At 36.8% G+C, this 121,539-nt stretch overlaps 4 protein-coding genes and 1 long non-coding RNA gene across 6 annotated transcripts; 2 read left to right on the forward strand and 3 right to left on the reverse strand.

The window, feature by feature from the left end:
* Positions 1-10,898: 10,898 nt before the first annotated feature.
* On the forward strand, positions 10,899-23,985 carry LOC129756002 (2-amino-3-ketobutyrate coenzyme A ligase, mitochondrial). The gene is made up of 4 exons (XM_055752752.1): positions 10,899-11,260; positions 22,586-22,809; positions 22,876-23,185; positions 23,248-23,985. The coding sequence occupies exons 1-4, from the start codon at positions 11,212-11,214 to the stop codon at positions 23,955-23,957; spliced, it is 1,293 nt and encodes a 430-aa protein (XP_055608727.1). The 5' UTR covers positions 10,899-11,211; the 3' UTR covers positions 23,958-23,985.
* Positions 23,986-26,456: 2,471 nt separating this feature from the next.
* LOC129756004 (ATPase ASNA1 homolog) lies at positions 26,457-27,916 on the reverse strand. The gene is made up of 3 exons (XM_055752755.1): positions 27,698-27,916; positions 27,328-27,627; positions 26,457-27,261 (listed from the first exon to the last, which is right to left on the reverse strand). Exons 1-3 carry the CDS (start codon positions 27,808-27,810, stop codon positions 26,679-26,681), a joined length of 996 nt encoding a protein of 331 aa, XP_055608730.1. The 5' UTR covers positions 27,811-27,916; the 3' UTR covers positions 26,457-26,678.
* A 1,464-nt stretch (positions 27,917-29,380) lies between these two features.
* Positions 29,381-91,792, forward strand: LOC129756000 (uncharacterized). 2 transcript variants are annotated; one of them, XM_055752745.1, is made up of 6 exons: positions 29,381-29,820; positions 31,501-31,762; positions 84,929-88,677; positions 89,111-90,196; positions 90,326-90,850; positions 90,919-91,792. In XM_055752745.1, the coding sequence occupies exons 1-6, from the start codon at positions 29,785-29,787 to the stop codon at positions 91,288-91,290; spliced, it is 6,030 nt and encodes a 2,009-aa protein (XP_055608720.1). In that variant the 5' UTR covers positions 29,381-29,784; the 3' UTR covers positions 91,291-91,792. The 2 variants fall into 2 exon arrangements, with proteins under 2 accessions (XP_055608720.1, XP_055608721.1); XM_055752746.1 differs by lacking the exons at positions 29,381-29,820; positions 31,501-31,762 and adding an exon at positions 84,242-84,604.
* LOC129756008 (uncharacterized) lies at positions 34,567-35,036 on the reverse strand. Its single transcript, XR_008739369.1, has 2 exons — positions 34,848-35,036; positions 34,567-34,792 (listed from the first exon to the last, which is right to left on the reverse strand). It is a non-coding gene; the product is annotated as an uncharacterized LOC129756008 (long non-coding RNA).
* A 4,380-nt stretch (positions 91,793-96,172) lies between the features above and the next one.
* Positions 96,173-108,302, reverse strand: LOC129756003 (peptidyl-alpha-hydroxyglycine alpha-amidating lyase 2). Its single transcript, XM_055752754.1, has 5 exons — positions 108,118-108,302; positions 107,406-107,734; positions 98,020-98,192; positions 97,453-97,953; positions 96,173-97,322 (listed from the first exon to the last, which is right to left on the reverse strand). Exons 2-5 carry the CDS (start codon positions 107,643-107,645, stop codon positions 97,028-97,030), a joined length of 1,209 nt encoding a protein of 402 aa, XP_055608729.1. The 5' UTR covers positions 107,646-107,734; positions 108,118-108,302; the 3' UTR covers positions 96,173-97,027.
* Between the last annotated feature and the right edge of the window lie 13,237 nt (positions 108,303-121,539).

Here is a 121,539-nt window from a genome sequence, read left to right on the forward strand (position 1 = left end):
GGTCTAACTATTTGGTGGCACTTCGTTTACCGGAAATGAAATGTAGTAACGCCATGGTGAATTTTTTTGTACACGTTCACAAGGTCCGATTTAACGTTTTTTTTATTTAAAAATTTCACTTCTCAATTAAAAACATACAAGATAATTTTCGCGGAGCTGTCACAAACACGACCAAATATCCTTGAACATTTTTTTTCTGTACAAAGAACAGCTCAAAAGCTTCAGACGGACGTACAACACTTATACTAAAAATGACTTCTATGCTTCTTGAGGTTCCAGTTTCAGGTTTCTATGCTTCTTGAGGTTGCAGCGAATGTAAGGAGGAAGGACATTCGAATACACATTAGAACACAAAATAAGCGATGATTACGCCAGCGTAAGTAATATGATTACAATCACTGCGCAATTTGGAAAGGTGGCTCATTACCAAAACTATTTTTCAATTGTTACGCCAGCGTGCTTCAGCTTGATCAACATCAACTAAGCCCAATACACAACAGGTTTCGAAGTGTCGCCTATGCTAAAATCAAGCATAGATCACTTCACCTTATTTTGGACTTATTTTGAATGACAGTGTTATTTTATTTACATAGTATTCCGTCTTACGACATAACTTGACGAACATAATTCCTAAAATTCCCTCGGTCCATGGCAACCGTTCTCCAATTTCTCGGGCACCCCACGTTCGCCAGATCACGCTCCACTTGGTCTAACCACCTCGCTCGTTGCGCCCTCGCTCGTCTTGTTCCTACCGGATTCGTAGCGAACACCTGTTTTGCAGGACAGTCGTCCGGCATTCTCGCAACATGTCCCGCCCAGCGTATCCGGCCAGCTTTCACCACCTTCTGGATACTGGGTTCGCCGTAGAGTCGCGCGAGCTCGTGGTTCATCCTTCGCCTCCACACTCCGTTCTCCTGTACGCCGCCAAAGATGGTTCTCAACACTCGTCGCTCGAATACTCCGAGTGTACGCAGGTCCTCCTCGAGCAATATCCATGTCTCGTGCCCGTAGAGAACAACCGGTCTAATGAGCGTCATATACAGGTTACACTTCGTGCGAGGGCTAAGTCTTCTCGACCGCAGTTGCTTGCGGAGTCCATAGTAGGCACGACTTCCGCTGATAATTCGCCTCCGGATCTCACGGCTGGTGTCATTGTCTGCGGTCACCAGTGAGCCGAGATAGACAAAGTCTTCGACTATCTCCAGCTCGTCGCCGTCGATCGTGACCTTGTTATTACTGGACAAGCGGGTTCGGTCGGTCTCGGATCCGCAGGCCAGCATGTACTTCGTCTTGGACGTATTAATCATCAACCCAATCCTTCCTGCTTCACGTTTCAGTTTGCGGTAGATGTCTTCCACCGCCGCAGATGATCTGCCGACTATATCAATGTCATCGGCAAAGCAGATAAGTTGACTGAATCTGTTGAAAATCGTGCCCCGCATTTCGCCCACCGCTCGTCGAATAACACCTTCTAGCGCCACGTTGAACATCATGCAGGATAGACCATCACCTTGTCGAAGCTCCCTGCGCGATTCGAATGAACTCGACAATTCACCCGAAATCCGCACACAGCACTGCGTTCCATCCATCGTCGCCTTGATCAGTCTAATGAGCTTCCCGGAAAAGCCGTTCTCGTCCATGATTTTCCATAGCTCGTTACGGTCGATCGTGTCGTATGCGGCTTTAAAGTCGATGAATAGATGGTGCGTAGGGACTTGGTGTTCTCGGCATTTTTGGAGGATTTGCCGTAATGTGAATATCTGGTCCGTCGTTGACCGTCCCTCCATAAACTTCCCATGACTTCCCACGAATCTGTTTGCTTGTTGCGTTAGGCGGCGGAGTAGGACTCGGGACAACACTTTGTAGGCGGCATTGAGGACAGTGATCGCTCGGTAGTTCTCACATGACATGAATGACAGTGGTCTTTCACTTTAAACCTTAACCCGAAAAAGTAAGAACAATTTTTGAGGACAAAGTTCCATGAAATGTGTGTGTATGAATTGAAGGCTTTTCTAGAACTACTATCTTACGACTCGCAGTTCATTCGTTCGGGAGGAACGTGAAAAATCAATTGTTCATCAAGAACTTTGGTCTCGATAGGCTTCCACAGACTAATCTGTGAGGCTTCTTTTGAAAATAATTTTTATTTAAGCTTGAACTATGACAAACATTCCATCCCTAGATCACACTTCGATAAGAGTAATGATGAGAAAGAAGTTGTTAAGCTTCAAAAATGGGGTCAATTAAAGAACAGTATGTATCTTTTTGAAAATTTACCCTTAAGAAGCTCGTTTTTTGAAGCCTAATAACTTTTTGACCCTAACTCTAATCTTGAAATAAAATATTTGTCCACGTCTGAGTCTAGTTATGAAAGTTCCCTTTACTTAGAGTATCCATTTCCCAGCCATTTAAGTGTTCCCGGAAATCGGGAAACCTGACGATCCTTTACCCGGAAATTCTCGGGATCTCGGGAAAATTGAAAATGAAGATTTTAACACTCTACTGCATACGAAACCTTAACTTTATGGTAATTTTATGGTAAATTTATTAGCAATTATAAAACCCAAGACCCAAAAACTAGTACTTTAACCGACAAACTGGACTGATTTTTGATGCAAAAATTTGAAATAATTGAGAAACATATTTCACTATCAATGGACGTTGGTTAGCTAGACTTCAGGTTATTCATCAAATCTCATGAGACATGAGACAGTAATGCGTCAGAGTAATGGCTTCAAAATGGATTCAAAACGTATATCTGTTTGTTTGTTTTATCAAGTTTCATCGATATATCTGCAGTATTCCAGCAGTATAAATTTATGTTTGTTATTCCATTTTTAACGAATGCTGTTTAAAGCATTTACAAAGACATTTAGGAATTTTAAATATCCGCTTCAGTTTCAACATTCGGAATACCCATATCTGGTGTTTCCAACATATTGAATCATTTTGAAGATGAATTTCTTAAAAGTTCGATGTTTGCCCTTGCCCCACCGTGTAAGTTGACAGGAGGGAATATTGTTTTGAACACTTTAAAAGTATACTAAAAATTTCTCATAAAAAATTTGCTCCCAGTTGATTTATCCGTTCTAAAGTCTCACTTTTCAAAAAAGAAGCGGATCAAAAGTGCCTTTTATGAAACACAATGTAACACAAAAACACTTTTCATGTTAAGTACGTACTTAAATTGATATGTAAGCAAAAAGAACGTTTTTTTTTCGGAATAATCTATATATATAAAAATGAATGTTTGTCTGTCTGTCTGTTCCCTATAGACTCGGAAACTACTGAACCGATCATCGTCAAAATTGGCATCTGAGGGTTTTTGGGGCCGGAGATGGTTTCTATAATAGTTAAAACCCTTAACCCTTCAATTTCAGATTTATGCAAAAAAATTTATATGTTTTATTCGATCGGCAAAATGTCAATGTGGGTCACATCTAGGCGTCATTCATAACCATGTGCTGTACAAATGAACTAGGAATCAAGTAGAATAAAAGAACATCAAGGTTTTCATATTGCCATTCCTTGCATTGAAAATATGCTTGGTTGAGAAATACGCGCCAAAATATTCCCACTGATCAGTATGCTATGCCATGGTTACTATTCTTTCGCGACGTTGGCTTGCGACGCCTCGACCATGGAGACGAAAAACAAACCGCCCAAAGGAAAAAAAAATTATTCAAAGATTACTGTGGTCGGTATATCGGGCCACAATTTTCCTATTTTGGACCACCCTTAGGAAGTTCCGAAAGCACACTGCAATCTCTACGAAACTTGCTGTACAGTTTCAAATATTGGTCAGTTTTCTATGGCTGGTTGGCTAAACTTCAGGATCAAATTTCAAAACGCAATACAACTATCCTTCAGACGGCTCAATGATAAGTTATAAAAGTCCTTTACAGGCCCTTGCGAAGGACTCGCCCATGAAGGGTGGTTTTCGAAACTCAAATGTTAATAGAAAGAATAGCAGCACCAAAAAACGGGACGAAATACCGCGTAAAAAAACCTCAGTGTATGCCATTTCTTCGCCGATAATTTTGCTACTGTCAACAGTTTGCGAAACGGAAGTTCTAAATGATAAGTGTTGCGAAACAAAGCATTCACATTCTTTTCGTAGCGTTTCTTTATTGAAATGGTTTGGTTTTATAAATTGTTTGTCGTTTTCACTTTAACACTAAGTTTTCGAATGAAAAAAAAAACTTTTTTTAATCAAATTCAATTTATTAACCAGTTTTTAGAGAAAAAAGTTAAAGTCAAAGCCATATACCAAGGTAGAACTATCATTTTCCTTACTCAATCTCAAAATTTTAAGTATTTAACACCTTTCTATAGGCTTCGGTAATTCCCGGGATATTTGAGCGTTTCCCGGGATTCGGGAATTCCCGATTTTTTTTCCCCGATCGGAAAATCTCGTGTAGGACACTCTAGTTTTAACTCAGAAACGGATCAATCAATCGATGTTGCCTTCTCAGTTTGTTATCATCGCCATTTTCCTATCTTTGATTTCTTCTAACTTTCTTATACCAATGAGCCTATGTTATGCCAACGCACAATGGGGGAAAAAGTGTATAAACCGCGAAGAAATTCAATATCCTCCTTCCTACACGAAACAAATCTATGAAAAAGTACTGTCCTTTAGTGAAAATGTCCGGAAAATTGACTTGACGTAGTTTCAGACGATGTACGAGCTTACGAACGGAGTTGTAGTGCCTTTCAACACTTAATTCCCCTACATTTTGTAAACAATCCAGAAAAAAAACTAATTTTGACTTGAAAATTTTGAACTAAAATAGACCTACCTTGTGTGATTTTTTCCAAGAAATCCAATGGAGGCTGATTAAGCCACCGCACGTTTCGGAAAATGGAGTTATGGCTGTTCGTACCCTCAATTACCCTATATTTTTCAATTATTTTAGAAAAAAACGTGTTTGACTGTAAAATTTTGAAAAAAAATGGGACGTATCTTGTGTGATTTTTTTTTTCCGAAGAATCCAACGAAGCGTATTTGAGCTACCGCACTATGGGGAAAGTGGTGGCAAAAAATCGAAAAATTTACTTGCTTTGAATGACGTGTCTTGTATACAATTTGATAACCAGAGAATTCAAACCTAGATTCCCAAAATTTCAGCCGTCTGTGATGAAAACTCATTGCGCCACAGACATCAGACCTAGAAAAATTGTGAAAATTGTTGAAAAAAATGCATTTTAAACAAATGCAATTTTCTCAGCGAATAATGGTCCGATTTTTTAATGTAATACACCGTTTGAAAGGTAATTGTCTGAACTTTAAAATGGGTTTGACTTAAATTTTACACGGATAATTTAAATTAGCAAAAAATGGGTAATTATTGAAAAAAATGTATTTTTTGGCCTAAGTTGGTCTATATCTAACGAGCAGGGCCTAGCAGTTTCAAGAGACCACCATCACAGTTTAGTTTGGAATCTATACTATCTGCGGAACGTGAGTCCAGCTGCGGATAGCTGCGGATGAGCATTTGGCACAAAGTCGAAAAAATGTAGTTTTTTTGTCAGTTATGATTATCGATTATGCAAGCATAAACCAAAAAAATCGAAACTACTCATTGTTACTACTGTTATTGTAATTAAACTACCTAAAGGAAATGTGCCAATTTATTGTAAAATCACTTTTAGAAGATATCGAAAGCTCTGAAAATTTTAAAAATGAAAGCAATGCACTAGATGAATAAATGGATGATGTTGAGCAACTGGATGATGATTTTAATCTAGATGAAGATGTAGAAAATGAATAGAGTTGGTGGGGGGGATCAGATCTGGGCTTGGGGGAGGGGGGGGGGGGGGGTGTGTCAGAGCGTATTCGACATCCCGAGCAGAAAAATCGCACAAGATAGGTCAATTTTTGTTCAAAATTTTCAAGCTCGTAAGCTCGTGCGGCGTCTGAAACTATGTCCAATCAATATTCCGGAAATTTTCACTGAAGTAAAGTACTATTCATAGATTTGTTTTGTATAGGAGGGAAGATATTGAATTTCTTCGCGGTTTATACACTTTTTTCCCTATGGTGCAACTATGAAGTCTTAAGATGTTCTTACTAAAAGAGAGCTTAATTTTCAAAACATAAATACGACCTAAATTTAAAAAAAATTGTTCTACGCTGATATGTGGTTTAGTTAAGAATAAGACATCTTATATATAAAAATGGAGGCGTTTTCTTTGTAACACCATCACGTATAAACGGACAGTCGGAATGAAGTGAAATTTGGTATCCGAGGGTTTTTTGAGCCAGAGATGGTTTGTATAATAGTTTCGAGAATCTCACTTTTTATCGAAGGAGAGTTCCCATACAAAATTATCTCTTCTTCGCCTTTTATATATAAAAATGGAGGCATTTTCTTTGTAACACCATCACGTATAAACGGTCGGTCGGAATGAAGTAAAATTTGGTATCCGAAGATTTTCAGGTCAGAATTGGTTTGTATAATAGCCTTGAGAATCTCTCTTTTTATGGCAGGGAGGCTCCCATACAAAATCATCTTGAAATGGGACACAACTCGAACAACTTTAAGACGGTTTTCATGAAAATTTATTCACGAGCACGAATGATGTTCAGATAAAGTTAAATATTTTCTAATGATTTATTAAGTAAAAGGTAAAACAAAGTTTACCGGGTCAGCTAGTTTTTTTTTCTAAAAAAATGTTTGAATCATTTTAATTGCGTTTTTTTTTTTGGTTATTGATCGTGACACAAAAACTATGACAGTTAACCCTCGTCTTGCATCTGGCTCAGTTAGTATACTGGCCGAATGATCGGATTGGCCAGAAGATTTGAATAAGATGTTGTGAGTTCGATTCTCACTCTCCTTTGACATTTTTATTATTGTTATTTTCTTATTTCTGGAATGAACAATCCAATAAGATAAATACCCCATAAATGTTTTTTTCTTATTTCGTTTGAAAGTAGTCTGTCGTGATATAACAAATTGACAAACATCCATTTTTGTCAATTTTGATTTTTTGACGTCATTTTATTCAGGTTTTTAAATGCTGTCAAATGCTTCAATTTTTTTTCCTGAAATACCGAATAGTTTTTGAGTAAATATAGAAACACAAAGTGACTTATGTGCCATTTTGACACCGATGTGACTAATATCCATCCATTCGTGATGCCGCCTCTTTAAAAAAAAAAACGAACACAAACACATACAGGATCTCAATGAAACATGATGTTTCCTTGAAGAGATTCCTTTTTTCTTAACTCTAATCGTACATCTTTCGAGGATATGATGGCTAGCATCTTCCAAATGCTAAAACCACTAAACCACGTGTACTATGTATGCCGTGACCGGGATTCGATCTCATACCCCCTGGCTTAGAAGACTTGGCGGCTGTCCTCTAAGCCACGGGCGGTGGCAAAATAACTTACAAATAACTGTTGAGTTTATCATTTGTTGATAATTTTTTTATTGTAGAAAAATTGATACATAAATATGCAACATGCAACGTCCCGTCCTTCAAAACACCAATGAAAGAATTTTGCTTCCTAAATGGCTTACCTTCATAATGTACTTAAATGCGGCGACGTTTTGCAGCGTTTTACTGTATGTTAAAAGGTATATTACAAGATAAATCGACGAATTTAAAGAAATATTCTCTATTTCATACCTTGACTATGGTTCCCAACAACTCTTTCAATTTACCCGGGATCTTCAAAAAGATCTTTTTCCTCGCTCAAGTAAGCTTGAATAAGTTTCCACGCACTGACTATTCTAATGAAACAACAAAAAATGTTTCATTCATTTGATTCGAATACTTACACAAGCCTAAATAGATACTAACTACCATAATTTGTAGGACATTAGTCACTTCGTCGTAGAATCGTTGAAAGAAAATTTACGTTTTTTACGCAGAAGTGACTAATGACACATTCCATGCGCTTGTACCGCTCAAAAGTGATTTTTATCCGTTCGCGTATCAAATTTTGATGTGTCTATAATTTTGATAACTCAAATCACACAAAACCAACGGATAAAAGAGAAAAAAGTTTTTTTACACATGTTTTATATGATTTTGAAAATCAATTTTTTCGTTGGAAAAAGTGGTTATTTGGACAACTTTTACAAAATCATTAATTTAAATATATGGATGAATTTGTTTTGGAATTTTTTTTAATACGTTTTGAAGTCAAAAAACACTGCTTCAATTTGTAGAAAAAAGAATTTGTTTATATCCAATGTGGTTGTTTTGAAAAGCGAACATAAACAGTCGCCAATGAGTGAATTCACGTCACAAAAAAAGGGAACTTTTCAATTTTACGAGAAAACTTTGACATTTTCTTCCATAAAAAATGATATCTTCTTTGAAAATGATAAGACGATTCGAAAACACTAAATTTTATAGAAATCGGTTGTAATCTAGCTGAGTTACAACAGCGCGAATGAGTGAATTCACGTCACGAAATTTGATTCTTGTAAAATTTTATATGGAAAATTAGCTCTGAAAGCTGTTTTGACCCTCCAGATGGTCGGATTTTTACTAATCGAACATAATTTAGTTGATTTTTTAATAGGTTGGTGATTTTCAAATAAAAATACAAAAAGATTGAAAAAATAATTAAAAAAATTATTTTTGGTAAATCTTTAAGAGAAGACTGTGAGAAACAGTAGGAATTTTAACGTATGATCCCTCAATATGTTGCTATTCAAGTGCCAATCAAAATTAGGAAAAAGTTAGGTGAAGATACTGAAAATTTATGTTTGTAAAAGTCGGAACAACAAAATATCGTTTTTGGAAGTGCACATAAAATTTAAAGGCTCTAAAGAATGGTTCAGTATAACATTATATTTCGTGACATGAATTAAGTCAACTATTCTGTTCTGTTTGAACTGAGTGAATTCACGTCACAACTTCAAATAAGCATAACTTCGTTTATTGTTGTTCAATCGAAAAGCTACGCACATCAAATTGTGGGTTATTGTTTTTTCTACAACTCATTCGAAGACACCAATATTATATTTCCACAGAGAGAACAGGAAATCAAAGTTGTATGTACTGAAGTCAAATATGGTCAATTCTAGCGTGAATTCACGTCACAAAAGTAATCGATCACAACAAAAACAACTTGAATTTTTTTTAATGACCAAATTATATTCATTTTAAAGGAAATTCAATTTTCGACCGTTTGCAACAATTTTTTTCATTTTCAAGTAGATTGGTTGACTTCTAGAATGATAACAGTGCAGAAAAGTCCGGAACAGCGATTTCACGTCACGGTGTTATGTGTCCATGGTTTCGTGTGCAGTAGAAGAGAAAAAAAAATCAATTCTATCGGGATCCCGGGAAATCCTGGAAAAAATCATCATATTTCCCGATTTCCTTTTACCTCAAAATGGACAGATACGGAAAATATGAATTTCGTTGCTTTGTGAAATAAATAGAATAAAAGCAACATATGTACAATGCGTACACAGGTCAAAAATATGTGAAAATATGCTCATGCTAAGAAACGACGACGACCGTCATATTGAGATTTTTAACTCCACCCACTTTCGAGATATTAAAGTGTCCCACGATTACTCATGGTCCACATTCCACCAGGCTCCCCTATTGCATTTGGACATCATTTGCTACCCAAAACAAAACACAAAAAATCACATATTCGGTACAAAAAACAGTTGTCAAACATCATATTTGATATTATTTAAGATGGAATTTCAGCTCAACGATATTTTTTTTTCAGGGATTGTGAAATTGTAGCACCCTTCTGGATTCAGACTAGCAAAGAAAAAAAAATCACCACATTGTGATTGTGTTGTCTATTAGGTACGAGACACTGCAAGTCTCGTTTGGTGATTATGAATTTCAACAGTCAAAAGTTTACTGGATTTTTAGATGTTTAAGTTTAAGAATGTTTCATCAAATTCAAACGTTATTCTTATTAAATATTACCTAAGAGCTTCGCCAAAAAAATATGATTCAAAAATCTTACAAGTCAAATGAATAATTGTGTACTTTTGAGTAAACCTGAGTACATTCTATTTTTCCTTTCTTTTATAGTAGTTTTAACATCTTTATGTTATTTGCGACTGATATCAACGATGCAGTTGGTGGACAGTCATTAAAAAACGATGCTCTTGAGCTCGAACTCACGGACATCGGCTCAGGAAGCAACTGAGCTATATCAATATATTGTGTCAGGTTAAACTCATGAACGGAATATTAAAAAAAAAATCATAAAAATATTTTTATGAAAAAACTCCAAAGACTGGACCCAAATGATTACTTCGAAGGTTCAAATTAGGGTTACAGAATCCTAAGTTTTAAACTTCTTATTTAATTTTTGGCATTTCGGCGAGTTGTGAAAATTCAAGGTAGAATATTTAGAAAGAACATGAAAGTATTATAGGTGGAAAGATCAAAGCTAGAGCGCTTTGGGTAGAAGAAATTGAATAGTTGGTGAAAATGTGAGCAGGGCTTTTGTTGTGTGAACAGCTTTTGAACTACTTGCGTGATTCTTTGCCGCGCGCCGTTTCAATGTTGATAGGAAGCGATGAAGAAACCCATCGCATTCCTACCCACATTGAAACACGGACGGGTCGAACACATGTGAGATTGTGTCCGACCGGGCTACTTTCATGTTCTTTCTAAATATTCTACCTTGAATTTTCACAACTCGCCGAAATGCCAAAAATTAAATAAGAATTTATCCCAGCGGAGATTAAAATAAGATAACACAAGTTTTAAACTTATGATTAACGATAGCCAAAAAACATGTTGCAAACGAAATGCATTGATAAACATAAAAATTGCATTAAAACTGCACTTCTCTCTGTATGCAGTTTCTCAAATTCACCAAACGAGTAGGGGTTTCTCTCAAAAAACCGGTATCTTTCAATCGGTTCTAACGCCGCCGTCCGGTCCTCACAGTTGCGTTTTCAACCTGCTACCGACAACATCGTTCAAATAGTTCCCCGGGTTCCATCGTTCTAAGTCACAAGATACACCCCGCAATACGCGAACTAAACACAAAGAGTCGCGATAGCAACAGAGACCCCGCCTGCCAACGGTCGTCGTCTAAATTGGATCCAATTTCGACGATTTAATCAATTTCGTACGTTTGTCGTTGCGTTTTCTTCCTGTTGCCGGTTAGTTCAGTTCGGTTGTTGGTCTCCAGTTTCATTCGAAGTTTGATCGCATATATTTTAAGTTAGAAATATTTCATCGAATCGAAAGATGTTGCTATCGAAGCAATTTGCGTGCAAAACTGCACTATTGTCCTCAGGTAAGTAATCGTGCAAGCAAGTTTGGTGCAACAAAAATTGTGCAGCAGCCGGTTTCAGAATTGCCGATAGGCTTGCAGAAATTGAAAACCGGTTCCGGAGTTGGCAACTCAAGAAAATGGGTCAGGACGAGTCGCTTGCTATCGTCAAAAAAATGACTTCTTCAGCAAGTTTGCGTGAAAGATTAAAAGTACATTAAATTGTCATTTCAATCAAAATTTCTGTTAATGACTCGAGGTTGGGTTGGTTTGAAAGATTCAGTCGATCAAGTGTTTAGTAGATTATCACGTCTATTGAGAAGTTCGGTTTGAAATCTCCGATTTTCAAATTTGAAGCAAACAAGTTGCTTCAGTCAATGTTCTCGACTGCATTTTCACAGTAATTATCTCATCGTCAGATGATTTTTTTCCGTTAAGAGACAGTAGTTTATTTTGGGAAGCCTTAGAGCACTGCGCAGCAATATGATTGACAACGTCAAGGTCGGATAACAGTGTAAGCGCATCAAAAAGAACGTCCGTCCGTCCGTCCGTGCGTATTGATAATTTGAGCGAATGGTTGGTCAGCTTCCTCGCGCGTTGTGCCAAGCCCCCATTTCGAATTATCCAAAACTGAAACTAATTATTTGATGTCTTTACTTTTGTCTTATCAAAGACTTAAAAGTTTTTTCAGGCAAATGAATTGGTTTAGTGGTTGTTATTTTGCAAACATTCAGAAAATATCATTGCTCTGGAACACACTTTTCAGATTTTTTTTTACATTTCCGGGCCGGGTAAATCCGGTTATTTTACCCGAAAAATCATTGGATTTCATTATTTTCTGCTCAAAAACCGGGCAGTATCCGAAAATCTGGTCAAAATTCATACCAATTCAAGAAAGACAGCGAAAAATAATTGAAAAAATCTTTTAATTGAGGATGCAAAAATCACAGAGCATTTGAATGAATTTGAGTTTTTGGTTTAGATTTTGCAAGAATTGTGAAAAAGACTTGGTAGGCTGTGGCCGAAAGTGCACGGTTAGATTTTATTCGGGCAGAAAATTTTTAAAATCTTCAGAGTTGGCCATGAGCAAAATCAGTGATCGGTCGTGTTTGTGACTGCTCCGCGAAAATTTCCTTTTTTTTTGAGAAGTGTTATTTTCAAATTTAAAAAACGCAAAATCGGACCATGTGACCGTGGTCAGAAAGTTTCGAAAACAAGTTTTCAAGAAAATTATCCGTTTTATTTCACCATGGCGTTGCTAAATTTCATTTACGGTAATCGAAGTGCCACCAAATCGGCCAACAAAATAGCCTCGAGAATTGGACGGGACTGGACTCGATGAATTTGAGCTTGAAATGAATCCGTTTATCCTGCCTTGGTGAGCCCGTTCTGATCAATATAATAATTTGTATACATATTAGAATAATCTTATATCTTCAGTCAGCTTATTTATTGTTCGTTTAACATTCCTCAATCGATTTCCTCCTTATATTGTTGACTTAGCATCACGAACTTTACCGGATTTGATCACAGGAACTTAATCATTTACACGTTATATCGAAATCTTTTGTAAATTGATTCTTTTAAACGTTGTGGAAGTATCTTGAAATGCTGTTTCCTATGTAAATTGGGTCGAGTTTATGCTAGGCCAGTGGTCGGCAAGCCAAAAGCTTCAAATTTTTTGAATTTCAGAGTTTGAAAGAGCCACATTTAAAATATATTGTATTTGTTTTTAATTAAAAAATCAAAATAAATGAATGATCAATGAACATTGGGTTGACGAAAATAACTTTAAACTAATTAGAGTTTTTTTCTAACTCTTGAGTTTTTATTTTAAATCTGTTTCTGATTACTACAAAGCACATGGATCTAGATGGACATGGACATCTGGATTGTCATCTCTTCTAACTTGGTTTGATTGTATATAAATTTTGATACGTTTGGAAATATCGATTCAAGAAAGTTTTAAATCCATATTAAGCTTAAATGAATACCTTGCTTGATGGTAAAGTGAAAAATATTTACAAAAGCAGATTATTTATAATTTCTTCGGCAAAAAAAACTGTTCAAATAACAAAGTGCAGCGAAATAATTACACTGAGGTTTTTTTTACGCGGTTTTTTTTACACGGTTTTTTTACGCGGCTTTTTTTACGCGGATTTTCGAATTAACGCGGTTTTTTACGCGGATTTTCGAATTAACGCGTTTTTTTTACGCGGATTTTCGAATTAACGCGGTTTTTCAGAGGAAATATTCTAAAACTTTTTCAAAGGAAAACACTTAGGGGGCGTCCATAAATTACGTAACGCTCCTAGGGGGGAGAGGGAGTAAGCTCGAGCGTTACGAATTGTGACATAGGGGAGGGGGGGAGGTATGCTCATCGTTACGTAACGATTTTTTCCTCATGAATTTGAGTGTCATCGCAGCTATTTTGATGTCATGCAATTTTAGCAGAATGATAAGCAAACCAAAATCAGCTTAAAATTTGTAAATAACAGTTGGAAAATCGAATATTAGATACACTCAACCCCAAGAACTCATTTCAATCTTAAGACGGAAATTTCACTATTTTTTTCGAATGATTTAAAAATGCAAAATAAATTATTCCGAAAAATATTATTGAGTGGAGTATATTTTGCGTAACAAGTTATGCTCCGTGAACAAAATAAAGTGAACAAGATAGATCTCAATTACAGAGCAACTCGTAATGAGACATTCAATTTGTTTTATCAGAGAATTATCATCAATGAGTACTAGGATGCGATTTGAACAAAATTTTATGTTAAAATCTTTTTTTGACCTTCGAAAATCAGTATTTAAAAACATGAGAAGATGAGAGGGGGGGGGGTAATTATCAGCGTTACGTAATTTTAATAGGGGGTACGTCGAAGTGTTACGATTGGTGACATACGGGGGGGAGGGGGTCAAAAAAGTGCATTTTTGCGTTACGTAATTTATGGATGCCGCCTTAGAATCTTTTTGTAGTTGGGAAAATCTTAGACTAAGAACGTGATACATGAGATCTGAGACCTGAGCCTGAGACTTGAGACCTAAGACCTGAGACATGAGACCTGAGACCTGAGACTTGAGACCTGAGACATGAGACATGAGACATGAGACATGAGACATAAGACCTAAGACATGAGACCTGAGACATGAGACCTAAGACATGAGACATGAGACATGAGACATGAGACCTGAGACATGAGACATGAGCCATGAGACATGAGACATGAGACATGGGACATGAGACCTGAGACCTGAGACCTGAGACATGAGACATTAGACATGAGACCTGAAACCTGAAACCTGAGACATGAGACATGAGACTTGAGATATGAGACCTGAGACTTGAGACATGAGATCTGAGACATGAGACATGAGACAGAAGACCTGAGATCTGAAACCTGAGACATGGAACATGAGACCTGAGACATGAGACCTGAGACATGAGACCTGAGACATGAGACCTAAGACCTGAGACATGGAACATGAGACCTGAGACATGAGACCTGAGACATGAGACCTGAGACATGAGACATGAGACGATCTGAATTCCACACTGTCAAAAAAGCCTTTTTAGTAACGTGCTTTTTTGCGCGAATTGTTTTAATTAAATGGATTTTTTAGGCGGATTTTCAAATTTCGGGGATTTTTTTACGTGGATTTTTAAATTAACGAGGTTTTTTTTTACGCGGATTTCCGAATTAACGCGGTTTTTTTTACGCGGATTTTCGAATTGACGTGGTTTTTTTTACACGGATTTTCGAATTAACGCGGTTTATTTTTACGCGGTTTTTTTTTACGCGGGACGAAATACCGCGTAAAAAAAAACCTCAGTGTATTTTATACATCTGTGACATCTCATTTTATGTCACATATGATTCTTCAATATTTTGCGTCCAATTAAATGAAAATCAATACATATTATTGTTACAATATGATTCAGCTAAAGCTGCTGCTACTTGTGTAAATCTGTAATAATGGTATTTTGTAGCATTCATAGAAAATTTGTGACAAATGATAAAGAAACAGTACACTTTAACTTGCGAAATCAGTTCAAGGATACTTTTAAAGTTTCAAAACAAAAATTAAGAAAAATTCGTTACGGTGATAAACTTTTGATCTAAAATGGAAAAAAAGCTGCCAAACTTTAATTTTTGATTCTCAATTCTTAGTTTTGGAATTTTGCATTTGAATACTCTTTTTTTTTTAATCGTTATTTATTGAGTAGGCTTTCCAGAATTTGTCTGAACCTAACGTGGCCAGCAAATCCGAACATTGGATATCTAAATTTTAAACTCAAAACCGGGTTATATTTGGGCAAATCCAGTCATAATCTAGGTATTTTTCTTAAAAAGGCAACAGAAAAGCTGAAAAATAGATACAGTACCGTTCATAATTGTATAGAAATTGGAAGCACGCGCACTGTCACTTCAACTTTGAACTTCCATAACTTTTGACTCTGATGATATTTTTTGATCAAATTTCCTGCGTTATATAGATTAACTATCACACTATTATATCACAAAATTTGTGGAGTTTGTGTGGCCTGAGATACAGTAACTCTACGAAAATCGGACTTTTTGGACTTTTCTCATTCATACTGCAATATCTCAGGAACTGCACGACATTTTTTGTTGAAATTTTGCAGAGAGATTTTTGAAATATAAAATAAGCATGTCTGAAGTTTTTGGAAAGTTTTATTGATGGGATCAAATCAAAAGTTACGGGAGGTATAGTTTTTCAGGCATGAACCTTTAAAATGCGATTTCTATAGAAATTTGGACGATTCATGAGAACGAAATCGTTTCCATCCACAAATCAATCAAAAAATGTCTGGCAAAAGCAATGATGAAATGAAAAAATGAAATTAAAGATCTATTTGTGTTTTGAAATCAGAATCTCGCAATATTGTTTTGATTTTTTGGTTGAAATAGATTTACTGGTTGTTAAACATAAAATAGGAGTTCCCTATGAAAACAATCGTCCAAAATTCTATAGAAATCGCATTTTTAGGTTCATGTCTGAAAAATTGTACCTCGCGTAACTTTTGATCCCATCGATAAAACTTTTCAAAAACTTCAGACATGATAGCTTTACATTTCAACAATAACTCTGCAAAATTTTAACAAAAAATGTAGCGTAGTTTCTGAGATATTACAGTTTGAATGAGAAAAGTCCAAAAAGTCCGATTTTCGTAGAATGACTGTATCTCAGGCCACACAAGCTCCAGAAAGCTCAGATTTTGTGATATATAATACCGTATTTGTTTATGCCGAGTGTTGCACTAGTGTTGCACTGGTGCACCACTAGGTGCTGTCAAACTGTTTGTTTATTCGGACGGTGTTGCACTGGTTTTGACCTGTCGGAGTTCTGCTTACGGACGGTGGCCCACCGATAATTTTGCCAGTGTTGCGAGAGAGCGTGTGAGTGAGTGAGATAGCAATACACTGGCGACGATTTGTGTTTGTTTTTATCGGGTACGGTGGAACACTCCACGAGTGGAGAAAACAAATACAGTATAAGTGTGATAGTTGATCTATCTAAGGCAGAAAATTTAATAAAAAAAATATCATCAGAGTCAAAAGTTATGGAAGTTCAAAGTCGAAGTGACAGTGCGCGAGCTTCCAATTTCTATACAATTATGAACGGTACTGTACATGATAAATGATTTTTACAAAGGCACATCAGCGGCGTTCAAATCTTATCTCACGATTAAAAAAAATTGCATGCGAATTTATTTCGCTAAGACAAGTGGAAAATTTGGAATTTCGTAAAAATAGTGAATAATCCTGAAAAACACAGGACCTTCTTCGAAATCCGGGCAATCGGGCCGGACCTGGCATCATCCAATTTTTTTCATTGAAAATCTGGACAAGCCCGGCAAACTGGAATGCTAATGAGGCATGGCCGTATGAACAGGGGGCGTTTTGGGGGTTAAACTGGCTAAAGGAAAAGCAAGCGAGGTTTTTACTCTGACTCAATTTTTAAATTTCAATAAAATTTTGATGACTCACATTTAAATTCAGATTCGCATGTCGGATGAAAAAAAAAGTGAAACAAAGATTGAAACCCAAAACAACAAATTCATGGTTGAGGGCTCTGGAATATATTTCACATCTTGGTTAATTATTTAATTCTGGTTTTGGAATCAAGATTTAGAAAGCGTATTGAAATTCGGAGACTAAAATTTTTGAATGCAGGTTTAGAATTCAGATTTAGTATTAATATTAAAAATTCAAGTTCCGATTCAGATGGTAAATGAAAATGAGTTTTACAATCAACATAAAAATATCAAGATGACTTCCATTGATGAATTCGCATAATGGATCGCAATCTTAAATATTGATTGGTAACGTAGTTTCAAACATTTCAGCTGAAGATCACAAATATAAAACAAAATTAGATTTAATTTGGAAGTTTGTTTTATGAAAAAAAAACTGATTTCGTTTTATGAAAAAACAGTTCACAGGTGACAGGATTCATGTTTTGGAATTGATTGAAATTGAGGAATGTTTGCCTTATTCCAATAAAAATGTAGTCTTCACGTGAAAAAATCTGCAGGGAATTTCATAATCTCTCGGTGTATTGATTTGTTTATTTTTAAATCTCAGTTTTTAAGATATTCAAATTTTGAACTAAAATTTTAAATTTAGATTCGAAAGAATCAGACTTGAAAAGAAAAAAAATTGATGTTATACTTTCACTTTTGAAATTTTTTTTTCCACCGATGGTTGAATCGAAATGGTTGATTAATTCTAATAAAATTTGAGAAATTTCAACTGATCAATTTTCACAGAGGGCAAACGAGTGATTGCGAGTACTTAAAATATAAAATTTGATGAGGGTTACGTTGTTTGATACGAAACAGAGGCTGTCTAAGAACTACTTTTTTGCAAATGATAAACTTTGGTTTTCCTGCACTATAAATTTTTGCGTCGATTTCCAGCAAAAATTTTTGCTGGAAATGTTCAGCAATCAAATTTTTTGCTGGAAACCAGCAAACATGATTCGTTTTGCTGACTTTTCCAGCAATTGCTCTGGTTTGCTGGAAATTTCAGCAATCGAATCGTATTGCTGGAAAATCAGTATCCGATCTGTCAGATTTGGACTTAGTTTATTTCCGTGATATTAAATTCAGGTCAGTCTAGAAAGTGCGGAAGTTAGGTGAGGACCGTGAGGTTAAATAAAAAAAACTCTATTCCAAAGAATCATTCTGTAAGTAGATCGTTCCGCTCAAAATAATGCAACAAAGCTGACGAAATTTTATAAGTTTACAGGTTTAGTTCATCAATTGGCAATTCCGGCTGGAGGGGCTGGAGGGCAGTAATGATTGCAGTTCAACCTTTGTGTTTGGCATGAATAAAATAAATTATGTTGAACAAAAGCATTTCATTTCTTTTTATTTCTGGAAAAAAAATTTTATATTAGTATGTGTTTATAATGTTGAACACATACTAATATAAACCAAACATTTGTAGGTTTCTCTAAATGACTTTTTAAATGTTGCTGATTTTCCAGCAATTGTGTTTGCTGATTTTTCCAGCAATTCAAATTGCTAGAAATTCTGCTGGAAAGTCAGCGGGACAAAAACCAGCAAAATTTTGCTGGTTTCCAGCAATAAAAAATTTGCTGTGTGTGTTTGTGTTCGATTGATTCAAAAATACGCAAACGTTTTGCGAAATAAATAATCTGATAATTTATTTTTTTTTGTTTTAAAACAACAGTTATTCTTCGCACTCTCTTCAAAAAACAGTAAAAAGCCAAAAAGAATGGATAATTAGCATAATTAGGCTTCAACAAATCTTTTTTTTCCGCTTTCCGCTAGTTCCTACTGCGGATGCAATTTTGAAATTCTTTTCTGGACCTATGAAAATCTGTGTGCCTTAATTATAGCTTTGACACGATTTTATAAATATTTTATTCAAAAATACATATGGCCTGCCTTCGACCAGACCGAACTGAACGCCATGAGAAAAATTTTAAACTGCAGATTTTGAAACTCTTGTTATTCTTGTGCGCTAACGAAACATCTAAAATAATTCAATGGGATTTGTTCCTTGGGTTAGGAACTATTGAATAGGGTTGATAAGTTTTGTAGATTTCGTCTATAGATGAAAATATTTGTCCATTATATTCAAGTGACTCGAAAAAATGCTGATGGCTTACAGTTCGGTCTGGTCGAATCCCGACCATATAATATTAGCGCAGTGAAATAAAGAGCCGCATCTGTACACCAAAGGAGCCGCAGGCTGTCGACCTATTTATGATCTAGGGCATAGAAGGCTAAGATTTTCAGCAAAATGCCTTATTTTTATGCTATTGGACAGCAGAAACGATTTTTTTTTATAAAAAAAAATCAACTCATGGATCCACCAGTGGGCTTGGTATGAAGAGAGAATGGGGATACTTGATCCCTTTTTATAATTTTCGTCATAACGTCTTGGAAAACTTTGCAGATCGCTGTCTTTTGCATTTTCTGACAGCGTGTAATTTTAAGTTTATATGCTGCAAAAGTTAGATCGATACATGAACCCGTAGATGAAATAGAAGCGTTTTCGAGGAACTAAAAAAATTGTAATATTTTGAAAGTTAAAGGAGACTGTCGTGATTTTACGAATCTCAATTCAGAGATTCACTTAAACACGTCTGTCGCTCGCAAGAATAGATAAATGACTGACTTTGTTTTGTTTGTTTGTCAAGTGCTGCCAAAATAGCAAATGTACTCATAGAAATTTATTTTATTTTATTCATCTACAGTGTTGCCGAATACAACTATTATTTTATTTTATTCCTTATTAAATTTGATTTATTTTCTGTATATTCTTCATCTCATCCCTACATTCCTTCTCACCTCTATTCTTAATTAAAACTTTTCACGCATCAACATTTGTTTTTTTTCTTTAGTGCAAAATTTAATTTACCAAATATCCTCAATTTTTATTCCATATTCCACATCTTTATTCTCCATCCTACAAATTTTATTTAATTTCTGCTTATCCTTCATGACATTTCTACATTCCTTCTCAACTCTATTCTCAATAGAATCTTTAATTTACCGACATTTGTTTTTCTAAAATACAAAATTTTATATCCCAAATATCCCTCATCTCAATTCTACATTCCATTCTCTGCAAAAGCTTTTCAAATCTTTTTTTTTTTTTGCATATTCTTCATTTCATCCGAAAATATTCTTCACAAAAGCCTTCCCAATTTGTGCTTTCTCTGTCGCTCTGCTTTTATTAACCAGAGCCGAAACAATCCGCAAAAAAAACATCTTAGCAACAGCTTTCTCAAACTGTGCTTTCCTTGTTACTCTGTCTCTGTTTACCAGAGCCGGAATAATTCGATAGTATTCTAAGAAACATAATCAGGGGCAATTCCGTCTTATTTCCACCGGAAGGCCAAATCAAAACAATCAGCAGCAGCAGCCTTACACTGTAAATTTTTGCCTCGATTTCCAGCAAAAAAAAATTGCTGGAAACGTTCAGCAATCCAAATTTTTGCTGGAAACCAGCTATCGATTTTCTTATTGCTGGATTTTTCAGCATTCGGTTGTGTTCTTGTCATTTTTGCTGGAAAATCAGCAACCGGTTTTCAAATTGCTGAACTCTCCAGCAATTGTCTAGTTTGCTGGAAAACCAGCAATCGAGTTGTCAAATTGGAGTCTGCACTGTATATTTTTGCCTCGATTTCCAGCAAAAAAAATTGCTGGAAACGTTCAGCAATCCAAATTTTTGCTGGAAACCAGCAATCGGTTTTCGAATTGCTGGATTTTTCAGCATTCGCTTATGTGCTTGTCATTTTTGCTGAAAAATCAGCAATCGGTTTTCAAATTGCTGGACTTTCCAGCAATTGATCTAGTTTGTTGGAAAATCAGCAATCGAGTTGTCAATTTGGAGTTTGTTTTTGTTTCGTACGCTGAAGTAAGGTGAGATTCTATTTTACGAATTTAGGCTAAATTAATATAATTATTTTATTTTCCTCTATATTCTAGCAACCAGGCATCAAGTCAAGGGTAAGTTTTTATTGTACAGATAGATATTCCATAGAAGATACTAATCAAAACTATTTTTACAGGTGGCGGATGATCAACATTTTGGCACAAAGCGGCCACCCCAGAGCCAGTGTTAGAAAGTTGTGAAAAAAAAAGGTTTTTTTTTCGGAAAATAAATTAATCCCTTATTGAAAATGGGAGAAAATAATTGTTTTTATTGCTTATTATATGCACAGCCAATATTTAACTCTAATTTTGAATTGAAATATAAATTTCATACTAAATACTGCCGGTTGTGTTGAAAGAAATAGCTGGTTTCCAGCAATCTGGATTGCTGATTTTCCAGCAATTTGAATTGCTGGAAACCAGCATTAACGTTTGCTGTTTTTTCCAGCAATTGAAATTGCTGGAAATTTTGCTGGAAAGTCAGCGGGACAAAAACCAGCAAAATTTTGCTGGTTTCCAGCAAAAAAAAATTTGCTGTGTAGATATCTGCGCTTTTCAGGGGCAATTCCGTCTTATTTCCACCGGAAGGCCAAATCAAAACAATCAGCAGCAGCAGCCTTAGATATCTGCGCTTTTCAGGGGCAATTCCGTCTTATTTCCACCGGAAGGCCAAATCAAAACAATCAGCAGCAGCAGCCTTAGAAATCTGCGCTTTTCAGGGGCAATTCCGTCTTATTTCCACCGGAAGGCCAAATCAAAACAATCAGCAGCAGCAGCCTTAAATATCTGCGCTTTTCAGGGGCAATTCCGTCTTATTTCCACCGGAAGGCCAAATCAAAACAATCAGCAGCAGCAGCCTTAGATATCTGCGCTTTTCAGGGGCAATTCCGTCTTATTTCCACCGGAAGGCCAAACCAAAACAATCAGCAGCAGCAGCCTTAGATATCTGCGCTTTTCAGGGGAAATTCCGTGTTATTTCCACCGGAAGGCCAATTCAAAACAATCAGCAGCAGCAGCCTTAAATATCTGCGCTTTTTGTGCTTATTCTACCGACTGCGCCATTGTCGTGATTTTACGAATCTCAATTCAGAGATTCACTTAAACACGTCTGTCGCTCGCAAGAATAGATCAATGACTGACTTTGTTTTGTTTGTTTGTCAAGTGCTGCCAAAATAGCAAATGTACTCATAGAAATTTATTTTATTTTATTCATCTACAGTGTTGCCGAATACAACTATTATTTTATTTTATTCCTTATTAAATTTGATTTATTTTCTGTATATTCTTCATCTCATCCCTACAGAGACATGATCTTTTATTAAAGGAGACTTGATACTTTAATCTACTAAGCTTTGGCAAAAATCAATATCAATTTCAATATTTTACCCTTTTTCATTTTACAGTGAAAATCAACACCCAGATCTCCTTCCTGGGAAAACGTGCAAATCAAACAGCCGCTTGCGCACAATTTCGCCAGATTATCCAGGACCAGTTGAATGACATCCAACAGGCCGGAACGTACAAAAAGGAACGGATCATCGTATCGCCGCAGGCGACAACCATCAACGTCCAGAATGTTCAGGGCAAAATCCTTAACTTTTGCGCCAACAACTACCTCGGTTTGGCTGTCAGTGAATAATTATTCTAAAAAGCTGTGATATTCCTTCAATTTAATTTTTCTTACTGTTTTCAGTCGAACCAAGAAGTGATTGACTTCAGTAAGAAAGCCCTGGACGAATACGGAGCTGGGCTCAGTTCGGTGCGATTTATCTGCGGCACCCAGAACATTCACAAAGACCTGGAGCAGAAGCTGTCCCAGTTTCATCAACGCGAGGATACCATCTTGTATGCTTCCTGTTTCGATGCCAATGCGGGAATTTTCGAAGCCGTGCTAACGCCGGAAGATGCGGTTTTCTCGGATGAACTGAACCACGCCTCCATCATCGATGGAATTCGCCTGTGCAAGGCCAAAAAGGCGCGTTATCTTCATCGGGATATGAAAGGTTGAATTTTTTTTAGGTGAAATACTTTCGACCACGTTGACCTTGAACTATTTTTTTTTTAGATTTGGAGGAAAAGCTGAAATCCACGGACGCTCGTCTTAAAATGATCGTGACCGACGGCGTTTTCTCGATGGACGGCAACGTGGCGCCTCTTCCGGAAATTTTTGCTCTCGCAGACAAATACAATGCTCTAACATTCGTTGACGACTGCCATGCCACAGGATTTTTCGGACCAACTGGCCGAGGAACGGAAGAGTTCTACGGAATGCTTGGCCGATGCGACATTATCAACTCAACGCTGGGTAAAGCCCTGGGAGGAGCAGCCGGTGGTTACACAACCGGACCCAGGGAGCTGATCGACCTTTTGAGGCAGAAATCTCGTCCTTACCTGTTTTCCAACTCGCTTCCACCGCCGGTAGTCGCAAGTGCTGCCCAGGTCATGAACATGCTCATGAAATCGAACAAACTAACGGCAAAGGTTCAGAGTAATACTAAGAGGTTCCGGGAGGCCATGACGAAGGCTGGATTCACTATCTCCGGAATGGATCATCCAATTAGTCCGGTGATGTTGGGTGATGCCCGGCTTGCATCGACCTTTGCCGATGAAATGCTCAAACGGGGAATCTACGTCATCGGGTTCAGTTATCCGGTGGTACCGAAAGGCAAGGCACGAATTCGGGTTCAGCTTTCGGCGGCTCACACCGAAGAGGAGATTGACCGGGCCGTGGCAGCATTTATCGAAGTCGGTAAACAGCTGAATGTGATTCAATAAAAACTCAATTGAAAAGTAATGAAATGGTTTTAGCTCAGTTTGTTAATTCTTGATTTGACATAAGTTTGGACAATTTGAACAAACTTAAAGAAATAAGACCAATCGAGTTCATACCGCTTAAATTTTATTCATATCAAATATTTATTTATTTTATTTTCGTAGTACCTATCCCATGTCACGACATAACTTGACGAACATAATTCCTAAAATTCACGGACATTCGCCTTGTTCCTACCGGATTCGTAGCGAACACCTGTTTTGCAGGACAGTCGTCAGGCATTCTCGCAACATGTCCTGCCCAGCATATCCAGCCAGCCTTAACCACCTTCTGGATACTGGGTTCTCCGTAGAGTCGCGAGAGTTCGTGGTTCATCCTTCGCCTCCACACTCCGTTATCCTGCACGCCAACAAAGATGGTTCTTAACACTCATCGCTCGAATACTCCGAGTGTACGCAGGTTCTCCTCGAGCAATGTCCATGTCTCGTGCCCGTAGAGGACAACCTGTCTAATGAGCGTCATATACAGGTTACACTTCGTGCGAAGGCTAAGTCTTCTTGACCGCAGTTGCTTGTGGAGTCCATAGTAGGCACGACTTCCGCTGATAATTCGGATCTCAAGGCTGATGTCATTGTCTACGGTCACCAGTGGGCCGAGATAGACAAAGTCTTCGACTATTTCTAGCTCGTCGCCGTCGATCAGGACCTTGTAGCGGATTCGGTCGGTCTCGGATCCGCAGGCCAGCATGTACTTCGTCTTGGGCGTATTAATCATCAACCCAATCCTTCCTGCTTCGCGTTTCAGTTTGTGGTAGATCTCCTCAACGCCGCAGATGATCTTCCGATTATATCAATGTCTTCGGCAAAGCAGATAAGTTGACTGGATTTGTTGAAAATCGTGCCCCGTATTTCGCCCTCCGCTCATTGAATAACACTTTCTAACGCCACGCTGAACATCATACAGCATAGACCATCGCCTTGTCGAAGCCCCATGTGCGATTCGAATGACCTCGACAATTCACCCGAAATCCGCCCACAGCACTGCGTTTCATCCATCGTCGCCTTGATCAGAGTGATCAGCTTCCCGAAAAAGCCGTTCTCGTCCAGGATTTTCCAAAGCTCGTTATGATCACGATCGACCGGAGGATGATTTGCCGTAATGTGAAGATCTGGTCCGTCGTTGACCGTCCCTCCATGAAGCCGGCCCGATGAATTTCTACGAATCTGTTTGCTGCGACATCAGGTTGCTTCAGTCATGCGATATTTAACCGAGGTGGGCGTCGGTTTCGTATGTAGTTCACTACGGAGAATTTTGGGCGCATCTTCACCATCATCAGATAGTGGGTTGACTCGATGTTGGCGCTTCGATATGATCTGACGTCGATGATGTCCGAGAAGTGCCGGCTTTCTTTCAAAACGTGATCGATCTGTGATTGCGTTTGGTACGGTGATTTCCAGGTGTACTTATGTTGGACGCGGTGCTTGAAAAAGGTACTACGTACGGCATACGTTGGGAGGCGGTGATATCTATGAGTCATAGGCCGTTTTCGTTGGTCAGCTGGTCCGCTATCTTTCTTATTGTAGATTTGAATTCCTCCTTCTGGCCGACCTGAGCGTTTAAATCCCCGATGACGATCTCATCATGTTTCGGGCAGCAGTCGTGTTCGCGCTCCAGCTGGGCGTAGAATTCGTCTTTGTCTTCAGCGGTACTTCCTAGGTGAGGGCTGTGCACGTAAATGGTGATGATGTTGAAGAAGCGGCACTTGATTCTCAACCGGCACATTCGTGAGTAGATAGGCCACCACCCGATCACGCGCTTTTGAATCTTTCCCATCACTATAAAAGGTGTTCCAAGCTCCATGATATCACGACCATCTTGAAACGCAAGTACCCTGGAACTCTTCCAGCGTACCTCTTGCAGCGCTTCAATGTCGAATTTGCGGCTCTTCAGTTCGTTGGAAAGCACGTGGGTACTGCCCATGAAATTTAGAGATCGGCAGTTCCATGTTCCAAGTTTCCAATCGAGGCTTTAAGGAGCCAAACTCGTTTTGTATATTTACAACATACAGGGAATAAGTAGAGAAATATGAAAATAAAAAGAAGTATAGGCGAAGATCAAAAGTTTTTAGGAAAAGGTTTTGCAGGGAATGAAGTTAGATAAAAAACTATAAAGAAAAAAAAACATACTGGATGGTCACACGGCCAAACAATATGCTCGATGCCATGGTAACCTAGGCCGCAACCGTATAAATTGTTCCTAACTATATTTATAGGATAGAGTACCGCATTCAAGGAATAATGATGGGACATGAGACGAGCAAATATAAAAATAAAATCCCGTTTCAGGTTCAACCTATTTACCCAGGGTTTAAGACTTACCTTTCACATAATCGAGTGGAGCATCCGAAAACACTTAATTCATGTTGTACATTATTAAATTCTGCTACATTTATTAAGCTCATTAGACTGGATGGCTTTCTCATCAGTAAATATCACATTCCATGATGACTAATATATATTACAAATTAAGGATTTCATATACAAATATAGAAATGTAAACCAACTGACATGACCGAAACACACCAGTTGGAAGTAATAAATGTCTTGATAAGAGCTAGCCTGCGCGACTTTGTCGCTAGGATTTCGAAACTCGTACTCACCTTGTCCATACGAAAAACTCACCCGCCCTGGACCCTACAACAGAACACCCATGCATGCAATCACCTAATTTGGACTGTAGGGTTTAATCAAATTTTCGGAAAACTTTTGCACGTTCTCCGCTCCCCGGACTTCCTTATCTAGCAGTGGAAGTTTAACGACGTGGAAGTCCTCGTACAAATCGGCAATCTGATCCAGGTACTTCTCCTGCACCTTGTACCGAGACGAACACATGGCGCACGGTTCTTGACCGGTGCGACGGAACAGCAGCTGATTGACGATGATGTTGTGCGTATCGATGCCACACTTGGTCAGCTCTTGCACCAATCGTTCCGTTTCATAGAGTGACAAAAACTCTGCTATACAAACGCACACGAAGGTGGTTTGGTCCGGATTGCGGAACTGTTCGTTAACCTGCCGGATGATGGTCAACATTTCTTCCAGCTTCCCGGTTAACGTTTCGGCATTGAAATCTTGCACCCCAAAAAGGGACCCTATCTGGGAGATGAATGGAGCAAGTTTCATTTTAAGGCGAAGAAGCTTGCCCAAACCTTTTTCCACGACCTGCGGGAAGGAAAGCAGCCGAAGTGTGTGACCGGTTGGGGCCGTGTCGAAGACTACTACTGAGAAGTTCATCGCCTTGACCAGTCTGTGGAGAAATTTTTAGTAAGAAAGCTGTTTTTTAATCAGGACGTGGCGATTTTAGCCAACTTACTTCATCACTTCCGCGTAGCTCATAGCCTCATCTATACCAGGCAGCGCTCCAATGATCTCCTGAAAAACACCCTTGCTCAGTTTCATGGCCGAGTTTTCGCCCTCAAAGTACTCGTCCGGGAGTTCGTTCAGGCCAACGTTCGGATCGATTTCCATGGCAAATAAGTTATCGAACCCATTGACCTTAGTCGGTACCTTGGTAAACTTCTGATCGAATGCATCCGAGATATTATGAGCGGGATCGGTCGAAATGATCAGTACCGATTCGCGGACCTTTGCCAGCTGGACGGCCAAGCTGCAGCTGTTTAAATAGTGGAGCAGCCAATATTGAAACAAATTGAACCCTCTCATTTACAGAAAAAAAAACAAACCTGCAAGTAGTTTTCCCGACACCACCTTTGCCACCGACGAAGATCCACTTCAGCGTTTCCTGGTCGATAATGTTCCCCAAACTGGGCGATAACGGTTCGAATTCGGCTTCCATTACTGATGGTTATTCTTGGGGGAAATTATTGTTAGCAAATTAATATCAAAAAAACTAATTTCACTGCACCGCGAGTAAAAAATAACACACGTCTGCTTTTGCTGAGCTGAATTTCCCGTATGAAAGATCAACCAAAGGAAAACGTCAAACTTAAGAAGGATGATGATGATGACGAAATAATGATAGATGATGACGAAAATGAGTATGGGTCTGAGGGTTGAACAATATTTTTCCGAAATACATTTTTCCGACCAATCAAGTTTGTTTGCAATAAGTACAATGTGAATAATTCAAACCATATTGCCTTTTAATTGCTTTGACTTTGACTCAAAGCCTTCGATTTTTTTCGAGATTTTTTGACGTTGCTGTTAATGCTCTTTGGCAATCACCATGTTTGAACAGTTTTCCCCGTTTTTGCAAAGGCCTGCTTGAGCTACCAAAACCATTTTGGGGGGAAAAAATTGATTACTGTGGCAATTTAAGTTTTGAAGAATCGTGTTTTTCTCGACATATGAGAATAACCTTTAAACCGTTTTATATTTTATAGTTATTGAATTAGAAATGGGAAATATTGAGAGGTTCGGAAGCCAAATTGCAAAAATATGAATCTTGGTTTAAATGGTATTTACATAATTCTGATTATGTCGACAAAATTTTATCAAATTTAAAGCTTTTTTATGTAAATAAACGACGGAGAGTTTGAAACGTTTATTGCACTGAGAAAAGTAGCGAAATGATTTGCATTTTTGAAAGTTGTATCATGAGTCCTACATATGTCGTATTTAGACTCAAGGCCCGGAAAGTGATTTTTGTTTTAAAACTCCCTGACCATAATCCGGATTTTATTCGTTATCTCAGGAAATATTACCTGATTTAAATTCATCATAATTTGGCCAGTGGGCATTTCATTTTTCAGATGGTTTTCCATCGGGGCAACACTGCTAAACCGGCATTTTTCATCAGGGGTGCCAGGTGGTTTCATCAAAAATCAGGACAACGCAAATTAAAAAATCAGGATTTTTCAGGACACCTCTTGATTAATGGAATTAATAAGCAACTCTGCTTAGATTGCATAAATAAAGGCGCAATACAGGTGCTGTAAACGCCTTTATTTATACAACAGCAGTATGCAGCTTCTTGGCTGGCATGCAGTTCAGTTCGAAAAACACAATTTAAATATCGTCTGAACCAAAGATTATCATCTGTTGAAATGGGGTTAAATATTATATTACAGATTTATTCGATTTTCTCATAGTTTAACATCAAATTCTATAATGTTTGAGAAGTTTTTTAAGAAAATCAGGACAATTCAGGACATTTTAGAGACAAATTTTCAAAAATCAGGACAAATCGAGAGTTTTTGAAAAATCAGGACGGTTTCTCGAAATTCAGGACAAATCCTGATAAATCAGGACACCTGGCACCTCTGTTTTTCATCATCATCATCATTTTTGACGTTTTCTTTTACATCATATTCGCGTGTAACGATTTTCGTTTGCTTTTCTCGCCGTTGCGCTCGTTGCGTTTTCGTCTTCGCTCGCTCGCAGTTTCATTCAAATCCGATCTCCGGTCGAGTAAACACGCGTTTATCTGTCCAGCAAGCGCAAGAGATCGCTGCTTCGTTGAAAAGTAAATAAAATCGCGCGTTTCTTTGGCACCCGGCTTGCTTCGGGCTTTGCGCCTTCTCTTTCTGATCTTCAGAAACGTCGTTACGAACTGAACGAAGTGTTGTGCTGACTCTTGTTTTCCGTTTCTTTTAGCTTCGCGATCGACCGTTTTTTTTAAAGGTTTTTTTTCTCGATTCGGGTTTAATTCAAGGATATTCTCAAGGAGCTAGCTGCCCCAGCTCTTTAATGGTGTATTTTGAGTTGTGTTTTTTTAAGATACCCGTATTTTAATTACATGGTTCCTAGTAGAAGTAAAGTGAATATACGCGGTTTTCGGTGCTAGAGTGCTTCGTGATCTATAATTTTAATGGATACAACTTACGTAAAGGATCGCTTGAAAACTGTGAGTATATTTTTTGGATCCGTTAACTTTTTCAACGACCCGTTAGATCAAAATATCCAAGCTTTAAATTATAGCCTCTGATCTTAAAAACGCAATCACAAGAAAGCTGACGTTGAAACCTGATTTCCTAGAAAATTCAAATGATTTTCGGAAATGTAAATAACATTTCTTAACAGATAAAAAAAGTTAAACTAGAATAAAGTGCATTATACAATCTATTGATTTCTTCGAGTAATTACCACAGCAATATTTTGGGGAAAATGGCACAAAATCAGTAATTTTACTGGTTTTACTAAAACATCGGTAATTTTACCTAACATCGATATTTTTACCTAACATCTTCAATTTTACCTAACATCGGTAATTTTGACGACAGCTTCAGAGATGTTCGGTAGTTTTACGGAACACGTAAAGTTGTAATGTTCTGCAGGATAATTCATGTTTGTTTATAAAAATCATGTATTCCTGATTCCAGAGATTAAAGTTTGTTTTTTCCGGGAATTGAAATTTAGTTTAAATTTGATCGTTAATTGCATCGTATTTATCTGAATTCAAAGAAATAAACAGTAGTTTATTCTAATTTTACCTGAAGTTTCCCGAGATTCCTGAAATTTCCGAAAAAAAGATCAGCTATGATTGCTTTATGACCTGGCACAGAACATAAAATTTTTGAAACTGACCCATTTTTTTTAATGTAAAATTGGCCGTTACGAAATCGAGTTCTAAGAGTTTTCAATTTCAGTACAGGATTCAGATTGTTTTGCTGTGTATTTAATACGATTTTTAACTTTCTACGACGTTAGTTACCTCTTTTCGCCAGAGCAGAGGAAGATTCAATTTAATAACGGTTTTGTTTTTCATTTTTTCCTTCGTTGAATTTTTCCTAGGTGTTTCCTGAGCCGGAAAAAATACCTTATCTAAATATTTTGTAGAAAATTGTCTCCTTTTGAAATCTATTGAAATACTCGAAGAAATATTCTGATTACATTCAAGCGATTAAAATTGAGCCTTGTGTCTTTCTTGATTATCAGGTATCTTTGGGTCAAATGTCTTGGGCATTATTCAAGTTATTCATTATTTGTATGAAAAAAAACTCGATTTCTATGTTTTTTTTTCAAGCCCTGGACAAAGTCTTGAAAAACTGAAATTTTTACTGTAGCTTAACAGAACCTCATTAGATTTAAAATTTTAAAATGAAGTCAACCGAAATTTTTGCAATATTGTTAAAATTTGTGGAACAAAAAATGAAAAAAGCGACTTGTGCCTGAAAGAATAATATGTATACTTAATGTGGGTAATTAAGCAAATAATTCCATAAATGACCTGCACTCATAAACACCCCCTAGCGACTTCCTTCAAAAAAGTGACAAATGACTGTTTCATAATTAATGCCCATTTCATTTTTGGGAAGCAAATTACTACTTCAGAAAATCTTTAAGTTTTTCATTTGCAATCGTCAGTTTGTCCAAGTTTATTGCTCTTCGCGTTTGCCGGCTCTGCGTCTCGCAAAACGGCACTCGTGTAGTAGTTGTTGCTGCAAAACGTGATTCCGGTTAGTCAAGCTCTCTTATTCCTGAATTCTTCTCTTTTCTCTTGATCGTTTTTTTTCTTGCTTCGACTCCCGGCTCCAATCCTTGGCCATTCTCCATTCACCACGGGACCGGATTCAACCGGGGATAGAACGCCAACAAAAGCACCAAAAACGCCAACGTCCCATCAACCGACGAAGAAGAAGGAATAGACTCCAGTGATGATCAGTGGCAACAAAAACACAGGAGAGGTCAAGAGGAGAGCACCGGTCCTACGAGTGACGGCGTCAATTCTCCCGGTGGCGTGAGAAGAAACCCCTCGATTCTGCTGGCCCTCGATTCGCTGCATCGATCGTTGCTCCTAAAGAATTTGCAATTCGATGACGGAAAAGGCCACACCGAGCAAGATGATGGTGAGTAGTTTTTCGTTAATTATTGAGTGCGTGTGTCCTTTTTCGGCCCAGAATCGGTATTTCGATGGTAATTTTTGTTGCCATCGTCGTCCTGAGATTCCCATTTCCATATTTAATGTTGTGCTCTTATCAGAGACTGGTTTTTGGACTCCAGTCCGATCGGCGAAGTTCGCTCGAACAGGATCTTCTGATTTTGCTTGAAAGTTGGTCAGAGACGAAGCAACGAGCACAGAGTAATGAATATTGCCTTGAAGGCGTCCGTTTCACTTTTGCAGTATTCGCATTTTTTTCTTATTCCTTCAGTAGGTACATGATATTTTAAATTGAAGCTTCCAATTAATTGTGGTCGTATATTTGGAAAAAACTTAACTTATTTCACAAATCGATTGGATCGTAATTCAAGGTTGATTTGTTTAAAATTTGCAGAAACTATGAATTTTTAATTTCTTCTTACGACTTATTGAAAACACATGCTAGATTGAAGATTTCGAAGCAACGATACTGCTTCTGGTTGGACTCATCTTTGTGGTATATTACCGGTATGGCACAAATGTAGTTTGCGATGATTTACAGCTTATTGAGTTTAACCGGTGACCTCTAGTAAAACAGCCATGCAAACAATTAAGCGTTCACACAAACTGCAATAAATATTAATTTACTTTTGTTTTAATGTTCTCTTCATCGTCTAGTTTTAGTTGTTTTGATTTGCCAATGATGAAAAACTTACAAACTGAAATCGATATTAATAATTTATTCCTTAATCATTCCTTCAAATTAAAAAAAACCCTATCAAAGTTTTTTGTACATTTATTTAACGAGGGTATGTAACATACGTTTTTACCCTTTAAACCCTATCAATTCCAAACGGTACGATTAGTTGAAAAAAAGCCATTAAGCTATGGCAAGTACGTACGTTCCATCTTTAACAAGAACCAAACTTGTTAACTGTACTAGTAAAGGCAATGAATAAACATTTGTCTTCGCTAAGTTTCAACACCTGGCATATTCTTCAAATTCTAATATAATAGATTTTTTAAGAAACGTTTATATACAGACCCCGTTCGTTTTTGGCAACATTCGATTTTGGCAACATCCGATTTTTGCACATGTGCCAAAATCGAACGGTTTTCAGAAACAACATTTCCTTTTAGTTTTCGTTATATCAGGACCAATTCAATTTAGACAAACACCATAAAAACGTTTTTATGTTCTGAAATGGTGATAAAATGCAACAATAAAAACCAAAATTTTTAAAAAAATTATATAGTACTCAAAAATGACAAAAAGATAAAAAATTCAAAAAGTTGAAAAACAAATTCAAACAAAACACTGAATATGACAAAAAACAACTAAAAAATGATGAAGAATGACAAAAAGAGCAAATATGACAAATGAAAACAAACATTATAAACAAAGCAAGAAAAATGCAAAATGCATCAAAAACATGATAAAAAAATTAAAAAATGAATACAAATGGTCGAAAATTGACTAAAAACAACGTTTTTGATAATACCAATAGTTATTTTGTAAAAATAACTGAAAAACAAGATGAGAAAAAAACCGTTCGATTTTGGCAACATAAAATGAACGAGCGTGTTGCCAAAATTGAACGGGGTCTGTATTTACAAATTACAACATGTTTACACATTTGTATTTTTATGTTTGTATGGGAAAATTAAATACCATCAAGTCACCATTCACCGCCCAGACACCATTTATCGGCCAAAATCACCCTTTTGTGTGTATTTCGAAAAAAAACTGGAAATTTTTCTCCAAAAATAAGACCTGTTTTCTGTGTCGGCATCATTGTTCGACCATTTCACTGAAAAATCATCACTTAATTATGCTAACTATAGCCAGAAATAAAATATTTGGTTTTTCGTTTCCGGTCAAATTATTGAATTCGACGCCTGTTCGCGAACTAAGCATAACTGGGCGCCTAGGGAAAAAAGGGGTTTTGTTTACTAAATAGTACCTATTGGTCCTACAATCGACTTGAAATGATAGTTTGATTTTTGTAGAAAAGATTTGCATCGAAATTTTTTTGATTTTTTCAATAGTTGTTGTTTTTTGAAGTGTTTAGTGATGGGCGGTAATTGGTGTATAAAAAAAGTGTGGGTTCCTAATTACCGGTCACGCACAATTTCTTTGTTTTTAACGCATGTATTGTGTCAAAAGTGTAAATTGTAAGAAGCATTCAGTTTGATTACGTTAGAAAATGATGTTTTATCGCTGAAAGTAACCGATTACTTGAGGCTGTTTGCCGGGAATCATCATTTTGTCAGTCAACGCACTTTGTTAAAATTTGTACAAAATTTGCGGGAAAGATTTCACAAAATGTATTCTCTCAAGATCCAAAATATGGTTTTGACAGCTCGTTACATGGACAATATTAAAAAGAACAGTTTCCGTGTTGTTAGATAGTTTTTCCTTAAGAAAACATTATCGATAACCGAAAAAGTCGAGTGGGCGGTAATAGGGCCAGTTGAACACCTCAACGTTTAGTTCAGTGTTCTGAATATCACTCATTTTCAATGAATGTTTCTGATTGCACTTCGCACCTGAACGTACAGCGGTCGGGTTTCGTTATTGATTGCTACTGGACCTACCCGATCATCGATCGTTCAATTCATCGCTAAAATACAGATCACCTCGCACGATGCTTGCTGTCAAAACAGTGCGCACCATCATCAAATTGGAATATCACCAATGCGCAATGCATATGGCGAATCTTGTTGGTCTTCGATCAGGAGTGAATGGATCAGGCAGTGAGTGAATGATACATGAAGCCGATCATTAGCGTATTTTGTTTGATTTGATATAAAGCAAATTAATAAATTTATTTGTTGTTATAACGTTTTTTAACATCAGTATGATCAAAATCAAATTGCAGTTGTGTTTGTGAGGGAAAGATGTTCACTTTCGCCGTGTTTTTCAATTTTTACAAGTTCTCTTATTAAAATGTCGTACGTCACGTTAAAACTACTGAGAATTTATGGTGTCCCGCACAACTGTTTGATTTTTCTCGTCCTGCAAAAAATAATTTTGAATTTCATATAATTCAGGCAGATACTGAGTGAGCTACATTCAGAATGGATCAGTTTGTATCTCACTCATCTCCGATATGCGATGTTTGCTGAACCGATGATTCTGAATGATGCGACTCGGTTTGCATAGCTGATAGGAGCGCTGATCGAGATTGCATACCAGCCAGGCGAAGCAGTAGCGAGAGGCGCTATCCCATTATACAATCGGAATGTTTCCAACAGGAAACGCATCCTGAGTGTTTGTTTTGATTGATTTTCGGACCATTGGTTTAGTTAATTATTTTTAAAAGCGTACATTTTTCGCATTCCACTAAATTTTTTATTTAAAGTAGAGCAGTTTTGAGATGTATTGGAAAGAAAGCGAATAAAAATCTGCCGTCGTTTTTTTATAACACATGTTTGAAGTTGAAAAACCGCTTATTTGGGCGGTAGATGGTGACATGATGGTATTTTTTCCTACAAAATCAACATAATTTTTGTTTCTTCTTTGGAACCGAGTTTGCTTTTGGGTTTTGTGTCAATTTCTAAATTTTTAAAAGAATTTTTTGCTGAACAATTTTGTCTAAGACCGTAACTTCGTATCTTATCAGGCAAAAAAGTTATTAGGCTTTGAATAGGGGTATTTCTTTTAGCATTAAAAAACAATCAATTCAATTGACATCACTGCTAGTTCCCAGTGAAGTATTGCTTGAAAAGTAGTAACGCAATACCTCGCTTGGCACCAAGCAGTGATGTCAATTGAATTGATTGTTTTTCAATGCCAAAAGAAATACCCCTATTCAACAGGTAATAACATTTTTGCCTTATTAGATACGAACTTACGGTCTTCGACAAAATTGTTCAGCGAAAATTTCTTTCACGGAATTTTTAAATCGGTACAAAACCAATAAGCAGGCTCGGTTCCACAGAAGACACAAAAATAATTTTGATTTTTCAGAAAAAAATTTTTTTTTTTTTATACAAACATAGTTCAAATTTTCGCATGTAAACGTTACTAAAGAATTCTGCAAAAAAAAATCATGGATGCGTTTTGAACCGAAACGAAACTTTTTAGATTCCAGAAATTTAAAAATGACCCCAAATCGACCCAGTCTATTGCCCTTGATGCATCAAAAACGTATCTTTGAACAATCTAGAAGAGGTGCTCTCACCAAATATACAAAAATATCAAAAAATAGTTCATTACTGGTAAGATTGAATGAAACTTGAAAAAGTAGATAAAAACGTTTAAAAATGTAATTTTATGCCGAAAGCTGAAAACCAGTCACTGTAGGGGCATAATGAGAACCCCCCTGGGGCAGTATAAGCACCATTAATCGAGGCACGTTGAGCGTTTTCTGAAGGGGAATCTAGCAGCGAATTCGGCTCGATGAAGTCAACTGAATAATAGAGCTACAGCTTGACTTGTTTCATCTGAGGAGTTGGCCTATTGGCAAGGTGTCGAAGAGGTAATCAGTAGACTTAAGTTCGATTCTTGGTCAAGGTGATTTTTTTTTTTCATTTTTATCATTCATGATCGATGCATTTTGCACTAAACGGTGAAGCGTAGATTCATCAAACAAAGCAGTAACAAAATAATCTAGGTCTGTTTGTAAAATTCAAAGAATTAACACCTGCTCATACATTATGTTTCTGATGTTTTGTTTGACGGATGATGTTACTAGCCGTATAATGTAACAATCAAAAAAATCAATCATGAATGGTATGTGAAAAAAATCCCCTCGAACAGGAATCGAACTCGAGTCGAGATTACCTTTCTGATACCTTACCAATAGGCCAAATCGACAAATGACACAAGTCAAGCTGTAGCTCTATTATTCAGTTGACTTCATCCAGCCGAATTCGCTGCTAGATTCCCCTTCAGAAAACGCTCAACGTGCCTCGATTAATGGTGCTTATACTGCCCCAGGGGGGTTCTCATTATGCCCCTACAGTGACTGGTTTTCAGCTTTCGGCATAAAATTTTAAAATACATTTTTAAACGTTTTTATCTACTTTTTCAAGTTTCATTCAATCTTACCAGTAATGAACTATTTTTTGATATTTTTGTATATTTGGTGAGAGCACCTCTTCTAGATTGTTCAAAGATACGTTTTTGATGCATCAAGGGCAATAGACTGGGTCTATTTGGGGTCATTTTTAAATTTCTGGAATCTAAAAAGTTTCGTTTCGGTTCAAAACGCATCCATGATTTTTTTTTTGCAGAATTCTTTAGTAACGTTTACATGCGAAAATTTGAACTATGTTTGTATAAAAAAAAAATTTTTTTTTTCTGAAAAATCAAAATTATTTTTGTGTCTTCTGTGGAACCGAGCCTGCTTATTGGTTTTGTACCGATTTAAAAATTCCGTGAAAGAAATTTTCGCTGAACAATTTTGTCGAAGACCGTAAGTTCGTATCTAATAAGGCAAAAATGTTATTACCTGTTGAATAGGGGTATTTCTTTTGGCATTGAAAAACAATCAATTCAATTGACATCACTGCTTGGTGCCAAGCGAGGTATTGCGTTACTACTTTTCAAGCAATACTTCACTGGGAACTAGCAGTGATGTCAATTGAATTGATTGTTTTTTAATGCTAAAAGAAATACCCCTATTCAAAAGCTAATAACTTTTTTGCCTGATAAGATACGAAGTTACGCATGGGATTGAGATGAAAATTTGCAGACGAGGATTTTAAGGAACGGACAATTGATTCCAGTTATCAAATTTTGTAGAAGGGGTCGGCAAAAGCGGTCGTCCATATCAACTGTTCAATGTTTTTGCGATATTGGCGTTATTATAGATTTTTTTTTGATGAAAATTTGCATAAGAGTATTTTGAGGAAAGATCAATCGATTCCAGTTTTCAAATTCAGGGTCAAAGGTCGGCCAAAGGGGTCGTTCATATTAACACTCTTTTTACGGTATTAATGCTTAAATACATTGGATTAAGATGGAAACTTGGTACGTGGGAGTTTCAAGGAACGAGCAATTGATTTCAGGTGTCGAATTTTCATTCAGAGGTCTGCGAAAGGGGTCGTCCATATAAACTGTTCAATGTTTTTGCGGTATTGACTTTATTATGCATTGTATAGAGATGAAATTTCCACATAGAAGTTTTGAGGCACGCTCAATTGTTTCAGATTACAAATCTCGAGTCAGGGGTCGGCAAAAATGGTCGTCCATATTATCTGTTTATTGTTTTTATATTGGGAGTTATTCTGCGAGTCGAGTCACAATTTCACTTCTTTATCCTGACTCCAGGAAATGTTTCAGAGAAGAAACGTTAGTATGAATGAGCTCCAAAAATCGATCACAGGACATTTGAGTTGAAATTTCTAGCCTAGAGTGGTTTCTGGTGTCGGCACAACGATGTGAAATTTTTCACATCACGTCACGTGACTCTCAGAATAAGCCCCATTGTCTTGATTATACATCGGATTATGATGAAAATTTGCACACGGGAGTTTTACAGCACATGTTATTGATTTCACGTGTCAAATTTTGTTAAAGAATCAGTAAAAGGGTTCGTCTTAATATTTTCATTTTTTTTTGCAATAATTACGTTGTTAGGCATCATATTGAGGCAAAAATTTAAACACGAGAGTTTTGCAGGACGAGGAATCGATTCCTGATAACAAACAAACAAAAAGGGGTCATTTATATTACCTTTAAAATTATTTAGACAAAATTTCGTTATTATGCGTCCGAAAAAGACAAAAATTCGTTCATAGGTGTTCTTTTCGACGATCATTCAATTTATTATTTCAAATTTCCGTTTGGTAGACATAGGTCGCTTGCAAATTCTGTTTAGTATTTTAAGCAATATTTGGTGAAAACGCGTCCTAATTACCAACCAAATACAAAATTATCAGCTCTAAAGTTAAAAGCGAAACAAAGTTCGTACGGGATCAGCTAGTAAATTATATTATTTCTTCCGATACATGAAGATTGTATTCTTATAAATCCAAGAAGTCCAAGTTTTTATGCATTCGTTGCACAACACTTCAGTTTTGCTTCTTTTGTCAAATGTTTTAAAGGATTCCTAAGGAAAGAATAACGAGTACATTATTGCAATCTGGATTTTTAGTTCAAAATTAGCGCTTTTGAGTATGCAATTAAGTTCTGAACAGTAGGCAATATGCATAACAACATATTTCTAAAAAGCATAGTGCACAAATCGAAAGCGAACGAATCAGCAATAATGTTTTGAAGAGTAAAAAACTACGCCTTTAAAAAAAACTATTAAAAAAATCAGTTTTTTTTTATCAACTTTGGTGTACTTTCTCAGTATAAAATCGAAACTTTGAATAATCCAACTTAAAATATTGAGCATTTGTCAATTAAGTTACATATCTTGCAACAACTTGGTGCTTTTTGAATGACCTAAAACATCATGGCTTATAATAAATGGGGTTTGTATTTACAATTTTGAAAACATTTCTCAATGTACTCTTTTGGCGTAACAGGATATGGTAACCCTATGCTAGATTATAGTGCTCTGTTCGCTCCAGGTCAACAAATTTAAGTTAAAACGCGTTTTAAAATTGATTAAAGTGAAAAACAAAAAATTTATAGTGTGTAAATCATGTTGCAGTGCGTACATTTCAGATCAAGATGATTTAAATGTTATAAAATCTTATTTGGTGGTGCTCAAAAATTATAATATTTTCGTCACTTTAGAACCTATCTGTTTACTATTTATTATTTCTGTAAAGTTGAAAAGGATATTTCTTTTTTGTTGTAAAATTAATACTATAGGTAGTACGGCCTCATGAAAATTTGTTTAAGAAAATACGTACTTTTGTAGAATAAAGGAGTGCTTATTATGCCCTGGGTGCTCGTTATGCTCTTATCTCCTTTACTTATTTTTTATCCCACGCGAAAAGTTTCAAAATAATCGCGAAGTTTTTTTTAATGAAGCTTTATTTCCTGCATTTCTAAGATCTTTTAGGCAACTATCATCAATCAAATATTTCATTTTTTACAATTCGTTTATTTAAAACGGCTTAAACCGTTTAGTTTTACGGAGCCGGGTGCCATTATTTGTTTTGTACAACAGAGGTTTGATTCAAATTAACAAGGCTTTTTTTAAACAATATTTCTTTTATTCAAAAACCCCAAACAACCTGACTATTGAAAAAGTTATGCGCCGCAAGCTAAAATTGATCGTAGGCCTAGTACAAGATCTCATGCCAAATTTGGGCCAGGTCGGATCACGGGAAGGGGTCGCTCAAAGAGCCTGAAGTTTTTATGGAGTTTTGAGACATTTTGTTCGGGAGAAACATCAAAAGCCCATCAATAAATTTGGTTTCCTCCGGCCGATTTTATTTTTTTCTGACAGTAGTAAATTCAGTGTTTCTTAACATGAAAGTCTGTGAAGTTTCCAAAGAATTATCGAATACCGAAGATTTTATGGTAGTTTAAGTGGAAGGTTTAATACTGGCTGGCCCACCGGAATTGGATTCGAATCCTCTGAAGATGAGAATCCGATAGTCTCCCCAACATAAACTGATCCATCTGAGCCAAGCATTGTCGAAACCTGAATGAAAACATCTGACCCTTTCATGGGTGTAAGCAACGTTAGCTAAGGTTTTAACAGCAGTTAGGTCCATTCCTGTGCCCTGGATCGTTTAAGGTCAAGAATCCTCTTTTGCTTTGGTGAGCCCGTTCTATATTTTTTTCAATATGTGATTTCTTATATTTATTTCGTTTATCTGAAAATGGTTCTTCATAAACGTTACCTTGTTTTTGAAACATTTTTCCAAAATCAATAAAAATGTCTAAAATTTAGTTTTTTTTTGCAATTCAATGATCGATTTCCCATAAACTAAGCACAAAATATGCTAACGGTTTTTCTTTTCATATGTAGTTTGAAGCTTTGGTGGCTGATTATTATCTTAGTTGATAATACATTTTTACTACTGATTATTTGAATGGATTTTAACGGCTAAACTCAAATTTCAAGTGTGGTTATTGAAACATATTCAAGAAATTGATAACCCATGCATAACAGGTAAAACTATTTCCGCCTGAAAAGATACACATCCTGTTTAATCAACTTTCACATAATCTCCAGATTCTCTCATGAAAAAGGCAGAATGGATTTTGATCAAATTTAACATCCAATTTGCTTTAAGGGGTAGTAGGGTCTAACACTATCAAAAAATCGATTTTTTTATTTTTTCATTTTCTTATTGTAAAACATTTCAAGAATTTTGTGTCAAATTTTCAAGTCAATTGAAGCAAAACTGTAGAAATTATAGGCCTTTATCTCCTCCTATCTAAAACTGCAAGAAAACAAGAGCAGAAACTTCAAACACGTTTTTCTCGAAAGCACATTTTTAAAGTCCGTGGACATCGCCATTTGAAAACTAATTTCAAATTTGGAACACATTTTCTACATATAAAATACCAAACCCCAACGATTTTCTTTTTTATTTTTTTTCTTTGGGGAGATTTTACAGATAAAAAATGGCGGATTTTTTCGTGAACAATCGTAGTTTTTACTTCAAACAGCCACAAAAATTTTATAAATATTTTTTTCAAGTTAAATAAAATCGTTGGGGTCGAGAAAAACATCTATTAAAAATATTTGCTCTGATTTTTTGACTTCAGATGATTCTGTGCTGAGATACAGTGTCCACCGCAAATCCTGTTTTCTAAAAGGCATCCTTGAAAGAGCTCCGTCACCGGCTCATTTTTCAATATTTTTCTACGAAAAAATTACTAAATGTTCTTTTTAACAATGCTTTGTATAATGCAAAAAATTTGAACACATTTGTTTGAACGATAGCTCTTAAAAAAATCGTAAAAATGGTGTTTTTTTACCCGTTAGACCCTACCAAAGCAACCAAAAGTTCCAATATCACTTAAGGAACGAACTGATAAGTTCATATATAGCTGTACAAAAGTTCTGTGGAACTTTTTTGCTGTTCAAAATGCTTTTTCGAGGTCCATGGAACTTCATTCTTTATCAAGTTCAGCCAATACTCAAAAAAAGCTTTAAAGTACTGTTTGGATTATGTTTCTACTTTTTGGGAACTTTAAAGTTTGTATGTAGAAAAACAATCTACTTGTTACATACTTCTCATTTTTTTCAAAATCAAGTAGCTATCAAAGGGTTGCAAGTCATTTTGTACAGCTCAATAGTTCGTAAAAAGTCTCTGTTGTACTATTTTGTAAACTTGAAAGTTTTTAATTAGTCCCAACGGGCGTTCAAAAGCAACTTCGTATTATAGAAACTTTGAAGTAGATTTAAAGGCTAAAATCTACTTTTTTTTCGAACTTCAACACGTGTTTGCATAAATAAACACATCGTTACTTGGGAAACAACTATATGAAGTACACATTAAGTTCCGGAAGAACTTTTTAACAGCTTGAAAGTGGGACTAAAGTAGAAATAAAGAACCTGAAAGTCGTTTTAAAGAAAATCATCACATCGAGTAAAATCGTTGACTACTCATCATGTTCATATAAGGCAACAAGTATGGATCTCAACTTTCAAGCGGTGAGCTCGGGTTCGAGGCTTGGTAAGAACATGTTTTTTAAATGTAATTTGAGTTAGTAACAAATGTAGTTGATTAATATGAATCAAAATAGCAGACTTGAGAAGGCAATTGAAGGAGCGGAAGAGTAATTTTTTCGATTTTTTATGCTGCTTATAAAGTGGATTTTGAAGCTGTTTAGAAGTTGTTTGGCGATTTATGCGAACTTTTTTTCAACTTTAAAGTTCGTTTAACTACTTAAAAATTGAGCTGAAAAGAAGTTGTATTAGCATACTCGATTAAGCTGATTAAACCTGATAGAGGAATGTTATCCGAACTTTTGGTTGCTTGGGATACTCCCCCCTCAAGATAGTGTTTTATTCAAGTTTTAGCAACACTTTCAGGGCTCTTTGAAAACACACGATAAATGAAGTATTTCCTATGTCACAATAAAACAGTTTTAAACATTGGGTGCTATGGTAAAGTCACCATAAAACAATAATAAAACTCAAAAAAGCCAGTTGATTTAATTTGTGTTACTTGGGACATTTGAACTATTCTATGAAGGATTTTTCCTCAAAAAATACTACTGACAGTATTTTGTGTCAAATCAAATTTGAACAAAATTTTGTCTTATTAAATGCCGAATTGCTAAATGCTTAATTATATTTGGGACGTTGACTCCAAAATTGTTCTTCTCATGTATATTGATAATAAAAAGTGTAAATTACTTGCTGGGCCATTAAAAAGTAAACAAATTGAATCAATTAGCGATCAATCTGCAAACACCGGAAGGTCCCAATCAGCCATCCAACTATCCGATTACAATTGCACACGTTTTGGTTCCGCTCCGATGGAATCCCGTTCGCGTGGGAATTTGCTGCGGCGGCATCGAACCGGACCGGAATCATACTAAGATTTCTGCATTCAGTCTACGCCTCCCCACTTACCTACTTAGTCTAAGCAACTTGGATCGGCAGACGACGGACGGCACGGGTCGTGTAGATTTTATGAAGTGTTTAAAATGTTCGCCCACGGGGACATTTCGGAGGAACTCTCGTGATCTGAACGCCACGCCACGGCAGACAGTGGGGCGACGGCACGTGCCTGTATGCCTTGAGGCCACTAAAAACCGTTGACTGATTCATCCATTCATCGAAGACATAGAGAGAGAGACATTAGGAGTGGTTTTTGCTTCGGCGTGCGATACCTACGCATTTGAAGAGACAGGTTGAATGTTTCTATTAGTATAGAGATAACTTCCGAGAGACGAATTTTGTGGTAGGTCAAGTCCAAGGAAATTGTTTGGCACCCCATTCAAGTGATGGACGACCAATTTGATTGGGCGTTTGGGTAATGCTCGAAACATTAGAGAACTGTGGAACCCGCATATCTCATAACTGTCTTGAAGTCGGGATCATTGAGATTTATCGGCTTCCCTTGGGTGGTGTGGAATACTCATTCATCTGTCAGAGTGATTCCTAACTATCTCATCAACAAGCAATCGTTTCCAAGCTTAATGGACCACGTGGTTTGTTGGCAACCGTAAAACGCGGGGAGGAACTAATCAATCTATTGCCCAATACTTCACAGCCATTTTTATGGGAACGGATTTCTCAAAGGGGCAGTTCGAATCGATCGTTATTTCTCTCGTTTTTCCATTTCGAATCAAACAGAGAAAAGAAAATCAACAAACGAACCAAAACGTTCCCCGGAATTATCTTATCTAAGCGTGTATTCACTTGTTTTCAGACTCCCAACAGCAGGCACCCATCATCAAATCCGGTAATTCAGCGCGAGGGCCGCCAGACGAGTTTGGTTAGTTTCAACATAATCCACCCCATGATGCTAGAGCTAGGCCGTATGCACCATACCTATCAAAGCTAAAACGTGCTCGGTAGCAGGTTGGACACATTGAGATAAGCTTGAAAAACGGTTTTGTGAACCGCGTTGGAACATCTTTCATACTAAGTAGTTTGACGGTTTTGCTACAGGCTGGATTCTAAATTTAAATTGTGGCCAAGTTTATACCACTTTTTTCGACTGTGCCGTTGAGCTCTATGCTCCAGTTCCACTTCTCTACGTCATGGCTTCAGGCTTTTACCTCTCATCTATCGGAACTCTGGCAGCAGAAAGAAACCGGCAACAGATTAGCCCCAAATTTGTAACGATCTTTTTCGGTTTCGAAAAATTTGTTTCGGCTTCAACCGTCGTACTGCGCAATTCACTGCGTTTAGTGCTGTATGGATCCGGCTCGATTTCTACTCTTTCACTTGTATTCAAACATTACTCAACCGCACCGTATCGGATGGATTTATTATCATCAAACAAACGCGTTGCTGGCTTTCTGCTACTCCAGTTCTTCATACACACCAGAAGTATTCTTTTCCCGGGGTGTGAAATATGGTCTGGTCAAGTTGTTTCTCCTCTGCCATTCCCGCGTTTCCGCGTCCCTTTTTTCTAATCGATACAGTTTAAATACCATAATATCGGGGACCGAATCGAAGGGATCGGTTAACAAACTGAACAAATAAAGACGCGAAACTTGTTTTTTCCACTTGTCTGTGGAACGATTCCCATGTTGGACATCAGTTTACCTTCAGGGAGGATCATTTTATGTCGTTGTCGTCTGTCCTTTTGCCTTTTATCATTTCTCTCGAAAAGGAGACTCAGTTTCGATACATATAAGAATGATGGCAGTGGCGAGGTTGGTCGTTACATTTCCTATAAGGGCAGCTACTCACTTGCTTCACCTTTCTCGTTTGGTTCTCGTGTGAATTGTCCGTCCGGCGACTGGCTTCTTGTGCTGCTAAGTGATCCGGTAAACAGTGTGTTCGGTCATCCGTGTAAATATGACTGATGGTTGGGTTCGAAACTGTTGTTGTGCTCCATTTTGACTCACGCCTTTCTTCACGTCTTCTGTTTGCTTCCATTCTTATTAGGATATTCATACAAGAAAAAACGGTTGTAAGTTTATAGAATTCTCGTTAAGAATGAAAACTAATGTTCAGACTAAAAATGGAATTGAAAAACAAAATCCGGATGTATTTCTTAAACCAAAATTTAAATACAATATTGTGGAGAATGCCAGTCTAACGAATTACAGACAAATATCGAATTAGTTCTAATATAAAAATATAACATCAGAAATATTATTCTAATCCGCCAGGCCATGTGACTTTGCTATTTGCAGCTATTCGGTGAAGCAGTTTTTTTTTCATCTCATGGCGACCGTCATAAATTGGCCTATATGTGGCTCGTTTTGCAGAAGGAAGGTGATAATACTCTCCTGGGTTGAATAATTCTTTAATAATCTTGAAAGCTGGATGCTATGCTGCGAAAGCTAAGATCGATTGGAATTTTGACGTTTCTTTTGTATCGATTAGAATTTTTGGGTTTTTGTAAACACATTTATTTAGCACACTTTGGGACACATAACACATGACGCATTACAGGATACGACACTAAACGTTCTTACTTAACAGATAAAGGATTTAAAATTACCTTTTTTTGTCGACCGGTTTCGGACTCTACGTTGCTCATCTACAACGCTATGACCGACTAATCACTTGAAGACAAATATTATTCTAATTTCCTTCTACACCAAAGTATTCGTCGAAAGGATGTCGTATCATGCAAACTTTTGGTTGATCTGGTTGAAAAAGGGCGATATAATGAGCGCCTCATCCTCGTTCATAAACGGCTTCTCGGCAAGAACAGATGAACATCGACTTCCAAGCGTTTAGATATGCGGTTTTGCGTATGGATTTTATAAATGTGACCTTTTTCGAATGTATGGATGGTTAAATTTTGCTGTACGGGCGGCCACATTCAATTCATTCATCATTTTGATCTCAATGGCATTCGACGGGTTTGGCAGATTAAAATCGCCGGACAACGGTTGCATGGAATTTCATAAATTCCGGATCTCTCATCTTGTGGAATCTTATTTTTGAGCGAGACAAGGCGATCCTTAAAGGTGTTTCCGCTTTTGTACACAGTTTTCAACCCGTGCCGTAGAAGAATCTTGCGTATACCATTAGTTAGTCTCGAATAAAACGGTAGACTTACTTCGCGATTTTTCTTTTTCCGGTTTCAGTGTGGTCAAATCACGTCGGTGTTTTTTTTCGGGCGTATTTGCGAAGTCGGCGCCGCACAGTGGGCCAGGAACCACACTTTTGCGGTCAAAATTGGCTGCAGGCCAGAGGCTTCGTTGTAGCTCATTGGTGTCTTCGACAAAGTTACTTGGCTATATTTGCGCTATCTATTGATGGATTTGAATTAGTTCTATTTTTCTCCGCAAGGTGGCGCCAAAATCTAACTTTTTACAGAAGCAAGATACAGGCATGGTTTCTTCTACAAAGTTGTTCATTATACCTTTAACATCAACTTTGTAGAACATTGTTAAGCTCTATGTTGTGAACTTAACTTGCAAAAATAATAATTTAAGGAAACCTTGCAAAAAAAATGGTTTTTTTCACCTATTTTTGTGTTTAGCTATACAATACCTCAAATTTCCACAGTATTCGATTGGAACAGACTTAAATGAGATATTCTAGTGGAAAACTTATTCGTTTCGCCGATTTTTTCTGTCAAAATTGCAAAAAATTGGTTAAAATTATACATTTTTCAAATTGCAATAACTTGCTTGCGAGCAGCTTAGCGCACCTCATTTTTCGAAAAGTGACAGCTGTGATTATGATCTAAATGCATGTAAAAAATGTCGGTGGGTTCTCGTGGGTTCCTTGCCAAATGATTTAATAAAGTTGGTAGATTTTCAATACAAATCAACATATTTTAAGACCTTTTTCAAAGAAAACATCCACATTACTCGTAGAAAAGTCGAATTTTCGTCGTTTAATTATTGCTTTAGTCCATTGCGATGCTTAATTAAGCAATTAAGCACACTTGGTAAAATTTATTAAAAAATAAAAAAATAATTTAAAACTGTTTTTATTTAAATTAATTTTTGAAAATTTTTATTTTTTTTTTCTAATTAGATTCAAAGTGCGAAAAATGTGCTGAATTATTTATTCAAGCAGCAACTCCAATAATTGAACGATGAAAATTCGACTTTTCTACGAGAAATTCGGATGTTTTCTTTGAAAAAGGTCTTAAAATATGAGGATTTGTATTGTAAACTTACCAACTTTATTAAATCATTTGGCAAGGAACCCACGAGAACCCACCGACATTTTTTACATGCATTTAGATCACAATCACAGCTGTCACTTCTCGAAAAATGAGGTGCGCCAAACTGCTCGCAAGCAAGTTATTGCAATTTGAAAAATGTATATTTTTTTTATTTGTAGAGAAATGAATCCAACTTAGATGAAATTTCAGGGACTAGATATGGGAAAGTTTCGCTGACTGAATGTTTGAGTCAAGACCCATCTTTGGGTCACAGTTTAAAAATGAAAAATGTATAATTGTAACCAATTTTTTGCAATTTTGACAGAAAAAATCGGCGAAACGAATAAGTTTTCCACTAGAATATCTCATTTAAGTCTGTTCCAATCGAATACTGTGGAAATTTGAGGTATTGTATAGCTAAACACAAAAATAGGTGAAAAAAACCATTTTTTTGCAAGGTTTCCTTAAATTATTATTTTTGCAAGTTAAGTTCACAACATAGAGCTTAACAATGTTCTACAAAGTTGATGTTAAAGGTATAATGAACAACTTTGTAGAAGAAACCATGCCTGTATCTTGCTTCTGTAAAAAGTTAGATTTTGGCGCCACCATGCGGAGAAAAATAGAACTAATTCAAATCCATCAATAGATAGCGCAAATATAGTCGAGTAACTTTGTAGAAGACACCAATGAGCTACAACGAAGCCTCTGGCCTGCAGTCAATTTTGACCGCAAAAGTGTGGTTCCTGGCCCACTGTGCGCCGTAACCATTCACAATCACGGCTTCGAAGATTTTCTGTTTTTCCAATTCAAACTCGGGTCTTTCCATCGGGGTATGATACACTAGACTTAGTCGATTTGGGGTCATTTTGGAATTTCTCAAACCCTGGGGTTTAAAAAACTTTATTTTGGTTTAAAACTCATCCAAACTGCTTATGAGTTTTATGCCAGTTTATGAATTCTTTTAAGGAAATTTTAGAACAATTTTGTCCAATACCGTAACTTCGTATCTCATAAGGCCAAAAATTTATTAGCTATTGAATAGAGGTGTGTCTTTTGGCATTGAAAAACAATAAATTCAACTGACATCACTGCTAATGCCTAGCGAAGTATCCCTCGCTAAGCACCCAGCACAGATGTCAATTGAATTAATTGTTTTTCAAAAGACAAAAGACAGGTAATAAAAATTTTGCCTAATAAGATACGAAGTTCAGTTCTTCGACCAAGTTGTTCAGTGGAAAATTTCCTTTGAAGGATTCATAAATTGGCACAAAAACCATTAGCACGGTCGGCTCCACAGAAGAAACAAAAATGATGTTGATTTTTCAGATCAAAATATTCAATTTTCCCATACTTGAGGTTTGTATTTATAGTTCAAATTTACTTATGTAAACGTTACTTGAAAACTATACAAAAATCATGGATGCGTTTTGAACCAAAACGAAGCTGTTTAGACCCGGGGTTTGAAAAATACAAAAATGACTGCAAATCGACTCAGTCTAATGATACCATCCTTTGTTCCATAGAATGGGAAGCGGCTTGTTTTTTGGGACCACAGTGATAAGAACCCAAGTAACCAAAAGTCGCACTTAATCGTGTGCATTAAAAGTTCACATTTGGCTGAATAAAAGGTCCTCGAGAGAAATAAAAATAAGTGCTTGAATTGGACTCCTAAACGAACACAAAATGTCTAAACAAGCAGCATAGAACATTTTTGTGCGTTCCAAGTACCTTAAAAAATCCAGGATTCAATTTGGACTATCGTGCTTCATAACGAACATTTTACGAATTTTTTGGCTCCATGAAGAACTTCTTACGAACTTTTTGGATCCATGAGGAACTTCTAAAGAACTTTAATGCAAACTGCAATGGACTGTAAAGTATCTGTCTGTTGAAGTGTTGAGTTTGCTTTTACAGATGTTTAAAATTCGCATGTTCATGTTCATGACAGTTCAAAAAATCAGTAATTGAAAAAAACGTCATAAAAAGATTTTGGAGTATGTACTGCCTTCAGAGCGTTGCTGAATTTACTGAAAATGTTTAAATGGGAAAACTTATAAAAATCCTCGCCGAAACATTTTTCTTAATTAAATTAAAACAAACTCTTGAAATTGAAAATAAAAAAAAAACACTTACAAAGATCATACATCAAAATAATTTTAATCAATATTAAAAATAATACAAGAAAATACACGCCCTTCTTTTTTTCTTATTACAAACCTTGAGAACACATCTTTTTCATCAAACAAAATCATCATTTTACCAAATTAGCTTAACTAAATTTTTAGTTCCTCAGTTATTATCTAGGTTAAAACTTTTAAAAGTGATTTTCAGAAGTTCTTGAAGCATGTTTTCGGAGATGTTTTCGTTTCAAAAAATGATACATAATCTTAATACTTTAAGGGCCGCGAAAAAAACCAAACATGGATACGACGAAATTCGGCGTTCTGTATCTCAGAAACGCTCTCGGCAATCGAAAAAAAACATATATCTCGTATTTTATTATTAAAATAAAATAATTTATTTTAATTATAAATCACCGTTCAATAACTGAAGATAACAAGCTTATATGTACTGAGTATAGGAGATTCAGTCAAGAATATTTGATTCTGATTTTAACTCACTTCTTGAAATTTTTTATCGAAATTTTTCGTTTTTCAATGATTTTGAAATTACCTTTTCCAAATGCTCAATGTTATTAACATATCGGTAGTGACTTTTGAATAGGGCCAATGTGCCAAATGTAAACAAATGGAGTTATCAGCATGGTGATAAAGTACGTTCGGAGACCTACATTTTGAGTTTACAACGTTAACTGAAAGATTTTTGATTTTCGAGAAATAAAGAAAACAAAATAAAATTTTTGCTGGGAGCTTGTCAAACTTTGAACGCGTTTTCCTCGAAACCGTGATGTTGGCGCATTCGCCGTATTCAAAATTCGATACCGATATGTTTAAAAAAAAATGTTATTTTATTATTTAAATCAAATCTATGTCAACTGAATGAGGAACCTGATCTTACTACGTTTAGACTATCATCATAGGAAATGTAGAGTTCTGAAATAAACATATATAAGGTATACCGGGGCAAGTGCAAACTCGGGGCAAGTGCAAACGTTCAACTTTTCTCTGTTACAAAAAAAGTAAAAAATATTTCTTCTTCTAGAAATTGTTGTTTAGACCCAAACAAACAATCACATAGACATAGATAAACTAAACTTTCTTTAAATTTTTCACTAAAAACACGGCATTGTTTGATCACACACGAATTCAAGTACATACTAGACATGAACAGTGTGTTTTTGTTTAGCATATTTTGACTACAAAAAAGGGAATTCAAATCCGAATTTTCGTTAAAAGGTGAGTGTTTGAGACCGATATTCAAGTGAAAGCAGAAAATTTATGATAAATTTTCAGTACACCCCGAAAGTTGTGAAAATAATATTCGCTCTTGTCAACCCACACTGTGGGGCAAGTGCAAACAACACTACCGGGGTAAGTGCAAACGCACCTTTAAGCCATGTTACATCGGCCATTTCAGAAAATTTATCACCAAAATGGTTCAGCATTATATTAAAATGGTCAGAAGGGGTTTCCAAAGTGTTATATCTGAAGCGGATGTTCAAAGTTCCGTAATGCCTTAGTAAATGAAGGTCTTTTGCTTAAAACAACAGTCACCAAAAATTGAGTTCCAAAAAGTTATCAATATTGCAAGAAAACAGCAAACATATTAATCAAAGTTGATAAAACGTTCCGGAACATGTATTCAATTCATTTTAAGACCGATACACTGGCTCATCTGTGAATTAGTTTGGAAAAAGTATTGCGTTTGCACTTGCCCCCATAAACGGGGCAAGTGCAAATTTTGAAATTTTTTCACAAAAGCACCGTTACTTTTTACCAACATTTTTTAATTTTTCACTTTCAACGGGAATTTGTTGAGAACTATTTTATTGGCTTTTTTAGTTGATACTTTTCGGTGAATTTGAAATCAAATAAAAACAATTCTTTTTACGTTTCGGCCTACTACCTTCAGCCATCCTCAGAAAAGATTTGTTTCGCCGCGTGCTTCCTGAACGGCTGTCTTACTTGATCAAGTCATCAAGTAAGACAGCCGTTCAGGAAGCACGCGGCGAAACAAATCTTTTCTGAGGATGGCTGAAGGTAGTAGGCCGAAACGTAAAAAGAATTGTTTTTATTTGATTTCAAATTCACCGAAAAGTATCAACTAAAAAAGCCAATAAGAATCAGCGGTGATCAAAGCTCGTTAACATCAGAACTATTTTAGTGATGCAACGAACGATAATTGATAATTTTTGAACATATACATATTTTACTACGACATGTGAAAGTTGAACTATGGTGAAAACCGTTTGCACTTGCCCTGGTGTACCTTATATAATTCCATTTCAGAATTCACAGCATCTCAAATCATATTTTTAATTTATAATTCGCTTATCAATTTTTTATAAGATAATAGTCTCAAGTGTAAAAAAAATCAGAACATTATGGGTCCAAAGTAGGATAGTAAGACAAGGGTCGAAAAAGTAGGACATGTCCTACTGAACACGCAGAAAAATGTATTTTAAAAGCCACTAAATTTTGGTTATGAAAATTAAAATTTTCGGTTGGGTTGAAGCACAACTATATTTCTGGTCCCACTGACTAAAAATATCGATTTGATTTAAACTTATCGTTTGATTCAAAATAAAATACACCCTTTTTGAAAATGGTCCATGATTCTTATCAAAATAACATAATTTTGGGTGACGCGCTTAAAAATGCATTGAGTCGGAAATTAAAAAAAAAGTGTTCAAAATAACACCAATCTTTATGTTTGAAGGAATTCAGAATTAAAATTAAAATCCTGTTATATAGCTTTTAAATGTATTTTTATTGATGGGATTCGGAATGTACAACATGAACCTCTAATATAAATAAAATTAATTTAATTTCTGAATCGGCATGGTGACAGCATTGATGCCAGCTTACGCTCTTCAGATACATATGTACGGTAAACAACTTTGGTAAGGACCAAGCGATGTTTTCGTTGAAATCGTCCAGGGATCTGTGGAAAAGTTTGTTTTGCTTTAAAACAAGTAGGTACGACAGTTTCAATTAACCTACCTTCAATGCAAACTGTCGTCCAAATTTTAGAGGGGCTACAGCCAGTTTATCCGGGATGTACTACGACAATTTCGGTATCTCTTGGGTTGCGGCATTTGGAAAATGAAAAAAAAAAGTTGTTGGAAAACTTCGAAACCTACCCTGATAGCTGCTGGCCGATGGACACCCTGATGGACATGCCGTTGTTGTTTATATTGGTTTCGGATCATTATTTTGATCAATAATACCTCGCACACCGTGCACTGCTACAATTTTTTCACTATTGCTGTACAGAAAATTTACTTATTCTCTTTCAGTTTCCATTTTTTTTACTTGTTGTTTGGAAGTTACAGGTTCATTGAAATAAACCTATTTTTGATTAAAATTGAACCAAATTTTATTTTTAAGTAATAAAAAATGTGAGTGTACAAATAACAAAACTGTTTTGCAAATTTCATTGGACTTTTTATGAAAACCGCTAAAAAAGCATTGGAAAGGTAAAATAAAATAACAAAATGTTTTGTTGAAACCATTCCCCGTTCTCTTTCTGCGTGTAAGACGTCTGGTAAGCCTAGCCTCGACACACTTTAAATCCTTTTAGATGTTTATCTAGCTCTACCGAATTTTTCACACTTTTGCCGTGATTCACCCTACTTCATTTCTTCAACCAACCAAGCCTTTTTTTCCCAGGGTGTACAAATATTGAAGAAAATGGGTCGCATGGCTATGGAGTTTTTGGGAATTTTTAGAAGTAAAACGAAGATTCAACTTTAGAATTCGGATCGAGGAACTTCCTTTCAAACTTTGAATCGCCAATAAGATTGAATCGAGCCTACTTTAAGAGATCTATCAGTTTATATTTTCCATGAAAAAGTAGACTTCCAATAGGGGGCATCATAATCCGATTTCGAATGCGATTTCAACCAATAAACCCGCATCCGAATCGTACCATAATGTTGGCTGTTTCCTTCATTCAGTCGAATCGCCCCTGAGTTTCTTCCCTCGGCGCAGTCAACTCCATTAATTGAGTCCTCCATCCATTATAATACAGATGAATAAAATTAGTTTGGCATAATTTTCAACGGAAGCAATTTTAAATATTGCAAAAACAACTATAAATTATTGATTAATTTATGATAACAAATGTATTTGGTATTTCGGACAGGTTTTCTATCTTAATTTCATCGAAAACAAACCAGGATGTTATGGAGTACAAAAAAAAATAGCTGTTGCACCTGAGTTTCCAGATAAGCTACTCAAAACAGAACCGAACAATCCATTAAACAAACGGATCCAAATGCATTACGGCAGCAGACCACACCTCTTCCAAAACGTAAACTGTAAACAGCTTCAGCATCAACAACATAAAATATGTACATATGTATTTGGATTGATTTCTCCGGCACTTGTGCCGGCGTGATCTCTGGTTTCCATCACCGTTCCATATCTTCATTAGATTAGGCTTTTTCCTCTTTAACCGATGCTTCCCGAATGATGATCATCATCATCACCTTTGAGCTGCGGCCAGCTATTTGTGGTAGTTATCTGGCCGGTCTCTACGGACCTCTAATGGATTTACGCGGTAGCTCACGCAATCGCAGCTTGATATTTAAATGCTTTCGCCCGACGCATCTTTCTTCTGTTTTGGACCACCAAAACCAGGGGAAAGGCGCCCCGAACGAAACTCTAGGAAAACCGAGAAAAAACATGTAAGGGAATGTTTTATGGGTGTTTTACAATCTCTTTCGTTGGTTCCGGGTGGCACCTCTTCATCTTTCACCCGGCCGGCCGAAGGCGAAAGATTAAATGTAAATGTAAATAAAAAGAAAAAAAAACCACGTGGTTCTGGTTTTAAGCGTTGGTACTTACACGCTGCTTTGAATTTTAATTGTCTCCCTTTGAATGTCCGGCAGGGACAGTTCAAAAATTCACGAGTTCGATAGGATTTTAATGTTTACAAATCGTTAAATAAATGAAGTTGGTTAAAAGTTTAAAACTGTCAGCATATCGAATCAACTTATTTGCCATTGCAGAGTGATCACTTTCTGAATTTTCCGATTCAAAAGTCCACGTACTTGCACCTTTATGTTGATTTCATTTATTTTTGTTGGGTTTCTCTACATATTTATGCTGTTGGTTGATCGTAGCATAAAGCAGAAGGTTATCTTTCTAAAAAGGTTTCTCCATGTTTTGATTGCTCGACCTCTGCGCCGTGTCTGCCGGAAGTAAAATAATTTCCTCTTTTGGAAATTATACGGATGCATATCTGTGCGTCTGGAAACTACTTCGTGTAGCGTTATCGTTTTCAACGAAAATTGTGTACCTAGATTAAGGTTGCCAGAATTTTTTCAGCACGTACCCGGATTATTTTATACTTTTCATGATTGTTTTTATGAAACTTGCTTAAATAATTTCGTTTTTGATGCTCAAATTAAAATATTTTAATAACACAATTTGTTTTTAAGTTTGATTTGAGAATAAGAATGCAAATAAACCCGGGTAAAATCCGGGCTTTTCCAATGAAATCCGAGCAATCGGGCCGGACCGGATTTTTCCTAAATTTTATATTGAATATTCGGTTAAACCCGGGTAAAGCCGGACAATCTGGTAACCTTAATCTAGAAATAATGAAATCAGCTCGAAAGTATTTAGGCAAGAAAGTTGAAGTGAAGCCTTATCGTGATATGAAAAATGTTGAATCCTTCGAGAGATGTTATCGTTTTGATCCTTAAAGTCAAACAATTCTAAAAGTGTGGTAAAAAGTCAAATTCTGATTTTTTTTTCAGTCTCTTTCCTCCAATTCCTTTTTTATCAGTTTGTGTAATCACAACGTTCATAGCTCAAGTGAAAAAAAAAATCGTTCGACATTCCTCTGCCGAATGCAAGTTCATGTGCATTACAAAAAGAAAGAAAGGAGAAATAGAAAAAAGGATTCGGAGGGGGTCTCAAAAGAGTGCGAAACCCCGCAACGCAATGAGCCGACAAATTTTGGAAAACGTACTCACGTTTTGAAGAAAACCGAACGGACGAGAACCACGTGTTAGTTTTAAGTGTCTGGTGCTTACGTCTTGGCTCAAAAAGGAGGTTTTGTTTTAAAGCAACATGGCTCCTAGTTGAGCTGACTGAACGGCGCGGTTCGTCCGAAGAATCCCTAATGAGGGGGTGATCTGGAAACAAATCGAATGAACCGAAAAAAAAACCCGAGACCGCCCGGTTGTGTGTAGTGCATGGTAATTGAGGTCAACTTAAATTTATGAGAAGGGTACAGAGAATTGATGAAGCAAATTTTCAACTAAACCGTGCCGTTGGAAACAATGTTTGTGGGCTTTTTCTCGAAAATTTTGCTAGTCATCCTTTAGCAAATCGGATGAGCATCTGCGAATGAAAGCGTTACAAATTTGGTATAACTCATTCTGTTTTTATCGCTTTTAAACGTACAGAATCGTCGTTCATTACCCAGAAACATCCGTTCTTGAACAAATAAATAAAATCTGTAAGTTTTTTAACAAATTCATCACTCCGGGACTTTATGATCTGTACAATCTATGCAAAGATGTACAGAAAATGAAGCTTTTTGTATGGCATCTCGGTTACTTTACACTACACTGTAACATTCTTCTATTAAAGTTAAAGTTAAAACTCGATTACATTACATTATTGTATACAAATTGCGTCGAAAATTCGATCAAGGATGTTTTTTTTCAGAACTTTCAATTGTTCGTTGATTCACCGAAAAAAGTCGATAAAAACAACAAACAGAAAAAAAATCAAGATTATTCCATAAAATTTACTGTGAAAAAGTAAACAACAATGCTTCTACGACCTACTTGAATAGATAACTGCATTTTTAGGCGTGTTCTAGTATTCAGAAGGTTTTTAAGGGGTTTTACAAGATTTTCATCTAGCACTGATGAGTTTGACATTCGAGCTATTAACTTTATCAAAATTCATAAACATGACATGAAATGACAAAACGAACGTTCTGGATTAATTTTGAATTAGATAAAAATAATCAGGTTGGAATTAAAAAACTTTGATTTTTCACTTTTCCAGTTTCAAGTCATAGATGGCAGCTCTATGTTGCAATCAAAAACATATATAATATCAGTATTAATTTTCCGGGTTGATTTAGGCCCATATTCATCCTTTAGAGGTTGTTTTCCAACACAGTTTTGTTGGAGTTCACGCTGAAGAAAACTTGTCTGGATTTGGAAAAACTCACCAGCACAAGATTATACCACCGCCGAAATTTATGTTTTCAGTAAACCTTAATTTATTCCAGATAGTCGAAAATGGGTCTTCTAAATTCCGTTTAACAGCAATATAAAACCATCTACGCCTTAAAACTGAAAAAATATATGTAGTTTTGAGTAAGAAGCCTGTTTTTTTTGGATTCAAATTCATCAAAAATCTATGCATCATCATTTCACATCATGTTAATGAATAAACTAAGAGGTTTGATAAAGTATTATAGCTCAAATATCAAATTCCTCAGTGCTAGAGTAAAATCTCTTAAAAAACCTTTGGAATACTTGTAATTTTTGCTTCTCTCGAGCAAAATTTCTCAAAATCTCATTTACAATTAAGGCACAATGCAACCTTCCTCAGATCTTGCTTATGCTTAGCATGTGAATTTCTGATCAGCCATCAATTTTCACCTTGAGTGCGTGAGATTGATCATGTTTTATTCTTCCTACACTAAGACACACATGAACAGATGGACGAGCAAAGACTTAAACATGAATAACAAATTCCTGCAGCCTGTGAAAAATTGCATATGCAATCATTTAAACAAATTTGCTTAGCTTAGCTTAGCTTGATTGACTACTCACATCCACCTTTAATCATTGAATTCGAAATGCTTCATCACCATTTTCATTCGTATCAATTAACCAACGCAAGTTTGAGTTATTTTAAATTGTTTTCAATTTGGAAAATATCATTATAAAATTATAAACATTTCGAATTCCACGATCTCAGGCGTGGCTCTGTAGAACAAGTTCCACATCACCAATGGTTGCTACTCCGTGATTGACCGAGGCCATCAGTTTTGTTCAGAAGTCAAATGAATGGAACCTGGGATTGGCAACACATTCACAATAGGTCGATTCACGCGCTGCCTGGCCTCACTGTTTTTGACATTTCGCGATTCCTGTTTTGATTCCTCATTTTCCAATTCTGCACGCTGAGGAAGCAAAGCAAACATTTCGGTCCTCATTTTATTCTTATTTACACGTTTTTAGCAAAAGTACTCAGCTCAATTTTGGATAAAAAAATGAAAAAGAAAATTAGATGTTTTTAGTATCAAATAATGAAAAATCAATCATTTTGTTTGTTCATCCAGCTGGAATAGATGGACTTAAACTTAAAAGACTGGACACTCGATTTCGGTTTTTGGCGCTGCTCGAAAATGAACGAAAATGTTACCAGTTAAATTTTCATGCTCGAATTGCTGCGCGCAATGTCGACGATAAGAGGCTTCTAGCCAAAAACTGAGAGGAATTTTGTCTATAAGTCTCATGTCAGTGTGATTAGTGGTTAAACTGACGTTATTTTTATTCCTCGAAAATATCATATCGTAATTTTTTTTTATTAGTAAAGCCTTTCTTTCGGAATGTTTTCCGGAGAATTTTCATTTATTATTCTTCTGTCTCTGAATGGTGTTGTCATATAAGTATGTGCATTTGTTTTACAGCTTCCGGTCAAAATAACACGAAAAATTTCCAGACAATTGATTCGGCACATTCGAATTCTTTAGAAATTTCCACATTTGGACATTTGATGGAATTTTTTATTTCAAGTAGACGCGCTTTCCCAGAATATTCAATGCAAAGTGGGTTGTTCCAGAACAAATTTGTTGAAGAAGGGGTTTGAAAACATGTTGAAACATTTTAATAAACAAACCTCCTTTTCGTAATTTTTTACGAATTTTCAACTTCTGTTCATTTCCAAAGAGATAAACACAAATTGGAACCTGGTTTTTTGCTATCCTTAAACTGAGTTTTGAGTTAAATTTCTTGACTGTGCAGCTGCACGAAAAATTTCGCCGCACCCCATTTCTCGTTCGTAAAATTTTGTAAACAGGACGTGCGAACTGTCACCACAAAAGGGAGAATACGTCATCGTGAATCGACCCATGCTCAAACCTGATGCTCTCTCTTTGAACATCAATAACGGCGCCGGCCACGTCCTAGTAGTCAATGGATAGATTGGAAAAGGTAGGAAAGGATGAAAGATCAATTTTGTGCTTTAGGACCGAGGTCACCTCTGCATCCTAGCAAAACAATTTTGGTTTGGAGGTTTGGGTTAAAGGATTCGATCGGGAGACACTTTTGACTAGTGTGATCAAAACTATTGTCACTACACTACTGAAACCTAAAAAAAATCTGCCTTTATTTTGAAGTATTTACAAAGAAATTCATTTCTCAGCTGAAATCAGTACATTTATGGATTAGATAAAATAGTTGAAAACGTGTTTAACCAATCACAAATGTTACTAAACCTAACTCTTTGGATTGAAAAACAAACGCTTCAAAAATTATATAAAATTGATTGATTTGGTTACTTCTGAATTGGTCTACTATTAAATAATAACAAGATCAAGTAATTTCAACAATTTTAACAAAAAAAAAAATTGATACAAATAAATAGAGTTTTTTGTAAAATTCTTTGCATAGACAATTTCCTTTTTTTATCTCATTGCGAAAGGGTGTTATAATTAACACTTTAGATAGTAAGATAATAATTTGATAAAAATGCAGACTATAAATATAAAGAATTATATAATTTCTCAAATGATGTTTAACGAATCTAGACTAAATTCTCTTATGTATCTTAATACGTTTTTTTTTTAAATTTGTTCAGTCTTATGAAAAAAATCTTATCAATTGAAGGAAAAAATCATCAATAAACTTGTTGAAAACACATCATGTGAACGTGGGACTTAAGAGGTATATAAAATTTATTTTAAAAATTAGTTCCTATAGAACTTTCATCTCGACTAGCATAAAAGTTTCTAAAACTTGGATTTTAAAATGTTTTTGAAATTCCGAACGAAATATTTTCTGCCTGCAAATATTTACGGTGTCGAAACTTCTAAAATTCATGTTTTTTTTTTAAATTATTATAAAACATCATTTGAGAATTATTAATAATAACAAATAATGCATAAATTTGCAATGTACTTAGCTTTTGAACGTCCTTCGATTAACGGAGAAGCTGGACTTCAGTCTTTTTGAATTGGTCCGGGAGGCGTAGCACCAGACCCCTTTACCGCAGCTTCTAAAAAACTTATTCCTCCAATTCGAACGCCGAGAATCCACTTTCTTTCTATTCAACACTACGAAACATTGGACCACTATTAAGCTTTGTAAACGTTAAAACCGGATTTTGGCTAAAATATTCTGTTTTTTCTAAATTTTCTGAAGCCCAATCATTTCAACAAGTCGTTAAAATTGACGAGAAACAGTGCCATCTGTTGCGCCGTTGATAAAAGTAAAAATTAACTTTTTAAGTACCTCGAAAAGTTATTAGGCTTCAAAAATGGGCTAACTTTTTTAAGGATGGTATTCATCTCTGTTAATGAGTCGAGGCGGTCGAACATATTGACGCCTCATTAACAGTAATGAATACCACCGTAAAAAAAGTTAGCCCATTTTTGAAGCCTAATAACTTTTTTATCTCAACTCTTATCGAAATACAGTCTTCGGATGAAATATGTTTCATAATTTAGGCTTTAAGAAAAACCGTTTTTGAAAGACGGCCGACGGGAATAAAAGTTATTGATGAAAAACTGGTTTTTCATGTTTCTCCCGAACAAAATGTCTCAAAATACCATACAAACTTCAAGCTCGTTGAGCGACCCCTTCCCGTGATTCGATCTGGCCCAAATTTGGCATGAGATCTTGTACTAGGCCTAGGATCAATTTTAGCCTGCAGCGCATAACATTTCACAGGTTTTGAATTTCCCATACAAATTTGAGGCAGTCTAATGTACATTTTACCTAAATAGACAAATAATTTGTTCATTTGATCGCAAGTTATCCGATTCATTTTGCATATGAGTCATATTTTATACAATTGAAGATAGATTGTGTCTGTTATCTTATTATGTCTAAGCACGACTTGAAATGAACAGTATAAATACAATTTAAGTCATTTTTTTTTATTATTTCACTTTTGTATTATCTATAGTCTTCTTTTACAATGAACCAATAAAAAATAGATTCCGGTTAATCGTAGGCCAGTGATCTCATTTTTGATCGAATACTGCTCTTTAGCTTCAACACAGACTGATTTGCGATTATTTTAGCCACATATTTCAGTCTTTTGAGTAGTTTCGATAGAATCTGCAGTCTTCACATGTTTTCTCAAATACGATTTGGTAAGGGTCCATAAATTTAAATCGGTTTCGCTTGAGGCCAAGCTGGCAGATTCATTGCCTTCGGTACGATCTGGACTTGTTGGATTTGTACCACGGCAAGGCATCGTGTCTTTTGAGTAGTGAACTGATGCTCAATCCGGTCTAAACAGTACCTGATGATCATGCTTGCGGATCATGGGCAACAGGCAACTGTTAAGGCACTCTCGGACGTAAACAGCTGTTTTCATTTTGTCAGTAGTCACGAACGGCTCGGAACGGCTGCCACACTCACATGTCGTTTGCCAAACCATTTTCTTTTTAAGGAATTTTCAATACTTTGGCCATCCATAACAGTGTAATACAGGAAGCGTTTTTCAATCAAATTTGCAATAGGTTTCGTCGGGGATGATAATGCTCGCCGATTTTCTACAGTTGATCATATTATTCACGAGCTTTTAGTTTAACGGAAGCCGTACGTTTATGGCTTTGCTTCGACATCTTTTGCTTCTCATATGTTAGACCCAATCTAACCTTAGTAAGATGGACAGTGCTGAGAGAGAATTCACGTTCTTGGTCATATCCTGAACTGAGGCAGTTTTCTTACTGACTTAAGCACGCATGACTTTCCGGTCCAAAGTTTTGTCCATCGGTCGCGGTTTTCGCCCACATTTTTTTTCTCCACGAAGCTGTTTTTTTCTCCATACTTCCGAATCGAACTGGAACTCACGGTTCACGATACACAGATTTTTAGGTCAAACTGTAAACAACAACACCCGGCAGAAATCAGCTGTTTAAACGTCATCCAAAATGAGCAGGGTTGAATCAAAATCGTGCTCAAACTTAATGGGCTAAATATCCTGGTTATCCTAAATAGTCCCTCACTAAACTTTTGTAGAACATTCGTCGTCCAAGCATTGATGCCAGAATTAGTTGTACTGTAGGTAATTATTGCATCTAAGGAAATGACAAGGAACTTTGATTACTGTAAGGTCCCTGACTGCCGTTTTGTCAAAATTTGAAGTCGGAAACTTATCTCTCAGTTTGTTTGTTGGCTTTCCAAAAACCTCCAAATGTAATACTTAAAAGTGTTGGACGACGATCGTGTTCAAGTCAATTGCTCAAGTTTTCTACTGACATCAACTCATTTCGTCCGCTTATCTGTGAATATTGTGATTAACTGTTAAAAAAAAAAAATTAAAATGTTATCGAGAGTAACTTGATACATATGGAAATAACCATGTGTGCAATTTTGAGCACACGACACATAATTTATCAACATCAAAGTATTTTCAAAACAACTGAAAGTTGTCATGTGTGTCCGACCCACCTGTTTCAAACAGCCTGGCTCCATTAGATAGTCTTATCCACATGAAAAAAAAAACGCCCAGGAAAGCGAACTGATAAAGATTCAAATCATCGTTCTCCGCCAGTGACAACCGCGATCACAATTTGCATAATTTACTTGGCGATGTTGGCTTCTGCTGACCGCGATCACCTCCAAATGGTATAGTTAGTAGACGACAAATCTGCTTGCTTGGTTATATACCTACATACTTAGGCAAGATTATGTCCATATAAAGCACAAATTCAGACGTGCTCGAACAGGTTGCCGCGTGTTTTGAAGATTGTAGATCGAGAGAGTGGTTGTTCTCTCTTGACTGGATTTTTTCCCCAGTTTTTGAATTTAGCGCTTATTTTTTTTTGTACTTTAAATTATCATTATGTTCAATTTTTGTTTTTTTATTGGTTGTTTAGCTTTTCTCCGCAAAGTTTTCAATTTATTGAGCAAACTGTCTAGTCACAACTCTTCGGAGAAGAGCTCAAATCTTTGGAACGTGCTTCCACATCGAGGGCAACGATGACGATGGATGCAAATTGTTGTTTACATTCCGAGTGTATAGCTCTCTAGAGAGTGCTGCTGCAGCGATAAAACAAACAGGCTTGGCAAGACGAATCATTCGATCCTCTTGCTATGATCTCTGGATAGTGTTTTGAAGATGATGATCAACATCAGGATTTTATTACCGTATAAAAAGAACGCTATGGTGATAATGTTGTACGAAATTCGATGTGTGTCTGTTGTTAGTGTTTACTGTTATTGTTGTTGTCTGAACAGGTTATGAGGAGAAATTATTCAAATCAAACGAATGAATGATGACTTTTTGGCCATCATTCAGCAGTAACTTGACAAATGATGTTTGCGAATTTAGTTTTGCTTGTAGATAAATTTCTCGGTTTGGAAAGGAGAGAAATCATGTCAATCCGTTAAATTTATTGAGGTATTTTTTTCTTAGTTAGTTTAGCATGTTGGAATTTCAGACTTTTCATAAACCATTTGAAATTTTATCTCAAAACTAGTCTTTGAGCACATTTCCGAATCGTTGACTGAACTATCTAAGACAAAATATGTATGACCATTTAAAATCCCTTTTCCATTCTTTTTGATTCATTCTCAACGTCACTATTTTTTCTCCACTTCGTTTCTGGTTGTTGTTTCTTGAAAGTCGTTTGATGTTTCAGTTTACGTTTTATTTTTTGGGCACATCCCAAGTTCTTCAACCGCAACACGTGGTCATTTGCGATCCGATTCGCATGTGTGAAAAGAGATGGTTTCCCTACACATACGATCAAACTAGTCAAACCCAACGGCCAAGTCGAAATAATCGAGCAGTCAAACAACAGCAGTTGAGCAAGAAAAAGTGTGCTATAAACATGTTGTTGCCTCATGCTGCTTGCTAACAAATGCTCTCCATATTTAATGTCTTTGGAGTTTTATTGCCCTTTTTCATCACTCTACATTCCACATCCTACTCTTTACCATCGGTCGTCAGAGGAAAAAAGGCAAGACGAATTGTTGACATGGCAAAACTACCATACCATATCAATCATTTTTTTCCGGAGTTCTCAAAAAAAGCAGTAATCCAGAAGAGCTCTGTTGGAGAAATCTTTTAGTGGCATTGTCACCGAGCAGAAGAAAGTATCTCGTCTCGAAGTGAATGTAATCTTTCCGTAAAAACTTGTTTTCGGTTGCTGAGAAACAATGTCACCTTTTAATCACCGTGATGGCGCGAATCGCAAATTTGCCACACTTGTTTCGTTTTTATGGCTGCCGTTTGACGCTTTTGTTAGGGCGCTTTGAAGGTTTTAACTGGTAGGTTTTAGCCATCTTAGAAACAGTGTGTGATCTAGTTTAAAATGATTACCATTAGGCTTATTCGCTTCAAACATTGTTCTTTGAATGACTTTTTCAAGTTTGGGAACTAAACGAAGTAGCGCGATTGAAATTCTGAAAAAAAAACGATTGATGGCAGCTCGTGGTCTTATCCCACAGATTATGTAGTGGTTCTGAAGTGGACTTACATTTAGCGAAATTACATTGTATTGCCCGGAGTGAGTAAACGCAGCACCCAGCGAGACATAATGATGTTAAAAATAGGGATACAAGATGGTAAACCATTCGGAAAAAGTCAGAAAATGTTGGAATTTTATAGTCATTGAATACAATTCCGGGAAAAGTTGGGAATTCGCGAATTGTTTTTTTGAATTTTGAGCTCAGCTCATGCATTTGTCGTGCAAAGAAACGTCGTTGAAATATTTCTCGACCATGAACTATTTCTTAGCTCACGCATATTTTACACTGCAGTGAATTAAAAAAAAAAACGTTTTAAATTAATAATTTTTTCATTACTAGAATTTTAATACGTTAAGTCTTGGTAATTAACTTTTTTAACGGTCAAATTATTCAAAGAATTTTTATATTTTGTACCGTCGTGCTCTTTCTTTACCAATATCTGGTAAAAATAGACCTGAAAAAATAGAAAAATCTGGATGACCTCATAATTCTGATATGAATTCATACGTTGAGTTCACACTGACTGATTCTTCATCTCGAAAACTAAGATTTATGCTTAACATCTACCCTATAACTGGAATTTCAAGGTGGCCAGCAAACCGGGAAAACCGGAAAAACGGGAATTTAAAATGGGACCAGAAAAACCGGGAAAAAACCTGGAATTTCAAATCAAAACAGGGAAAATTATCTATGGATTATTTTTTCCCATATATAATAATAAACCTATCAAATCCAAAAATTCCATCATTTCATCATGACGAAACTTTTTCTATGAAGCTTTACTATCCATAGTCCTTTATTCAAGGATTGTGAAGCAAGAGCGGGAAAATGTCGGTATAAAAAAATGCCTGGAAAAGTCTGGAATTTCATTTTAAAATATAGAAGAATCGTCCTGAAAAATTTTTCGATCATAAACTATTTCTTAGCTAACGCATATTGTGCACTGCAGTGAATGCTGCTACTTTTTAGTTCTGAGTTATGTGGATTCATACGTTGAAATCGGACAATTTTCGATCGAATCCACAACTCGAAAACTAAGATTCACTTAAGCTTACCATTTATCTTATAAGTGAAATTATTATACATTCACTAAGAATTGATGATGTTCGAATCTGCATCAGGAGCTCCTTTTTTTTCAGAAAAACACGTTATTCTGAAACGAAACTTATAAATTAAATGGTAATAGAACGTTAAAAGAGAGATTTGAAGTTAGTTATTCATCCTGACTCGGTCAATTAGTTTTCTGAATAGCTATTTTTCACAGAGATCTTATGATAAAATGCAGTTTTTAAATAAATTGAGTACTGAATTTTTGCATGAATAAAAACATGCATTTTTGAAATAGGACTGAAAATTCAGACTAAGAATTTAGATGAATTTATTAGGATTTAGGTAAATAGATTCAGGCATCTAGAACTCAGCGCATTCTAAAATATAATTTAAAGGTATACAATAAAAAAAAGATTCAATATGAGAATCGAAATAAAGTTTCATATTGCTTAGCATGAATAAGGTTAATCGGAATCTATTTTAAGAACTTTGAAATGAAAATATCAGAATATCAATCAGTAGTCAAGCTATAAAATAAATTTTGATTTCTTATTTCAAAAATAAAATAAGCGTCAGAAATTGAAATTGAAATTTTAATAATGAATCCAAACTTGAAATTAAGTTATTCTATACGAAATTTATCGCGCATGATTATGTTTCAAATTTCAGAATTCAGAAGCAAGATATGTACAGTAAAATTCAGTATTTCAACTTGAAATTTAAAAAGTATTTCATAAATGGCATCATATTGAAACTATAATTTTTCTCATATAAATAATAAAAATAAAGCATTTTGATTTATAATAGACGAAGATGGTATGAAATACTGAAAAGAAGTTAACAACTTTTGGTTACGGTTAAGACAACTAGAATTAAAACTTTAAATTAAAGAAAGACAACTAGAATTTTTTTTATTATGGTGATGATAATACATCATACCTTTGAGTTTAAAGATCAAATTAAAAAAAAAAAATTAAGTCCTCTCATACTTTTACGTTCAACTTGCATAAAAATATCTTCATTTTTGGTCAAAAAACCTGATAAACATATTTATTTGCGCATTTTGAAACAGGGAAAACTATAAATTCTCAATCGAGAAAACCATGGAAAAAACGGGAATTTGAAAATGGAAACTTGTTAGCCACCCTGTTATTATACACCAGTTCAGAATTGATGATTTTCAAATCTGCATAAGAAGCTCATTTTTCCGAAAAACACGTTATGATGAAACGAAACATGAAAAAATGAGCAGAACTTCAACAAAAACATTTAAAATGGGGAAGTTATTTTGATCCGACTAAAATAACAAATTAATTTGATGAAAAAATGAAAATTGAATGTTAATAGGCCGTTAAAAGAGAGATTTTAATTCAGCAATCCATTCATAAAATCCTTACTTATCTGTAGGTCAACTAATTTTCTGAAAAGCTTATTTTTACAAAGATCTTATGATCAAAGGTTGTTTTTATATAAATTGAACAATGAAATTTTGTTGACGAGACTTAACTTATTTTTAGCTGTTTCTAATTGAGTTTATGATTCTTTTATCAAAAATCGACCATAACCATGGTCCAATTTTTAATTGTATTGATAAAATATATATATATAAAAAAAATTAAATTTCTAAAATCACTCAAAATAGTCTAAAACATCAAAACCTTTGTTCAAAAATCAAACATTAAATTTCTGACAAACGATATAACTCGAGATACTTATTTTATATTTTCGTACAATTCAGCTCAATTTTAACTTTTGATAATCGGGGAATTGATCCATGCGAGCAAAAATGCGGGGAAAAAATTATATTATGTGCCATTATTTTATTAAGCCAATTTATAAACGCAGTGTAAAATAGCAAGTTTTATGATTCTTGTGAACATTATTCGCTTAGAAAGAAGTAGGCGATGGTTTGTTGGTATTGCACGTGTTTTTTTTTTATTCCGTCGCGGTGAAAATTAAAGTTTAAGTAGTTTCTTATTGTAAAATTGCGATTTTTTTTAATTACCCGACCCAATTCTTAGTTGATTTCGTCCACCTCCAGCTGGTTGAATGATTCGCTGTACCATTTATCAAATTATGAAGAGACGTGAAGTGATTCTCCGCAATTTGCGGGGATTTCAGTTTCAAACTTTTTTTTTCTTTTTCACGGGATTTTTTAATTATTTATGTGAATCATTCATCCCGATCAATTTCAACCTACTTTTTCAACTATAGAAGTACCATGTTGGAAATATTTTCGGGTTTCATTTATAAAGTTGTGTTGGAATTACTATTATGATTTGAAAACAAATGGCTGGAAAAAAGTGAGATGCGCATAAGAATGACGTCAGAAATGGTCGTACAAGTAAAAGAATTCTTTCAATTATGTTGTGCCTTGGAACCCGACAGTTTGTTTATGTGCTCGTTTTATAAATCATGTTCTAAGTTTGAAATTTCCGATATTTACCCTAGTTTTCTACCAAATCAATTGGCGGTTAGTTATTGAATAAATATTGAATAAAATGATATAAATTTATTCGCAATGATTCATATCTATGACGACACATTGGAATTGTTCTGGTACTGTGTCAGCCATTGATCACATCTAAATTATTCCGCAAAATCTTATGGAAGAGTTAATTTCAAAAGATTTTGTAGTCGTACTATTTTTTTTCCCTTGGGCTTTCAATATTTATTTTCAAGAGCGAGTAAAGGCGCTGTATCCAAGGTCAATAACCAGAGATGATTGTGTACAATAATCCTAAATATTAAACGTCTAGTAAAGTGATTTAAATATTACAATTTATCAATTGATTCAATTTATGCTGTATTGTTTTAGAAAAATCTCATTTCCAACCACAGAAGGACGAACTCATAAGGGCCAACATTAAGGAGCACAGTAAATTTTAGCAAATGTTCTTCCTACGAGAATATTCCAAACATTTTATAATCATGGAAATGATTTGGATATGATTTCCAATTGAAGAATTCGGCATCTAGAACTCAGGCTTTAAAAGCGCATTCCGAAAATAAGATAACAGTCTAAAAATAAAATTAAAATTTGAATTATGAATCCAAACTTGAAATTAAATTGATTTATGAATCGGTAATTCAATCCGAAATTTATCACTCATAATTATGTTTTAAATTTCAGAATTCAGAAGCAAGAGTAAAATTCAGTACTGGCAATTTTGTAATATTATATACATGGCATCATGTCCAAATAATAAAAATAAAGCATTACCCTTGTAATAAACGCAGATGGAGTGTAGACTGAAAAGAAGGAAAAAATTTTGGGTTAAAGTTAGGACAGCTGGAATTATTTTCTTAGCACAATACCATTACCAATTTTTAAGCACTCTTACACTTTCACCATTGATCACACAAATCTGACAAAAAATGCCCTTTAGGAAAAATGTACATGTTTAGCCCGATTGTATCGAAAAAAATTGCTTGTTTTAAGTTGGGTGGCACTTTCTAATTGGGATAGCATTTCTTCAAATCGATCGATGCGCACTAGACCGCTGCAAGCTTTGTATGGAAAATGGAAATTCTCAAATTTTTACACCTCCCATAATTTTTTTTGGTTGTTTTTGCTGCCAGAAATAGCAATATTTTTTTTCTAAGCGATCCATCCAGTCCTGAATTAGCGCAACGAGTTTTAATTTTGTATAGAAATTTGTATGGGAAAACAAAATTTTTCATTGAAAAATCGCCAGAGATTTTCTGAAAGTTCCAAAAAATATAACTTTGGATAAAAAATGTTCCTTGATTCTTGCAGTAAATTTCTTGCGAACAAAGCACAAACTTAAATTGTACCCCAGAAAAGATATTCAATGTTATATAAAATTTTTATTTTCAAAATTCATTATTTTAATTATATCGTTTTTGACTGCTTGTTTGAAAGCTGTGTAACAGTAGGATGGAAATAAAAAATCTCAAAAAACTGCTTTGCATTGCCAGAGAATTTATTGATTAATATAACCTTTGCCATAACATTTCATGAAATTATTAACAGCTCTAGCAAGCAAAGTCTGCCATTTTTGAATACTTTTCTTTGGATTTAGATTTTTTATTTTGAAATGGTTATAACTTTTTCCATGAAATTCTCAGCTGCTTATCATGTAAGCAAAAAATGAAGCTTAAGAATAGTCAAAACCAAAAGTTAAAGACCGACTTCATTTCAAGCTTATTTGAATTTTCTGGATGGTTTAATGTGCAAAAATTTCTTCATCCATACAAATTTCCATACAAAATTGAAACGCGTTGCGCTAACTCAGGAATCAACCAAATCATCTCAAATTTTACACTGATGCTTGGAGACCCGAAAGGCATCGAAAAAACATATGGGAGCAAAAAGTCATTTTTTGCAGCGGTCTAATGCGCACTCTGGAATTGCGTACTGTTGGAAAAATTATCCAACAAACAAAATTGAGTGACCAGTCAGTATGGTCAGTGTTTTACGTTCACCTTGCATACAAATATCTTAATTTGTTGTCAAAAATCTGATAAACATATTTATTAGCGCATTTTGAAATCGTAAAATCTCAAACGGGAAAAAACGAAAATTTCACAATGGAATCTCGCTGGCCACCCTGGATTTAGGGTCAACCAATAGTTTCATTAAACATTTCTCAACATTGTCTGCTTTGACAAAAAGCTATGTTAATGTCGTCAATCTAGACCGATTGAGAACGTGATTGAGTTTACCCATTCGGAGCGCAATTCCGAATGCAAAGCTGCTTCCAGAAGCTTCAAATCTTGAAGCTATCAAATCCAAACACGTGCGCTTGAAATTGTAAATCAAAACACTTTTGGTCATTCGAACGAAGTATAAAACGAAACAAATTGAACGAAACAAAAAAAACTAGACAGATGCTCCCTTAACACCGAGGCCGGAATTACTGATGAGCTGTGCAGTTTACTTCAACGCTTTGTAAGGTTACTCTTGGTGTTTTTTTTAAATTTACTTCACCGCAAAATCGACGACACTTTGGTATGTAAACAACCACAATGACAACAAAAGCAGCAGTAAATGCAAAACACAACACAAGTCAAAACGGGAAAGGTATTAATGAAAATGTACCCAACTGGTGCTTGCTGACTTGGCAAAATGAGTAAAGTGTCTTTTTCAAAAGTTTCTGCGTTAGTGACTTTGTTAGGAAAAAAATCAGTCGTCAAAAAGATCTCTTACTATTCTTAGGAAAGGCGAATGAGTAAAAATTCAACGTAATGAGTCATAGAATAAAAAGAGTGCATCTGACACACAGCGGATTAGATATAAAAGATTCAAAATTCAATGTGAAACTTCGATTGATTCTGTTGAAATCGCTTTCTCCCTTTGGAGAAATCAGTACCGATTTTGAATCGCACAGCCTAGTGTCTGAAGCGTAAACTCGCAACTATGCGTGCTTAGGCTCGATTTTGAATTCGATTATGGATCAGCACATATTTATTATTATTTAGATTGTGGAATGAAGTTCAAGGTTTTACACCGCTTGAATGTCATTTTTTCTGAAGCAGAAAAACAACTGCGACTTCTTACGTTTGGTTTAGTTGAACTGAAAAAAACCTTAAGGCTTATTAGTAGCAATAAACTTGATCGTCTCAGCATTGTGACTAACACCACCTAAATGGTGGTGTCAAAATTGGAAGGAAATGCTTCTCAGTTTTCTTACTATGATTAACCACGTTCTGGAGAAATTTCAAACTGCCAACGGTTTTTTCTCCCGATTGCGGAACCAGAAGCAGCCACGTCAACCGAAATGCAAAAATACGTAAAAGGAAAAATGCTCCCTGGACAGAACAGGAAAGTTGACAAGTCCGCAAAACTGCCAATGACCGCATTGGCAATAAAACAACACCTCTCTCTCGCGTACCTTCTCTTCTCCTTAGTTCCAGACTTCTCGGTGGCCAAAGTCAACGACTTCCCCGTAAAATGGGAAGAGCAACGTGGAACCGACAGGTTCTGCTTAGAGATGTTTGCAGAATCTCGGGAAACCAGAAATAAGCCAAGAAAAATTAACCATAAAGAAAGCGAACGGGAGGAGAATCAGGAACCGGCTAAAAGCCAACCAATTCCATAAAACGATACACCGGTGCAAGAAGATAAATAATGTAGCCGGGTACGAAGAAATTATGCTCGGGTTGAGTCCTTGGAGCCAAGCGAGAGACGTGGGCCAACTCAGCCAGACAGAAATCAGGTTGTGGGCAGCTCCCCATGACACTCGTCTGCATATATGTGCATACCGGGATCTCTCCATTTGACAATGTATATGAGACGTGAAAGGAGATAATGCACTTTTTAAGTTAGTTCGGGTTTCTCTTCCCCCGTTTTCTTGCGAAGTAAAATATGCACTTGCCAGTTTCAGCGATTAATCGGCCGTCACTAGCTGTTCAATAAAGAAATAATTATGGACCCATAGACAATTGGACGTTGGCAATATGGTTGAAAACTTAACGGGGGATTTTTCTCATTTTAATTTAAAGTTTTTTACCGTTAGTAGAAAAATTGACTGGGTAATTACAGTTCATCTCGACCTAGTAATAAAATGTTTCAAAAGTACATGAACAGCTAAAAAATGAGATTTTTGAAAATTGTTCCAATGCTTCAAATTTATATGCCACCTGTATGGCAAATTTGTATAGCACCTCGATGACTTAAACCCTTGTAACCCACTTGTAACGCTTCGATCTCAACAGACTCACAGATAAAATGTCCGTTACAGTACAGGAGATTTTGATGAGCAAATTTAAAAATGGTTATATTTTTCCTCAGTTGGCGACCGTCAAAAATTTGAAAATACCTATCACAGTCCTCAGAAAAACTTATTTCATAATGAATTATATAAGTTTAGCGACGTTGGGTCAAGTGAGTTGAACTCAAAGAAGACTGTAAACCTTTTTGTTTTTCTTATGTTAGCTGAGTAGCTGTGAGGGTGACCATTATGGCCCACAGTGGGTGCTCAGTATGCCGATCATAGATTTTCCTTCATATTTTCGGATGTTTTATTTTCCACTCAAACACAGTACACTAAGAAAACTCACATATTGAAGCTTTTTCCTTCGACTAAATAAGCGTTATCTTTGAGGTGGCCACAGTGTCCCTACGTCTCCTATTTACATTTGAAAAATCGTATAGTGATAAGCATAATCTTGTTAGTAAAAGACGGTGAATGTCAACCATAGCAAACAATCAAATTCATTGTTAATCTATTATTACGGGTTTACTATATCAGCTATAGTTTACAAGTAATAAAGGGTGATACGGTCAAAATTTGGTCGATATCAACTTGACGTATTTCTTTCAATTTTGCCTTTAAAAAACTTGAACACTACTCATTTTGAAGGTGTGTGTGTGTGTGTGTGTAGAATGTTGCTCCTATTTTGATTTTAGGATTCTCTCTTCAGTTGTCAAAATGCCGTCCAAGGAAGAAGAGCAGCGTACCAAATTCTGGTCGCGCATCGCGAAAATCCGAGCTACTCGCACGCAAAGCTGGCAAAATTGCTAAAAGTTGCCAAATCAACCGTTACAAATGTAATTAAAGTGTTTGGGGAACGTTTGTCGACAGCCAGGAAGTCTGGATTGGGGGGAAATCGAAAGAAGCTGAAACGATAATAAGAGTTGCCGGTAGTTTCAAGCGAAACCCTAACCTCTCTCTCCGAGATGCCGCAAATAAGCTGGGTGTATCGTCTACAACCGTGCATCGAGCCAAAAAACGAGCCGGACTATCGACTTACAAGAAGGTAGTGACTCCAAATCGCGATGATAAACAAAATACGACGGCCAAAGCGCGATCCCGGAGGCTGTACACGACGATGCTGACGAAGTTGGACTGCGTGGTAATGGACGACGAAACCTACGTCAAAGCCGACTTCAAGCAGCTTCCGGGACAGGAGTTCTATACGGCAAAAGGAAGGGGAAAGGTAGCAGATATTTGGAAGCACATGAAACTGTCAAAGTTCGCGAAGAAATATCTGGTTTGGCAAGCCATCTGTACCTGTGACTTGAAAAGCAGCATTTTCATAGCTTCCGGGACTTTCAACCAAGAAATTTACGTGAAAGAGTGTTTGAATAAACGTTTGCTGCCTTTCCTGAAGAAACACGTTTGTTTCGTATTGTTTTGACCGGATTTGGCATCTTGCCATTACGGTAAAAAGGCCATGGAGTGGTTCGCCGCCAACAACGTGCAGGTGGTTCCCAAGGACTAGAACCCTCCCAACACGCCAGAGCTCCGCCCAATTGAGAAATACTGGGCTATTGTCAAGCGGAACCTAAAGAAGACCAAAAAAACTGCTAAGGACGAGCAGCAGTTCAAGGCAAACTGGCCCCGCAATTCGGATTTGGAAAAGCGGAAGCCTAACTGAACAGAAGTCAAAATTGCTCGCGGTCTTGAAGAAAGTTAATCATTTAGTTAAAATATTTTTTTTTCTTCAAAATATTGATAATGTAGCTTTGCCAAACAAGTGCACCAGTTTTTTTTAATGAATTTTCGCCTATTTTGAAAAGGTGGTAAACTAAATGAATATTTGGCATCAGCACTCTAAAATGGGTCAATTTTTAAATAAGAATGTTTTTTTTTGTTTCAATCAACCTTTTTTTCTCACTGTGTAGTCATTTTGGCTTTTAAGTTATGAAATCCTGGTAGAATAATTAAAATGGTTCTGTCAAAAATAATATTCGTAGAATGAATTTTAAGATGTTAGATTGTGTGAAACTCATACTTATGCAATTTATCTAATATAAATTGCAAGTTACAAGATATTAATAATTTATTACAGATCTTGGAATATGTTTCTATGTAGAACAGCCCTAATGAATTATGCATTATAGATTCTTTCAATCAGACGTGTCTTTTGATATGGTTATTAAATCACCAATTCAATATAGATTAAGCTTCCGTCGAAAGTCATGTACCCATATATTTATGGTCAAAAAACATCCAAGATTCGGTCGAAAATCCCGTGAAAAAGAATATAAAAAGGTTGGAAATCAACCGGCTCCGACACCTCCGCCGAGTTGCATATCCCCGAACCAAATATCCTGCATTCGCCATCGAAATCAGTGATAAATAATTCTCTCTCCGACCAGCTTAAGTCAATAAAAGAAATGCCACGGCACCGGTTTTGATGGGGTCGAAAACAAATAAAACAAGGATAAGAAGTGAATCGAAAGAGACACCAAAAGTGGTAGCAGCAAAAAAAATGTCGACCCGTAGTCTGAACACGTTTTCAACCCAAAACGGCTTTGCTCCGGCACCTGTTGCTTGGGAGTTTTTTTTATTTTCAAAAAAAAGGAGAAACGACGTGAGATGGTCAGGTTGTTATATTTTATTTTAGGATTCCAAGCATATTTTATTTTGCTTGCGCGCAGGTCCACCTTCTCGAAGAAAGTGTTGAAACTTTTAGTTTTTTGGTAGCTGGTGGTTGAGTCTTATCCAAAACCTTTAAAAAAAACTACCTACTTATAAAAAAAAAACAATGTAGAATCTAGATTTTAATATTACAGTCAAATTGATTTTACAAAAATTCTGGAATTTCATCAACAATAATGTCCAGCCTTAGGCAATAAATCGAGTAGAACTTTTGGTCGATTTGTTCCGGTTCAAAGAACCAACTTTTTGGCTAACGTCCAATAAGCTGATAACGTGCAAATTTCGTCCATGTTTTGAATGTTAAGAACTGGTTGGTTGGAGGCAAACACCAAAACAGAATAGAAAAAAAAAGATTCTGAAAACAAACTTCTTTCAGCAGCACCAGCACAGTTAGTCGATCAGTTCGGTTCATTGATTCTAGTTTGATTCCGTTTTTTGTGGTTGGTTGGCAAAGCAAAACAAAGAAGATCGTTCGCGAAAAGAGGTTTTTTTTGGAATATAAAAACAACGGGGTGTCGCGCTATTATCCTAAATCAACTAAGAGCTATTGGTACGGTACCCTTCCATGTGATTGATTTTATTTGATAAAGCTTCATGTACAGAAGATCTTTCAAGAAGCCATTGCTAATTTATTTAGCTTGAACAATATAAGCCTAATCAAAAAAAGCGAAAAACAATGTGACTGTGATCTAAAACTGAACAAATTCAAACTAAACTTGTGTCTCTTCAATAAGATATGACTTTACTAGTTTGTTTACACAATTGTGTAGGTATCTGAAAGTGGAACATAAGACGAACAAGAGTTTCTCTGTATTAACTGGTCCCTCGTCAGTATCAAAGAGTTCAATCATTATCCAGCATACTTTACGATGTACCGGCGCTGTTGATTAACCTCTAAATTACTCAAATTGATAACCCGCACATCTGGTGCAACCACGTCGTATGTCATTCCTCCTATATGTAAGACAAACAGGCTCGTACAGTGGATTATAATCTTGTAGGCCCAGAGGTTGTTTTCTTTCTGTCTATTTAGTTCAGTCAGATGATGCTGGATGCTGGTTTCGAGATGCCTTCCATCTTCATCGGAGCGTATCTTCTTCCAACTCCGACAGGGAAACTGGTTGCGAACCGGATTGATTTTACCCGATAGGACAAAAGCGGTGATTGTCAGCATCGAATGCGATTATCGGAAATCATCCAGAAATTGTCCTGTTCTTTTAAATGCAAACCTGTTGGGGAAGCTTCTATGTTGAGTTTTTAGAAATTGATATTTTCTGGAAGAGATTTCATTAACTTATCACTAAGCGTACATCTTTCGAGGAGATCTTCGATCTCATGGCCGTTGGCTTATTCTCTAATCAATGGGAGGTGGCTAAACGTCTGAAGCGATAGGAAACTAATTTACCGCGAGGGTAGATTTTCAAACATGTTCAGTATCATCCCCTGAAAATCGTCACTCCAATCGTGTTTCACTTTCATCTGAACTAGCTGAACTTCTGCTATCAGTTCTAGGCAAAGTGAGAAATCCACCAAATGCTCAATTTTTTTTTAAAGTATGTTATGTTTCTCGGGCTTACGGATAATCTGCGTTTTCTAGTTTTTGTCAAAGAACTCAAAAGGATTTTTTGTCAGAAGTGATAGTGATGTACCTATTAAGCTTTTGTGGTTTCGTAAGGGATCCCCGAAAAAATAATCAATTTACAAGACTTCAAACATTTAACATTTGAGGCCCGCAAAGCCAAAGGGGTATAAGTAACAAAATGGTTGATATTGTTGTGGCCATGAAAAGCCATAGGACTGTCGGACGGAGGGGCTTTGGCAAAACTACCACCGCTTGCCCTTTCCCCTTCTGGGATTGAACTTTAACAACCCCTGATGGTTGCCAAACAGTGGAGGCAGGTCCGCAGACTGTCTGCCTGGGGACCAAGGCCGGGACAATGTGAGCGCTCGGGAAAACTACCACTGATGGTCCGCTCCCCTCGTGGGATTGGACCTGAAGAGACAACCACGCATGGTTGTCCCATCAGTGGAGGCAGGTCCTCATGACGCTGCCTGGCGGCCGAGGCTCGGAGGGATCTCGATCGCCTGGTTGACCGAGATCCAAAACTCTTTCTGGATGGGGGGCTCTGAAAAGAGCCGATTGTGGCAGCTGGACCCGGGAGCAAGGTGTCGGAGCGAAGCACCAGAAGAAAGAAGCTAGCTCGGCTTACATACTATTTATTTCTCTCTTTACTTATTTACTATTATTTACACTTATATACACTTTTCACCCATCTTGGCGGTTTGGTGGTTTGTTTACGACTGACTCGAGGCGCATCAAAGAATGCGCCCTTAAATAGGCTGACGAACAAGCACACAAGCACGTGCAGTGCTTGCATCAGATGGAATCGCCTCGAACCTTCTAGGCGCTTTCAGCGAGAGCAGCCGTCTTGCTCTCTCAGTGCGGTACTCTCGCGTGTTTTCTTCGTCGCTCTCTCCAACTTCAGTCCACTAGTCGGACTGAACAGATATATTTCAAACTATTTCGGATTTTTAGTTTTATTTACATACTTTTACATTCGATACATTTACATTTACAATATACATATTTTCGAAATAAAATATTTGGAAAATGAGCATACACAACAATTGAAAACCGTATTTTTTTTAAATAAGACTTTATGCACTTTTATAAATCGGAAATTATCGGTTTAGTTGCGCAGTGTGTATGAATATTTTGCCTCGGAATGCTCCATAATAACTGAAAAATTGTGGAATTTACACTCAAACCATGTTCTAAATAATTAAACTCGAAACTCGAAATGAAGAAATCATAGAATTCAGTCCAGTGGAAAAAAGCTTGTTGATATAAACTCTCATTCAACTTGCGGACTTGCGGGAAATCGAAAATAGAAATTGAGTGGCCACCCTGCATACAAGTTCATCCAGATAACTCTGATAAGTACGGTGGATGCCATTCGACATGTCATCGATAGGGCAGACGAACCCAGACTTAAGAAGAGGAGAGAAGTTGAAGAACGCCTTCAACAGCGTCAGTTGGGCAGTGATTGAGTCGTCGCTCGTTCGTATGAGGATTCCGGCATATATCTGTAGGATGGTGGAGTGTTATTCCGTAGTCGCCAAATACAGTATATGACCAGTGAGGGATTGAAAAAAGTGAGTGTCTCGGCAGGGGTTTCACAAGGATCGATACTTGGCCCGGTATTGTGGAACATCGTTTACGACAAACTGCTGAGACTGCGCCTCCCCACGGGACTGAGAATTGTGGGATTCGCAGACGACGTGGTTCTCCTGGCATCGGGTTCATCAACCGAAGAGGTCCAGCTACTCGCCATAGTAGCGATTGAGAAGGTGGAAAGTTGGATGCGCTCCAAGAGCTGGCGTCTGGCTCACCCCAAGACCGAGATGGTGCTGATCCCCCCCTGATCCCCCGGCTGAGCTTTACTGCCCACGTCGACTACGTCTGTAAAAGAGCGGCAATGGCGACAGCAGCCCTCTCACAGATCATGTCGAACAACTCGGCGATCCGCTGCAGCAGAAGGCGTGATGGCGAGTGTGACTTCGTCTATTTTGCGGTACGGAGCGGCAGCCTTGAGCAGACAGTGTAACCCGCAAAAGCTCTGCAGTGTGCAGTGGCTGATGAACCTGCGAGTAATCAGCGCATACCGAACGGTGTCCTCTGTAGCTGCTGATGTTGTGGCGGGGCTCATGCACATCTCGGTCTTGCTAGTGGAAGATATTTTCTGCTACGAGCACAGGCACATGCCCGATGTCCGGCAACATGCCAGAGAGGCCTTAATGTCCAACTGGCAGCACCAGTGGGACAGCTCGGAACGTGGCCGGTGGGCCCATTGCTTGATCCTTAACGTCGGATTTTGGATGAATCCGAGACATGGAGAGATGCATTTCTGCATGACACAGTTCTTGACTGGTCACGGATGCTTCATGCAGTACCACCATCGGTTTGGACACGTGGCCTCGCCATTCTGCCCAACCTGCGGTGACACAGTAGAAACATCAGAGCACGTAGTGTTCAACTGCCCGAGGTTCGTAGGGGTACGTGCTAACATGCTTGTCGCCTGCGGACCAGACACGACAGCCGACAACATCGTGCGGAGGATGTGTGAGGATGCCAATACTTGGCGCGTGGTCAGTGATGGGTTCACCCGAATCATGACTGCCCTGCAGAGGAGTTGGAACCAGTCCGCCACCGGTGTAGGGTGACTCCTTCGACGGAGAGCTCCTGAGTAGTGTGCGTCTGAATCTGGCAGTAAAGCATACAAAGATAAGCCGAGCTACCTGATACGTCGCGCGTCTGTGTGTAGGATACTTCCTACGTATCCGAGTAGAACGCGCCCTCTGCGACGGAGGCTGTGGGGATAAGACAAGACCTTCTACGCAGTCGAACTTGTAGGGGGAAGAGTATTAATTTTGCGGAATACTCTCGGGTAGAGTGTTCTCACGTCGCCGTCGGTGAGCGTTAAAGACCCGTACGTGTGCTGTGACAGCCAAAGGATGGAGGAAGACCGGACCACGGTCGGAGTAGAATGCCGTTTCGGCGGGGGGCACTCGAGTAGTGTGCGTCCGATCCTAGAAGTGAAGCATACAAAGTTAAGACTCTACCTTCTGCGTATGCCGAGCTGTTAGGTACGTCGTGAACGTTGCGTAGGATAACTCCACTGCCGCGAAGTATCTGAGTAGAACGCGCTCCCTACGACGGAAGCTGCGGGGATAAGACTTTTTCTTCTTCGCAGTCGAACTCTTAGGAGGAAGAGTATTCACGCCGCGGAATAGAGTAGAGTGACTTCAAGTCGTCGGCGGGTGAGTCACTCGAGTCGGTGTAAGATGACGTATTCGTTGGGAATCATCCGAATAGTTTTCGTAAAACCTCGGACGTGTGCTGTAACAGGTGCGAGTCTAGGATAAGCTGCTCTCGATTCGGCACACGGACGGGCAAATTGGAGAGGGCCTCGAGACAAGCCAAGCGGAGCCGAGAACTCGAGTCGTTAGAAGAGAGGTCATTGGTCTCTTGCAGTGGTCTCGAACAGAGGCGGAGCGCACGATAGTCGCGTAAACCAAGCGAGCCTCGAGTTACGAGTAAAGGCCGGACCTCCAGTCGTCAGAGGAGAGGTCCTTACCCAACAAACCATTTAGCACTGTTATAAGCCGCATTTGGGACGAATAACAGCATTGCAGTGCCTTTAAGCCGTGTACAATATTTTCAAATGCCGATAGGCTCTATGAGATTGAAGCCGCAGAATAGGCTCTAAATTGGCATATAATGCAGCGTTTTAAGGCTTTCAAGCCCTGTGGGTACAAGTTGGGTGACATTTACGTCAAAGCCTGACTAATGTCATTTATCAGACAGAAAAAAATGACTGGGCTCTGGAAGAAGAAGATCTGCATTTATGTTTACTTTGGCAATTTATTCAGACTTGGAAAGAAAATGTAAGTTTCCTGGCTTCTTTATCAGCAACATCCTAATTAGAACCGCTTTTTTTTTAAATTTTATCCTTCCTACAGGTTCATCCTCTTCGCTCTGGATCATACGCTGAAAAACACCCGGCAATCGGGGCCCATAACACGGCAGCGGCTGAAAATCATCGCTTCCTCTGCAGCACAACTCCAACCGAAAGGTCTCACAGGAACGAAATCGCCAGTTTGCTGTATGAGCTGCATTTGTAAAACATTTTAGTGATACGTGCAAAGTGAAAAAAAGTCCAAAATAGTGTTTTTGTTATCCATTCTGGGATTGAAATAAGCTGAATGATGTACAAATTATAAATTTTCTCAGGTTTTGTAAAAATAAAATGAAAAACAAAATCCACAAATGCCCTGTTTTAATCAGAGAGTTTTGCATTTATTCATATCTAGAAATTTAAATAACCTAATGCAAAAGTTTATGTTCACGAAATCCCTGATATGAAATGGACTTGAATTCATCCATTTAAATACGACAAATTTTCTCAGACCCATGCATTGCTATGATAGGCTATTGAGCAAAGTGGCGATTGAATACTTAGCCAAAAGTTTAAAGGTTCGATTCCAGTTCCTAAACTACGTTGATTAAGAGGGATAAAAAAAGGAGGATGAGAGAGATAGAAGTTAAGGACGTAGTGTAGAGTCAAAAAAAGATGAAACATAAACAAGTTTTATTTTTTATTTTTTCTTTCCCCCGGTGGGTTGTACCCACTGAAGAATTTTTTTGACATTTTCCCATTGGCTGTATATTGGCCGATTTACAGGCCAAAACCGGCTTTTGGGCAGCCCTTAGGAGGAATTGAATGCTGCTTGGCTTTGTAAGGCATTTTCTATAATCAAATATAGAGCCGAACAAGGGCCATCTTTTACGGCTTATTGGTTACTTGGGTAGTCTTGAATCGTAACAAAAGGCAGGGTATATATGCGGAAGTTTTGACGATGAGCGCTTAAGCGCGGACTTGGTCTCCCATCTCGGGTACAGCCTTCGATGCAGGATTGGGTGATCAACCAATAAAAAAAATTGTGATAAGTGTGAAGGTTGATCTCCTGCTGTTGGCTTATGGTTAAGCTTCACTTTCTGTTATATTTTTGCCTAGTTTTTTTTTAAACAAGTTCTAATAATCCCGTCCTAGAAAGCCGAAGATTGCAGGTTCAAATCCTACACAGTGCATATGGTAATTTTTTTGACATTTTCCAAATAAAAAGTTTTTTCATTCGCTTTAACTTCTTTGATAATCTAACATTTACTGATGAATTTATTTCGTATAAAAAAACATAGTAGGACTTAAGTTAAAATCGTTAAAAGATAGAGTTTTAAAAATAACTCTGAATCCAATGAAAAGTAGTTGAAAACGACACACTGAAAATAAAAAAAAGTTAAATTTTACCGAGAAGCAGATGTAATTTTTTTCCACTCATCTTTCCCGGTAAATTTTACCTTAGCAAAAAAGTGAATTTTATCTATTTTTCATTCAACTAACAAAAAGGAAAGCACATTAATTCTCTTCTCCGTTTGACTTATTCGGCTGGGGAATATTATTAATTGTCTGTGACTGTTTCCGGAATGATGTGGAAAACACTTCGCAGCTCACTGGGCCAATCTGTGATGGAAGCAAAGGTAATGTAAATTTACCGTTCTGTTTCCAATTTTCACATTTTGCGCACGAGTGTAAAACTTGTACCTCAATGAAGTAACACCTCAATAAACGGTTTCAGAAAAGTTACCTTTTTTTCTAGGTGAATTGTACAAATTTGTTTAGCTCGATCTTTACGAGGTATAAGCATCAGTTTTACCTCGAAGAGGTAGAAGGTACCTTTTTCGGATGTGCTTTTTTTCTCGGTGAACTGTACCTTTTTATTCTGCTCGATTCAGGTAAACTTCACCTTGCTACGAGGTAAGCTTATCTTTTTTGGATTTCACTTTTTTTCTAGGTGAGTTCTACCAACTTGTCAGCTTGATTCAGTTAAAATTCACCTCGTTGTGAGGTAAGCACCTCGACGTGGTAAAAGTTACCTTTTAAGATTTCACGAGCATTAATCTTTTTATTTATTTATTTATTCATTTATTTATTGGTCACTGTCTACGGCATTACTTAATCTTATCTTAAAACTATCCTTACTTACATTGAAATCAAAATATACATACACTTGGTTGAACAATTTACAAGATATGTCAAACGGGTTATAGAATTCGTTCCTACCATAGTCGTTACAGTTACAGTTTACCTATAATGTTATTTTCCGTGGAAGATTTGCTTGCTAGCGTTTAAAAATAATTTAGTTTTGGCCACTTTATATGCAAACAAACTCATTGGCTTTGCAAAGACGCTTTATACATAACAAGCTTCAAAATGAGCAAAAACGGAAAAAAAATATTCTTAATTTTTTTTTTGTATAAGTACAAGTTAGATTCGTTGTTTGTTCGTATAAATAGAGTGCGAAAACCAACGATTTTTTTTCTTCCAAAGTTATATTTTTGCCAGACATTCTGTAGATTTCTAGTGATTTTTGAATAAGGAATTTAGTTTTCCTTTACCAAACTACATACAAAATTAAAACTCGTTGCGCTAAATCAGGAAGGAAAAAATCATTTCCAAAATTTACATTGATTTTTTGCTGTTTTTTTTGGTGAATGAATAAGCTCGCTAAATCAACTTCTGATGCATTTTTTTAATCATTCCTGCCGCTCCGATAACCTCTTTTTGTTGGCATCTCAAAATAAACGATAATGGCGAAATAAACAACATGGCAAGCACTACGAGAAAAAAATACTGTTAGATTGTGTGGCGGTGGGGTGCCCGATTTACCCCACCTATAGGTGCTAACTTCACCCCTATCCAGTTAGTTAAAGTAAAAACTGTGTACGACACTTATAAAAATTAAAAATCCAAATTTCAAAACAGAGAAAACTTCAGAAACAATGTGGAGTAGATTTGAGATTGAGTTGATTTTTGTCTATGTTGAATAACAAAAGATTACATATCTCCTTTAATTATCTCTACGAACCCTACTGTTTTTTTCCGGAAATTTTTTTTGTCTTTATTTAAGAGGTTTTCAGCCACAGGCTGGTTCACTCCTGGTTCTTCGGAAATTTTTTCAACCATTTCTTCTTCTGTAACCGAAGAAAAATCGAAACAACGCAACAAGTGGCGGCCGAGCCGAGGTAGCCACGTTTAGCGTTCGTCAACACATGTTTTCCCAAGCCACCATCAACAGATCTCGATCAAAACAAGAAACACACAAAAAAAAAAACTGTACCATATGCGCAGCGAATAAAGAAGCCTATATGCCATGACTCGGCTGATGGACGACGAATTGATTGAGGCGATAATTGGACTCTCGTTGATGGAAGGTTACCCGCACGCCTTCCGTGATGGTTGGCTCTTGTTTGAAGAAGAAGATTGAAGGATTGGAAAAATAATTGTATTGATTTGTTAGTTTTGGAATTAATTTTCGCTTTATTGTTAACTGATATTGATTTTAAAAATTAGTTTAACAAAATTTTGTAAACATTTTTTTCTTGCGCACCATGTGCCCCTCTAAATATTGCAAATCAGTTTTGCACCATATTTGGCTTTGCTTGAATCCCATCTAAAGATGGTTGTTGTAGTTGTATGATTGCTCTCGACAAATCTTTTAGAGCAGGATTTCAATTAAGGCAATATTCGGGCACTTGTCAATGCCATATGGCGACGGACGTTAGAAAAGCATTTAAGTGTTTCAAAGCAGACAGTTACAGAGGGATTGATATGGGGGTTGCTGCTTTTGATTTGTTGCTTGTGCTGGAAGCCAGAATGAATTTATTTATTAAAGTGGAGTGTCGTCGCCCACTTCTTGGTACGAGCTTGGTCTGAGATGCTGTTTTTGCAATTGAGTTTAATTGATTTTACCCGCCGAGATTGCTGCGGAGGATTCTTCTTTTCCTGGTTTGTTTTTTATTTACGAGTGCAGTTGGTTTTCTGCATTGATGTAAATTTTTTTTATTCTACCAATTTATAAATTTTATTAGCTACTAAATATTTTTTTTTTCAAAGGTTTTCATAAGTTTACAGTTGAACTTGAAAACAATTCTTGTTTTGAGTTTCTACTGAGCTCCAGCTTTGGAATCAGGTTTCTTGCTAGCTACACAAACTAACCATAGAAGTCTCCCATTCGCGAAAAGTGTAGGAAAAACGCGTAGGAAAATCTGGAGGCGACCCAAAGCAATTTTGCACTCGATTCAATTGGTTTCCAGTACAATTTTGCTCCCAATCAGAGTCGCAACCAAACACGGCTTCCCAAATCGGCCACACTCTCATTCAACAATTGTACGCCCAACAGGCAGCAGCAACGGATCGCGTGCGCTGATTTACTTAGACACACTTTTGCGGTTTTCTCTCTCCACCGATTTCAAGCTGATGATGAAGATCTCCCCAGAGCTCTTCATTACGACGAAGCACTAAAAGTTTCACGGCGAAAGAAGCCTTTGTGGATCCGTGTTTGAATACTCAATGTAAGTGATAATCTCCAGCAGACCACGTGCGCTTGGCCCGCTCATTGTTGATGCGCATCATCATACCCCGGGTGCCGTATGATGGTATCTCTTACAGTCAGACTAACAAAAAAAAAGAAAGGGTCCATTGAAACGAGTTACAAATTTGAATGGGGGATCAGCAGCGTGTTAGATAAAAAAAGAAAAAAAAATCACTTGTGTGTTGTCGGTTTTGGGAGGTAGCAAATTACAGGCAATTGAGAGTGTCCCAAATTGTGTTCATCAATGAGTTGCGTTAGTTTAACTTTTTTGGAACTAATATGGTATCTTTTCCCTTTTTTACAGATACCGCCGATGATCATAGTGGTAGAGACAGCAGCATGAGTGATAGCAGTGGCGGCAGCACATCTAGTTATGATCCTCAACAGAAGCAGCAACAACGATTGCAGCTCCAACCGTCGACGGAAGAAGCACTTGAAGCGCTGACGCAACGCGTGGGAAGCTTAGAGGTAACATCCGTGGAGCACTTATTGAAAGAGGAGCAGTTTTCGAAGGAGCTGATCCCTTATGTGAATTTCGGCGGTCAAGTGCCGCGCGATCGAAACAACAATAATCTCGAGTACAGTAGGGGTAGTCAGGTCATGATGATGGTGGCCAAGTATGAGTCGGCCGCGCAAAGTGGCAAGGCCCCTAGTCGGGACGAAACTAGTGAAACGAGTGATTTCGAAACGGCTAGCGTTAGTAGTGTGGGAAGTGGACGTTGTTCCACCGGTGCAAGTGTGCGGAGTAGTTCTGCCTTCAGTGAAGGCAGCCGCGATTTGATGAGTTTAGACAGTTATGGGAAACCGGAGATGGCCCCGGTGGGCGTTGTGGGTCGGGGAGAAAGTCATATGGTAACGGCTGGGAATGCTACTATTACCATTAATATTATCAATAAGACTGCAGACGAATGTGATACGATTAGGCCGTCAAAAACGTGTCCTGAAACGAAGGCTGTACAGGTGCAGGTTCCCTCAAACGATGAGTTGGAATCGACTACAGGTGAAGAACTAACCCTTGAAGAATCAAGCACGGAGTGTGAAGAAGATGTTTTGGATAGAACAGAACTCTACTCCCCTTACGATAGTCGACTTTTTCAAACAGCAGAAAGCCAGGAGTTTATCGATTGTAAGGATCATTTGGATTCATCCAATTCAGGTTATGATGATGGCTCGGAAGGCACCGAAGATCAACATCCGCCGCCTAGATGCAGAGAAGCTAAGCAGTCACGTCAAAGTCCGAAAGTCATCCAGAAAGAAGCCACGAGTGCTGACGAACCGATGATCAACATTATCCAGGAACTGAACCAGGATATGCAAGTTACCTCAACAGTAATCTTAAACAAGGCTAAAATTAAAGAACATCGAAAAAGTTATTCAGCGGAGAAAAAGCAGAAACAAAAAAGGGAGAAAACTAAGCTAGAGAATTCATACCTCAATCGACAGAAAATTATCAACGATAATTTTTGTAATGAAATTCTCGATTCCTCCCATCATTATGGACTGAACAAAAACCAAGATCAACAGCAGGAATGTCTGATGGAAGTTATGAGCGATTCGGCTCTTCCAGGTTCTTCTATTGGGGATGAATCCTTTGACTCGTCTATGTCTTACGGTAAGTTGGAAGGGAAACCTCGATACTCGGGCCGACCTGTTGGAAAGCTTATGGCTAAACGTCTAAAAAAATTTGACCGCAAAAAGTTAACGAAAACATCCAGCGTCCAATCGGATTCATCCACAGCTTCAAACTATGCAAATGGACCGAAGAAACCTCCTCGAACGTTTACAACTCCAAAAAACGGATCTAAAATCGGTTGGGTAGAAAGTCTCCGAAGTGGACCCAAGCCTATTGTGCCTAGCTGCCCAACTTTGACGGATCTAGGGTCTGATTCTAGTTCAAAAAACCTCAAAAACAAGAGAGAAAAGACCCATGAAATTGGATGGACAGTTCCCAAGGAAAGCAAAAACGAGTCCACCCTCCCGCCTCACATTTACAGTATGCTACACTATTCAGACGACGAAACTAGGAAGAGGCTTATCAAAACTTCCCATTCACAAGCCGTTCCACAATCTTCCATTTGTTGTGAACATAAGAGGAAAGCTCTTGAGCCCGTCGGAACAAAGTTAGACATCGACGCCGTGGATGGAGTAACAATAGGAACACCACGCCGTAAAACATCCTCCAACCTCGATTTCGAACGCTTTGTCGCCAACTCTAAAATCAAAAGCACGCCCCACAAACAGCCTCAAAAACCTTCGATGGCCCGGCGAACGGAGTTGTTCCTCGATTCTGAAAAGAAACGACCCGACGCCACAAATCAGCGACGTCGAACCGTGGCGACCGATTCCCTCGAATGGGAACGCCGAAACGAACGGATTGATTTTTTAGACGACGGCCGAAGAAGTGATCACGAACCACCGCCGGACGAATCTTCCTCCGCCTGTAAGAAATGTTCGGAAAAGTCCCAGAAAGTATCCTTCCGCAAGTCGGCCGTCCGTAGAACCAAATCGTTTTTCGAAGCTTCCAAAAAGAAAATTCATCTGCAGAGTATAATGAAGAAGGACAAGGAGAAGGAGCGTTTCGAAACACCGAGGAAGCAAGATTTGGATTCCAATCTGAATAGGGAGCACTCGGTGAAGAAGCAGTTACATAAACATTTGGGCTATACACCGGACCATTTGCGATGTGGTTCGTGCCCTAAGGAAGCGAGGATTGTGAAAAATAACTTAACGGAGGTTAATTCGGCACCAGCGCGAATGGCAGACTACAGCAGACCGAATCTCCCGACAAGGACCGTACTGAACTTCTCCGGGCAAGATGTAACGGACTCCAACCTGGACAGCGTTACAAGTCCAAGCAAAAGTGCTAAAACTCACGAGTTAAAGTTTCTCAAAACGCTTAAAAATCTCAAAATTTCTCCGAAGAAAATTTTCAAATCCGGAGACAATTCTCTGCAAACCAAAGTGCAGGACTCTTCCTCACCGAGACAGCTTGGAGACTTTCAATCCTACGATGATCTCAACCTGGACAACGTAGCTCAGATGGGCGATTTCCTCAACAACGTCCGTCAGCTTGTGGAAACGGAACGCAACAACTCTCAGGAACTGATTATAGAACAAATTTATCGGGAGCAGTACGGTAAGACCCCCCGAAATAGACTCATTTCTACTAGTAGTGAGTTTTTGGATCGTCCTGCCCGGATGGAAATGCAAGTTGCTGCTGACCTTCATCGGGAACCAATTTACTACGAAATATCACCCAAGAATAGTAAAACTTTAGTAAACCACTTCTTGAGCAATAGTGGTGCTCAACCCAGCCACTACATGGGCAACAACAATCCGAATGTAATCTACGCCACGGTCAACAAAACACGGAAAAATCTGATAAAATCCAATTCACCCAAAAACCATTCAAATCAACAGCAACCAGTCAGCGCGAAAAAACTCAACGCGGACCCCTCTCAAAGTCAGTTGCTGAACTCTTCCTCCGAGTCGCATTACATTTCCGCGTACAGCCGACCGCGACGATCGCTCTTCAGTAACAACACTAGTGCTGATTCCAGTGGTGGTGGTGATCTGGACAAAACCCGTACCCACTCGCACGACAATGAAGACAATGATATTTCGGTTTTGCAGGAAGACGACAATGATGACCGGGACCGGGACCAGGACGAATGTTTTCAGACACCTCAAGGGAAGATGACGATGACTGGTGGACGGACAATGACGACGACAACGACGCCGCCGCAAAAACCGGAACCCGTTCAAGAGCCGATTATTGAACGGAAAATTGCTAGAAATGGTCGACTAGAGTCGACGGCAATCATCGGAATAAGTGGTGGGAACGACGAGAGTAATGGTGTGGGAAGGGAACTGCAAGGGAAACCTGATGATGGCTACCGGGAGTTTAGAGAGGATATTCGAGGCGTCAATAGTGGGACGATGGCGAAAAATGTGCAGACAAATGAGGAACGGTTGTTGAAGTCCGCGGCAAAATCTACAGATGTCGCAATGATTGGTCGGGCTCCTCTGGGCTACATCGATACGGATGATGAGGTTAGTTAATATGAGGTTTAGAGTAGGTATATAAAACATCAATGATATTTTTACAAAATATCTTTAGAAAATTATACAGGCTTTATAAGTTTTTCTGAAGCTATTCTGAAGACTCTTTTACGATAACTGTCCTCTCAAAATCCGCTTCGCAGTTATCAGTTATCAATACAATTTTTAAAATTTGAACTTAAAAATATTGTTGGAATGCGTGCAAAGGAATTTGCCTCAGTTGCAATTCTATTCTTTTGCTTTTTTCAGTTATTCGTTCTTTGATTTGTCTAACTTTACCTGCGTTCGTTCATTCCTATTTTCAGGATTTTTTCAAAAAAGATTACCTACAACTTTCTACCTTACATATTTCTACCTAAATTTAACCGCCAGAAACTAACTTTATTCCATTTTCTCTTATCCTCTCAACATCAACAAAAATCAGGTCGAATCTCTGCAAAAATACCAGGAAGGTGATCTGGACGATCTGCTTACGATACTGCGGGAAAACATCACCATTTCCGAGGTCGGAACCGTCGATACTGAATCGGAAGCGTATGTCACCGGGTTCGATACCGTGGACTGCATGCCGATAACCCCCGGACGAAGAAACAATCTGGAAGCGGCTGGTGGTGGAAGTGACCGCCAAAATAGTACCATCGATACCGATAACATCAGCGAGTTGGCCTTCACTGCTCACGATTATTCGGTTTCCAATCTTTCGCCAGTCAACAGCTCTCCGTCGAATTCCGGCAAAATGCGGATGAACGGGAGCGATATCTATCGGACTTTTAAGGATAAATTGAGGTCCTCGTTCAGGAAGAGTAAGAACTTTATCAGGAATGAGCAGAGGAAGTTTGTGAGTCGGTTCGATGATCGATCTCTGGGCAGGAAGGAGGAAGGCTATCGGGTGGCTTTTGATTTGGACGCTTATATGAAAAAGTACGAGAAGGACACCGTTTCCGATGAGATTTATCAAACGTTGAGTGCCACGGAATCTCAGGTTGAGTTGAACAACCGCTATTTGGCCGAATTGATAGCGCAGATCAAGAACCAATGTGATGCTCGGAGGCAATTAAAACAAGCTTTGTCAACTTGTCGGTCGACGCGGGAATTTGAGTGCTCATCGGAACTGATCGAAGCCGAAAGGTTGATGCTGCTAACGATGCTCAAGGAAACGGCTGCCCGAAACGAACTGACCAAAGTAGACTACCACTCGGAAGTGAAGTTTGTTAACGAAGGCAAAAAAGTTGGTCTGGTTGCGTTGAATCATTTCGAATTTCCCCTGAAAGATACCGCGATCAACGATATGATGTTTAATTATTTCTACGTCGTTGTTTGTTCTTACAAGAATCAAGTCAAGGCTACCCTGGCCAAGGAACGCTATGAGAATCGGGTCATGTTTCGTAACTGTGAGATCAAGTTTCACGACTTGGATGCGGACTATGAAATCCGAGTAGAAATTTTCGTGCTGAGAATCAGGAAGAATGCCAAAAACTATAGCTTTGAGAGCAAATATCACCTCAATAAGGTAAGTTTGTTTTCTGAAATCTACAATTGTTAGAAATTGAAGCCTTCAAGGCTTCTGCATAAATCGGAATTTTATGTTTAAGACTTGAAAATGACACGTCTTCATTAACATCTTCCTTATCGTCTGCAGGATGCCAAAGGGTCACCGGTAACCTGTCCTACCCCTCCGAAGCTACTTGCCTCTACTAAGTTCCTCACCGGGAGCCGATCGAGTTCCCCGAAGAACTTCGACTTCGACAACGAATTTTCACGCTTCAAATCACAAGGTTTCGTTACGCTCACTTCGGCGAACTTGCTTCCTTCAAACGGAGGTAGTCGCAGCTGCAGCCGCATTGATGATTCGGACCAGATTCCGTACTATTCGGCTTCCGGTAACTTCCAGCAAATCGTTCGTCGACGGGATGCCAATAGTCATGTCTATTTGGTCGAAGATTTTAAATCCATCATTTTGGACTCGATGGTCTATAGTTCGAATTTAGTTGGAAATATTGGAATGAGTATCAAGAGTGAAGTCACGTTCGTGGACGGAGACATAAGCGGATTTTTGACCGTGGCCGAGGGGCGCAATGGCTTTACCAACTGGAGTCGTAAATGGTGCAAGGTTAACGGTTTTCTGCTTGAGTTTTGGAACTATCCTCAGGAGTGTCAAGAGAAGGTAGATTCAACACTATTTATAAAAATATTTTAGAATTTTGAAGTCTAAATTTCATTTTCCTATTTCAGCTCCCAACCCTGCAGATCGATTTGACCAAATGCATCAACGAAGAGGTTGAACAAGCGGAGCGAACAATTTGTTCTCGGGCTCGCACTTTCCGGGTCGACATTATCGACAAAGCCAGCGGAAGCTGTAGTAGCAGTGGCATTAGCAGCTATAAAGATACGGATTCCCATCATCATCAGCAACCCGCTAGCCCAACCGCCACCACCAGTAGTGGCATCTCTGATCAACATCAGCAAGCTTCAACAAGCGGAAGCACCACCGGCAGCAACAGTACTAAAAATTATCTCCTGTCGGCAGACACCCCGGCAGAACTGAAAATGTGGCTCAATGAGCTCAATAGAATCGTTAAGTTTTTGAAGCAGTGGAAAATATGAAACGTTTGTGCAATAACATTTCGAGGAATAGCTTTTGTTGGATCCCAAAAATTAAATTTGATTTCAAGTCATTCGAATAGGTTCTAGCTCTTAAAAAAATAAAATAAGCGTTAACTAGCAAACGAAAAATGAATCTCAAACGGAAGAACAAAAACAAAATTGTAAAAAAGTCTTTGTACAAGTGCCTTTTACCTAACGACAGATTTCAAAACCACTTCACAGTGAATTGTTGACGGTTCACGTGTTTTAAATTTTATGTCTAGCAAGTTTATTTTTAAGTAACATTCCACAAACTGATTTAGTAAATTGTATTGTATAACACATTCCAACTGAATATTGAATGATAGCATAGAACACTATAAAGATGTAAGTAAAATTAGCAGTTAAGGGTTACTTCTCAAGTCGAATAATCTCTTTTGCTAAAAGACCTAACTTGGATTAAGTAACGGTAGCTGTTATGGTTTCTTACAATTAAACGTGAAATAAATAAAATAAACTCTCATCCATACACTATGTACATTTTCAACATTTTTTCGATACATTCAGTTAAATATTTTTAAGATATGTTAGATGAGACTTGGTTCTATTGGTTGAAATAAAAAAATAAAATGATCAATGTTAACTGATTCCGTTAAGCTTCTATAAATGAAATCAAAAGAAAGCCACATGGTCCGGAAGAATGCCACGAAGTGGTAAATTCCTAGCAAAAAAAAGGTATTTCCTCCATGCTACCACATGGGCAATGTGCTTGTCCGTGATTTATCAAGAATTGTTCCATGTGGTACTCCACTTCAGCTTCTTTTCTCACTTGCAAAATCGGAATGGACATGACGTCTGCCACAACGCAGATGGCTTCAGAAATTTTTTAGAGATCAAATATATTCTATGAAAATGATAATCAAATTAAGGAGAAAAACTAAAATTTGAATTTAGAAAATCGGTTCATTAAGAAATGAGATACAGCGTAGCAAAGCCAAAATTGGATTTCATTTCTTATATGAGTTTTTTTTCTACCGGAAAATCCGGGATGGGGGTCAAATTGTTCATCGGAGTCGAAGAACAGTGGTGTGGAATCAAGAATGCCTTTATCACGACCAGCCATGGTACTCTCGGTAAAGTTTGTGGAAGAAGAAGTGAATGGATGTCGGATGAAACTTGGAGGATGGTCGATGATCGAAGAAAGGCGAAAACCGGAATTGAGCAGGCATGTACCGGTCAGCCAAAGCAGCCGCCCGCTTACGGTATACGGAGCTGGACAAGGTAGCTAAACGAACTATAGACGAGACAATAGAGCCTGAACAGACTCCCTAGCCGAAGATGGAGAAAGAGCAGCCGTCAATGGAGACATCCGGTTACTTTATGAAACTTCTCGCCGCCTAAGTGGTGCAAGGACTAATGCAAGAATGCCGCTAAAAGACCGAGCAGGTCAGTTATTGACCGACCGAACAGATCAGCTCAAACGATGGACTGGGCACTTCGAACAACTCTTCCGAGTCACGAATAGCAATGGCCAACAGAATTCGCAGCTCGAAGCGTCAACAGTAAGTCGCATCAATGGCGTCAACTCGGAAGCGCCCTCGCTGGCTGAAATAGAAGCGGCAATCAAAGACATGAAATCCAACAAAGCACCTGGGATCGATTGCACCCCTGCTGAAATGCTGAAAGCTGACCCTGCCTTGTCAGCACAAATGTTGCACCGTCTTTTCGCTGACATCTGGGATACTGCAACATTCCCGACTCGTAGAGGTCCCGAAGAAAGGAGACCTGACAGAGTGCGGTAAATGGCGAGGCATAACGTTGTTCTGTACAACCCTCAAAGTACTCTGCAAAGTGATCCTGAACAGGATCCAGGAGAAAATCGACGCTACACTCCGACGGCAACAAGCTGGATTCCGATTCGGCCACAATGTGTGGACCACATCACAACGCTACAAATAATACTGAAACAAATCAACGAATTCCAGTACTCTCTTCTGCTGGTGTTAGTTGATTTCAAAAAAGCTTTCGACCGACTTAACCATGAAATCACCTGGGCAACTCTAAGGCGACGAGGAGTCCCAGGGAAACTAGTCCATCTCATCGAAGCACAGTACGAGGCATTTTCGTGCAAGATCTTGCACGATGGTGTCTTGCCCGATCCAATCCCGGTGACTGATGTAATGAGACAGGGATGAATCTTATCACCGCTACTTCTTTTAATCGTAATGGATGAGATTCTGACAGGATCGATCGACTGTGCACCGAACCGAGGATCGCCGTGGAATCCTTCAACAATGGAACAACTTAACGACCTTGACCTGGCAGACGATATTGTTTTGCTTGCCCAAAAACAACAAGACATGCAGAGCAAACTCGACGACCTCACCGAAAGCTCCAAGGCAGCAGGTCTCAAAGTCAATGTCGGAAAGACCAAGTCGATGGCGATCAACACAGGAAATCCTTCCAAATTTCGTGATAGCTGGGCAAAAAGTTGAGAAAGTGGAGTGTTTCCAGTATCTTGGTAACCAGATTACGCCTGATGGTGGTACTCGCAAATGCAAACTCGGATCAGAAAAGCCCAATTTGCATTTGCGAGTCCCCGAAACATCTGGCGCTCACGTCAGATATCTCTACGACCGAATATTCGAATCTTTAACTCAAACGTCAAATCCGTATTGCTGTACGGGTGTGAAACTTGGTGCACATATGCGGTAACGACGCGAAAACTGTAAGTATTTGCAAACCGCTGCCTGCGGAATATCATCCGCGCTTGGTGGCCTGGCAACTGGATCTCAAATGATGAGATGGAGATGGATTGGGCACACGCTGCGAAAAGATGAGAACGAGATTTGCAGAGAGGCGCTTGACTGGAATTCAGAAGGACATCGGAGCAGAGGCTGACCTAGAAACTCGTGGCGGCGAAGCCTAACCGCCGAAATCCGAACTGTCGACGAGAATCTTGACTGGGACTAGTTGAAGACGCTGGCTCCGGATCGTTAACAGTGGAGGTCTTTTACGGCCCTATGCAGTAAGTAGTCCAAGTAAGAGGAGCTACGAATCAGAATTTTGTACATGCGTCGTGAAATCCAAACTACACGCACGCAGAAATGGCAAAATCGTTGAATGTGGCGAAATCAACCGTCGTCAAAGTAATAAAAGTCGGGAGGGGGGGAGCATATTTCGACAAATAGGAAGCCGGGATCTGGAGGAAATCGAAATCCTGGAGCCGCAGTGACGAAAAGAAGACTGCCGCTCATAGCAAGTCCGTCCCATTTGCGTTTTCATCGTTCTTCAGTTTATCGCTGGAAACACTTTAGTTTCATTTGTAGTTTCAAGAGAAAACTTTGTTTTTAGTACTTTGTTCTGATGAACATTGAAAAAAACCTCAAGAAATTTTGTCCCATTGAACAAATAATCGCAAGTCGGTCCCATATGGCATAAATCATCGCAAGTCGGTCCCACAGCCATAAGGGCCCAGCAAATGATTTTCAACAGAATCAAAACAAAAAAATAATCCTTCTAAAGCGAAAATCTTTCATTGGCCGTAGCAGTGACAGAATCTGTTGATTACTTTGATAAAAAACGCATACAAGTGCCGAATTAGCGTTGGACTTTTTACGATTTTTCAATGCCGTTTTTCTCACTTCAACAAAAACGCAAATGGGACGGACTTGCTATGAGCGGCAGAAGAGTGGCTTGCACTTTCAAGCGAAACTCCAATCTCTCTGCATGAAGCTTAAAAACGATCCAAACTCTCGACTTATGAGAAGGTCTACTAATCACAAAGCAAAACCTTACGACAAGCTGTATACAACATTGTTGACAAAGTTTGATTGCGTGGTAAAGGACGACGAAACCTACATCAAGACAGACTTCAGAGAGCTTTCGGGACAAGAGTTTTATACAGCAACCGGATGGGGAATATTTGGCAGACATTTTCAAGCATATTAATCTATCGCAGTTTGCCAAAAAATATCTCGTTTGAGAAGCTATCTGTTCCTGAGGCTTGTAAAGTGACTTTTTCGTTGGGACCGTCAACCAAGAAATTTACGTAAGAGAGTGTCTTTAAAAGCGTTTGCTGCCTTTCCTGAAGAAACATGACTTGTCTGTGTTGTTTTGGCCGGACTTGGCATCTTACCATTCTGAAAAAGGCCATGGAGTGGTATACCGCTAACAACATTTGGGTTGTGCCCAAGGATATGAACCTTGCCAACTCACCAGCACTTCTCCCAAAAACGTAAGAAGATCTAAAAAAACTGTAAGCAGCGAGAAGCAGTTCAAAGCAAATAGACGTTCTGCGCCGAAGAAAGTGAATGAGGTGACTGTATAAAATCTGATGGCAGACGTCCAACTAAAGTCTCTTTGGTGTCTTATGAAAAACCAGATTTTTTACCCTTTTTTGTTATCTTAGATTCGACTTGTGGGAATGTGGGAAATTTTGTATTTTTTTTACTTCTCACATTATTATTCAAAAATAACATTTCTATATTCGTTTATGATATTTTTTGTATTGTAAAAATTGTGCTTTAAAATGGGTGTTTCGAGCCGGTTTATTTTAAAAAAAGAAGTGTCATTTGCTCAAAGAATAAAAACCGTAAGATCTTTCTAGGGAGGGAGGGATGGTATTGAAAAATCTTATTTTGTCTTACCAGGGGGATAGGGAGGCTCAAAAATGTCTGAAGTTGTGCTTACGTAATTATCCACCATTCTTTCATAATCTATATGATTAAATTTCTCCCCTGTTTTTCATTCCACAGGGAATGCCATCTAAAAAAATTGAATCGTGATGATTGATTGTTTTTTTTTATTTATTTGATCATAAGGATTTTAACACCAGGATGTCATTCATCCCTCATCATGATGATTGATTGTGATATTTGCATTGAAACAGGGAGAAGAGAAGTTTCTATTTCTAAGTATAAATGTTTATTATACATTGCCAGCAGCATTCTGTACCATGTGGTGATATCTTAAGTTTACTTTTTTTCTGTTTTATTTCTGGTAGAAATTCTCCTTCCCGCAGAGGAATTACAGTGATAAGGGGAGTTTTGTAACATTTACTAAATACGTATCATTCAACAACTCTAACATTTACAAGGATTCATTTGTGTTTATACTCTCGGTTCCATTTCGATAAACATTGTATTGTGAATGGATATATTTATATAATCGATAAAATGAGCTGATAAAAAGTCGGTTTTATAAACCACACCTTCTAAAATGAACTTCTCTATAATCTTGAACGTATACGCAGACTGAATTTAAGTGTTAAGATGACCCCCAAAACGTTTTTTATTTCTCGAAACCAAACTGGAAAATTGTTCATAAGCGGCTGGAATACTTATTAAGACTCCTTTCCCAAATCTGTGATTATGAAAGTTGCATAGTTACAGTTCTCTAGTGATGCTCTTTGTGCCTTGAGTGTGACGATGTTAATGATACCATTCCGACGACGAATTCTCGTTACGATTTCCTCACAGAAACTCCTGGATCAGATTTATTTGTAGATTACTGGATATACTGCGCTTTATTTATTCTTTGGTTTTCTACCTTGTAGAGAGGATATTATTTTTCATGATTATTACGTACCAACTGCGTAGACACTGCTAAATGGATTATTTTTAATATACTCCAGCTGATACCACTGGACCCATAAAGTATTTTGAATGGTGTATTTTTGTTTTTTGGTTGATACAAACGTTGTTCCGTTTCGAATCAGTTGCTGTGCAGGTTGGTGTGTGTCCCTAGACCGTAGTCCTTAGACCAGCTCAAATTTCCACACCTTGTTTGGACCGATTTCGGTGACGTACATGGCCGACCCATTGGGACAGAACGCTATCGAGTGGGGATTCTCAAACTTGCCCCAGTGATCGATTATGGTTTCGGAGCGTGGATCGATGGTGAAGCCACGTACCGGAATCATGTCCGCTGTTGGCCCGTTGATGGCATACACCAGATCACCGTAGGCGGCAACGTCGTAAACATGGCCCAAATCCGGTTCCTGAATAGTGGCCGCCTGTGTTCCCTCTCCGAATGATGACTTCAGACCGGCTCTGGAAGGAAAATGATTGAAATTTTGATAAGAACTTGAATCACTCTCTGGAGCCACTTTTTTTTTTAAATTTAATTCATAGGTACGAAATTGACTTAAACCGAAACTTTATTTAATCGCTATAAACTTACTTCGGACACACGACGCGCATATTCTCACGATCGGCGATACAGATCAGGTCCAGATGTTCCAGCAGTGTCAGCCCGTGGGGAACCTGAAGTGACAAAAATTCCGGTGGCTGAGGAATTACTCGAATCAATCTTCCTGCAGCGTTGAATTTCAACAGTCGGTTGTTGCAATAACCATCGGCGATGAAAATCTCTCCAGTTGTGGCCACAGCCGTGGCTGTCGGTTTGCATAAGTGGTTTCGCGAAGCTCCCGGTTCGAATCGACGCCCGATTGTGATGCTGGGATAATCGTGCCCTGGCATGAATTTGAATGCTTGATGTAGGGCAACATCCGTCAACCACATGTTCCCATTCCGGTCGATAGTCATTCCATGGGGCATGTAGAATATTCCACCACCCGATTCATCGATCACTTCACCGGTTTGAGCACTCAGCGTCAGAATGGTGCTGTCCTCGATAGGACCTTCGGCAATCTTTTGGTAGTGATTGGTGTCGTTGAAACTTCTGCAATTCGGAAAAAAGTTGCTAGTATAGTCTCCGCAATAATGATTAATCTACGGTTTATCTTACTCAACGTCCCAAACTCGGTGGCCCCGGTGGAAGATAACTGGATTGCCCTCCCGGTTCACCGATACGGCCGTAACCTGGCCGAACTCGTGCTTCACCATGGGCCAGCTTTCCAACAGCCGTGGCTTCGGGGGGCTGTCCAGGTGGGACGTATCGACCGGTTTGAGCGGAGGGGTCTGGAATTAATCGCAGTAATATTTAAAACTATGATTTTTTTAATCAATATTTGCTAATTAAAAAACGCATAAATAGAGGAATTTGCTGTCTTTTAGATTTTTTTACGTAAACATTAGAAAACTTTTAAAACATCTAGCATTTTCTGTACCAGTTGCACATTGATTCAAAAATCGAATTTGGAATTGGAATATGGAAATTTGTTATCTTATTTTAAACACCGCTGGGATATATTCTTTTTTAATTTTTGGCATTTCGGCGAGTTGTGAAAATTTAAGGTAGAATATTTAGAAAGAACATGAAAGCACATGAAAGTATTATAGGTGGAAAGATCAAAGCTAGAGCGCTTTGGGTAGAAGAAATTAAATAGTTGGTGAAAATGGGAGCAGGGCTTTTGTTTTGTGAACAGCTTTTGAACTACTTGCGTGATTATTTGCCGCTCGCCGTTTCAATGTTGATAGGAAGCGATGAAGAAACCCATCGCATTCCTACCCACATTGAAACACGGACGGGTCGAACACATAAGATTGTGTCCGACCGGGCCCGGTCAATAAATAATGCAAAAAAAACTAGTAATGCAAAAAAAAACTAATAAGTTTGAATTAATTGAACGAAAGCTTGAATGCAACAAAATTGCATACTATATCATTGCACGAAACGTATAAATCAAGTAATTTTTTATCGAAAAATTCGATAAAATCAAGAATAAGGAGTGTTTTTGAAAAAATGCTACACTTTGTTTTGTCAATAACTTCTGCATGCATGAATGAAAATTGATGAAATTTTCAGTGAAGGTACCTACTAATGAAATGTTCATATGTGCATATTTTTGTGACGTTTTGTTAAGTAGATTTTGAAATCACGAATAATTCAGGAAAGTCCCATTGGGAAACTCAAAAACAGCTGGAAATCAACTATTCGACTAAAGTTCATGTGGTAAATCGTTTAAGGAGTCATAGAGGATCTATAAGTCTTCATTCTAATTTTTAATATTTATGAAGTGAAGATGATTGATTCCATAAAGGTGGGGGAATATTAGAGGTTCCATAGGGGAAGTGACAAAAAAAAATTCTTCACTTAGTTTCATCTAGTAGATTAAAAAACACGCCTGACATCATTTCTTCACGATGAAGAGGTTGCCCGATAAAAATAAAAAAAAATACGGTGGTCAAATCATGCGCAAAACATTGGAACCGCTAGCTGAGAGATATTTTGAAAAATTACGTAATGGAAAGCAAAATGAACTTTTTAGTGGGCATCTGGCAGGTTTCCAGCCAGAAAGCTTTTCGTTGGAAATGATCCGGAGATGAACAAAGATAAAAAATTAAAAAAAAAAATGATGACTAGCACTTGAGGTGGCTGACGATCTATGAAAGCTACAAATCAGTCAGTTTTACATAACTATCGACACAATGAATGGTTTTATATTCAAAGAATGTTATCTCCAAATGCTACATATACAAATTTTTCTGTAAGTATACAGATTTTTTGGAAATTTTGTAACACAGAATCTGTATATACAGGTTACAGATAATTGGAAATTTATACAGATTTCATAGAGATTTTCGGAAAATCAGAGATTTTCCAAGATATTTTGATTATACTTCGAGTCAACCAATAATAATCTACCTTGATGATTCAATCATCCATCAATTATCACACTTGCACATAAGAAAAAAAATCCAGATTAGAGTTTGGAACCGGTACAATGCAAAACAACATGCAAAGGGTTGAAGAAAGTTTTAAAACCTGTGTTTAAGAATGATATACAAAAATTGGTCATTGCATTATAGGAAATGTAACTTTTAATGGTAAAGACTATTGACACAATGTTCAAATCCCAACTGATTGTTAAACCCCAGAAGCACACAGATCGTTATATTCAACGGAAGAAATCGACCTAAAACTTTGCGTGACCTTATTTTTCTCACATAACGGACATGTATTTTGTTCGTTACTATTAATCAGACAAAGTTAAACCAAAAACGGTTCGCGTAAACAAAATATTAGGTTTAACACTAGTTTAACATGTCGCACAAATAGAAGCCCGCACCGCGTAATGAGCAGCGTTGTCCAAATGAGTGTGCTACATTATAAAAAGGTAACCATAGTTCAGCGTTAGTATCCGGAATGAAAATTTTTGATACAGATTGTGTAAATGCATAAGCTTTTTCAGAACCAGAGCTTCAGTTACCTTCGACTACTCGTTCCGCGACGCTACACTAGAAAGAACAACCGTGATAAAAGATCTTGGAGTAACATTCGATCAAAAGCTCTCTTTCGTTCAGCATATGGCAACAACTACAGCAAAGGCTTTCGCTTTGTTCGGATTCCTTCGCAGAAATACTTCGAGTTTCAAAGACCCTTATGCTCTAAAGACTGTGTTCTGCTCGCTCGTACGCAGTGTCTTGGAATACGCCGCACCAGTTTGGACACCTTATCATTCCGTTCACATAGACAGAATTGAGAGGGTCCAGAAAAGATTTCTTCGTTTCGCATTGCGTCATCTGCCTTGGCGAGATCCCGTTCGATTGCCACCGTACTCCGATAGATGTGGTCTATTATCATTGACGTCGCTGAGCCAAAGGAGAATTTATCTACAACGAATGTTCGTCTATGATATTATTACGAATGCTATCGATTGTCCGCAACTGCTTTGCTCTTTGAACCTACACGCTCCAGCTCGACAGCTTCGTAACCAGACTCTTTTCTGGCTACCAAGAAGCAGGACAGTATTCGGCCAAAATCATCCACTACAACGATGCTGCCAAGTGTTTAATGATGTTTCTTATTTGTTCGACTTCAATGTATCCAAAGCAAAATTTAAATGTTTGATTCGTGATGTAACCTAATTTTAAGCCAACTATATAACCTAATTTAAGATCGATACTCATGGTCTGTATGACAACATAGTCAAAGACATCAAATAAATAAATAAATAAATAGATTTCAATACAGATTTTTGAGATTTTATACAGATTAAAAAGATTTTTTAGCTCGAAAATACAGATTTAAATGTGGCAACGCTGCTACTCCATACTCAACCCTCTAGAGAGGCTGTCAAACCTACTCAGCTTTAAGTTAGTCGGCGGCAACTTAACGATTGAGCCGCATCTTAGATTTGGTAGCGATGCTCGATCGGTGGGTAATTTCCTGAGGATGGAATGAAGTTGCACATTTGGCGACCGAAACTGGACCATATTGAACTTTTTTCCGTCATTTCTTTTAAAGAGAACAAAACCTGAAAGGAAATCACCCGCCAAACAGTAGACGCGAGGACAGAAAATTGATCAAGTGACTTTTTTTGTGTGGTGCTAGTGACGTGATAATTATGTTGATAGAGTTGCAAAATTTGCAGTTTTTGTGATAGTTGTGAAAGTTGAACTATTGAAAAAATGTGAAAGCAAATGAAAGCATGTTGAGGAATAGATTGCGAGTTGGGAGGACCACAGTACAACAAAAGTTGCATGTTGGGAGGACCGCAACCTAAAGGAAAGGCTGCGTGTTGGGAGGACCGCAGTAGGATTGCGAGTTGGGAGGACCGCAACATGAAAGAAAAGTTGCGTGTTGGGAGGACCGTAGTAGACAAAAATGGATTGCGTGTTGGGAGGACCGCAATATAAAAAAGGTTGCGTGTTGGGAGAACTTAAACATAAAAGAAATGCTGTGTGTCGGGAGGACCGCAAAATTATCGGAATGTGCTTGTTGTGTGTTGAAATAATCGCAAAAGGAAAAAAATACCAATGTTAACGATTCAAATTCTTAGCAGTAGTAACAGCATTTAAGGCAGCCTGTCAAGTATGAAAATGGAAATCTGAGAAATAATCGTAGGCTGGATTCCAGGCCACTGCGAGTAGTACATAGCCAAGTTTGAGGAAAGGAAAGAGTTAAAACAAAAAAGGTATTTTGGTTCAAAAATGGTATTTTGGCCGAAAATTGCCTTCTAACACGCAATGAGTACTTTTTACGCATTGCTTTTTATGCGAGAATTTTCGGCTAAATTACAATCTTTGAACCGCAATAACTTTTTTGTTTCAATTCCAAGCGTGCTGCAGTCTTCGAATGCAATATTTGTCTCAAATTAGACTTTAAGAAAATTATTCATAAGAAGCAATCGGCTTGTAAAGGAAAATGGTATCAATGAAAAACCAGTATTTTGTGTTCCTCCCGAGCAAAATACCAGAAAATCCGACTCACATTTGAGACTCAAGCAACCCCCCTCCATGGTCAGATCATTCTGAAATTTGGCATGTAAGCTAATGATTAATTTTTACTTGGAGCGAGTAAGATTTACCATGTTTAATTTTTCCTATACTATGATAAGTACACCGCGGTTTGTTAAATTAAAGTAAAGTAACCATAACTTCTTAAATTTTTAACCGATTTTGATAAACAACCACTTGAAATATTTGTTTTGAAAAGATATTTACTTACAAATGAAAATCAGATTTTTTAAACGTTTCCTTCGCGTCTAAAACTATCGCTGAAACAAAATTTTCTCTAAAAAATGCGCTTTTTGATCATTTTTTCTTTTATAAAGTCACTAATATCATCAATACTGTTGATCATACGCAAAGTAAAGTTCAGATGATCGATAGCAAACTTATTCATCAGAGATATTTGAATTTGAGTACAATTACTTTTTATATTTTTCCAAAATTTCATATTTGGAGCATAGCTCAAAAACTGTTCTATTGAGATTTTTTTGAATTTCATTTTCGAATTCAGCGCCTAAGTTTAAAAAGTTTAGTTTTCTAGTTTATTGATTGAATATCACGAAAAAAAAACAAAAAACATTATATTTTAATAAAAACACATCAGCTAATTTTAAATTGTGTTTTAAGCTTCCATTAAATCGTTCGTGTTTATTTTGACACAACTGGTTCAAATATTTTCCTTTTTGGTCACAAAAAAAATAGTTACTCGTTTTGAGTTTTTTGATCGTTTTTGCAAATAAAGTGAAAAATCCGGTGGAAATTCTAACATTTTTCAACAAAATCCGAGCAATCAGGCCGTGCCGGACCGTTCTTAAATTTTGTACAAAATATCCGGGCAAGTCCGGATAACATAGAGCAATCTGACGAGCCTTATTAAGAAAAAAAAAAAAGATATTCAACAATTTTTAGAAAATTCAATTGAAAATGATTCAAATATTTCTGACATCACATAAAGGCGTTTTAAATGTTTGATTTTATCTACAAGTTTCTTATTTATTTAACAACTATGTAGAAGACTTCTAAACGATTTGTTTTCAAAAATAAATATGATTCATTTTGGTTTGAAAATTTATTTTTTTGATTTTTGGTCAAATTTCTTTATTCACGTAGAATTGTTAAAAAATCAAAAAGAAAACTTATATAACTTTTTTTCAAAAGTCAAAATCACCCGTAGTCATCTAGAGATTAATCATTTAACACTATTGGAAGTTAATATTTTTGTAAAATATTGCAGCGCTTATTTAGTTACACCACTAGAATCGGTACGAAAATGCCTATCTAGTGAATACAAATTTACTGTGAGAATCTTGCGTTAATATACTCAAAATCCAGAGCAAAGTTTGATTTAAGGCTTAGAAAAGTTGAAAAATTGCAAATATAAAAAAACAGCTACCGTAAACCGGAGTATATTTGATCACCGAGGTAACTTTGATCAATATGAAATTTTTCCACAAAATCATTAATAACTAAGTCAAAAATTAAAATACGCAAAACTTTTTTCTACGTTTAAAAACCTATAAGTTGAGTTTCAAATTCGGAAAAAACTTGGTTGATTTTTGAAAATTTCAAATATAAGTAAAAATATAACTTCAAAATCTTGAAATATCTATTTTTTCGTAGGCTTGCCAAAAAAACACCCTTCCTGATGAAATCAAAGCGTTGAGAGTAAGGTTGCCAGATTGCCCGGTTTTATCCGGGTTTATCGGATATTGAATACAAAATTTAGAAACAGTCCAGCCCGGCCCGGTTGCCCGGTTTTTTTTTATTAAAAAAATGCCCGGATTCTTCCCGGATTCAATAACTTTTTTTTTCTAATCGAACAAACAAAAAAAACAAATTAATTTGTTTATTTTTTCTTTATTGAGGCCTCCAAAACGAAATTTTTTGAGCATGTTTTATAAAAATAATCATGAACGGTTTTTTGGAAGTCTACAAAACGATTAAAAATCTGTCAATAAATCTTGATTAAAAGAATATTTTTTCAATTTATTTTTTGAATTTTCTTGAGTTTTTCTGGGTTTTGACAAAATTTGCCCGGATTTCCGGCAAGGTTGCCGAAGCCACAGAAAAATCTGTAATTTCACAGAATTTTGAGCAAATGTTCATCACAGAATCTGTGTCACAGAACACAGAATTTTGAAAAATTCACAGATTTCACAGAATTTTTGAATTTTGATAACATTTCCAAAATTATATTTTTGTTTGGCCAACATAAAATTAAGTGTTTTACTTTGTTATTCAGTAAAGTATGGTAAGATTGGTAATTTTAATTGATTTTACTCAACTTAAATATAGAAAAAAAACCCAATTTATCATTATTTTTTAATGAAATTAAAGGAAATAGCATCACAGAAAACCTTCACAGAATTTTTGGGTAAAATCACAGAAAGTCAGATTTTTTTTTCTTCTCAAAAACACAGAATTTTTTTCGGAAACCTTGATTTCCGGTCGTCAGTTTTGAATTCGAATGCCTGGATTTTACCGGGATTTCATATGAAATTACCCGGATTTTTCTGGCCCGGATACGTGCTAAAAAATTCTGGCAACATTAGTTTAAAGGGTTTTCATTAGTAAATGTATAGTTTTGGGGTAGTTTTTGTTGTATTTTTAGATAAGTTTTTGATATTTTAAAAAAGGTACATTTTCCAAGAGTAAACCAGTCTAGGACAAAAGGCTAGAAACCCTATCAAATGGTGAAGTTTGAAGGTAAATTTCAAGGAGAATAGTGCGAGGGTCTAGGGACTTGAATGGAAAAATTTTATTTGTTTTCTTGTAGTTCAAATTTTATAAGTAATGTTAAAAAATTTAGCCGCTAATTTATGCAGCATCATTGTCCATTTTTCGATTTTAATTGTTGTTCGGCCTTAACACATTCAGGATCGCGATATTGTTTTTATTCGACCGCGAAGAAATCTAAACCAAGAAACACCAAAATTCAGCATTGTACATCTTAGAATTCACTGGGCCAAAAGTTACAAATTTAGTTTTTTTGAGCCACCGAAAGTGTTGTGTTCAGTTTTGAGGAGTTTCATGATTTATTTTATATCATTTGAGTTTGTTCCGAACTGCCTTAGCAATTGATAAACTATAGCATTTGTAAATATTATGAAGTGTTTTGCATCCTTTATGATCAAGAAAACTCGTTAAAACAAATTTGATGATGGTTGATTAATGAGTTAGCGCAACCCGTTTCATGGGCTTGAGATATAGCTCAGTTGGCAAGTCTGTTGTCTTCTGAGCCGATGTCCGCGAGTTCGAGCCCAAGAGTAAAACACAGTTGTACCGGATAAGTTTTTCAATAACGATCCGCCAACTGCAACGTTGATAAAGTCGCGAATGCCATGAAGATATGATAAAACGACTATAATCGAAAAAAAGCAACCCGTTTCAGTTTCGTATGGAAATTTGTATGGAACAAGAAATTTTTGCACATTAAATCATCCAAAAAATTCAAATAAGCTCGAAATGAAGTCGGTCTTTGATTTTTATTTTTGACTTTTCTTAAGCTTCGTTTTCGCTTACATGAGTTATAACCATTCCAAATTGAAAAAAATCCAAAAAAGAAAAATACATTTAAAGTATATAAAAATGGCAGACTTTGCTTGCTAGAGCTGTCAATAATTGCATGAAATGTTGTTGCAAAGGTTACATAAATCGATAAATTTTCTGGCAATGCAAAGCAGTTTTTTGAGATTTTTAATTTCCATCCTACGGTTACACAGCTTTGAAATAAGCAGATCAAAATGCAAAAATTTAAAAAAAATAATTGCAAAAAAAATAACTAAAATTTACAAAAAATAAAATAACTAACATCGAATAACTTTTCTGGAGTACAAGTTAGGTTTGTGCTTTGTTCACTTGGATTGTACTGCAAGAATCAAGGAATGTTTTTCATCCAAAGTTAAATTTTTTGGAACTTTCAGTACATCTCTGGCGATTTTTGAATGAAAAAATTTGTTTTCCCATACAAATTTCCATTCAATAATAAAACTCATTGCGCTAATTCAGGACTAAATGGATCGCTTCCAAAATTTTTATTGCTATTTCTGGCAGCAAAACCATTCAAAAAAAAAGTAAGGGAGATGTAAAAATTTGAGAATTTGCATAGCATTTTTAAGGGAAGCTCTATAGCTTTCAGATATAAATCTTTGGGTCAAGGATCGGCAAAAGGGGACGTCCATAATATCTGTTCACTGTTTCACGATATTATCTTGATTGATGATAATCAAGATTGTAAAGAACATATACAGATGAGAGTTTTTCAGCACAGGATTATTGATAGATTTGGACAAGGGGACGGTAAAAGGAGTCGTCTATAATAATTTTCAAATGTATTTGCAATATTTACGAGGCAAAATTTAAAACACGAGGGTTTTACAGAACGAGAAATCAATTCTTGATTTCAAACTTTCTATTTGACGACAGAAAAAGGTGTTGTCCATATTAACTTTTATAAGTTTTGAAATAATTTCGTTATTATGCATCCGAACAATACGAAAATTCGTACACGGTTGTTTTTTTGTAGGTCATTTCAGTTTAGTAGACAAGCAGAAAGGTTGCAATTTGTGCAAATCGTAAAAATGCGTCCCAATACCATTCAAATACAAACTTTTCAGCTTGAAAGCTAAAAGGTACATAGTGGAACGAAGTTCATACGGGATCAGTTAGTTAGAAATAAATGAACAATAACTAATACTCCTAATAATCAATCTGATTAGAATGATTTGACGCAAGTCTCAACGGTTTTTTGTTTAAGTCTTCTGACCTTGATTCGTGCAGATTTTGTAAACAATTTGTTCTACTTTGCCACAGTTGAGATTTAAACGGGAATTAGAAACGCCTCGAAATCATTTCTGGTTGTTTGGTTTAGAGTGAACGTCATTCAAGACGAACTGAGCTTCAATATAACAAAAAAAAAAAACAAAACAATATGCTTCAACTGAACTTAACCGAAACCATGACTAATTTTACTCTAGGAATAAAAAAAAATCAACTCACCGCTTCTTCGCCAATATCGTTGAAAGCATCCTCGTACGCGCGTTCCATGATCATCTCCCGTAGGCGCCGGAAAAAGTTGCTATTGGCTAGTTCCAGCTCGCTCAAGCCAGCCCCCGGAGGCAGAGCAGCTGGTCCGATGGCCGGAACCAGTTGCCCACCATGATGGCTCATCATGGCTTCAATTCCACTCGCCGCCAAGGCCAGCAGCAACGTTGTCGCGAACACCAACAGCTGTTCCATGGTGTGTTGTCCGGTTTTACTTTCGACTCAAACTTCTACCTTGCTGATATAGGGGGTTTTCCTTCCCGGAAGGACCCTGTTGTGGAAAACTTTTCCAAGGAAAATAAGTGAAATTATTTGACGTTCTAATAAATTAGAAGTTCAATCTTTCCGAGTGAACGATTACAATATGGAAAACGTTATTAGCGTATGCGAGTAAGCAACAAAATCTTCCTCATTACAGGTGTAGTGTTTTATGCTGTGGCTCGTAAAGATAAGCAACGTGTGAAAATAAATCGATAATTTACGACGACAATGACGATGATGACGACTTCAAAAATGATGATGGCCGTGCTCGAGGAAGAAACCTTTTCCACACACCGTCACAATAACTAATGGAACATATGTTTGCCGAAACAATTTTCCACACTCAAGTCGTTCAAAATGATTAAACTCGAAAGAAAAATAGTTTTCACCTCACCAGACAACCTACCTTTGAAACCTAAAAGATGAAACCAACAGAAAATTAAGCGGATTTTCCACCCGATATATTTTCCATGATAAAGGGAGGAAAAAATGGAAGATGTTCTCCACACACACCGACTTTTTTCACTTCCCAGCAGATTCCGATACACACTTCAGAGAACCGAGAAAAAGCGTCTGCACTTCCCCACGGTCGGTTGGGTTGTGCGAGGCTCGAAAGCTCGTCGAGTCGAAGGAATTGAGAGTCGGGAAATGAAACTGTAGGAAATTAGAGCTTTAGCGAGAGATACTTCAAATCGTTTTCAGGAAAAACTTTTAACACTCAAGCTCGTGGAAATCGAAAGCTTCAGTTTGAGTTTTAAGGCAGAGGCGTTTGTTGATAGGACACCAATTCCATCATCGAATCTTCGAATATTGAGGAATAGTTAGATTAATGTCATGAGATTTAGCTAAGTTTTATCTGAGTCCCGACAACCGGCTGTTTTCCTGAACTCAAAGCGATTTTTGCCTGAGTTAAAATTAACTGTGTCACTCTTCTAATTTTTCTTTTTAGTCGTTTTATCATCTTTATGTCATTCGCGACTTCAGATCAACGAGGCAGTTGACGGACAGTCATTGAGAAAAACTATTCCGGTACAACTGTGTTCGATGTTTACTCTTGGGCACACGACTTTGGGTCAGGAGGCAACTAACTTGCCAACTGAGCTATGTCACACGCCACAGCACTTTTCTATGGATCAGCACTCTTCATTCCATAAATTTTTGTCAAATATACGAAATTCAGATAATATCTTCAAATTTCTGGGTATCTACTCGTCTAAAAGTTTATTGAAAAAACACACGCAAAGAAAGGTCACGAGAACTATTTTATCGTTGAATTTTGTGATCATTGTTTGTTTTCAAATAAAACCTCTCTCGTATATATTGAAATTGTTATTTCAAATTTGGTGGCTAAAATTTTTATTTGAAAGTCTGGTAATCTTTTCCGTTACAAGCAGGGTAAGGTTTTATTCTAACTTTCGTTTGATTTCCCTACACAGTCGTGAAAATAAACAACGCGCATGTCAGGAATCAAGGAAGCGAACTGTGTTTACATCGATAAGAAACGATGCATTTTCTCTTTTTGTTAAATTCTCTTGTAGCCATCTCGAATTTAGCGAAAACAGCGTTCATTTCAGTATTGGAAACAAATTTTGAAAAATTATCGTCAATTTATGACCACATGATTCCTTAGCCGTATCTCACGAACGGAGTTTTGTTTACAACGGCCAAATATTCGTTAATTCGTCAATAGCGGTCATATTTGGCATTTAAAGATGTGTTTTTATTATGCTGTATGCCAAAACAATTTTTTTATATGTTTACTGATTGTTATATAAACTCAGCAAAGTGTTATAAAAAAAAACTGTTTTCTTATTATTTACAAATGGTTTGTACCTTCTCGAAAAAAAAATGTTTACGTACAGTCTTTTAAAAAATGACTCATTATCGTTAATATGATAGAACCAATTACAACTAAGCGATGGTGTATTTTGCCTAATACACAGCGCAAGTAACACAGATTGAGCTTACTAGCAGTTTTATGCTATGCAGCTAGTTTTATATCCCTTTTTGTTGTGTTCTTGGAAAATGCTTAGATTCCTGATTCAATCATTTGTTTTCAGGTAGTTCTGAAAACGTTAGTAAAGCTTTTTCTAAATATACTGTTTAAGTTGTCTAGAAAGAGTTTTGAAATTGAGCACTCAAATTGCCATCTCAGAATTAGTTGACTCCATCATATGTAAAATAGAGTCAAAAAATATTGTTGGGGCACTATTTTTGGATCTCAAAAAAGCCTTCGATACTCTAAATCATGACATATTATTGTCCAAACTGTATAAATACGGGATAAGAGGAACAGCAAATAATATCCTTCGTAGCTACTTAGAAGGTCGCAAGCAGTTTGTGGCTATTGAAAACACAAGAAGCGAATTAAGAAATATTGATATCGGTGTACCACAAGGGAGTAATATCGGGCCATTACTTTTCCTTTTATATGTCAATGATTTATGTAACCTTCAACTTAAAGGCACAGCACGTTTATTTGCCGATGATACAGCAATTTTTTATTCTGAAACTTCACCTGATATTATAATTCAGCACATTGAAGACGACCTAAAACTGCTTTCAAAATATTTCAATTCAAACCTACTTTCATTAAATTATACTAAAACAAAATACATGTTGTTTCGTTCTTCGCATAAAAAGCTACTTCGTACTAATGACCCAGCTATGAATGGAAATACTATTGAGAGAGTTAGTTATTTTAAATACTTGGGAATTTACTTAGATGAAACTCTCTCATGGAATCGTCACATTGAACACTTGGAAAAAAAAATTACTCCTCTTTGCGGTGTTCTTTGGAAACTGAGAAATTTTGTTCCACAACATGTTCTCTTTAAATTTTATTTTGCGTTTATCCACTCTCAATTGAACTACCTTATTATGATATGGGGAAGAGCCTCCTTGTCCCACTTACAGAAACTTCAAACGCTCCAGAATAGATGCTTGAAAAACATCTTAAAGCTCCCTTTGTTATTCCCTACCCTTCAGCTTTACTCTTTAAGAACGCATAACGTTCTTCCAATATCTGAACTCTGTGATTTGCAAACTGTTGTATATGTCTATGATAATCTACACTCAATTGAAAATATTCAAAACCTCCATTTTACTACGGGGTTGCGAACTCATAACACTCGCCAGTCAGATTTCTTGCAACGAAGCCGATCCACAACATCATTAGGGCAAAAAAGAATTTCATTTATTGGACCTACTAAATACAACACCTTACCAACGGATATTAAAAACATAACCAATCGTTCCATGTTCAAAACCAAAGTGATACAGCTTTTGAAAGAAAAATTGAACCATTAAAACAGTCGATCATCAACCAGTCTTTGTTTTGTTTACCTTTTGTACTTTTGTAGCGTTAATATCTAATATTATTTTTCTTAAAAATCTTGTAGTTTGTATTTTATCTTATAAAATTATTGAACATAACATAATAAAATTAGCAATAAATAAATAGTATATTAGTAAATATCTAATAATGAATCTCTTCAAAGGAAATTATTTTCCATTGAGATTTCATATTGCAGTCAATTTAGTTAAATAATACATTTCCTCGCACGACATTATAAATATTTGTGTTCTCAGCATGATTAAAATTTGCTCGCGTTTACTCTTATTATCATTTTGCTGCCAGACATGCTGAGAACAGTAGCGTCCATTACCAGGGGGCTCAATTGAGCCTTTTGGTGTGGGGGAGTGTGGTGGGCCGCTACAAAAAAAAAAAAAAATTCTCTATTAAAAGTCCATTAAAACATAAAATAAAAAGTTTGTTTCAAGCTTTTTTGTATGTTTTATAAAAGCACGCAGTGCTTGATTTTAAAACCGTAAAAATTAGGTAACAGTTCTCGATCAAGATATCAAAACAGGACACGCTCCGGCTAGGTAGCACATATTTGAATTGGAATTCCCATTTTACTTATTTTTAATAAATCATGTGTGTTGTTTTGAGTTAACTAAAAAAATATATTTTTTTTTTAAATACTTCAAATCATCGGAAGTGGTATGAATATCTCTACAATATGAGTATTGAGTGAAAAGGCCCAACTATTAGGAGAAAAAAAATGTTTCTTGACGCCTTCATTAATCCAAGATGGCGACTTCTGCTTTTATTTTCAAAGCTTTAAATAACTGAAAGTCGCATGAAACATCGATCATATTGGTATTCGGTGTAAGAGCTAAACGAGTAGAAGTCGAATTTCGTTGTCCGACGCCATCTTGTAATCCAAGTAATCCATGTCAAACTGGGGGTTTGCGGGCCGCATGCGGCCCGCGGCCTACGTCAATGCGGCCCGCGTAGCCCCGTCTTAAATTTTCACAAAATTCTCTACTACACAGATGTACGCTGGCTTTCCTGCCACAAAATACAATTTTCGTTGTTTGTATCTCCATTTTCGTTTGCTCCTTTAATGCTGCTGATAATTCGCAACTAGAGTTGATTGAGCTGCAGTGCGATTCTTTATTAAATGCGAAATACATTGAAGTGGCTGTACCAAAGTTTTACAGCTATTTGCCTAAACGCTACATTGAGTTACGGAAATTTGTTGCCAGAATTCTTGCTATGTTTGCAAGTAGCTATCTATGTGAGCAGTTTTTTTTCCAAAATGAAAGCTACAAAAACTCCTCATCATTTGAGATTATCTGATACAAATTTATCATCAATAATGAAAGTGTCAGTGACAAATAAACTTCAACCTGATATCAGGAAAAAAGATATAATGCATCTATATATATAAAAATGAATTTCTGTCTGTCTGTCTGTCTGTCTGTCTGTTCCCTATAGACTCGGAAACTACTGAACCGATTTGCCTAAAACTTGGCAGGTGGTAGTGTTGGAGGCAGGGGAAGGTTCCTATCATGGTTTGAGATCCTTCCCTTTCTTATTGAAGGGGGGAGGAGCCTCCCAAATAAAAGACAATTTTTTGCATAACTCGAGAACCAATCAAGTAAATGGTATCAAATTTGGCATGGGGTGGTATTTGGGGACGAGGAATATTTCTTGGAATATAAGGTACCCCTCCCTCCTCTCAGTGCGATGATAGGAAGGAGGGAGGGGGGCTACTTTACAATTTTTCATATAACTCGAAAACAAATCAAGCTTTTGGAACCAAATTAAGTATGGGAAGGTATTTGGACACGAAAAATATTTCAATGATTATTTTAGGCCCCTCCCTCTTTCCAGTAGAAAAAAGTGAGGGGGCCTCTTTTATAATTTTTTACATAAATCAAAAACTAATAAAGCAAATGGAACTAAATTTGGCATGGGAGAGTATTTGGATATGAAAAATATTTCAATGATTTTTCGAGACCTCTCCCTCTTTCCAGAGAGGAGATATAAAGGGGGGAGGGGGCCTTTTTCATAATTTTTTACATAACTCAAAAATTAATTAGGCAAATTGAACCAAATTCGGCATGGGCGAATATTTAGGAACGTGATATGTTCTAACGATTGTTTGAGACCCTTTCCTTTTTCCAGCGGGGAGAAAAGAAAGAGGTAGGGGAGTTTCTTACAATTTTAACTGCATAACTCGAGAACTACAACAGCAAATGGAACCAAATTTGGCATGGAATAATATTTGGGTACGAGAAATGCTTCTATGAATATTTGGTATCCCTCACTCCTTCAAAAAGGAGGGAGGGATCCGGGGAGGAAAGGTCTCCCTTACAATTTTCTGTATAACTGAAGAGCTGATCGAGCAAATGGATACATATTTGGCATGTGTGGGTATTTGGATACGCGAAATGTTTCTATTATAAATGGAAACCCCACCTTTTTTCAGCGGAAAGATATAAAGGGGGAATGGGGGGGCTTCCATACAAATTTTTTGCATAACTCGAAAATTTATCGACAGAATGAAACCAAAATTGGCTTCATAAAATTTTTGAATACGAAAAATACTTTTATGAATATTAAGTTCTCCTCCCTCCATTAAATGAGGAGAACGGAAGGGGGGATGGTACTTTCTTTCAAGTTTATGCATAACTCAAGAATTTACAACGCAAATAAAACCAAGTTTGGCATGGGATGGTATTTCAATACGAAAAATTTTTCTATGTGAATTGATTTTATCTTGCAGTAGGAGAATTGAATTTTGAATAAAGGTTGGGAAGAGAAAAGCTTATATTTAACTTTTTTTTTTTACAAAATCCGAGAAAAGGACAAAACTTAATATGGAGAATCATTTTGGTGTGATTCTATGATTATCTGACACACCATCCTCCTTTCAGTGAGTAGGTACATAGGAGGAGGAAGGTCAGCATAATACAATTTTGTTAGCATACACTGCAAAAATCATTTCCTGTTAAATTACGCAAATGTCCTGTAACAAAAAGGAGCAGGACATTCACCGTAATTTTACAGGTCGAAAATATGATTATGTGACATTTAATTTTTAGTGTACAACTTTTTTACAGGAAATTTGCTGTAATAATAAATGAATCTTCGTTAACTTTCAAGGAAAACGATTTAAAATTACAGGTTTTGTTAATTACAGGTAATTTCTTTTAAAGATTGCAGTTTTCAGTGACACGTAACAGTCAAAAAAAAATTTCTGTGTAAGTTGTCAATTTATGCTAATGAAGCTTAAAAACTTATCAACCTATGGAACTATATTTGATAGAAGAGGATTTTGGCTCGAAAAAAATGGGTAAGATTATTATTGACTATGACCTCCATTCAGCAGGGGATAATGGAATGGACAGAGGGGGCTCTTTTATCAGTTTTTAGCATAAATCCAGAACATTTCAAGCGAAAACAACCATATTTTATAAGTTAGATTGTTTGCGTAAGATTAATTAGAGACCCTCCTTTTTCAGGGCGAAGCTTAAAGAAACAGACTAAAATTATCAGAACTTATAGATCAAGATTCAGAAAGTTAGTTTAAGTCATCTTTGTATTGCAATTCGAAACTCCAGCTGTAGCTCTCATTTCATAGCGGTTGCTTTTGAATTATGTTATAATTTGATTCAAAATAATGCCAATAAAACAATAAAAAATTGAATAACTTCCGAAAATATCACTTGGTTTTGAAAGGTGTAGCAAAGCACACCGGGTCAGCTAGTTATAATATAAGAATGTTAAACATTAAAAGCTTACATAAAAATTTAACGCAAAATTTCATTCCAAGTTTGCTTATAACTATATTCCATTTTATTGTCTCTAATCTCCGCGCAACTAATATGTTATGCTTTCTAACTGATTTTGGCTGCGGCTCTCTACGTCATAGAAAATTTTTAATGCGGCCCGCACACCTAAAGGTGTTTGACATGCCTGCTGTAGATGACTGAAAATCGCATGAAACCCCCGGAATATGGGTATTAATTGCAAGGACTCGACGAGTAGAAGTCTAATTTCGCAATCTGATATAATCTAAACTTCCTAGATGATGGCTTCCGTTTAACTTGAAAAATGCTATGAATCACTGGAAACCACATGAAAAATCCACATTTTGTGTATCGGGTGAAAGGGCTGAACGAGTACAAGTTGAATTTCGCTCTCTGACACCTATCTTGAAACCTTTTCTTTTCAAACCTGAATATTATTGATCCGCATGAACCCCCATAATATGGGGATAAGTTTAAAGGGCTAAACTAGAAAAAAGTCAAATAACATTATCTGACGCCACCTTGAAATTCAAGATGACAGCATCCGCTGAACTTAAAAATGCTGTAAATGGCTTAAAATCGCACCATATTCCCACAATATGGATATTGGGTGCAAGGGTTAACCTAGAAGAAGTCAAACTTTACAGCATAATGATTATGGAGGATTGAAAAATTAGTCATGTCATGATGACGTTTCAAGAGCAGGGCCAAACACCCAGCTTTTAGCTTATTTAGGGTTCTGGTGATGCCCTCACGGGATAGGTTCAAAGTTGTTGCAAAAAGAAGGCACTAAACAAATGTTTTTTTTTTTTAATTTAATACAACAACTTCTTTTTAACTGTTGTTTACCGTTGACAAGTTTTGCATCAAATTCAAATACTTCTTTCTACAAATTGCAGATTTAAACTCAACGCGTGTCGTGTACTATTTTTTAAGCGAGAAAAATAGTGTTTAGTCCTTGCAGCTACCTGTTTATTTACCATTATTTTTGAAAGTTTTATCAACAAAAATTGCTCAAATCAGCTAGTCAGAACAATTTGCGTCACAAGACGTCACTCCCATCCCAAATCCAACTTTACTAATCGGTTGGAAAAAGGTTATAATTACATGAACGCTTTTATCATAATATTGCTTCTTACCCAGAAGCAATATTATGTTAAAAGCGTTCATGTAATTATAACCTTTTTCCAACCGATTAGTAAAGTTGGATTTAAGGTTTGATAAAGTTATTTTTTGACTTTTGTCCACTGGTCTGTGGGCCCCCTTAACTTCTATTGGAGTAAAATTATTCGAAATATTATTTCAAGGGGACCCCCGTTACCTATTATATTGAAAATTTTAATTCCGATTTTCCGGGGCAGTTACCCCTATTTTCCCCTTAATACGGCCTTGCCAATAACTGAAAGGAAATCGGATGACTTGTCGTTTCTATGGCGTTTATCAACAAATAGATTCTGTTCCAGTGAATTCTGGGACAAAACATGTTCAAACAGTTCCCAAGAAAATTGAAATTGCTTATTTCACATCGAATTAAATGGAAATTGAATTTGAGGAAGATGTCTTCGAAAAAGTTGTTAGAAAGATTTGTATTAAACGATCACAATGGTTGGCTGACATAGTTTGTAGAGCAGATTAAAACTGGTTTGACAAAAAGTAAACCAATCGTTGTGTACACAACAATATCATAAAGCGCTTAAAACTTATTCCCCAACCTAATACAATTCCAATAAGCTTCGATATCTGGCTCTGACCCTGTTGTTTTTATCTGAAGTTTCCAATGTTCAACGTTGTCTACCAACTGGTGGCTCCATAGACTTTCCAGCTATGATAAATACATTTTTTCATTACCCATCAATCAGCTCCACGTTAGGATTTTAATCGAGTGTTTTGAACGTATTATCAGTAAAACTAAGTTCTTTTGTTGATTCAATATGAGCCCCTAATGTATTTGAATTCATATCAATACTAGTTCAGCAAAATGAGTTATCTTTGTAGCAAAACACCCATTTTGAAGGGTACTTTGACTTTAAGGTCTGTACAAAAAGGGAAGACCACAAAAACCATAACCAAATACAGGCCCGTGCGAAGGGTCCGTCTATGGGGGGGAGTTCGAAATTCAAATTTAGCTATAAATAATAACAATACCAAAAATAAACAATAAAAAATGAAAGGAATTTCAAACACCGTTTCTCACTCATAATTACATAAACCACTCGAACTAAAAAAATGTACTGATAAAAAACCAAAATTTTCGAATCATATCACAATGGAAGTTTAAAATTTTCGGTAAGTCATTGACTATTTATTTCAAAATGATGTTCTTTATTCCGAACTAGAAATTTGTTTCAAAAGAAATTCTAAGCAATTTTAAAATAATCGTTTCCAAAACACAAAGTTTTAAACGAATCTGAATTCTCCAATAAATTTCCGATCAGGTAAAAAATTAACCATGATTTATTGTTGGGAAAATGGTAATAATTGTTAATTTTTACTCATTTTCAAATTATTTTCTTCATTTTCAACTAAAGGGTTGGTTGAAAAATTTCGCTGTAGTTTTTTGAATTTGAACAAAAAATATTTAATCGCAATTTAAAATGTGAATTTTTGATAACTGAAAAAAATCAATTTTGAATGTTGGAGAATTTATTCAATGGTTAATGGTTTTATTTAATTTGATAGAAATTAGAGTATATTTTTTATTATATGAAAAGTGCCAGTGATAGAAGTCAGAGATAAAACCTTTTTATGAAAAAATTCCTCCAGTTATCATAATAAACGGCTTAAAGAATTCATTTTAAGTACAAAATAATAACTTCATGACATTAAGTTCATGTTCAATTATACTGACAAGGAGATGTTGGGAAATGGGTAATTTCGTGAATAGTCAATGAAAACTGAAAAAAAAGAAAAATAAAAAGTTCTAAGTTTTGTTATTAATATTGAAAGAACAAAGTAAATACAAAGTTCGTTAACATTTCACATTAAAATTTAGTTTTAAGTTGCTAATTCGTATCATTTTTTATACTTTTCAAGAATAATTTAAAATTCATATGATGACTGAAGACAACAGCATTTAGATGTTTTTTTTAATGATTTATTTGGTAGATTTTAGCGTCCTGAACTCGATTTTTTTATCAAAGTTGGTCGAACACTTTTAGTTTTGGGAATAAGAAGAATTAAAATGAATCAGTTTTAATTAAAATCAAACATTGTTAATTGTTTAACCAATAAACCTACATATATGAAAAAAAAACTGATTCTGATTCTGTTTGTCATATTAAAGAATAATATTATGATGAAAATGATGCATGATCTAAAAAAGTAAAATTCAACAATTAAAAAAAAATGGAAAGTCCATTGCAAGTATTTTTGACATTACTGCAGAAAGTGTAAAAAATTTGATTTCATTTATCATATTCGTCAAAACCTGCAAAAAGATTACATGTATACTTAAAAAATATCTAAAATTCAGTTTGGTTTAAATCTTTTTAAAAATATGATTAATGAGATAAAAAAACATAAAACTTCCATAACTTTTTTTCTATGAGCTCAAAATTATTTAAAGTCTTGAGGAAAGTTGATAATATATTTTAAATTTTTATTTTTAAATGATATGTTTTTAATTGAAGTGTTTGTAAAAAAATGTGCAGAAATACTTTCTACTTATTTTCCAAAGTCATTTCAATAACAAAATCTGATAGAAATATTGCATATTTAGATTCATGGTCCCAAATTATCCGAAATAACCTTTTGAATTCGTTGCACCTCAGAAAAATGTAAATTTTGTGGCCTTGTGTAAATTATGTGTTGTGTTGAGCATTTAGAAGAACAAAAAACACGAAAAAAATTTATTCTAAAATTGATTTCTTGAAGAATATTTCATATCAGCATAACATTTGTAATGAAATAAACCATTTTTTAACAAAAAAATGGTTCGTCTCAAGCTCTGTTCTAATTGAGTCACACTTCTTAATAAAAATTAATAAAAACCCATTCTGAAGAGGTAGGGTTTTTGTATGTCAAGTTTTGAGTTCCTTCCTGTACAAGAGATTTATTGTAATTAAGAATCAAAGTTAGTTTCAATTCGTAAACGTCGAATAGTGTCGTAGATCAAAATGCCTCAAGCCAAAGGTGAGTTAAGACAAAATTCCGAAAATTTTCGAAAACTACTGAACCGATCAACGAAAAATATGGTATGTAAGTTTTTTCGCAATCTTTTTGAATTTTCTTGTGAAGCCTCAAAGCCTCAATTTTGTTTTCTATAAACGGTGATTTTTTTTTGTTAACTTGAAGCTCCGTATTAAATTATTGCATAGAGGTGTGCAGCATGGTTTTAAAATCATGAAAAAATCATAATCTCAGGAATTTTTAACCAGATTTGTCAATGTTACATTTTACGTTCTTTAGTCCAGAAAATTTTAAAAGATTTCATAAATTTTCTTAATTTATTTAAGATAACTCTGGGATAAGCTTTCTAAGGCTGAACCATAAAATGACACAATTTAATCGATATTTGGCCTGTTTTGCCTATGAAATTTCAGAAAATAGCATCACAGATAACAAAAGTCAACAAAAATCACAATTTCCGAAAAACAAGAATATCAGAACTGTTTTTATTTCTTCGGGGGGCGCTGAATTTAAATATTCAATTAGTTTTTTTTTCAGCCGAGTTATTTGAATAGATAACTGTATTCTAAGGAGTTTTCTAGAATTTCAAAGGTTTTAAAAGGGGGTTTTAAGATATGCTCCTCTAGCGTTTAGGAATTTGATACTTGAGCTATAAAACTTTATCAAACTGCTTTATTTCTTCATTATCATTCATAAGTATGATGCAACTTGACGAAACATAGATTTGATGCTGAACTTGAATAAAAAAACAGGCTTCAAATTCAAAAATACTAATGTTTTCAAATAGTCAAACGCTATTTCTCTAGTTTCAAGTCATAGATGGCAGCACTATCTTGCAATTAAACCGAATTGATGCCCACTTTCGAATATCTTGGATTAATTCAGGTGTGCTGGATGATTTTGGTCAAGAAATAAGTACTTGGTACCGTGTGACCGCCTTGGAAATTCTAAGATCACAATATCAAAAAATAAGAATTTCATCAAGGACCCATAAAAGTGAATTTCTTGGACCGATAATCAGAATAATTTTGTTCTTTCCGATGGATCTTGATGAACCAGATAACTAGCAGTATTATTCGTATGATTTGAAATTGAATCGGAAGTTGAAATGAGCAGGAATTTTTGCGGTGTTATATTCTTGTGCTGGTGTTTTTTTTCAAATCCGCAAAAGAGTTCTGCAGCGTGAACTCAAACAAAACTGTTTGGAAAACTACCTCGTAATGATGAATATGGGCCTAAATAAACCTGAAAAATCAATATTGAGACTTAATTTAGTTTTAACGGCAAGATAGTGCTGCCATCTATGACTTGAAACTGGAAAAAGTTATGTTTATTGAAAAAAAAAATCTAAATTTATGAATTCCAACCTGTTTTTTTCTGACTTAAAATAAACCGAAAATGTTTGATTCATCATTTCACGTCTTTTTAATGAGGAAAGTAAGAAGTTTGGTAAAGAAATACAGCTCAAATATCAAATTCCATAGTTCTAGAGAAGCCTCTCTTAAAACGCCCTTTTAAAACCTTTGAAAATCTTTGAAGTTCTAGAAAACTCCTTAAAATGCAGTTATCTATTCAAATAATTCGTAGAAGCATTATTATTCACTTTAACACAGTAAATTTTTAGAAATAATCTTTTTTTTGTTGAAAAAGCACAAGTGGTGCTATTCTTATTTCGCACCCATTTTCCATAGTTTTGGTCCTCAACGCCAATTGCAACGTCCAAAAAAAGTAAACTTATGCTTGATTTATCCGTTAAACAATTCAAAACAATTTATAGAAGAAAATTTTAGTGATTTTCAAACATTCATATTTTAACATGCAAAACACATAGTGGTGCTATTCTTATTTCGCTCACTGTATCTAATCAAGTTTTTGATATATTTTTTTGGTTCAGTAGAGACTGCTATTTTATAACATCAACACTCTATCGTAAAAAACAAAATTGTGACATTTTCCTAGGTGATGGAAAGAATTAGAGAAACATGAGCTATCAAAGAACGAAAGAATATAAGCCGTAAATATCATGAAATTTTCGAAAAAGATACAACGGCTCTTATCTTTTTCTAAAATTTCATGATATTTACGGCTTATGTTCTTTCGTTCTTTGATAGCTTATGTTTCTCTAATTTAATTAGAGATTAGCTTCGCGGGCCGCACAAACATGTCTCGAGGGCGGCGTGTTGCTCATCCCTGCTCTAGGACTTCTTATATGATTTACCGAATAGTTGAATTCTAGCTGTTTTTAAGTCTCCCACTGGAACTTTCCGGAATCTTTCGCGATCCTGCCTTAAAAAATTATTCTGTATTGAACGATATTCTGTATTGAACAATATCTTGAAAACCACTTGACAGAATTTCACTAGTAAGTAGTTCCATTGAAAATTTCATCAATTCTCATTCATTCATAAATATTTCTTTCGAATACACTCCTTATATGACCTGGATTCGACCAGACCGAACTGAACGCCATGAAAAAAATGTTAAACTGCAAATTTCGAAACTCATGTTATTCATATGCGAGACCGAAAAAACTAAAGTAGTTCACTGGGATGTGTTTCTTGGATTATAAACTATTGATTTTGTTCGTTAAACT

Source organism: Uranotaenia lowii, chromosome 3 (genome assembly GCF_029784155.1).
Source record: "Uranotaenia lowii strain MFRU-FL chromosome 3, ASM2978415v1, whole genome shotgun sequence".
In the NCBI taxonomy this organism is placed as follows: Eukaryota; Metazoa; Arthropoda; class Insecta; order Diptera; family Culicidae; genus Uranotaenia; species Uranotaenia lowii.

Excerpts from the sequence above, each read along its gene's own strand:
- LOC129756002 (XM_055752752.1), top strand. The coding sequence starts at position 11,212 with ATGTTGCTATCGAAGCAATTTGCGTGCAAAACTGCACTATTGTCCTCA. Across the intron at positions 11,261-22,585 it reads AACTGCACTATTGTCCTCAG|TGAAAATCAACACCCAGATC; the intron begins GTAAGTAATCGT and ends TTCATTTTACAG. Across the intron at positions 23,186-23,247 it reads TCTTCATCGGGATATGAAAG|ATTTGGAGGAAAAGCTGAAA; the intron begins GTTGAATTTTTT and ends TTTTTTTTTTAG.
- LOC129756004 (XM_055752755.1), bottom strand. The coding sequence starts at position 27,810 with ATGGAAGCCGAATTCGAACCGTTATCGCCCAGTTTGGGGAACATTATC. Across the intron at positions 27,628-27,697 it reads GTCGGGAAAACTACTTGCAG|CTGCAGCTTGGCCGTCCAGC; the intron begins GTTTGTTTTTTT and ends CTATTTAAACAG. Across the intron at positions 27,262-27,327 it reads AGCTACGCGGAAGTGATGAA|ACTGGTCAAGGCGATGAACT; the intron begins GTAAGTTGGCTA and ends ATTTCTCCACAG.
- LOC129756000 (XM_055752745.1), top strand. The coding sequence starts at position 29,785 with ATGGATACAACTTACGTAAAGGATCGCTTGAAAACT. Across the intron at positions 31,763-84,928 it reads CCACACCGAGCAAGATGATG|ATACCGCCGATGATCATAGT; the intron begins GTGAGTAGTTTT and ends CCTTTTTTACAG. Across the intron at positions 90,197-90,325 it reads GCAAATATCACCTCAATAAG|GATGCCAAAGGGTCACCGGT; the intron begins GTAAGTTTGTTT and ends TATCGTCTGCAG.
- LOC129756003 (XM_055752754.1), bottom strand. The coding sequence starts at position 107,645 with ATGGAACAGCTGTTGGTGTTCGCGACAACGTTGCTGCTGGCCTTGGCG. Across the intron at positions 98,193-107,405 it reads ACGATATTGGCGAAGAAGCG|ACCCCTCCGCTCAAACCGGT; the intron begins GTGAGTTGATTT and ends GATTAATTCCAG. Across the intron at positions 97,323-97,452 it reads ATGCGCGTCGTGTGTCCGAA|AGCCGGTCTGAAGTCATCAT; the intron begins GTAAGTTTATAG and ends TTTTCCTTCCAG.